The sequence below is a fragment of the Nelumbo nucifera genome, chromosome 2, assembly GCF_055504915.1.
Source record: "Nelumbo nucifera cultivar China Antique chromosome 2, China Antique-T2T, whole genome shotgun sequence".
NCBI classification, from domain to species: Eukaryota; Viridiplantae; Streptophyta; class Magnoliopsida; order Proteales; family Nelumbonaceae; genus Nelumbo; species Nelumbo nucifera.
The window spans coordinates 41,167,851-41,289,746 of record NC_142650.1 but is presented as its reverse complement, the minus strand read 5'-3'; the positions used below and the strand labels follow the sequence as shown (position 1 = coordinate 41,289,746).

Here is a 121,896-nt window from a genome sequence, read left to right as displayed (position 1 = left end):
GTCGTGGTTTGATATACAAAAGTGGTGGAAAACTTGAAATAAAAGGATATACTGATGCTGATTGGGTCGGTTCTATGTCTGATAGGAGATCTACCATAGGCTATTGCACTTTTTTGGGGGGTAATTTGGTGACATGGAAAAGTAAGAAGCTGACAATTGTGGTGAGAAGCAGTGCAGAGGCAGAATATAGAGCTATGACGCATACTACTTGTGAATTAGTGTGGCTAAGAAACCTTCTGCAGGAGATGGGATACACTGTTAACACTCCATGAAGCTTTACTGTGACAATTAGGCTGTAGTTCATATTTCTTTTAATCCGGTGTTTCATGAGAGGACCAAGCACATAGAGGTTGACTGTCACTTTGTGAGAGAGAATGTATTGGGTGGAGTGATAGACACTACATATGTTAACACAGGGAACCAGTGGGCAGACTTATTTACTAGAGGGTTGGGTCGGGGGAGAGTGGACTACATATGAAACAAGCTAGGATTATGCAATATATATTCACCAACTTGAGGGGGAGTGTTAGTGTCGAGTATGTAGGGGTATTTCTATCTTTATGCTTATGTTGAGGTTGTTGATGTGTAAGATTATGTTAAAACTAGTGTCCCTCACTTAAGTAGGGACACATATGTCTTTTCCACTATGTTAGTAATATAAAACTTATATGACCGAATGGGAGAGGTAATCTTTCTCTCTCTCCCTTTCTTTCTTCTTTCTTATCCTTTACTCTATTGTTATCAGTCTAATAGGAATCAAGGGCAAGCCGAATCATAATACATACCTACATTGTAGAAGAAATGAGAGCCACTCTTAAGGCTCATAAATCAATTGGGCTGTTGGAAGCAAGCAAGATAACAGTGGAATGTGATCACAAGATTGCAATAAAAGCTCTCAGCATATTTATAATAATTAAGAAATAAACCAAGTAGCAGACTGGTTGGCAAACGACACAACAAAGTTTTAAGCCATGCCTTTAGATGACTAGGAGTTTAATTATGTGGGTGTTTGGCAATTGGAATTGTAGTGTTGCACAAGCGTTTCACTTCACAATTATTTCCTTCCACCTGTTTTTTAATCATATTTAGTATAGATGAAAGTTGGTTGGGCATTTAAAGTGATTTGGCTTATTATTATAATATACTTATAATGACAACCACATGACATCTTAAAAATGAAGTCAATTTTTTTTTTCAATGTGCCACATCACATTTGTGATTCAAGATTACCAATGCAATTCAAGAAACGTCAATTTAACGATTCAAGAAATGCCGCTTTCTTAAATCCTGGAGTTGATCATTGTAATAATGTTTTTTTTTTGTGTTTTTTTTTTATAAAAGAGTTACCAAATGCAATTTTCTTATCGATTCATGCCACATCAGCTATAATGGAATGCTTTGGTGCCAAATGCCTATTATATTATAGCGGCGAGCACTCTATTGTGTTCCTTTTCACAATTGTTGTAATTTCTCTCTTGTAAAAAAATGTAAGTTGCATATTAATACCCTGTACATTGGTACCCGAATTTTAAAATATGCCAATCTAGTATTTGAACTTCCAAAACCTCTCGGTTTAGTCCAAAATTGTTAACGGTTGTTAAGTGGCATGTGAAATGATGCAAATACCTGTTGGGTGTCATCTAATTTTCTTTATCAACCATCCAAATGCCCAAACTTGATGGTATCGACCAATTTATTCAGCTCAGCTTTAACTATCTTTTGATTATCGAGGAAGAAGATGATGAACAATATCTTATTTCAAAGAGTAATTTTAATATTTTCAAAAGTTTTAAATGGCACGTATCATCACATCATACAATTAACTAACGAACTATGCAATTTTTGTGAGTTTACCCCCCCCCCCTCCCTTCCCCCCAAATAAAACGTTGATACCCTACCGGGCCTACTGTACAAGGTCAGCCCGGTTCATCCATCCGGCTTTGAATGTATGTCAAGCTTGTTTTTAGTAGAGGCGTCTCCTCTATGTTTTATTTTTAATGTCCGGCCACTATAAACTATCGCTGCCTCGCTGGTATTTGCTTCCCCTATCCTCCCTCCCCCCATGGCGTCTCAAATCCTCAGACGCGTTCTTCGTAGCCGTTCAGTTGAACAGATTTCAACTGCGTTGATCGAAAGCCCTAATTCCATTGGGTTTATCTCGTCTCCTGTTCGGACTATTTCAACCTCCGCTTCATCCACTCAGCCGATCCGAGCGACTCTGTTTCCTGGCGACGGTATCGGGCCTGAAATTGCCGATTCCGTAAAGCAGGTTGGTTCCCCTCGGCGCCTCCACTGGTCTTTTTGTTTATTTTCCCGCCTTTTGTTCTGACTTGCATCTGTTCATTTTGATTCTTCATAATTCTATCATTCTATACTTGCATTCTATTTGTGTCCGGTTGTGTTTAAGTTTTACAAAATTCAGCCATATCCTATCATGAATGCTATTTGCTTATTTACTACGATCATAATCAGGTGTTATTTCTTCGATTTCACCGTGTTCTTAAAACAGTTCTTGTGTTCAACTGTTATCGGTAGTCGGGACACAGAAAAGTTGATTAGAAATGATACTGGCGATAGGTTTAGGGTATTGATCTGGAAAAATCCAATAGGATTAAAGTTATAGGTCTAAAGGCATCTGATTCATTAAGACTTGAGAACAATTCATTGATGGAGCATCATTTATATGGTCAAACGCGTTAAGTAGGCCCCATGAAGTTACAGAATTTCTGATAGTGGTAAAAAGGGTTTCACGATGGCCTGGGACTAAATTGGTAGGTAAGTTGTTGCCAGGGCCATGACGATGGGCAAGGAGCTGCACTTCTAGATCCACTAGAGATTGACTGTGGTTGTATCACTTCTGCACCACAGCTTGCATGTGCTTCTCATTGATGGTTATCAACAAATAAGTAACAACACTCTTAGTTTGCATTCCTGAAATAAATCATTTATTGAAGTACTTGTGTATTCTTATCAGTGATTACAGCTAATAGCTATATTGATGAATCTCTGGTCCTCAAGTTGAGCCTTGCAACATTTTATGAATCTTAGGTTGAACTGCATTGCCCCAGTAATAATTAAGAATTTTATGCAAACGACGAAAAAAATTAGATTTCTATGCAGATGCTCGAGTTGATCAAGTTTGAAGATCTGAAACTCACCTTAATGTATGGATGAGATCTACTTTTTGTTGAATCAACTTTAGATATCTTTTCTTCAAGTATATATTGATCAGGCTTATCCACTAGTCAGAATGCTTTCCTGAAAGAGGACAAAGACTATTTAAGAACTTGCATGCAGCTTAGTAGCACAAACAGAATGACCTTGGTGGAAATAAAAATCCAAACAGCTTATAGTCCATATATCCCCAGGTTCTCAAACCCTATCAGACATGTAGAATCTAACCTAGAGTCCACCCTTTTATGTTCAGACATGTTTGAATATGGTCCATCTACTGGTTCATCCAAAATGAATCCACTGACAACCTCGTGGGTTCTTTTGAATTGCTTGACCTTAAATAAAACCAATCTCATATTGATTGCTCTCCTCTTAGATGCTTATGGTTTAAGATTCAATCTGATTGAGTGAATGCAGGTATTCAATGCAGCTGAAGTGCCTATAGAATGGGAAGAACACTTTGTGGGGGACAAAGTGGACCCCAGAACAGAGAGTTTTCTGACATGGGAGAGTTTGGAATCAGTTCGTAGAAATAGAGTTGGACTGAAAGGGCCAATGGCTACACCAATTGGGAAAGGACACAGGTCTTTGAACCTTACTCTAAGGAAAGAACTTGGTCTTTATGCCAATGTCAGACCTTGCTACAGTCTCCCTGGCTATAGAACTCGATATGATGATGTCAATCTTGTCACAATTCGGGAAAATACTGAAGGAGAATATAGTGGCCTGGAGCATCAAGTAAGTATATATCAGTTTGTTCCCTTTTTATATTCCTTTTTTGTTTCTAAATTGATTCCATGAACTTTTACTAAGCAATATGAATTTTTCTATGGTGATAGGTGGTAAGGGGTGTAGTTGAGAGTCTCAAGATCATTACCCGCCAAGCAAGTCTGCGGGTGGCTGAATATGCTTTTCACTATGCCAAGACCCATGGAAGACAGAAGGTGTCTGCTATACACAAAGCAAACATCATGAGGAAGACTGATGGTCTTTTTCTCAAGGTCTATTGATTCACAATCTCAAAATTCAAGTGATGAACCTTTCCTATTTGTTTTATTTCCTTTGTACTTATGCATTTGGTCATTCTTTATTTCCAGTGTTGCCGTGAGGTTGCAGAAAAGTACCCTGAGATAACCTATGAGGAGGTCATCATAGACAATTGTTGTATGATGGTATTGCCTGCACTTTGCTAATGCCACATATTTTACATGTATTGGGGGTCAGGCATGTTATATGTGTGGTATGGAGCCATATGCTGCACTACAGGCCATCCATTTGTCCCAATTTAGCACATATGAATAACACTTCAATAAGGAATACTAACTGTACAGCAAGGAAATTTCAGTCAAACAATTCCAATAATGTCTAGTTTTTTCAATTGATTTTCTTTTACACTAATGCTATCATATAATTCATATCACGAAATCAATGGTTTGCTTTCATGATATCATTATTCATTTATTAAGAAATCAATGGTTTGCTTTATTACTGTTGCTACTTATGTTGTGGCTCACTTCTTAACAGCTTGTTAAAAATCCGACACTCTTTGATGTACTAGTGATGCCTAATCTCTATGGAGATATCATCAGTGACCTCTGTGCTGGTTTGATTGGGGGGTTGGGTTTGACTCCAAGGTATCAATCTTTCCTCAATTATTTCTACAGGATGTATAATTCCACATAACTTCTCATCCACCACACCTTGTACAGCTGTAATATTGGTGAAGGGGGCATTGCTCTGGCAGAGGCTGTGCATGGTTCAGCACCTGATATAGCTGGGAAGGTCAGCCATGAACTCTCTCTCTCTCTCTCTCTTATATTGATACTTTCATAATTCATACATACACATTATATCTATAAATATATGATTCTCCATTAGATATATAGTTGCACAGAATTAGACACATTTGCATGGCTTCATATTGTGTGGTGCTGTGGGTCATACTTCTTGACTTGCTTATTTCTCAACTATGCCATGGGAAGGGCTCACTTCTACATACTAAATATCTCTCTTATTCAAGACTCAAACCATAAGGACTCAAAATGATCCTTGGTCAAGTTTAGCGATTTAGGAGAGTAAGGATATTTTGGATCTCTCTCTCTCTCTCTCTCTCTCTCTCTCACACACACACACACACACACACACACACACACACACACACACACACACACAAACACAAACACATAGATGGGCAAACAAAACATGAACAGGCTGTGAGTTTATTAGAAAATAGTATGGTGGAGAAACTAAACATAGGCTGATTGGATAAGCTTCAACCTGGAAAGGCTTGCTATGCATCTAAAATAAGCTCTTCTTTAGGGACATTTTTTAAATTAGAGAAGATTGGAAGTTTAGATTGTTATTATCACTTAGGCAAAGCTTTTATACAAGGAGACAGCTTTGTGGACCTGTTTTAGGCTTTTAGGACTTAGAAATAGCAATTACTAATGTTATGATGTAGGCTGCACAAGAAATAAATAAACTGGGGTTACCATTAGGAGACAATCCTAGGGAGGGAAGCTTTTGGAATCCCGTGGTGGAAAGGTGTGCTAAGAAACTGGTGGCCTGGAAAAGAAATTATGTGACCTTGGGGGGTCGAATTACTTTAATTCAATCCACCTTAGCAAATCTCCCAATTTACTTCCTTTCCGTATTTAGGATGCTGCAAAGGGAGGTAATAAAAGTAAAGAAACTAATGAGGGACTTTTTGTGGGAGCCTGGAGAGGGAAGGAAGGATCATTTGGTAAGATGGGAATTAGTATGCAAGAAAAAGGAGCAAGGGGGTTTGGGATTGGGTAACCAAGGGAAGAAAATCTCAGCCCTTTTGGGTAAATGGCTTCAGAGGAGGAAAGACTTTGGCACAAAGTTGTAGAGAATATTCATGGAGCAAAAGGCAATGGTTGGGATGCTGGAATTTTTCGGAAGGCTACATTAAACTATCCTTGGAGGGCAATCTATGGCGTTCTTCCACAATTTTTAAACTTAATCAGGTTTGATGTATGCACTGGGGATAGGGTTCTTTTTTGGGAGGACTTATGGATTGGAAATTCAACCCTCAAGGACCTTTTTTTGCCTTTGTATTCCCTCTCTCACTTTAAAAACGAACCAGTTCAAAGATTTGTCTCATTCTCTTTGTTATCTGGCTTCAGTTGGAATTTGGGTTTCAGGAGAGATTTAAGAGATTCTAAGCTTGACCAGACAACACAGTTACTTTGCTTGCTTGATCCTATCTGTCTGGACCCTTCTAAATCGGATGCTTGTATTTGGTCCCCTAATCCTTCGGGCACATTCTCTTGCACCTCCTTTTTCTCTTCCTTATGCTCTGTCCTTAGCTCCAGCCTTTCCCTTGTAAAGAGGTACGGTCTAAACCTGTTCCCCCTAAAGTGGGAGCCCCTTGTTGGGAGGCCTCACTTGAAAAACAAAACACCTTAGACAACCTACAAAGAAGAAGACCTTGTCTCAGTATTTCCCCCAATTGGTGTGTCCTCTGCAAAGAAAGTGGAGAAAGTTGTTATCATTTACTAATATCCTGTCCCTTTGTTGTAGGTCTCAGGGAAAAGCTTTTGTCTCTTTGGATGCAAGTGGACAATGCCAACGTAGGTTAGCAATCTATTTGAGCCTACAACCTTCAGGTGGCCTAAGAAAAGAGGTAGGGTCTTGTGGAGGTGTGCTAGATGCACTGGTTTGGACTGTTTGGGAAGAAAGAAATGCTAGGATCTTTGATGAGAAGGAGAGGAACAGGATCATTGTATGAGATTGCTTAATTAATAGAGCAATTTATTGGGTAAAGACCTTGGAACTATTTTCTCCATTCTCCTTTGGTGATTTATGGAGAAATTGGGAAGTGGTTGCCAAAAGTTCTAGTACGAGACCTAAACCGTCAGCAGAATGGAAACCTCCTCAAGAGGGTGTCATTAAGCTCAACTTTGATGGCAGCAGTTTAGGCAATCCGGGCCCTTCTGGTGTTGGGGGAGTGTTTAGAAATAAAGAGGGGCTAATTATTGCTTTATATTCTGGCCCTATAGGAGTAGGGGACTCAGTCAATGCAGAAATTCAAGCAGTGTTACAAGGAGCTGAATTTTCTAAGGAACTGAATTGTGAATAGTTTGTTAATTGAAGGTAATTCCAAGTTGGTGATCCAGTGGTTAAAAGAACCAGAAATAGCAGCCTGGTCCTATAAAGGGACTTTACGAAGATTCAAATGGCTAACTACAAACATGTCAGTCCAATTCCAATGGGAAAGAAGATCAGCAAATGGGTTAGCAGATTCACTAGCTAAAGAAGGGATGCATAGGAATCAGATGTTTTGGGCTAAACTATAATTCTTTGCTTTAATCTGAGGCTGCATCTCGTGCCTCAACTTGGGAACTTTCTCTCTTAATCTATTAATAAATTTACTCATTATTCATCAAAAAAAAAAGAAAGAAAGAAATAAACATATTCAAGAAACAAGAAGGCTTCATTTGAATCCTTGAGTACTATGTTTCTTCCCAACGTGAGTCCTTGGTTTTGGTTATAGAAGAGTTCTCAGGAGTATGAAAAATGATCTCAGAAGATACTTATCTAGAGATTCTTTAGTCTTCCTTCCCAAGGTGGTTCTCCCAAGTCCCAATAGGACTTCTCCCCTTGCAATCAGTGGGAAGGTCAAATTTGACTTGATGGTACTATAAAAAAATTACAATTTGATGGTAACTCTCTTAGGAACCTCAAGACATCTGGAATAGGAGAGCTGTTCCTCAAGGGGAATAATAATGTGTTTTGGCCCAATGGGAGACATGGATTGTGTTGAAGTTTGACCTGCCATAGAATTCTGTCTTGTTCGTTGACTGTAGAGTAAAGTAGACAGCAAGAAGTAGGAGAGGAAAGAAGAAAAGAGAGAAGAGAGAAAAGAGAGAAAGGCTGGTTCGAATTAGGGAAAAAAGTTAATCCCTTGATTCGGCCAGACCTATTATTATATTATTGACTTATTGAAAAAGACTTGAGTGCCCTTCTTTAAGTAAGAGGCACTCGAACTAACATAACAGTACACATCAGCATTCTCAACAAGTACAAAGACTGAAATACCCCTTCACTAACACCACTAACACTCCCCCTCAAGCTGGTGAGTATATATCATATAATCCCAGCTTGTTACATATGTAGTCCACTCTCCCCCGACTCAAGCCTTTTGTAAACAAGTCTGCCCACTGGTTTCCCGTACTAACATATGCAGTTTCTATCACCCCATTCAGCACCTTCTCTCTCACAAAATGACAGTCAACTTCGATGTGCTTGGTTCTTTCATGAAACACTGGATTGGAAGAGATATGAACCGCTGCCTGATTGTCACAGTAGAGCTTCATTGGAGTACTGATGTCATATCCTATCTCCTGTAGAAGGTTCCTCAGCCACACTAGTTCACAAGCAGTATGTGCCATGGCCCTATATTCCGCTTCTGCACTGCTTCTTGCCACAACTGTTTGCTTCTTACTTTTCCATGTTACCAGGTTACCCCCCAGAAAGGTGCAATAGCCTGTGGTAGATCGTCTATCAGACATAGAACCTGCCCAATCAGCATCGGTGTATCCTTCTACTACCAGTTTTCCACCACTTCTGTACAGCAAACCACGACCAGGAGCTCCTTTCAGATACCTCACAATCCTTAGCACTGCATTCCAATGTGGGACCAAAGGTTTCTGCATGAACTGACTCACCACACTAACCGCAAATGAAATATCTGGCCGAGTAATGGTTAGATAGTTTAGTTTGCCTACAAGTCGTCGGTATCTGCCAGGCTCTTCAAACACTTCACCTATATCACTGCTCAGCCTCGTATTTGTTTCCATAGGTGTCTCAGCCGGTTTAGTACCCAACAATCCTGTTTCTTCCAGTAAATCAAGCACATATTTCCTCTGGCACAAATTAATGCCATGCTTAGATCTTGCTACCTCTATGCCCAAAAAGTATTTCAACTTGCCAAGGTCCTTTGTCTGAAAGTGTTCCTGTAGGAATGCCTTCAATCTGTCAATGCCCATTTTATCATTCCCAGTCACAACGATATCATCCACATACACCACCAATATTATTTTACCTGCCGAAGAGTCAAGACTGAAGACAGAGTGATCAACTTGGCACTGTTTCAGACCAAACTTCTTGACCACCTCACTGAACCTACCAAACCATGCTCGAGGGGACTGTTTAAGTCCATAAATAGCCTTCTTAAGTCTACATACCTTACCATCCTCCCCCTGAGCAACAAACCCAGGTGGTTGCTCCATGTAGACCTCCTCGAGCAAATCCCCATGCAAAAAGGCATTTTTGATATCGAGCTGATGGAGAGGCCAACCAGACATAGCTGCAAGGGAGATGACGACACGAACTGATCCTATCTTAGCAACCGGGGAGAACGTCTCCGTGTAGTCAATGCCATAGGTTTGGGAGTACCCTTTGGCAACCAGCCGCGCCTTCAGGCGCTCAACACGACCATCTGGCAAGTACTTAACACTATACACCCACTTACAACCGACAGCCTGCTTCCCAGGAGGAAGAGCGGTGAGATCCCAAGTGTGATTATGATGCAAAGCAGAGAGCTCTTCTTCCATAGCACGGCACCACTCTGGAGAGGTAAGGGCTTCCTGGACATCCTTAGGAACAACCACGGAGGATAACAAAGATATGAACTGGCGATGGGAAGCGGAGAGGTGGGTAAGTGAAACAAAATTGGAAATAGGGTGAAGGGTGCAAGTACGCTTACCTTTCCGTAAGGCAATAGGAAGATCTAGGTCGGAGGCTGGTGTCGAAGCTGGAGCTGGATCTGTCGACGGTGATGAAGCTGGAGGAGCTGCAGCCGGTACACGTGGGCGATGTGTATACACGTGACGGATGGGTGGACGGTCAACCAATGGTGGCACCGGAGGCAAGGACGTAGGCATGACTGGAACCAAAGGAGGTGGATCAGCCACAGGAAGAGGAAGAGGAGGTGGTGATGTGGGGGAAGCAGCAGCACCGGACCCCACGAAGAACGGAGTAGACTCAAAGAATGTAACATCAGCACATACCAAGGAACGACGAGAACTAGGATGATAACACTTGTACCCTTTCTGAGTTCGGGAATAACCAAGGAAGATACACTTCAGGGAACGTGCATCTAACTTGTCAGTCCCGGGACTCAGATTATGAACGAAGCAGACACACCCAAATACCCGAGGAGAAAGCGGAAACGGAGACATGTTGGGGAATAAGACACTAAAAGGAGAACGACCATCAAGGATAGACGTGGGCATCCGATTAATTAAGAAACAAGAGGTGAGCATTGCATCGCTCCAAAAAGTTTTGGGAACATTCATGTGGTGCATGAGGGAGCGTGCCGTTTCTACAAGATGGCGGTTCTTTCTCTCAGCAACCCCATTTTGTTGCGGAGTATAGGTACATGAAGTTTGGTGTATAATCCCATGGTGGTCCAAGTATTCTCGAAAAGATGAGGACAAGTATTCACGACCATTATCAGAACGGAAAATTTTGATGTGAACACCAAATTGATTGCGGATCTCAGCATAAAATTTCTGGAAGATGGAAAATAATTCACTTCTTTCTTTCATTAAATAGAGCCACGTCATTCTTGAACAGTCATCAACAAAAATAACAAAATATCGGTATCCATTATATGACATCACTTTATAAGGACCCCAAACATCTGAATGAATTAAAGAAAAAAGACTCGACACACGGTTATCGACCCTAGAACGAAAGGGAACACGATGGTGTTTCCCAAATTGACAAGACTCACAATCTAAAACAGAAAGTTGACTCAATGAAGGGACTAAGGACTGCAACACTTTCAGCGAAGGATGACCAAATCTACAGTGCCACTGGAGAGGAGAAATGGATGACTGAAGAGCCGTTGACGTTCGTCCACCACCATCAAGATAATACAGTCCACCGGCTTCATGCCCTCCACCAATCTTCATCCCCGTCTTGAGATCCTGAAAAACACACATAGAAGGGTAAAAAGTGATGGAGCACTTAAGTGACTTGGTCAGCTTACTAACAGACATAAGATTAAATGGAAGCTTAGGTACATATAAAACAGAGGATAGGGATACAGGGTCTAGGTCAACATTACCAACACCACAGATAGATGACGTGGAGCCATTAGCAAGGGTAACAGATTGTGATGTTGAGCAATGAGTGAGAGATGAAAACACACCTGGAGTTCCCGTCATGTGATCGGAGGCTCCAGAGTCAATAATCCAGGGGTTGGGTGTGGATGCCAAACAAGCCATACCTGAGTGTGCAAAGGAAGCTGTGTTCTGCTGCGACTTGGATTGAACAAACCTCTCATACTCATCACGAGGAACACTCACCATCTCCTTGCCTGGACCATCTGAGGGAGTAGAAGGCATCGGGTCAGCTGACCGTTTCTCCTGTGTAGGGCTGAAACTGGTGTCACTAGTCATGGCATGGTTGGCCCACGTCGAGGGAGGACCATGTAAGTCATAGCAGTAGTTAATGGTATGTCCATCCAAACCACAGTGAGTACACTTCCGTGGACCCGAGCCACGTCCTCTACCACGAGCTCCCCCTGAATCTCTGCCTCCAGTACGACCACCACCACGGATGTGTGTAGATCCACCACTACCACTCCTGCCAGGCTGGGTTCCTCGAGTCCCACTTCTGCCACCTCGGCCTCTTGACACTGCAAATGCTGATTTATCGGAGACATTAGAGTCCATAGATCCAATGGAAGCCCTCCGAAGACGAGCAAACACCTCCTCTAAAGATGGAAGAGCAGATCCCCCTAGTATCTGGGCTCGTACTGGTTCATACTCAGACTTCAGCCCCACCAGAAACCGTGTTACATCAAGCTGCTCTCGCTGTTGCTGTTGAACTTTGACATCTGAAGTGAGAGGATGATAGACATTTAACTCATTACGGATATTCCTCACATTGGCATAGTACTCCTCAAGGCTCTGATTTCCCTGTTGCAGATTGAAGTATTCCTGATACAGTTGATATACCCTAGTGGTATTATCCTGACCTGAATACAGTTTCTTGGCATGATCCCACACCTCTTTGGCTGTGTCAAGAAACATGAAGTTCACACTGATTTTGGGTTCCATACTGTTCCACAACCATGTAATGATCTGTGCATCTTCCTGTTCCCAGTCTTCATACTCCTGAGAATTAGCGGGGGGTTTCTCCTCTCTTATATGCTTCACTTTCTTCTTCGCCTTCAGAAAAACCTCTACAGACTTGGCCCAAGGGACATAATTCTCTCCATTCAGTTTAATGGAGGTCATTTGGACATTCAGGTAGTCAGTAGATATCATGACACTAGGTTTACTATCACTGTTATCTGCCATTGCCGAACTCCCTTAATTCTGAGCACTGAATTAGGAGCACTACACACTGCACACTACACACAGACACTTCATCGAAATCTGCACACTGATTTCAACAGCTGAGAACTGCAACACCACAAACCCTACTCACCGAAGTCTGTACACTGATTTCAGCAGTATTAAATGTTGAAAACTACAACACCACAACCCCTACTCACCGAGGTCTACACACTGATTTCAGCGATATCAAAAGCTGAAAACCACACTTGTAACACCACCAACATTAATCCACAACTATAGGAAGCTTCACCATTAAGTAGACACTATTGCCATTCGAATCACACACAAACCAGAATAAACCCTAGCATAAACCCTAGCATACTGCAATCTGAGAACCCATCATGCGAACTGTACTACACCTCTCATGTATTCCATAACAAAAAAAAATATATAAAAAAAACTTTACCTCATCGCCTGAAGGCCAACCATACGAAGGGCTGAGACACCACTGCACCACACGTACCAGCCCTAACTAGGGCTTAGAAACCACAGCAACCAATCACCAACGACACAATCGGAGGCATAGAGACCTCCTAGGGAAGAGGGCGATCACTCCTTTTCAGCCCTTTTCCCAGTCTCCAACTCACAACTGAGAACCCCAAGTGAAACCCTAATTCGAATGCGCAGAAGGCAGAATTCTAGCAAGTCTGATTTGGTGAACCTAGCTCTGATACCATGTTGAAGTTTGACCTGCCATAGAATTCTGTCTTGTTCGTTGACTGTAGAGTAAAGTAGACAGCAAGAAGTAGGAGAGGAAAGAAGAAAAGAGAGAAGAGAGAAAAGAGAGAAAGGCTGGTTCGAATTAGGGAAAAAAGTTAATCCCTTGATTCGGCCAGACCTATTATTATATTATTGACTTATTGACAAAGACTTGAGTGCCCTTCTTTAAGTAAGAGGCACTCGAACTAACATAACAGTACACATCAGCATTCTCAACAAGTACAAAGACTGAAATACCCCTTCACTAACACCACTAACAGATTGAAACAATGGCTCCGTTAGGGAAGAGTGCAAATACAACGTTACAAGGTTTTGCATTGTACATATTTGTATTTGCACTCTTCTCAAACTGAGCCAAAGGATTGACTTGCTTTCTTATGTTAAGGCAACCTATATTTCCAAGCAGCAGATTTGCATGTCCTTAGCCATTGAAGGCAACCAGGCAAATGCAACAAGGTGGAGCCAAAGTGCTGAGTGGGGCCCTTGAAGACTGGTCACTTTCTCAATAAAATTTGAATGATTCCAGGGCACCTATTCTGTTTCAGATCCCTAGAGTTTGAATTGTGGCTGAGGGTTTAACTAGATTGGGAATGACCTTATATGGTGAGAGATACTTACCTAGTTTTTTTTTTTTTTAATGCAGAGGCTTTGTACTATTTCCTATATTTTTGAAAATACTTTCTTTTTCAGTAGTTAATAAAAATAATTTTCTTTTCGGTAAGTAACAAAGAAACTATATGTGGCTAGAGATGGGTTAGCGTCAGGGCTGTCCGGACGTCATTTTGTTTAGAAAAGGTTTAGGGATGACAATTAGGGCAAATGGTGGGTGCAGGGTTTGGATGAAATTTCAACAAATTACAAGTCCCAAATCTCAATGAATTGCGTTAAATTTATACATGAAAGATGAATTGCGTTAAATTCTGACATCCTCCTAAGTATTTGGACTAGCACATGTTCAGCTTTTTTTTTTTTTGAGAAATGGTGAATATTATTAAAACAAAGAAAGATAAGGCTACTGAGGGAGAGATTTCCTCAGCAGCCAAATACAGAAAAGCCAGCAGGCTACAGATTACAACGCAAAATCCTCATCCCATAAGATAGGTTTCCAATGATCAACAAAGTGCTTAAAGTGGAAACTCCTGAAAAGATTGTTACCATTTCACCAAAGTTTTTCCGACAGCTGCACACACTTTCTCAGGGGGACTAGCCTTGTCTTCAAATGAGTGGTTATTCCACTCTCCATAGGCACCAACAAACCACCAAAGGTGAGGCCAATGTTTTAAAACGCGGAGGCGTGAAGCGAGGCGTTCCACTACCTAGAGGCGTAGTTCAGAACGCAAGAGGCATAAACCTCCCGAACACAAGGATGAAGAGGAGGGGATCTTATTTTTTCTTTATTTTTAATAAAAATCTTTTATATTAAGAAGAATAAAGATGCATAACATTAGTTGAAGGGGGGGGGGATGAGGAAGGAGAAGAGGATGAAGGATCTCATTTTTCTTTATTTTGAATAAAATATTTTATATTAAGAAGAATAAATATGCATATCACTAGGTAAAGGGGGGGGGGTGGGCGAAGCCCCCCCAGCCAAAGGTGTCCGAGGGCTTAGTCCCCAGCCCCTTATCTTTCCCCTTATCTTTTATTTCCTTCCTTTTCCTTTTCTTTTCTTTCCCTTCCCTTTCTTTCCTTTCCTTTTTTCTTTTTTCTTTGTTTTTTCTATCTTTTTACATGGGGTGTGCAAGAGGCACATGAGGTGTACGCCTCTAGCACGCCTCATGAAAAAATCATATGAGGCGTATGTCTCAGAGGTGTCAACGTCTTTGGCATATGCCTCAGGGCATTTTGGGGGAGCTTCGCTTGGAGGCGCCCCTCCAGGCATATGCCTCCCATGCCTTTTACAATATTGGTGAGACTTTCCACAGCACCTTACCCCTCTTAGAGAAAGCCTGACCATGCCACTGAGCCAGAAGGGAGGCAGGTCTGGAGGGGTGATCCAGTCCATACCAAGCAGATTTAAAACATGAACACAAGCCCTGTGAGAGTAGCTGCAGAGGAGGAGGAGATGATTGACAGTTTCCTCATCCTCACTTAAGCAACATTGATTCACAAGGATCATACCCTTTTTCCTCAACACATCTATAGTGGGAATCTTACCCTTGATAGCTACGCAAACAAAGAAAACCTTCAAAGGAATGGCTGTCTTCCAAAACCAAATCTAAGGGGGGATAGGGTCATCAGTAGAAAGTAAGGACTTCAACATCAAATTCACTGTAAAAATACCAGAAACTTCTTTGATCCACCAGATTTTGTCCACACCTAGGGGTTGAAGTTGAACTTTGTCCAAAGCTTGCAACAAACCAACGAGGGACTCCACTTCCCAATCATTTGCTCTTCTTCTAAGTCTCGGCACCCAAATAGGCTGGTTGGAAGAAAAACCGAAATAGTCACAGACTTGTGCTTCCTTGTTGAAAGCCAAAGCCATAGTTGTCAAGGCGACAAAGCGCCCTTGGAGGCTCGCCTCGCCTAGTCGCCAAGTAGTTTTATGCACTATGTTATAAAATACTTTTATTTTTTTAATATTTTGACATTATAATTATAAAATAGGCATTATTAAACTAGAATACTCATTTTATGTGTTTATGTAATAATTTCTTTTTATTATTTTCTTATTTGTTAGGGTTTAATCAACACAAACATTGCTAACTGCTGTATTGAACCCATGGTTCAAAGTATCGATACACCTCTGTGTATCGGCGGAGGTGTATTAGTACTTATAACGATACTCTCCCTATTTTTTTTATTTCTTTGGTTTTCAATTTCATTTTTAAATATATATATATTATTTTAAAAAATGGGTTCCCGAAAACAAGTGTAAACATGTATATTGGGGCGCCAAAGATACAATACAATACAATACACCCGATACGGGGCATATTGTATCAAAGTTTTGATCCTTGATTGAATCCTCAAAGATTTCGGAACCTGAACCAATAATTAAGGAAAGAACTTAAAATTTTTGTCTAAGCAACACATTTTCTTTTTACAGATCTTCTTCCACCTTTCCTTTTCTTCTTTTTCTATAACAAAAGTAGAGGTCCGTATATATATTTTTTTGAACTTTCTTTCCTTTGTTCCTTTTCTTCTCATAAAATGTTGATTTTCTAAACTTAAAACATGAAATTTATACTTTTCTTGTGAAAATCATGGATAATTATTAAGGTAAGATGGTTATGGAACCTAGGGAGCTAGCCTAGGATATATGGTTTTGCTTAAAAAAAATCCATCGCCTAGGCGACAAGGGGCCCCCTGTTGCCTAGCCTAACCTTGGCACCTTAAAAACTATGGCCAAAGCAAAGAATGATGGAAAGCCCACACTGAGAGAATCTTACCATCGTTATTTGTTCTTACCTTGTGTGCAGTTCACAAAACTCGAGACTATTATTTAAGAGTGTTTACATCCTATCTGTTAATAGTTTCAGTATTTGAAATGTATATAGTTAAATGGTTATTTTATATGTAGTTATTTCTGCATGCTTCCTGCACTTCTGTTTGCTGTCATCTATTCCTACTTATCGTACAACCCATTAACTTACCTTCAAATGCATGTTTACATTGAATGCCTTAATTGGCCCATCATGTCTGTGCATGCCGACTCCACATGCATTAAGAAATGCTTTATAATAGATGAACCTGTTCAACGAGTAAACGTGTTTTATTAAGTAGGAATACACAGTTTTCTGGTTAGAAATATATATTCTAAACCTGCATTGCAATTATTTCAGAACCTTGCAAACCCGACGGCTCTTCTGTTGAGTTCCGTGGCAATGCTACGCCATTTGGAACTGCATGACAAAGCAGATCAAATCCATGACGCCATCCTCAAAACCATAGCTGATGGGAAATATCGAACAGTCGACCTTGGAGGCACTTCGTCAACAACAGATTTTACCAAGGCGGTTTGCAATAATCTTTGATGTCTTTAATTTCAACCGAGGTGGTGCCGACTAAATTGTACATCAATGCAGAATAAGCGTGATCATAACTGCTCAAGTACTTTCACCATTTACCTTTCTACTCTTTATTGATCTTATATAAGCTGGAAGCCTGGAATTGAACCCATGACTCCATTGGTTGGTCCAGAATGAATTCAATTATTGAACTACAGACTAGACCCCATCACATTGCCATTTTATTCTATTTGTTTGGTTCTACCGACGTGGTTAGAAAGCTTTGAGATGTTTGCTTTGGCTTAATTCCTTCCTTTTTTGGCTCCAAATTCCTTTGTCCATATATGCTTTTGTGGAATATCTGTAGGGATATCTTCTCTGAGCTCAAATAACTCAATCTATAAACAGGATGGAATGTTTCCACTTGGCTTGTTTGCCTTCACCCAGAATAAAATTGGTACTTGTAGTAGTAATAGTAGTTCTTTCCCTAACCGTAAGTATGAAGCGCATCATGATTTCGTGGTGGAAAGGAGAAGCATTGGAGAGGGAAAAAATGCCAAAAAGATCATAAACATATTTTGGTTCCAGGAGGAAAAAATCCATTAAAATATCTGTAATACTATTTTTCATCTGAATTTTGGAACGAAAAGCATATCTTATATGTGGATTTATTTAAATATATCAGATATCGTCATGCAGATTATATTTTGTTAAAGATAAAGGCTTTGCACAAGTTTTTCAGACTGAAATGTTTCAACAATTATTTCTGCCACTTAAATAGAAAAAAATGAGGCAGTGAGGCTTGATTTATTTTGAAATTAATTGCAAGAAAAACAAATATAAGAAAAAAAAAAAGTAATCTCTACTCAGCATGCAAGTCCGCCATTATGCTACTGCTGCTTAACTTGTTTTTTTGGGGTAATGAGGAATGACGGAAGGAAACAAAGCCTAGGCAGTAAGGTGAACCGCCTGACCCCTCGAGTCCATCACGCAAAAGCGTGTTCAACCAATCAGCTTCAGGTCTCTATTCTATACTTGAGTCATGTGATTGTGTGATTGCTAAGTGTTACTGGTATGCAAGACCTTGCATGAACACGTATAAAACAAGTTAGTATAGACCCGTATTCTAATTCCTAGTACGTGGAAAAACTTTGGCTGTTGGCGGCCAACAGCCTATGCTGTTGAGACATGAGAGTCTTTGGGAAGAGTAATTGCCCTCTATTTTATTTTGAGAAAAAAAAGGCATGGGCATGAATAAGTGAACGTGCCCAGCCTAAAAATTCTCTCGTTGGCCGCCAACAGCCGAAGTCAGAGGCTTAGGAATCTTATTACTGTGAAGAACATGGATCTAGAATTTAAAAAAAAAAAACAGATTATGTTAAAATATTTGAAGTTTAACATAAAGTATTCCATTCCATCAATAATTGAGCATTTTCTATAACCATGATAGATCCATTGCCCCTGATCTCAGACTTGGTCAACTGCAATTTGCTCAGGTAATACAGATGGGGCTGAATGCCATAGTTCTATTCTATCACGTTTCACGTCCAATATGATTGACCTATAGAGGGTTCACATTTAGTATTTAACCCACTCCAGGTCAACAGCGATATTTTAATTACCATCTTTGGTAATCAAACCGACTTACTAATGTTTACCCAAAAAATGGCATTATTATTTGGAAACCTAGTCTTAAAGTAATCTAATTACTAAAAAATAACTCTTCACAAAGGATTTGACATTTTTAAGTGGTAATTTTTTTTTCCTTTTATTTTATTTGTATCAAGGCTAGGGTATTCTTCTGGACTTGTATACACCACCAAGCCTAATAAATAAAATAGTCCCCCACCCGAAATAAATAATAAAAATAAAAAAAGAAAGCGACAAATATGAAACTAAGCTCCAAAAGAATGTAATCCTTTATTAGGTGCGTGTTGTACCTGTACTATGCCATAGATTCAATGAACTGTAGTTACACCATGGATTGGTAATGACAACTCTAAGAAAATTCCAAGGATGAATATGTGAGAAAGCTCCGCAGTAATCTGAAGATGCTGATTTTTCAAGCACTGTCAAATTGGCACCTGTCCAATGAGGAAACCTGATCCTTTGAACCATCATGTCACTGGACATAAAGCATATGGTACAATTGCAGGCTATGTAGTCCCGTGCTGCAGAGCTATTCTCCCGAGCTAATTACTAGGTCTAGAATGGAATAAGGATCATGAGCAATGCAGGGAATGCTTCCACCAGAGGAAAGGGATCAACCATCCAAGCTTTCAAATTACTTCATTCTTCTTGACAGTGAACCATTGAAGCTTCCAAGCTATCCTGTTTAATTGGGAAGTCTTAAAGAATCTGATGAAAAGAACCACTAACAGAATAAAAGAAGTAACAATTGTGAGGAAAGAAATTCTTAACAAGGGACGAGATGTTTGTGATCCAAGCTCCTTATGTTATGCCTAATGGTTTAAAGTGCATTGATGACAACAGAAGTATTCTAGACTAACCTGCCAGAATAAATGAATCTTCCATTCTTCATCCCATTCCCACTGATTGCATCTGTGGCTTTTCCAAGAGAGAGAGAGAGAGAGAGAGAGAGAGTTGCAATGATGTGAAGAAAAAGACGGTGGGTTCTCAACCATAAAAAAGGGAAAAATGCCTTTATTCCATAATAAGCCTTGACAACACGTACATCCAAAGCTTTTAAAGAGGATCAATAACTTACAGATTATGACATCAGAAACTAAGAAGCTCATATTAATTCTTGCAGGGAAAGATGAACATGAACAAATTCACTGACCATGAAAACAACTTTTGGGATAACCAAGTTCATCTAATAGCCCTGTTATGGAAGGAACCATTGGCAGTCTTTTATGTCAGTAAAGTCATCAGTCAATATTTGGCAAAGGCATTTTCCAATAATTCCATGAATTGAAATCTTCCTGCAAATATTTGAATATCTTGGACATCACGATCAGAATATCAATTAAATAAATTAATTATAAGCAGTAAAACTATAAGCTGATTGATTGTTCTCCTACTTCATAATAAGATATTACCTGCTCAACCAACGAAGTGGGTGGGAACATGTCATTGACCAATGTGTGTAATGAGGTGTAAGACTTCACGTCAATGCAGTGATTAATGGCCACTTCACCCTGCCATTTTCTAGAAACTTTAGTTGGAAAATGTTCCCTATCACACACACACACACACACACACACACACACATATATATATATATATATATAGGAAAGAAAAGATAATGAACCTTAGGGTTAATGATAAATATTTTCCCTTTTGGGATCCCAATCTTCCTATAACTTAGTTCATCAGTATCTCTATTGCCAAAGCCCGCATAGAATGGATTGTAATCAGCTGGAAAGAGGGCTCTTATGTCCTGTCAAAAGAAAAAAGAGACTTGAAACTGTAGAAGAAAAGGTCAAAATGATTCTTTTTTTGCCAACCAAACTTGGAGAGGGGGGGGGGGGGGGAGGGGGAATTTGATATTCAATCTGAGGTAAAAAATGTCCTGCTCAGCTCAATCAACCAGTAAGACATAACAAGATTAATTTTATTCCATCTATAGACAAGTTTATTGACCAGTTACGATAATTACCTCTAAACATGCAATCTTGAACTCATGAGGTGCTCTTCTTATCACTGTCATCAATAAGAAAAAGTAAATGCCAAATACAGAAGCAAATTAAGCTGGTATAGAAATACATACAGCCACACCAAAGGCACAAATTAATAGCTTCATCTGGAGGTAGGGATAGATTCCATTTAAATCTGATATCAGTTAAAGTCACTGACACTGATGCTTTGGGATATGGCCCTTCTCAGATGAAGCATTAGTTTCAGATTCATTTCATCAAGTTTCTGAACATGATATAGTGTAACCTGTATATTCAACACACACTGTTCATTGGTTAAAGTAAAAATAAAGACATTTGCAATTTCACCACAAGAAAACCAAACTTAGAAGCGGTGAAAAAGAAGGCAATGCTTGAAGTAGTATACTTTATATCTATGTCATAATCTTTTTTCATAATTTAGAATTATTATGAATAGATAAGAAGATATCATCATCAAAACCCCAAATGAAGGGGCTAGACCAAAAGAGAAGGTGGATCTCAAAGAGGGCCAAAAAATACCAGGAAAAAAAAAGCACCCAGGGAGAACATAGCCCCCAAATAGGCCTCACTCTCAACCCTACTTTTGGCCATAAGGGTCCTCCAAAGAAATAAACAATCTTGGATGCCATCAGAATGAAAATGTTCATTCTGGAGGGCAAGGATCTAATTCACATTTTTTCTTTTCCCTCTCTTTAGAGCAGTTTCTCAAGATGCATGGAACAATTGTAATCAAAATATCTTTCACCAAGCAGGCTTAGTTACTTCAGCAACCTACAGGATACTGTGTTCATATTCAATGTTCAATCAATCAGATTTGACCAATTTCATTGCAACTATCATGTTTCTCAGGAAACATTAAAAATATAACCATAAAAAACTTCATGTGTTTATCCCCTAACTGGCGTGTACTTTACAGGGCTAGTGGTGAGGATTGCTCCCATCTACTTGTATCTTGTTCCTTTTCTAGAGCTATTTGGAGTTGGATTTTTTCTTTGTTTGGGTGTAGGTGGAATCTGTCCACAGACTTAAGCCAACTGTTCGATCCTTCCTTTTTTGTGTGGCCTACAAAAAAAGGAAAAATGATGTGGAGATGTATTAAAGCAGCCGCATTGTGGACAATTTGGGAAGAAAGGAATGCAAGGATGTTCAAGGAAAAAGAAAGAAGCATTCAGGCTGTTGAGGATTGTATCTTGACTAGGGCCATCCACTGGTTGAGAACTTTGGACTTCTTTCATACCTTTTCCTTTGATGATATTTGGAGAAACTGGATAGCGGTGGCTAACAGCCATACAAGGACGGACAGGGAATCTGTAGTGTGGACCCCTCCACCTGAAGAATGGGTAAAGCTGAACTTTGACGGCAGCAGCCAAAGAAACCCAGGCCCATCGGGGATAGGAGGGGTGCTGAGAGACACGGAGAGCAACATATTAGCCTTGTTTTCAGGCCCCGTGGGAATAGGAGACTCTAATAGAGCTGAGATTTTAGCGGCGGTACAAGGTATTCAGATTGCAGAACAATTAGGAGTTCAGCACTTGGTAGTTGGAGACTCTCAAATTGTTGTGGGATGGTTGACAGACCCAGCTTCAGCCATGTGGCAACACAGAGATTTATCAAGGAAAATCAACTGGCTTACAAGAAATATGACTGTTAACTCTCTTTGGGTGGGAAGATCAGCAAACACCTTAGCGGATGGGCTAGCTAAGCAGGGGGCTACAAGGGAGCAGTTATTCTGGGCTGCTTTGTAATTTTATTTATGGTTAGTTCTGTTTTATTTTAATGTAATACTTTTCTGAAGAGGTAACAGCTCGTGCCTCTTCAGTGTTTCCTGTACTGTTTTTTTTTTTTTCTTTTCTGAATTAATAAATTTTCTTCATTCATATAAAAAAAAATGTGTTTTGCTAGGTTGGACACTAACCAAATGGAGTCCAACTTAAATCACAAAGAACAAATTATTCTCTTGGTCACTACACCTCACCTTCTCGATACAATGAAGGAAATAATCCATCAGGTGAAATGACAACAGGCCCATTTGGTAAAGCTTTTCCATCCTGGCAGCATGAAACATGTAATCAAATTGCAGAAGAAATAAATGCTACAACAGTTTAAGTACAATATGGGCCATTTCTTGGTTTAATGGTAAAATCTTGGACTGATAAGAAGCATGAGAACCCAGGTTTAAGTCTGAGAACAGCCACTTTGTGCATAAAAATTTCAAAGGTTGGATCCCTATCCAATCCATCTCTCCCAAGACCCTAGATAGCCAGGACCAACCATTGGGTAATGACCTTTTAACACTTTAACTAAAGTATTCCTCCTTGTGTGTCTAGCAAGCTAGGATTTAACAAAAAAAAAGGGTAAGGAAGCATGCAAACAGAGCATGGATACATTACTCAATGGGCTGGTAGACAGAGGACTCCATCCCTCATAAATAACAAATCCCAGCATCTGCCGCACACAACAGTTTAAGTAGAATAGGGGCCATTTCTTGGTTTAATGGTAAAATCTTGGACTGATAAGCCTGAGAACCCAGGTTCAAGTCTGAGAACAGCCACTTTGTGCATAAAAATTTCAAAGGTTGGGTCATTATAGCCAGGGTATTCAGATTGCCAGGAGGGGAACGGGAAGAGTTTGATGAGTACAAATAACCTCCAAGAACAAAAATGGAAATCATAAAAATACAAGTCAGGGCACCATATTACCTGTTTCAGATTGAGGAGAAAACTTCTAGTTAGATAGGCCTGAACAATTGCACGTGCACTAAGAAACAGTAACTGATAACCATTTTCCTGCACTTGAACACAGTCCAGAATCAGTCCCAATCTCAGACTGCAAAAGGTGCACAATGTATGAAAAGAAAATTAGCAAGAACATGGCATACAAGTTCACTTCTCATTATCCATACTGCCTCATGAAAAGAGCTCAAACTTAGAAGCAGCATAGTACTAATGCATTTATTCAGAGATAGAGATTCCCTTAAAATACAACGAACTGGTACCCCAAAGGAAGCATCTGTGGATGATAATGGAAGTGAGCTCCTCGTGGTTTCTAGATCTGTTGTTAAATACACAGTTGTTTCTCTCTTCCCAGATACTCCAAAGAGTAGCATGAGCAACAGATTGCCACAATGTCTTCCCTTTTTTACTGAAGCCCCTTCCTATCCATTGCCTTAAGAAGTCTGCCACATGTTCTGGGAAAACCCAACTATAATTAAATAAGGTAAAGAAGAAGTTCCAAAGTTTCCTGGTTTCCTCACAGTGAAGTAGGATATGGTTGGCTGAATCCCCAGCTTTTGAACAGGAGCAACAGACATGTGGAGAGAAATAAGATCTTCCAAGGTCCTTTTTCTGAAGGAGGTCGTAAGTATTGATTCTCTTCAAGCTGCCTTTTTTTGATAAGTTTATCTCAAGCTGGCTTTCCACACACACAAAAAATCTGGAAGGGATATGGGAACACCAAACTCTCTTGAAGGGGAATTGATCAGGTGTATGCTCTTCGGAAATTAAAGCCTTGAAGCAAGACTTGGTTGAGAACTTACCTGTCGGGTGAAGGGTCCAGACTCGAAGGTCAGAGATGTTAGGGGAGAGGTAGACCTCTCTAAGGGTGTGCAGAAAACTAGCAACTTCACTAAGTTCTATGCACCTTACTTGCAGAAAACTGTGCAGAAAACATGGGAGATGTGAACATCTTGGTTTTGAGTAAGGCTGAAGAGATGAGGGAAGGAATCGGCCATAGTAGAGTTACCCCACCATAAGCCTGCCCAGAACTTAATCCTATCCCCATTACCCACTTTATATCTAATGAAAGAGATGAAACAATTGTAGGTTGAGATTATACCTTTCCAAGGGTTGGTGTCTTTAACCCGGTTCAACTGAATATTGCTATCCCAACTGTTGGGTGTTGGCATTCTTCCCTTACTTGCTAGTGATGATAGCAATACAAAGAGCATGTGGTTCCCGAGGGAATCTCCAAAGCCATTTACTAAGAAGAGCTATATTTCTTTCTTTCAGGTGACCTACTCCCTAGAGGTGTAAATCGGGCCGTGTTGGGCCGGCATGGCACAACCCGCATGCAGCCCATGCAAAGAGCTGGTCGTGCCATGTCAACCCGCAAGCCGAGTCGGGCCGTGCTTCCCTCCCCTGGGATATTTTGGGGGGTCAGCCCAGCACGGCCCACGGCTTGAGCTCGCGTGGGCCCGTGCCGTGCCACGGGCCAAGCCACATTTTTTACAATTTTTGAAAAAATAATGAAAATTTTAACATAAATTAAAATATATATACAAAAAATTAAAAAAGATCTTAAAATTTTATTTTATATGAATTTTGATGTATACAATTGTTTATATATGCAATAATAAAATGAAATATATAATAAAATTGAAAATAAAATTATATATATTAATATATTATATAATTATTATATGTAATATAATATATAGAAATATGCTGAATTCAAAAATATGAACAGAAAAAGTAGTTCCTTTAAGAGAGAAGAAGAAGAGATCTTGAAAAGAAAAGAGAGCAATAATCTGGCCACCCCCTTCACTTATTATTTATACTAAAAATATAAGAGTAGTACAAAGACAACTATGCCCTTATAGGGTGGCATAACATAAAACAACATATGAGACTCAAAAACATAATAAAATTTGGACTCACATGATTATTGTGGTCCCCACCTCCTATCTAACAACTAACATAAAGCATCTACTCATAAAACAACACAAAACTGATTAATCTTCAACACTCCCCCTCAAGTTGGGAGTAAATGTCACACATTCCCAACTTGCGTAGATCATGTTCAAGCTTGTTCTTTGCTTCTAGCTTCAAATTTTTATGATTTGAGAAAAGAATGTCTCCACCAGGGTGCTTTTTTAGATATGCAAGTATTCTCTCAATAGCTTCCCAGTGCTGAACCCGAGGTGCATGCATGTACTGACTCGCAAAACTAACAACATAGGAAATATCTGGTCGTGTCTTACACAAATATGGCAGTCGGCCCACCATTCTTTGATATCTTCCCACATCTTTTACCAGCTCACCATCCGTAACATTAATTCTATGATTTGGATCAATAGGAATGTCTGCTGGTTTGGTCCCCAGCTTTCCAGTCTCCCGCAATAGGTCAAGTACATACTTTCTCTGAGAGATGAAGATCCCATGCTTGGATTTTGCAACTTCAATCCCTAGGAAGTATTTGAGCTCACCAAGATCTTTGATCTCAAATTCTTGCTGCAATGATTTTTTGAGATCATCAATCTCCTCCAAATGATTTCCTATAACCACTATATCATCCACATATACAATCAAAATTGACACTAGAGCATTTCTCCTCTTTACAAAGAGGGTGTGATCAGACTGGGTTTGGGTGTACCCAAAACGGATAAGTGCCCCTCTGAACCTGTCAAACCAAACCCTAGGTGACTATTTCAGGCCATACAATGATTTTCTGAGTTTGCACACCTTTCCTTTAACAACATTTTCATAAAAACCTGCTGGAATGTCCATATATACCTCCTCCTGTAAATCACCATTGAGGAAAGCATTTTTAACATCAAGCTAAAACAATGGCCATGAATAGGTGGCTGCTAGAGATAAAAGAATACGAACAGAACTCATCTTAGCTACCGGTGCAATGGTTTCCAGATAATCAACAACATAGATCTAAGTATACCCTTTTGCTACTAACCTTGCCTTGTACCTCTCTATCTTTCCATCGGCCCTGTACTTTATAGTGAATACCCATCTACATCTGACTGTCTTCTTATCCTGGAGGGAGATCAACTATTTCCCAAGTTTGGTTTTTAACCAAGGCTTCCATCTCTTCTTGCATGGTTGTTTTCCACTCAGGTTTGGAGAGAGCCTCAGTAACATTCCTAGGTATAGACACAAAATCCAGGGAAGAAAGGAAAGCTCGGTAGGAGGGTGGTAAGGCACTGTAGGAAAGATGGTGTGAAATGCAATGGGCTGTACACTTTCTCTTCCCTTTGTGAAGTGCAATGGGAAGATCAAGGTCAGCGGGATCAGTTGCAACAATGGTGTTAGGTACAGGAACATTATCACTAGAAAACATAATAGGCTCAGGCTCAAGGGGAATACCTGGAACTGTATCTATTGAATCTAGAGCTTCAGAATGACTGATAGAGAGTGGTATGGGTTAAGGATGTGTGGAGTCAACCATCGTCTATTGGCGCTGATATTTCTATGAGGCTGCCCGTAGTGGCTCAAACAATGAAACTGATGGAGGCACAAAAGAAAAAAGAAGAAGAACAGATTGCAAGTTCTCATCCCCAAAACTCTTCCCTTGAGGAGAACCACTCAAGAAGAAGGTGGATCCAAAGAACGTAACATCCATAATGACAAATCTGCTCCTCAACACAGGGTCATAATAGCAATACCCCTTTTGGTTCTGAGCATACCCAAGGAAAACACATTTCTTGGCCTTAAGATCCAATTTCTTGCGATGGGGGCCAAGAATGTGAACAAAGGAATCACAACTAAAAACCCTCAGAGGTATGTGAAATATCTCTCCATCTGGAAAAAGAAAGCTAAATGGTACCTTAAACCCCAAAGTCCGTGAAGGAACACGGTTAATCAAATGCATGGCTGTAAGAACGGTATCTCCCCAGAAATGCACAAGAACTCAAGTACACACCATAAGACTTCTTGCCACCTCTACAATGTGTCTATTTTTCCTCTCAGCTACTCCATTCTGTTGCAGTGTATATGTACAATTACTCTGATGAATTATACCATGCTCCAAGAAATATGTGATAAGGTCCTTCTCAAAATACTCTTTGGCATTATCTGATCTAAAGGCCTTAGTTCTCACTCCAAATTGTGTGAGAACCATCTAGTGGAATTGTTGTACCAAGTTAGGAACCTCATCTCGTGATCTCATTAAATATATCCAAGAATACCGTGTATAATCATCCACAAACAAGAGAAAATAACGGTATCCTCCCATAAAAGGAATATGATATGCCCCCTATACATCAACGTGAACAATATTAAAAGTAAAAGTACTTCTTTTATTACTTGGTTTAAAAAAATGTCTATAATGCTTTCCTAACTAATAACTCTCACACTCCAAGGTATATAACTGAACAGACTCAAATAACTTTGGGAAAATAAATTTCAATGAACTAAAAGAAAGATGTCCCAAGCGATTGTGCCAAAGCATAATCTAGCTCACTGACTCTGACCAACTACTACTGCTACTGCTAACATGATGGCTCTGATGTCTCGGAATCTCATCCAGAAGGTAGACCCCATTCACCTCACGACCACTCCCAATCATCTTCTTTGACTCCAGATCTTGCAAAACACAATTACTAGGAATAAAGGCCACTGAACAATTCAAATTTTTTGTCAAAGAACTAACAAAAAGTAGATTGGTATGAAGTCTAGGGAATATGTGAACCATCTGCTGTAGAGACTCAGTCTCTACCAGAGCACAATTGATAGGAACTGAAAAGGGTAGGGACATTAGTCATGTGCTCAGATGCACCTAAGTCTATAATCTAGGGAGGTCCCTCACCTGAAGTGGATGCAAGATTTGCAGTTGCATATAAACTACCTGTATGTGCAAAAGAAGTGGTGAAGTTAGCTCCTGCACTCTGCTATCCATCTGAAAGGCAAGAGCTAATTGTATCTTTCTTACTCATAAGCTATCCAAATCTCTCCAATTTTGTTCTCATTGCTGCTACTGCAATGGATTCCCAATCAGTTTGGGAAAGAGGGGCCGAAGAGTCTCCTGTAGTGGCCATATTTACATTTCCCTTCTTGTTCCTTATCCGGGCAGGCATAAGATTTGGATGAAGCTTCCAACAAGTATCCCTGGTATGCTTAGGCTCCTTACAATAATCACACACCAAGTCCTTCTTATCTTCCCTTCTAATCTCACTACTCCCCCTATCTCCATTCGGCTTAGGTTTGGTTGTACTAACCATAACTGATTGGTCAATCCCAAACTGTCTCAGCATGACATTTCTCTTGCTCTCCTCTCCAGAAACAAAGGCATAGGCTTGAGAGACTGTCACACTCTCCCTAGAAAGAATATGTTGCCTAGCAATGTCAAATTCAGGGTTCAGCCCTGCCAAGAACTCAAAAACCCTATTTTTCTCTACCAGTTTTTGATAGGATGCTGCATCATTTACACTTTCCCATACCATAGTTTCTAAGTGATCTATTTCCTGCCAAAGGGTTTTTAGCATGGAGAAATACACGGCAAGGGGTTCTTTTCCCTGTTTTATACTTATCATTTGATTCCTTAACTGATAGGCTCTGGCTATATTTTGTTTCTGAGAGTAGGTTTCAGTCACTCCATCCCAAATTTCCTTAGCAATATTAGCCCATAGGAATTTTTTTCCAATATGAGGTAACACAGAATTACACAGCCAGGATATTACCATGTAATTCTCCTACACCCATCAGGAAGAATTTGTATCAGGTTTCTTCTCCCCAGTGATGTATCCTAATTTTCCACGGGCACCAATAGCCACCTTGGCTGATTGTGCCCACTCTAAATAATTTGTACCATCAAGTTTTACTATAGTAATGATTCCAGACCCAAAAATATCACTACTACCTCCAACACCCAACCCCATGGTACCGGTGGATTTCACCTCGGTATTCTAACTATCCATCTTACTTCAAACAGTTCAACAGTAAGAAAAAAATAGATTAGAGATCTTCCAAAAGCAATTCAATATCACACACACAAAAACCAACCCTTTCGGAAGAAGAAAACCCTATCTGGAGAGAAATCTCTCTCCTCCCCACGCCTCCCAATAGAAGAGAAGATTGAATCGATCACTCCAGGAGGCTCAGAAAATTCCAGAAACTCAACCACCCTCTTCAGAAAAAACAAAAGAAAACTAACAATACCTAGGTGCCTAAGATCAGATAAAAAACAAAGAGTCCAATTTTTCTAGGACTATTCCCCGTACTCCAGTTCTTCCTGATTTTTATGTCGAACAATAGATCACCTTCCTGATGACTAGATCCCACCAAAAAATCCAAGAACCGGGCAATCTATAGAAGATCGATCAGCCCTTTGTTACTTCATGCATTCAGCCGATCTAGGGCTGCATGAGAATGCTTCAAGAACCCTAACCTGGCTCTAATACCAAGTAGAAATTTGCTGAATTCAAAAATATGAACAAAAAAAGTAGTTTCTTGAAGAGAGAAGAAGAGAAGAAGAGAAGAAGAGATCTTGAAAAGAAAAGAGAGCAATAATCTGGCCGCCTCCTTCACTTATTATTTATACTAAAAATATAAGAGAAGTACAAAGACAACTATGCCCTTATAGGGTGGCATAACATAAAACAGCAAATATAAGACTCAAAAACATAATAAAATTTGGATTCACATAACTACTGTGGTCCCTACCTCCTATCTAACAACTAACATAAAACATCTACTCATAAAACAACACAACTGATTAATCTTCAACAAATATATAAATATTATATATTATATATAAAATATATATAAATAGGGCAAATTTCTTAAACTACCCCTACTGTTCAGCTAATTGACAAACTCTACCCTTACTGTTCATATATTGTCTGAAAGTACCCCTACTATTCCTAACAATTATCATCATCATTAAATGCTAACAGAAAAAATGAAATATCATATTTGCCCTTTATTTTGGTTCAAATTTTTCAAAAAAAAAGCCTAAAGCCAAATCATTGTACAAGTTGTCGTCGGCCGGACAAAACGGCCACCGATACCGTCAAACATGGTGTCAAACCCGATGGACCTGCACTGCATGGTGAACACTGCATGGACAAAACGGCCATTCCCCTGTAACCTGTTCTTCGATACTTGACCGTAGATTGTTTTTGGATCCACTGTATTTGATAAGGAATTGAAAAATTGAGAGAAAAAGGAAGGATTTAATTGTTGCTCAAGTTGTCGAGCAAGCCAAGCAGGAGGCTCTGAAGGACGACCACGACGCTTTCATTGTCGTCACCGGTAGCCGTTGAAGCTTGAAGAATCTTAGACGCATGAGCCTCAGTCGCATCAGACCCCAACCTCTCCCCTACAACCCACTTCAGTTTCGTGTACCCAAACCTCTCAATCAACCACCCATCCTGACGTCAAGTCTTTGATTTCTTTGTTTTTGACGAAGTTGCGCCTTCCACAACAATGGCTGGTGGGTTGGAAGGATAACCCCCCCTCTCTCTCTCTCCTTCTTTCTTTCACTTCCCCCTGTTTCATCACCGCCTTAAACTTAGCAACAGCTCCTCCCCATTTTGTTTTTTTTTTCTTCTTCCTCTCCCTCTCTTTCCCTCGATCCAGGATATATGGTTGGGTTGTAATGTCGGAATTTGGTTGACAAACTCTAATGTGAAACACACTCTGAGAAGTTCCAATGGTGTTCTGGTACTATTGCACATCTAGGGGTAGGGGATCTGGCAGGAGTTGCAACTCAAGTTGGGTTAACATGATTGACACCAGCTCTATCATTAGATCTCTGATCTACGGGTCCATGGTTGACGACAATGATGTTGAGGGCACGACACAAGGGAAATCGTTGGGCGAAATTAACCATTTTGGTTGGGAACTCAGTAGTTGCAGATCCAAATTCGTAGATTGGAGAGAGAGATGATCGGAGATGGACACAACACGACGATCCCGTCCTTGTCAGCGGCCCTTCGATGACCTACTCTCATCTTCTCTCAGATGATGGTAGAACCACGTTTGAGGACATTGTGGAGATAGATACAACACGACAAAAGTGAAAGGGATCGTGTGGTCGTGCGATGATCATGCGGTTGTGCAATGACCGCATCTGAGGACATGGTGGCCCTCTGGTGACTTTCTCGTCTTCTCTCGATCATTACAATAGATCGTGCAATGACCGGGAACTTGGGGCTGACACTCCCAAACAAGCTCATGGAAGTAGCTCTTGACCCACTGAGCCTTGACCGCATCCGAGGACCGTACAAGAGAACAGTTAATCAGGTCTTGACGTTGGCAACATTCCCAGCCGTCACAATCTCTCACCCCATCGTTGAATGGATCAATAAGCCGCTTCGTTCAGACGAAAACCACCATTTGTCTCCCCAAATTGAAGATATTGAAAAGAAGAGCAGCTCTGCAAGTTTAGACAACAGGCACCGACACCCCCATGTTTCAGATGACAAACACGAGCGTCGGGGTGAAGAGAAGGGTATTACTATCATTTTTCAAATATATAACAGTCACATAGTGTGGCATGTGAGCAAATTATGACAGATTGTGACAAAACCTTCACAGTAGAGGGGGAATTAGTCAATTGTCAAAAACAGTATGGGTACTTTAAGACAATATATGAACAGTAAGGGACTAAGGGTAGAGTTTTTCCATTAGCTAAACAATAGGCGTAGAACGGCCCGCTCGGTCATATGGGCCATGCTGGCATGTGTGCCACGGGCAGCATGGCCCGCTTAGTTGTGTCGTGTAGTGCCGACCCATGGGCATGAAATCCCAGACCCAGCATGGCCCATATGATTGTGTCATGCTTGGCACGGCCCGCAATCCATCATGTCGGGCCGTGCCGGGCAGCGCAGCCCGATTTACACCTCTACTACTCCCAAGCCGCCACCCTCTTTAGACTTGCAAACTTGAGACCAACTCACAAGGTGATCCCTTTTCCCCACCTCCATCCCTAAGAAAGTTTTTCTGAAGTTTTTCCAACTGGTTAGAGATTTTGATAGGCATGCAAAAAGTACTAAGGTAATATATCTCCCCCCTTTGGAAAGGTAGTTCCTTAATTCCTTTTCCACGTGGCTAGTTTCTTCTCACATTTTTTCCAGCACTGGATCTCAAAAACTTCGACTCTTTGGATTCCCTCCAAGAGGCATCCCTAGGTAAAAGATGGGGAGATTCTCCACTTTGCACCCCAAAATCACCGTAAAACTGTTCAGGGAGTGATTATCTACTAAGTTCAGACCTACTATTCTGCTCTTAGAAAAATTAACTCGAAGTCCAGTACCCATTAAAAACAATTGATAACCCTTTTCACATATGAAATGTTGTTGTCCTCATTAGCCTCTAAAAAAAAAAACAATGTCATCAGCAAATTGAAGGTGCAAGATCTGAATAGCTTCCCTACCAACTTTGAAGCCTCTCACCAAATCTAAGGAGCTAGCCTTCTTCACAAGTTGACTAAAAATTTCCACCACAAGAGTAAAAAGAAATGGGGATAGGGGGCACCCTTGCCTTAGCCCCCTGCTATTGTTCAAGTAACCTTTTGGCTGCCCGTTAATCAGAACTGAAAACCACATAGAGCTTATACACCCCTCAATCCACTGAATCCATCTTCTACCAAATTCCATTAGCCTCATAATCTCCAAGAGACACTCAAATCAACTTTATCATAAGCTTCTTCCAAATCAAGCTTGGCAATCACTTCCAGTTTGCCATTCAGTTTCCTCTCTTCTACACACTCATTTTCTATTAGGAGGTTGTCAACAATTTACTGCCCTTTGACAAAAGCAAATCGATTTGGGGAGATGATCTCACCTAAGACCTTTTTCAATCTCCCAACCAAAACCTTCGCTATTATTTTATGCACACTCTCAATCAAGCTAATAGATCTGAAGTCTTTCACCTCTAGAGTGCCCTCTTTCTTGGGAATCAGAAAGATGAAATTAGAAATATTTCCCTTGTTTACAATGATTGAATGGTAAAAATCCTTGAAAACCTCCAAAAGATCTGAACTGATGATACCAAGGAGATCTCATATCTTGCTAGTGATGACGATTTACTCAAATGTAGTGACTAATCCACCAATGCAGATACTTGTATCAATGTTTTAAAACACGGAGGCGTGACGCGAGGCGTTCCACTACCTAGAGGCGTGAGGCGTAGTTCAAAACGCAAGAGGCGTAAGCCTCCTTAAGAGGAGGAGGATGAAGAGGAAGGGGGGATCTCATTTTTTCTTTATCTTTAATAAAAATCATTTATATTAAGAAGAATAAAGATGCATAACATTAGTTGAAAGGGGGGGGTCTTGATGAAGTGGAGAGAACGGGGGGTCTGGGGGGCGAAGCCCCCCAGCTAAAGGGACAGGGGGCAAACCACTTTCTTTCCCCTTATCTTTTCTTCCCTTCCCTTTCCTTTTCTTTCCTTTTCTCTTTTTTTCTTCTCTTTCTTTTTCTTTCCCTTCCCTTTCCTTTCCTTTTTTTCTTTTTTTCTGTCTTTTTATATAAGATGTGCATGAGGCGCATGAGGCATACGCCTCTAGCACTCCTCATGAAAAAATTGCATGAGGCGTAGGGCTCAAAGTCAGAGGTGTCAGCGCCTCTAGCATACGCCTCGGGGCGTTTTGGAAATGCCTCGCCTAGAGGCGTGCGTACACCTCCCACGCTTTTTAAAACACTAACTTGTATTGCTGTCCAACACCCACAACCCCAAAAACAAATAAATAAATAAAATAAATTGAAGTGAAGAACCAAATCAGGCCATATAAGAACCGTGAAACTTCAGTATATGAGATCTCCTTGGTAGTGTCCGATGAATGTAAGTTAAAACTTCCAAGGTTGTGATGGGGATTCCAAACCACCACTTTCAAGATTCATAAGAGAGGCTCTAGCTCTGGTCAATGATAACTATTTACTAAGTTAAATCTTGTGGATTTTCTTTAATGTTCTGATAGCAAGAGAATTTTTACCGTTTTCTATCTGTTCTTTGTGGGATTCAGCAGACTTTCTTCTTTATTTTCTTGATTGTTGAGTTCGTGTCCCAGGTTTAGTTTGGTCATTTTTATTGTCTAAGGTAAGCCAATACACGCATGCCCCACGGGTTCAGCACTGGGAGGCTATTGACAGGATACTTGACTATCTGAAGGGACACCTAGGTAGAGGGCCAGAGGCATATTGTTTGCTAACCATGGACATTTGAAGTTAGAAGCTTACAAAGATGTTGATTGGGCAAGGTGCCTAGATGACAGGAGATCTACATCAGGAGTTTGCACCCTTATTAGAGGTAATCTGGTTTCATGGAAGAGTAAGAAACAATCAGTTGTAGCAAGGTCAAGTGCAAAAGCTAAATACAGAGCTATGGCACATGGTGTTTCAAAACTTCTTTGGGTCTGGTCAATGTTAGGAGAGATTGGAATAGAGGCAGAAGAACCTATGATGCTATACTATGACAATCAAGCAGCAATTAACATTGCCTGTAACCCAGTTCAGCATGATAGGACGAAGCATATCGAAGTGGATAGATGTTTTATGAGGGAAAGGATGACACCTGGAGAAGTGTGCCTACCATATGTTGCATCTGACTTACAACTAGTTGATGTTCTCACAAAAGGTGTTGCAAGGAACAAGCTTGAGCATGATCTACACATGTTGGGAATGTGTGACATCTATTCCCAACTTGAGGGGGTGTGTTGAGATTGGGCTAACCTGATAACACTTTTTGTATTTGTTCATAATGTTTAGTTAGAGTTATTGAACCCAAGGCCCCATTAGCTCATGTTTTGTTGAGAGTGCTTTTATGTTCTTTTAGTAGTAGCCGACTTACTAAGGGTATACTTGTCATTGTATTCAGATTTTTTATGAGTATATAAGATAATGAAGGGGGCAGTCAGATCTGATTTTGGCTGTTTCCCATTCTTTTCTATTTCTCTCTTCTTTTCTTCTCTGTAAAATCTTTTTTCTTCTTACTTTTCTATCATAGGTTTCAGATCAGATTGGAGTTTTGCAGTTTCTACTCTTCTCACACCCTTAACTCTGATAATCATGTCCTTCGATAATCATTTAAATCGCTTGAATTCATTCCCCAAGTGCCATGTCACCCCCTCCCCCTTCTTCAACCATTTCACAACAGTTCTCGAGTCACCCTCAATGATTAGTCTATCAATGCCCAACTCTTTTGCCTTTTCAACCCCATATATTGCAGCTAATGGTTCTACTCTTGCCAGATCGCCTTGTTCAGCAGGTCCGGAGTATAAGGCTATGATGCTTCCTTCCTCATCCTTAATGAACATGCTTGAGGGGCTCGGATTGCCCAGACAACTCCCATCAAAATTCAATTTCTTCCAGCCACATAATGGGGGTGACCACTTCTCAACAGGTTTCTGTCTTCTAGATGATGAGGCAGCAATAGTAGCACAGGCTCTAAAGAAGTCTTCAACCTTAAAGTATGAAAAAAGTTTCAAACTTTTTGCCCATTGTGCCACTCTTAAGGTTATGATTTCTACCAAGGCTTCTTTGCCCCTTTCTCTTTCTTCAAAGATTCCTGAATTTCTTTCCTCACAAACTGTCCATAGTACCACTTCTCTCATACATCTCCCCAAGATCCTGCCCCTCCTTTTAGTGCAGCTAAAAACAGAGGGCTGAACAATCCTTCCAAGCTGCCAGGAGAACACTATCGACATCCAAAAAGGGAAGAAAACCAATTCCAAATAAAGCTAACAAGAGGGAAATAGATTAGGAGATGAAAGGCAATCTCACCACTTAACTTATACAGAATGCACCAGTTGGAGGACAAACACCAAGTTGGTCTTTTCTTTGAAGCAAGTCAAAGGTATCAATACATCTATGAAACACTTCCCAACAGAAAGCGCTGATTTTTGGGGGAATGGAACAGAACCAAACTTCATTTACTGGGAAAGGAGAGGAAGAGGTGACTACAAAAGAATTAAAGAAAGATCTACAAGAGAACAAACTATCAGGATTAAGGGCCCAAACCCTAGAATCCAAACCTTCTTCTCCCAAATATATTGAGTTCAGCAAGCCTAGCAGCTTAGACACACTAGGAATTTCAGCTTCTCTAAGGTTCCTGTTCAAGCCAATGTTCCTATTCAACCCAAAAGGATGAGGTTGTTGGGCCAAGAAGTCAGATATAGGTCTAGCCTTAAAACTAGAAAGATCAAGAAGTTGGTGTTTTGCCCAATGATTTATCTCCTAGCCGTGGTAAACTTGATTCCAAAGCTATTATTTGTGTCTTTCTTTGGTAATCCCCTTTCTCAGAAGGGCTATCAATGTTTTAATCCAATATCCAAGAAATACTTCATCTCTATGGATGTGTCTTTCTTTGAGAATGAGCCCTTCTTTCCTATTTCTCCTCAGGGGGAGAGTAAGGTTGAGGAGAAACAGGTTCTTTTACCTCCTCTTCCTAATCCTCCTCCATTCCGTGTCTTTCTTAGACAATGTTATAGAAGCCAAGGCCAATACAGTGCAAAGGTCATGGAGCAACCAAAAGCTATGCAACCAACGCCATCAGATTCTCAAGGGGTGGATCTGCCCCATCTAGGTACTATTATCCCTATTGATATCCCTAAACCTATTGACATTGACACTTCTTCCTATAATCTGGACCTTCCTATTGCAAAGAGGAAGGGTGTCAGATCATGTACCACACACAATCCTATGACCCACTTCCTGTCATATGAAAATACCTCACCCTCATTTTTTTTATGAGTAACATCTCACCCTCATTTCATGCTTCCCTTTCAGCCATTAACAATTTTCTTCTCCTAAAGAGTGTTGTAGAGGCTTTATCAGTTCCTGAATGGAAAGATTCAATGAAAGAAGAGATCAATGCCTTCCATAAAAATGGTACGTGAGAGTTAATGGATCTTCCTTAAGGAAAGGAACCCGTGGGGTATAAATAGGTGTTCTCCATGAAGCATAAGGTAGATGGCACAAAAAAAGATATAATGCCCATCTGGTTGCAAAAGGGTTCGCAAAGGTGAATGAAGTGGACTATGCAAAGACTTTTTCCTTAGTGGCAAAGATGAATTCTATTAGGGTTCTCCTCTCTTTGGTAGCAAAAGTGAATTAGGAACTCAACCAATTAGACATCAAGAATGCATTCTTGAATGGTGATTTGCATGAGGTGTACATGATCCAACCTCCTAGTTTTTGTGTTAAGGGCAGTGAACAAAAAAGTATGCAGATTGAAGAAGTCTTTGTATGGCCTAAAAATAGTCACCAAGGACTTGGCTTAGCATATTCCATTTGGCTATGCAGCATATGGGATTCAAACAATGCTAAACAGACTACACAATCTTTGTGAAGGAGTAAGGAAAACAGCTATCTTGATAGTCTATGTAGATGGCATAGTTATCACTAGTGATTAGGTATCAGAGATATAGAAGTTGAAAGAGTTCTTGGCTGCACAATTTGAAGTGAAGGATATGGGTCCCTTACTTTACTTCCTTAGGATTGAAGTTGCTTGTTGAGTGGGCCGGTTTGTTTTGTTGAGTGGCCCGGTTTGTCTTTAGTTTGTTTTTATTTAATTAGGAAGTTGTTGGGCCTTCGGCCCATTAGTTTTTTATTTGTTAAAGTTGTGACTATTCAGTTTTAGTAGCCGCCCTACTAAGGGCATCCTTGTAATATCTCATCTTTAAGTTAAATATAAATATAATGAGGGGCTGGCGGCTAGGGTTAACTTTTCTCATAACTCTAGTTGACCTCCTACTCTTTTCTTCTTCTCCTTCCTTCTCTACTGCTGAAATCTTCACCTTCCCCCTCTTTCTCTCACAAGAAGCTTGACTGAATCAGCAAATAGTGATTTTTACTTGGTATCAGAGCAGGTTGAAGGTTCTTGAAGTTGTTCTCTCATGTAGCCCTAGATCGGCCGACTGCATGGTGATCTAAGAGGTTGATCGAAGCTCTCAGGTAAGCCCAGTTTTTGGATTTTCTTGATGGATCTGTGTGCCCTGCAGCTGGTCTAGGGTTTCTCATCAGAGTCAGGAAAAACTGGAGAAAGGGGAAGAGTCCTGTTTTTGCTGGACTCTTCAATTTTGACCTAGGAAGTGGCGCCCTAGTTTTTTAGGGTTCCTTGGAGTTTTTGTAAGGGGCGATTCAAGTCCCATGTGGTCTGGAGGCTTCTAGAGAGGGCGGTTGTCTTTTCTCTCTCTTCTTCCATCCCACAGAAAAGGAATCTTTTGTGGGAAGAAAGCCCAGGACACCAAGAAAGTGTTGTTGGTTCCAAAATGTGTCTTGTTTGATCTTGCTGCAATTTTTAGTTATTTTCTTTATCTTTTTTGAGAAGCATGGAGGGCCATAGAGTTGAAAATAAGCCCGGGAGTGAAATGAGACCAGTGGGAGGGGGTGTTGGAGACCCCTTCGGGGCTGGAACCATTACTACAGTTAGGTTGGATGGTGCAAACTACTTGGAATGGTCACAATCTGCAAAGATGGTCATTGGGGCTCGTGGGAAATTAGGGTATATCACTGGTGAAGAGGTGAAACCCGAAACTAGCAATTCCCGGTGGGTGCAGGAAAATTATATGGTGATGACTTGGTTGTGTAATTCCATGTTGCCACATATAAGTAAAAATTTCTTATGGGCAAACACTGCTAAGGAAATATGGGATGGGGTTGCAGAAACCTATTCACAAAGGGAGAATGTTGCTAGGGCTTATCAACTGAGAAATCAGATTATTGCTACAAGGCAGGGAGATAGATCTGTTGCAGCCTATTTTTCAGCCCTTAAGACCCTGCGATAGGAGATTGACCATTTGGAGACCTTTGCTTGGGAAACCACCAAGGATGCAGCTACCTATCAGAGACATTTAGAGAAGTATAGGGTGTTTGAATTCCTTGCTGGCCTTAACCCTGAGTATGATATTGCACGACAGTATCTTCTTTCCAGGGATAGTGTCACTCTTCCCCAAGCATATGCTTTTGTGTCAAGGGAGGAGTGCAGGAGGGATGTGATGATGAAAACCCAAATTTCTGATCAGTCTTCCATGGTAAGTGTTGTGAAACCTAAACAAAGTGGCGGTGATATCAAGAAGGAAGACAAAAAGACTTGGTTTGTGACTACTATAAGAAGCCTAAACATACAAGAGATACTTGTTGGAAGCTTCACCCACATCTTGTGCCGTCTAGATTGAGAAATAAGAAGGGGAATGCGCACATGGCAGTTACCGGTGACACTCCAGCCCCTCCTACTACAGCTGCTTTGGAGTCTGTTGCAGCTGCTGCAGTAAGGGCCGAACTTGAGAGGTATGGGCTATTTCTGAACCAGCGGGATACACCTAGTTCCAGTTCAGCCGCAAGCGAACAACAAGGTACAGGTGGCACTAGTGGAGCTCACTCTACCTCCTTTGCTCACACAGGTAGTTCACACGTCACTGCAAATTATGTTTCCACTTCAGGTAAGGAGGGACCTCCTTGGATTATAGATTTTGGAGCCTCAGAGCACATGACCCATAGCTCCACTATTTTTTCCTCTTACCAGCTCTGTTCTGGCAGAGATAGGGTCTCCACTGCTGATGGATCCCATGTTCCTATTGCTGGGAAGGGATCTGTCAAGATTAATGATTCTATTTGTTTACCCTATGTCCTTCATGCTCCCAGATTGAGCACAAATTTGTTATTTGTTAGTAGTTTGACTAAGAATTTGAACTGCTCAGTATTTTTTTCTCCTGGACGTTGTATTTTGCAGGATCTGGATTCAAAGATGACGATTGGGAATGGTCGTGAAGTGAATGGAATCTACCTCCCGGATGTTCCCCCTCACTAGAGTCATCATGTTAGCAAGGACAGTGAGTCAGGATCTTGGGCCATTTGTCTTTTTCTTCTTAGAGTTCTTTGTTTCCAAAACTTTTTGAGTCTGTTAGTCTGTCAAGTCTGGAGTGTGAAGGTTGTCAACTTGGAAAGCATTGTAGACATTCTTTTAAACCTAGTAATAAAAGATGTTCTTCTTCTTTTGATGTTATTCATTCGAATGTGTGGGGTCCTTACCATGTTCCTTCTATGGGAGGCTATCACTATTTTCTCCTATTTGTGGATGATTTCTCTCGATACTCTTGGATTTACCTGATGAAATCCCGCGATGAAGTACCATCCTTGGTGCGGCAATTTCATCAGATGGTACTAACACAGTTTGGAACAAGAATAAAGGTGTTCAAATCTGACAATGCCAGGGAATATTTTGAAAGACATCTTGCCTCGTACTTGTTAGAATATGGTGTTGTCCATCAGAGCAGCTGCTCCTACAGTCCACAACGGAATGGTGTTGCAGAAAGGAAGAGCAGACACATTGTTGAGACCACAAGAAGCATGATGATCACATCTACAGTTCCGATTCGGTTTTGGGGTGATGCAGTTCTCACAGCAATATATCTGATTAACAGGGTGCCTTCTCGTATACTTGGATTCAGCACTCCATTCAACCTTCTTTTTCCTCAGGGGGAGATGTTTCATGTTCCTCTCAGGGTGTTTGGGTGTGTCTGCTTTGCACACATCCTTGGTCCTCACCGCTCGAAGCTTGATCCCAAGGCAAAGAAGTGTGTCTTCCTTGGATATGCAGAGAATCAGAAAGGGTACCGTTGCTATGATCCAGTCTCTAGGAACCAATATGTTACCATGGATGTCACCTTTTTTTAATCCACGTACTTCTTCTCACAGAATCCTTCTCAGGGGGAGTGTTTTGGGGAAGTAAGTCAGCAGCCTATCCCTCTCCCAATTCTAGTCCCTGTGTCACCTCCTGTGCTTGACCACCACCCGGTGCCACCTCCTTTGCGCTCTGTTTCTCAGCATTACTCACGATAGAGACTTCACAAGGCGGTTGATTCCACTACAGCAAAACTCACACCACTTCCTGTCGATCCCTTGGGAGACTCCAGATTCGGCTGATATGGATTCAGGTATTCCTCTTGATCCCGCTACTAATTCAGTTCCCATTGATCCTATTAACTCTGTTACCGATAACCTTGATCTCCCTATTGCTCTTAGAAAATGGAAGAGAAAGTGTACTGCTCATTGTATTCAGTGTCTATACCCAAGGGTGTTAGTGAGGCTCTCTCCAAACCTGAGTGGAAGACAGCTATGCAGGAAGATATGGAAGCTTTGATTAAGAATCAGACATGAGACATTGTGGACCTACCAGAAGGCAATGAGACAGTTGGATGCAGATGGGTTTACACTGTAAAATATAAGGCAGATGGAAGTATAGAGAGGTACAAGGCAAGACTTGTCGCAAAAGGATACACACAGACCTATGGCATTGATTATTTAGAGACCTTTGCGCCAGTTGCAAAGATGACCTCCGTTCGAATACTCCTTTCCCTTGCTACCTCATACTCTTGGCCCTTGTTTCAACTGGATGTGAAGAATGCTTTCCTAAATGGGGATCTGCAAGAAGTGTATATGGATCTTCCTGCTGGTTTCTACAATGATACTGAAAAGGGAAAAGTATGCAGGCTTAAGAAGTCACTATATGGCTTGAAACAATCTCCCAGAACATGGTTTGACAGATTCAGAAAGGCCTTGATTGATTTTGGCTACACTCAAACTCAATCCGATCACACTTTGTTTGTGAAGCGTAGGGGATCTTTGGTGTCAATCCTAATTGTTTATGTGGATGATATTGTTGTCACTGGGAATGATCTGAGTGAGATTGATAGTCTGAAGAGGAACTTACATAAGGAATTTGAAATTAAGGATCTTGGAGAACTGAGATACTTCTTAGGCATCGAAGTTGCAAGATCGAAACATGGAATTTTTATCTCTCAAATGAAGTATGTCTTGGACCTTCTTCAAGAGACAAGGAAGCTTGGAACAAAGGCAATTAGCACCCCTATTGATCAGAACCATAAAATCAGTGCAACAAAAGGTGAACCAGTAAAGGACATTGGGAGATATCAGAGACTTGTGGGTCGGCTGCTATACTTGTGTATGACAAGACCAGACATCTCCTATGCAGTGAGTGTAGCAAGTCAATACATGCATGCCCCATGAGTCCAGCATTGGGAGACAGTTGACAGGATCCTTGCTTATCTGAAGGGACATTCAGGCAGAGGCATATTGTTTACTAATCATGGACAGTTGAAACTAGAGGCTTATACAGATGCCGATTGGGCAGGATGCCTTGATGACAGGAGATCAACTTCAGGAGTGTGCACCCTAGTTGGGGGTAACCTAGTCTTATGGAAGAGTAAGAAACAAACAGTGGTGGCAAGATCAAGTGCTGAAGCCAAATACAGGGCCATGGCGCATGGAGTTTCAAAACTTCTCTGGATCCGTTCTCTGTTAGAAGAAATTGGTGTACAGGCAGAAGAACCCATGATGCTATACTGTGATAACCAGGCAGCAATTAACATTGCCCATAACCCAGTCCAGCATGACCGAACTAAGCACATTGAAGTGGATAGACATTTTATCAGAGAAAGGGCAACTTCTAGAGAAGTCAGTCTTCCATACATTGCTTCTGATCTGCAGCTCGCTGATGTTCTCACAAAGGGCGTTGCAAAGAACAAGCTGGAGCATGATCTACGCAAGTTGGGAATGTGTGACATTTACTCCCAACTTGAGGGGGAGTGTTGAGTGGGTCGGTTTGTTTTGTTGAGTGGCCCGGTTTGTCTTTAGTTTGTTTTTATTTAATTAGGAAGTTGTTGGGCCTTCAACCCATTAGTTTTTTATTTGTTAAAGTTGTGACTATTCAATTTTAGTAGCCGCCCTACTAAGGGCATCCTTGTAATATCTCATCTTTAAGTTAAATATAAATATAAATATAATGAGGGGCTGGCGGCTGGGGTTAACTTTTCTCATAACTCTAGTTGACCTACTCTTTTCTTCTTCTCCTTCCTTCTCTACTGCTGAAATCTTCACCTTCCCCTTCTTTCTCTCACAAGAAGCTTGACTGAATCAGCAAATAGTGATTTCTACTTTGCTCACTCTCAATAGTGTATCTTCATCTCCCAAAGTATACCCTAGATCCCCTGAAGAATACAGGAAAGTTGGGGAAAAAGCCAACAAACACTCCTATGGATATAAACCATAAGCTGGGAGATTGCTAGGACGAGCCTATAAAAGATGTAAAACAGTACCAAAGACTTGTTGGAAGACTTTAGTACTTATCTAAGACTCAGCCCAACATTGCTTATGCTATGGACGTCCTCAATCGGTTCATGCACACACCCAAGGCAGCTCACTTAGAGGCAGCAAAGATGGATGTTAGATATCTAAAGAAGTTCCCTAGGACGGGTCTCCTCTTTAAGAGGCATGGGCATATGAAAGTTGAAGTTTATATTGATATTGATTGGGTCGGTTTAGTGGACGACAAAAAATCCAACAAAGGCTATTGTACTTTTGTGGCAGGAAATCTTGTTACTTGTAGAAGTAAGAAACAAAGTGTTGATGGTCAGGTCTAGTGCAGAGGTAGAGTATAGGGCCATGTCCTATGGAATTGTAGAGCTTCTATGGATTAAGAACCTACTGGGTGAATCAGGGCTTACAATTGATGATCCTATGTCACTCCATCGTAACGATAAATCTTCCGTAAATATAGAAGCTAACCCTATCATTCATGATAAAACAAAGCACGTTGAGGTGGATAAACATTTTATTAGGGAGAAATTAGAGAAGGAATAAGTGTGCACTCCTTATGTCAGCTCTAAAGAGCAACTTGCAAATATTCTCACGAAAGGTCTTCATTACTTGTGGCATAATGAACTTTGTGACAAGTTGGGGATGATTGATATTTATGCTCCAACTTGAGGGGGGAGGGATGTAATGTTCAGTTATGTGCCACAAGGGCACTTCCATCATTTCATCATCATTTTTTATTATTTTTGTTGCTGTACTTGGCGCCACCAGCCTATTCTTTTTGTTTTCTCATTATTTTCTCTTCCTCCTCTCTTTTCTATTCTTTGTATCTCACAGCAAGTCTACATTTAAAAGGAATGTCCAAATTGATCACCCCATTGACCCTAGTAACCCTAAGCATATCACTACACTCACAATCCTAAACACTAGAAACAATCAACTTATTTTTTAAGTTTTTCCTCAAAATCCACATCAGCCTTTTACTCTATTACCACCAAATGCTCATAGAATTGTGAGACCACCATACCCCACATCAGGATTTGGGTTTTTATAAAAAAATCAGAACAAATTGTGAGATAAAAACTCATTAAATTTGTAAACTGATACTGATCATGGACCTTCAAAGATTAGAGACCTACACCAAACATACCTTAATGGCAGAGAAAAGTCGAGCTACCCCTGACTGTGTCCAATCTTTACCCACTAAAGGCATGAACTGGCCTAGGACATCTGATCTGAAAAACATGCATTGAAGTAAACAATTTAACTTCTATCTATATTAGAAAAGGAAGGACTCTCAAATTGTAAAATGTTTCAGCAATAGTTTATTCCCACAAAAAGAATATTACTATTTGCCAAAAATACCAATGTTTTCTTCAATATTAAAGAAGATAATAGATTAGTAACAGGATTCTTAATGATGACTCTTGGGGAGTCCTTTACAGTTCCAGTAATCTGTAACATTTCTAACTACAATGAGAACTTGGGTACTAAATAATCACCAGAGGATGATTAGCCATGAGCATTATTCTTAAAATGTATACAAGTACATCCGTCCCAACCAACACCTATGTACTTTCACATATAAATATGGCTACAGTTACAGAAACTAGGAGAAAAACTAGCATTCAAAATGTTTCTTGTTCAACTCATAGATATGGAAAACTAAGAAAAACTTAAGACATAAAATGATGTACAAATCACAATCGACATACGCTACGATGAATGACAACTAAAACCCATGCCATTTGTTCAGGGAATGGCAATGCTTTCAGGAATCCTATTTGCACAAAATTGCGGAAGCCACTTCAAAGTTCAAACATGCATCAAATGTGTCCTAAGAATGCTCAAGTTCCCATACCATACCAGTGACACATGACATACCTCACCTCAAATGTATCCTAAGAAAGCTCAAAGCCCCCAGAATATCTGGAAGTTAGGGGTGCAAGTTGGGTACCGGATTTGAAGAATTTACATAGCAATGGGCCTAGGCCCTTAGGCCAGGCCCATTCAAATTTTATAATATCCTCAATCTGAGCCCAGCCAAGTTGCACACCTACTGGAAATACAAAACCACATTCTAAGATTGTATGTGGTTTGAGTCGTTTGACCATAATGCGTGATATGAGCATCACATCATTACATGAACACCAAGTGACAATAGAGATCTTAAAATTTGAAATTTGATATAAGTGTAGGATTTCCCGATGTGGGGAAGTTACAAAGGCCAAGTATCTTCAACTCTTATATATGCTGATGTTATATACCAATTAGAAAACCTAAGACTGATGTATCAGGAATGGAAGATTTGCATGCTGCTCTAATTAGAGTTTGAACTACATTGTGGACGTTATAAGCTTTTAACTTAAGGCTGATAGACAACAATGGAGAACAAAAGGTTATTGCAGAAAATAATTAAGATAATTGCTGCATACAATTTCAAATTCTGAGTTAACTTCAAAAGTGCTCAAATAAAAGCAAAAAAATAGATGTGGTTAAAGAAGGAACATCAGAAAAAACAAGCATGGGCTTCAAGTCTATCAAACTCAATAGTAATCTATTAGATTCTCTATTGCCACAAAAAACCAGTGCTTCCAACCCGTCGTTGACCCGACCAGTTGAACCATTCAAACCATCACCCAGCCATGGGTCTAGGTCCGGTTCTACTATAACCCAGGAATTGGTCAAAACCATTGACCTGGTCAAAAAACGTCCAACCCGGGGCAGTTGGACCATTGACCCGTTTGACTTGGTGACCAGGTCACAGCCTCATGGGTTGCACGCTAAATGTGTATGCAAACTTCCAATTTCTGAAGGCCATAACTTTGCGCTCTGATGTCCAATTGGGGTATTTTTTATTTTTGGCTAACTTTTTGAGATCTATGTGTCCCAAGGTGTTGCATGTGCCTTGCCCCACTATTTTGGCCTCAAATTGCAAAGTTTAGAATTTTTTACAAATAAAAACTGAATTAAAATATAAATTAAATATAAAATATTCATATGTTACACGTAGACTATAATTATACATATTTATTGATAAAATATGTGTTTATACCTACACAATGAACGCTACCAGTACTATGTAGAGTCCAAGAGATAGAATTATAACATAAGTTGGTGACAATATTGTAGACATGTGAAGTAACAATGTTATTGTCCGCCTAATTAACATGATCGCCACTTTGAGCTAGCTTAATATTCATTTCATACATGAAGTTAAATATTAGTCTTTTGTTTTGTGTAATAGATTATCTGGTTGATCTATTACAACTATTTACATTTTCTATGAGTTAAAATTTTCCTTTTAACTCATTCTATCATGAAGCTCTAAATCTTAAGGTTTATGGGGCAACTTCAGAACGTATTCTTTTTCTATAACCTTAGTTTCTTAGCTTTGTTTAATGATTTGGAACAAGATAATAATTCAAAAAAAAAAGGTGTGCCTATGCTTTTTTGTCATTCATAAAATATCATACTATATTTTGCATATTTTACAATATTTCCACCATGTCTATAATTTTTATAATATTTCCATACGATATTTCCGACATGTTTTGTATATTTGGATGACCAATATTTCCACCGACATCAACATGTTAAACCTTACCTATGACCCAGAGGTAAAAATGGTTCATGCTATAGGTCGGTTTTTAAAATATTGCAAACAACACCCATAAGCCTAATCTGGGAAATCTGGGTTATGGATAACATAGAGTATAAATACTTCTAAAATACTCTTGATCTGTAGAGCTACTACAAACTGGTTTTTTATTATATTAACAAAATCAATCAAATATCAAGAAAGAGATGCATGCCTCATATTTTGGTAATATTAGTTTTGTCATCCATCAAAACACGCCAAAGATATAGTCCTGCTCTTAGATGTCTTATATACCTGTTAAATTTTCAATAAATTGCATCATCAACAAAAGTGCATAGATATAGATGTGAGTGTCTATTACAAATAACTCACATTTACTCTATTGTGAAATGTTAGTTTGGAATATTTTTCATTTAGCCATGAATTCGTACATCTAAAGTCCAAATCCATAAGTTAACTAGGTTCCTTCAACTGATGTGTTAATTTCATTGGCATCATTGTAGGGTGTTAAGACCTGTAAAAACAGCATTGTCTTCAAGCAGAAACATGTATCAGCACCTCAAAGCCTATAAAGACTTACTTGGTAATGGTCCCATCAACATCAGAAATAACTATTCGTGTGTTCCACTTCCACAGATAAATATGTGCATCAACCTATGGATGAAGTTAAAGAGTTAACAGATACCAAGCATAGTATATACCAACCCAACTAATTCATCATATTCAAATTACAAGAACCATGAAGTAGAGGTGAATGTAAGACCTGCTGGATGCCTAGAACCCTGGTACAGAAACTGAAGGTTACCACATTTTGACCTTCTTTCAGATTCAAAGAGGCAATCTGTTCAGTAGTAGGAACATTTGTCCTTAGTAGCTGCTTGTGAGGAGAATCGCTGCCACCACTGGATGTTTGACTAGGTTGTGCATGTGGGTTTCGCAACCCTGACTCTGAATCAACAAATACTTCCTCATTTGATGAGCTACTGCTAGCATGCTGAAGAGTTTTAACCCTTCTAAATGGAATTGGCCAGAGCCTCCACCTACGGCCAGAAGGGGAAGATGTTGTTTCAGGCGTCTCTTCTTTGGGTTTTGGTGTTTCCTGATCCACAGGAATTGTATCTTTGGGCTCAACCGGTAAATCTAAACCAAATGCAGCCATTCCAACAATCAGAGGAGCAGCTTTATCCCAAAGCAAATACTTCTGTTTAAATCTGATGACTAGGTTTTCATTCTTAATGATTGATGCTGAAGAAGATTTGAACTCCTCCTCAGATATGCAATGTGCATCAAAAGCTTCACCAGCAGGACCCAACCCCATACCAGCATGGAGTAAGTTACCACAAAGTGAAATCTCAAATCCTGCAAGCAATAAGCATGGATGAAACAGCATAAATATTGTGTCAGATCCAAGTGACAAAAGAGAAGTTTACCAATGTAGTGAAAAGTCATTTTTGGAGATCCTTACCCATGCCTGAGCCAGACCTTATCTGTACACCAGGTTCAGAGCTGTGTGTCTCTTTCTGAGGTTCTGCTACCTCGCTTTTACTGCATACTTCTCCACATTCAGGTCTTCCTGGACCACTTTGTATATTTTGAGCTTCTGCTGCCAAACCAAGTTGTTCATCCTCCCATCCTGGATTCTTATTTAAAGAATGAACAGACATGCCACCTGAATTCTCAATTTCCATGGAGTTGTCCTTGAAGTTCTTGATCTCAATGCTTAAATCATGAGAATTAATGTTGCAACGAGAATCTGAGCTAGGCGAAAGGAACTCTGCACCATTCTCAACTTTAAGATCACCTGTGCCTTCACTCAGCCCTTCTGCAGGTAGACTAAAAGGAGAATTCTCTTCTGAATCTTCACAGCCCTTCCTTCTCATCAATTTCATGCCTATAGAACCAGCATCCCGTGAATCTGCATCTTCGATGTGTAAGGTTAATTCTGAAAGCTCCAAGCAACTCCCAAAAATCTCTCTATTGATCCCACCAACTTCATCTCCTTCCACATTTTCAGTGTGGCAAGTCTCTTGAGTTCTGTTAACATATTCACCAGAAACTTCAAAAACTTCATTTAAATGCCCATGACCACTACTATTATCATAGACAGGGGGAAAGCCTGATGATGCAGTGATAGATTCAGATGCATCCGTATCACTTAAATAGTCAGCAGCCCATGCATCTTCACTGGTACCAATTTCCTCATTATCACCATTAAACTCTGATCCTTCCCCTGGACCAAGATGAAATTGAGGTGTACTCAATTGCACATCATCTGTGGCCTCTTCCGATGAGAAAGGTGCCGTCAGTACATGACCATCAACACTAACCAAGACCACTTCTGAATCAGAACCCTGAGATTCCACTACATCTTCCACGTGATCTAAGCTCTCATAGTGGTAACCTCTGTACCCTGATGATCCCACAGAACCCTCTCCAGGCAATCGCTGGTCTTGGGGTTCACAAGGCTGCTTCTCATCATCAGCTTCACCATTCTCAATTTGATTGATACTTAATGAAACAGATTCAACAGAAAATTGGACTTCCTCAGCATTGGATACAGTGCTCTTATTTCGAAAAATACAAAGATTGATTCTGTTATCGTCACTCACACTGCCACTGTCATTATTGTTGTTGTTGTTGTTATTGTTATTATTGGCATCATCTGGTGCAATTTCAGAAGCATCAGAATCCTTAAGAACCCCATCTATATTGCTATCTTTACCAGACACTACCTCTCTTATGAAATAAGCTTCACCTGAGTTGTCAAGGAACATATGGAAATCAGCCTCAACACCATTTACAGAGATGCGAACAACTTTCTCAGCACCTTTGAGGACACCCTGGAATTTGCCAAATCGTACATACCAGGGCGTGCTGCGATAGGTCCCATCCTGCTGCTCGACGACGATAACATCAACAGCACCACCGAAAGGATGGAATGGGGTAGCAACAGAGTAAACACCCTGTGATATGAGGCTCCCGACCTTACCGACCACATTCATCTTTCTCCGACTAACTACCAACCAAGAAAATAACTTGGGAACATATAATTATGAAAGCGTAAAAAATAATCCATGAATCTTAATCTTTCGTGTTAAAGCAGGCAAGTCCAGCAAATTAACATTAATTAATGTCTACTACAACCAGAGCGCTAGAAGCTCTTATCCGTTTTGTTTTCTCGAATACAATTCCAATTTCTTCCGAAGCATCTGCATTAGGTACGAACTTATTGTGAAAATCTACCAAAAAAAGAGAAAAGAAAAACATATTTCAGCAATCCTTGCAGGATGGTTAAATCCAAATACAAAAATTACGTATAGAGATTAACAGCGATAATTTGCGATTCAGAAAGGAACACTGATAAGTAAAAACCCTACATCATCGAGAACAAATTTATAGGAATTATAGAAAAGCGGAATCTAAAGTAAAACAATAAAGAACTGCAGAAAGGATGGAGATTAACATGGAGAAGCGAGCGGATTGAACTTATTAAAGATAAAAAAATAAATAAATAAATAAACAAAGAGACGAAAATCGAACCCTACAAGAAGACACGCTAAATCACTAACCTGACAACTGAAGACTGGGACGACTTTCGCTTTCTCTTCTTTTATTTGTTCTTTTATCTATATCTGGCACTACTCAACTCTCAGTCGTCAACAATGGGGGAATTTTTAGAGTTCAGAGCTGCATTGGATAATGATCAGAGTCAAAACAGCTGATGAAGGAGCTATAAATAGGTAAGCACAAAGCGAATATATTGAATGCCCCTGGTGTTTCAACATTATTACTGAAATACCTTTTTAAACTGGAATTTTTTGTGGAGAAAGTTGTTTGATCCATTGCTGGTTAATGAAACCACTTCTTTTGACAAATGATAATCTATGAAGAGCAAAGAAGTTTAAGAAGAGTAAAGAAGTCTGACAGTTGAAACAGGAGCAGAGAAGTCGTTTAGACGTTTATCAGATTTGTATAGGTATAACCCGCCAATAAGGGAGTGTTTGGTAAGGTAGTGTTACATTGCTGTTGCATTTTTTTTTTTTTTTGGTAGAAAAGAAGAATCATTTAAAGCCATAAACACAGGAAAAACAGACTTCTAACTAGCAAAGCAAAAACAAAGAAAAGAAACTACAAGCTACAGACTTCTAACTAGACCAAAAAAACTAAAATAAGCAAGACTGTTGCCATCTTATATACAAATGTCGCTTCAACTAGAAAAATGTATATTTTGTATTGTTCAACTTAAAATGTTTATAAAACATTTCAAAAAAACAAGATTTTCTTTCATAAGTTTGTATATTGATCAACCCAAAAGTCAATGGGTAAAGAACCACTACAGCACTAATGTAACAAACACCTCCTAGGTAATTAAGTTATTTTTCCTCAAAACTTTGATCCTTTTTATAAGTTATTATTACTATATTATGTTTTTTTTTATGATTTAAATCATAGAGAGATCCGAGGAATGAATAGAAAATTATTCTCTATTAAAGTGAACCATAAAAAACCTGCAGATGCTAGTGCATCTCTCCTAAATCGGATTTTTTGAGATCTAGGGGTTTAAGGCTTATTTCGTTTTGACCATGAATATGGAGTAAGGAGATAGACTTTAGGCTCATCAGAAAATTAATTTTAATGAATTTTGTAATTTTAAGAATCACTTCTAAATTTGGATTTATGAAAATAGTTGGAATTTATAATTTTTTCAAGCTCAAAACTTATTCTGAGAAGGGCATAAATTACAGATGGCCATTAGATTCCATAACTTTTGACTTTGACTTGTGAGAAGGAGTTGACAATGAAAGTAAAATTACTAAGGTGGTGTCGGGTAATATTGTGAATCCACAAATAGTGGGTTTCAAAACACACCACACCACTTTAATGCATTCTGATATGGTGTCGTGTGGTTTAAAACCTGTGGAATATACGACACCCCAATATATCGGTATACCATTATCTCATGGTCACAATCACACCATAGGCCCCTCTCCCTATAGTACTTTGTATGTATATTAATTCATACACCATTTTTTAATTACTTGTCTTATATGTAATTAATGATATTCATCTTCTCATTACAATTGTTATTAAGTATAAATTTTACTTTTCTACTAGCGGGGACGATGTATTGGAAAATCTGAAATATTTAATAATTTTATTTACTATTAATTAATATTAAATTAATAATTAAAATTTGTTGTCGATTAACTAAAAGTATTCAAAGTATATTTTTTAACAAATTTAGTTTTATTAATAATTTATAGTAATTTTAATAATTGTTATTATTTTATTATTTTTAAATGAAATTTTGATTAACTTTAAATAAATAAAAATAATTACAAAATTAACATTTTTATTAATTTCACTAATAACTAACAATTATATAGGAATGACAATTGGGGTGGGTTTAGGGCGGGGCACCCCATCCCTGTCCCTGCCCCATAGTCTAGACACTCTACCCCATCCCCGCCCTGTCCCCTGTGTTAGGCGGGTTCAAGGCAAGGCAACAATGCCTCAATGTCGGGCGAGTTCAGGGGCAAGGCACCCCACTCCTCATCAAGGATGGGGAATCCTCAAATTTCCCGCCCTATCCCCAGTATTGGGCAGGTTCAAGTAGAGATATAAATCAGGTCGTGCTGGGTCGAGCCTCGGGCCAGGTCAGGCCACGGAACAGGCTAAGTTGTGAGAGGTCCATTTAAAAAAAATGAAAAAAAATGTTTAAATTTTTATTTCATATTATTTTTTTATGTATACAATTGTTTATATATACAGTTAGACTTATTCATGGGCCAGGTAGCCTAACAGCTCGGCCTAGCCCAACCCATTATTTTTCAGGCTTTGACAAAATTCTAGGCTCATGGGCTTTCTCAAATAAGCCTAGCCCGATACTATTACATATATAAAAAAGTACTTATGTTATATATAATAAATATATATATGCTTCTTAAATTATTAATAAATATCAATTTACTATTAGGAAATATAAATCAGTTTATTAATTTATTAAATTATTACTAAATTAATATAATATTAGTTTATAAAAGTATACTGAAAATAAGACATTTTGTGTACAAATCAGGCTTCGGGCTCAAGCTCGAGCTTTGGGCTTTATATAAGGGCTGGGCTCGAGCTCAAGATCTAGGTCCAATGGTCAGGCCGGGATCAGGCTCGAGCATGCACATTTTTTGTTGATAAAGAGGCTCGTGATAATTATAAAACTATGATTTTTTACAACTTAAATTTTTTATTTAATTCTACTATAGTATAAAAAAATAAACACCAACTCTCTCTCTCTCTCTCTCTCTATATATATATATATATAAATTGTTATTTAAATATTATATAATAATATTTACCATATATGCATATAACTTCCAAGTTGAGATTATTAGGGGTTGTTTAGCTTGGGCCCTATCCACTAAAACCATCATTGGACTCCAAAAGTTTGATATCCAATAAGACTTCAGATTTGATTATCCCTGATAATGTGTGGGCATGGTGCATATCTCAACTAAATTTAACTCAAAAGAAAATAGTTTCTTGAGCCTGCAAATTTATAGATCTAATCGGGTTAGGTTAAGTTATAAACGATTTGTTACTTTTTATTATTAATTATTAAAATATTATAATTATTAAATTAATGTATTTATTTAAAATACAGTAATTTCTATAAATTATTATTTTTTCATAAATATTGCTAGTTTCTTGGCTAAAATTAATTAAGTGTAATTTTCTGGTAATTAAATGTAATTTTCTACTATTTATAGCTTAAATAATAAATATTGTTAATTACGGTTTAAAAATAATTATTGTTAATTATATTCCATTAATAATTAAAATACATTATTATTCAGTATTTTTTCAATAAAATACAATTAATTTAATTTTTAATTATTTTTAGTATTTTAATTAAGCTTTAGGTTTTTTAGAATTTTTGGATTTTTAATTAATTTTTGGTGTTTTTTCATTATTACTTAGTATTTTTTTGCATATGAGTATTTTTCAATTATTTTCAGTATTTTCGTCATTTATTTTTGTGTATTAGTCACTACAAAATTAATTTGCAATTGCTTTCAATAAAAAATAAATTAAATAAGTAAATAAATACCATAGTTAATAAAAAGGTAGCTATTTTTCAATAACATATGGCTTGGGTATTTTTAATAATTTTTTGTTATTTTTAATAATAAAATACTATTAATTGTACTTTTATTTTTTGTAAATACCCTTATTAATATAAAATATTGTTAATTTTCAATATTTTTAATTATTTTTAGTATTTTAATTATGTTTAGGTTTTTCATATTTTTTCAGATTTTTAATTAATTGTTGGTATTTAGAACTGATGAGGGTGGATTTGGCCCTCCAGTGAAATTGTGACACCTGGCACCTCATGCAAACCAAGTGCGGCCTCTTGACGACTGGGCAGCTCGGTACAACTCGGGCAGCTCGGCATAGGCAGTTCGGTACAGCTCGGGTAGCTCGGCACCTTACAGGCAGCTCGCCACAGGCAGTTGGCCACTCCGCAGGTAGCCTGGCGTCTTACGAAGAGCTCGCCACTTAGAGGCAGCTTGGCACTTACAGGCAGCTCGGTGTATCGCAGGAAGATCTCCTGCCTGACAACTGTACCTGACAGATCCAAAGACCTGCACCCACGTCTTTCACTAGGCGGCGCCGTGCCTGCCAATCCTGAGAGCTGTCCCTTGACTAGCAGAGCCGTACTCCGTAGCAGCCGCCTGCACCCGCCACCTCAACTCTGAGAGTAACGGCTGCGGCAGAGAGACAGAGGCGGTTACGCCTAACTTGACAGAGGCTGTTACGCCTGATTTGACAGGACACCACTATATAAGGACTCTGACCCCCAAAGATAAGGGGGAGAGAATGAAAAAATGGAGGTAATCCTTGCTCTCTAGCTCTCTCATTTCTCTCCAAGCTCCCTACAATCAGAATGCTAACTTAGGCATCGAAAAGTCCCTGCCGGGAAAATACCCCTGGATCCTCTGATTCAGTTCTCGCAGGTCCCTCAGCTCCTGCCGCTTACAAAGGAGAGGAGATCACCTCATGCAGAGGGCAGTCGGGTTGCGCTACACCAGGGAGCTCCACCATCCCCTGAGTTACAGGCCGCCTAGGAGCAGGTCAAATGACGAGTCCACCAAGGTAGTTCACCATCAGGGAGCTCGTCACCAAGTAGCTCTCCACCAGGGAGCTTGTCACCAGGTAGCTCTCCACCAGGGAGCTCGTCACCAGGTAGCTCACCACCAGGGAGTTCGCCACTAAGTAGCTCATCACCAGACAGTTTGCCACTAGGGAGCTCCACCATACTCTGAGTCACAGGCCACCTGGGAGCAGGTCAAGTGATAAGGTACTTAGCCAAAAAATTGGTACATCTGAAAAAATTGGTACGTGACCAAAAACGGTTACATCAAGAACTATCAATTAATATTTTTTGTTAGCATTTATTAAGGTCTCAACTCATAAGTTATCTAATAATATTATTAAAACTATCAATTAATATTTTAATATTTAAATTTATTTTTGTTAACATTTTTTAAGTTGGATTTTTAAATGGAATTAGGACTCATTTTTAATATTTACTAACTTTTGTTAATATTTATTTTTAGTGGAACTTTAGTGGATTTTTAAATTAATAATTTTTTGATTGTTTAACCTGAACCTATTTATATTATTTGATTTATATAATGGTTTCAAAACCAGACCGGATCGGAAAAACCAGGAATTGGTCAGGTGACAGATTCCGTTTCACCCTAGAACCATTATTTTTCCAAAAAATCGTTGATTGAGTCAGCAAATGGCTAATCCGGAAGGTTAAACTGTTTGAACTGTCCAACAATTTTGGCCGTTTTTATTCTTTTTAAAATTTTCTATCATAATGGGCCGTCCATTCAGTTTGAATAGTCAGACCATTCGACCCAGGAATCGGACCTCTAATTGGTTTGTTGTCCGATTCAATTTTAAAAACCTTGATTTATATTATAACTATTCTCTATCTTTCTCTCTTAAATGTAATAATAACATGCATTAAGATATGAGACCTTTGAAAACCTAATGGTCTTTCTCTCTCTTAAATGTCATTTCTAAATGTAACTGTAACATGTATTAAAATAAGAGGCTTTGGAAAACACAAAGGTATCTCTCTAATAGTGTTCAACTTTATGAATCTAATCAAGATAAACAATGATTATTGTTTTATATTTTTAAAACAAAATAAAATAAGAAAAAAATGGAGAAAATAGATAAATAGCTTATCTAAAATGAGAGACATGCTAACATGGACCGTCCAATTTTAATATATCTATATATATGTGTGTTTTTGCTAATTTTAGTAATTCTAAATTATTTTTTTTATTAATTACTTATTATGAACATTAGTTATCTTATGTGTGCATTTTGTATTTTTATATTACTTTTAATTTTTTAGTCATTATTAATTTTTTGAATTCATCAATTAATTTTTTATTAATTTGTATTAGCTATGATTAAATTAATCACATGTTAAATTAATTTGTATTTTACTTAAAAAACAAAAGAAAAAAATTATTACTCTTGATCGACGTTGTAGATTACCACACATTGTGTATTCAAGATACATAGAATCAAAACGTAGGGTGTGGCTTGAACCACACCACACCCTACAAAACACCTATATGGGTGTGGTGTGGTTCAGGCTACTTATTTTTATCCACAATGCAGAAAACTATTATATTGTGGCATGGTGTGTGGTGTAGTTGAGAATACACCACTCAATTTCTCATCCACACTACATAATACCTCATGAATTTCCCATTTGAGATTCTATAGGTTTACCACAACAAAAAACGAAATGATGAAAACAACAAATCTAAAAACATCATTCTCAATGTATTGATGAACCGATCATTCTCAAAACATTATGAAATGAACTGTGTTGAATTAAAAGTTGAGAGAAACATGCAATATTTAGAATTTTTGGAAGACCAAAGGGGCATTCTACAATATGAATTGTTTTATTGTTGTTTATTCCAAAAACAAATCAAAACCATTTTGTTTGAAAACAAATTATTTCTTAAAACAAAAACACATGAAACATGTTATTGGTTGTGTACGTGTTTTTTGTTTTCAAAGCTGAATCCAAAAACATGTTTTCATTTTATTATTCAATATTATGTTCCATATGTCATATAATTTCTATACTAGGAAATCTGTTTTTTGTTTTAAAAACCAATATTTTGTTGGTTCTAAAAGCATGCATTCTTTTTTGAAACAAAACCATGCAATTTATCTTTTTATTCCCTTTGAAAACAAAAAACAGAGTTCAAGACATGTTTCTGTGGCTAATGTGGCGATTCCAAAAACAGATGAAAACAACAGCATTCATGTTGTAGATTGCCCACAAAGTCTTGGGATCTAGAAGTTAAAGGGAAAGGAAGTTAGAGGGGGGGGGGGGGGTAGTATCACTGCCCCAAGTATAAGGGTGAATATTTGTAATTTACCCTTCTAAGAATTGATTATTTAAAGCTGTAAAAAAGTATTTTTTTTCAATAAAAAATCAATCTGGCTCAAAACTCAATATTCAAATAATAATGATTCTTTGGATCATATTTTTAACAAAGCACAAATCCTTATTTAGAAAAGCTTAATAAGTGATTTTTTCAGCAATCTGCACTCATTGAATGACAAAATAATATGAAAATTGGAAATATGCTCTTTCAAAAGGAAAAAATATGTTTGCTTATAAAGATTTTCCTTAAGTTTTTCATGTAATTCATGAGGCACCAATCTATGGTGCATGTACATTTTTTAGTGAGACTTGCAAGGTGCCAAGTGTTTAGTTGATAAGGTCTGGTCTTTTGTTCGTTGTAGTGGAGACTTCAAATTGAATCCTTCATACACCAGAGCCTAGACCACCTGCATTCCAACAAAATACATTCCATAATGGATCCTAGTCTCATAGTGAGATATCTCACGCGGTTTTTAGATCGAGTTGGTAGGGGGGTGGGGGGTTTAGAAAGTTGGCAGGAGATCCTAACTCCTTACATCAGATTGGGGAATGAGCTACCCCTCCCCTGGTAAAAAAAAAGGAAAAAAATATTTGAAAAGTATTAGTTGCTGGGTTACATCACCGATGGCCCATTAGTTGAGATGGCCACCTGGCATCTCTCCAAAAGAAAACGTGCAAAATCAATCTATGTACTCTCTGATATGTTTTGTGGGCCTAACATGCACCGTGATTTGTCCCCATAACCCTCCTCAAGTTTTCTTTATACCAAGAATTTATCAATTGAGCCACCATGGATTGGTAAAACAAAATATTTGTTATTGGTCACGTTTAGACATATTTGCAATGCAAATTAGGTTAACAATCAAATCATGGGTAATTATACTATGGTAGATTGACGGAAAAAGGTATGAATAGTCTGATCAATAGAATTTTAGAAGATTAGTATGCGTTTTCTTAATGGGTTATTCAATGGGAATTGGGATCTGCTCTCAAGTCTCAACAAAACCTGTCTCGGCATGCTTTTTATAGGATTTGTATTCGTAGATTGCGTGTATTTGGAATCATGGGAGTTTATTGAATAAAGGTTGTTACATAGGTGTCAATTTAACATTTTTCCCATTATGTGAATCTGTATGCTTAAGGATTTTGTAAAAGTAGATTTCGATTTATATGAACTATATCATTAGGAGAAGCTTCATTTTAGCGTTTCTCTCAATGAATAGACATTTATTCATTATTTTGTTGATGTAACGCCTATGTGTCAATAAACAAGTTTATCATTGTTTTTTTTTTAATTTTCTAAACAAATAAAATACAAAAATGTTTAGTTAATAAACGTCCAAATAACTCCATCTCACCATAAGACTGAGACCCACCATGTCTGCATCTGAAAATGTGTAGAAGATATAAATCAAGCTGAACGTATTGAAAGCATTTATTTGTTTGGAGGAGATTTGGTCTCATACAACAGAGGACGTGAGTTAGACTTCAGTCAGTGCAAACCCTTGCTCACACCATTTGAATAACCTCTTACAATCTTGCATTGGGAACGTTTTCCCATAAAATAAAATACAAAGCTGTAAAGACTATTGGAAGCCAAACTCAGAGGAAATTCATCCCCCATACATCAAAATCTGATCCCCACACCTGGAGGTGTTCTCCATGCCAACTCCACAATACATTCCTATGAATTACAAGAATCCAGATCTGCTTTTCACATCGACCTCCATCCACACATATGGAATATCTTGCATACTTCTATGTTATTATTTATAAGAGATAGTTTCTAATACATGGTGGAACGTGGATATGAGGTCGGTGTGAGGAGCCTTAAAAAAGATAATCAGATTTTGATCCTCACAATACAGCCTTTCAGTTTACACCACTGTTTTCAAAATCAGATTGGACCGGATGGTTGGACCAGAAAAATGGGAATGACCGGTTCTATTTTCCTTCAAAATTGTTTTTTTCTTCAAAATCGTTGATTTTGGTCAGTAAATCGCTGAACCGTTTGAACGATTTTGACCATTTTTCAATTTTTTGTTTTTTTTTTTTAATTTTTTTGTCAGAATGGACTGACCGTTCTGTTCAAACCGATAATCGGACCCCTGACCGGCTCGATCACCGGTTCGTTTTTAAAAACCATGATTTGCACCATCCTAATCTCCTAACATACAAGGACTAAAATATTCCTAACACGGTGTGAGGATAGTTATATGAGTACCAAATCCGAACTCAGCGAAAGGGTGTCAACCAGCTTGTTCACGATACTAGCAACTAGCAAGGGTAGGATCAAATCCCGTTTTCTTCCGGTGACCCCGAATACCCGAATGTGCTACAAACAAAAATATGTAATATGGATTACAACCCCATTGAAACCGTAAACTATTATCAAATGACGTGTTTAATTCTGATTGAATTTGATATCAATCGATGTGTTTAAATGTGATTGAATTGTTTTATCAACTGGCGCGTGTTTATAACAAATTTGTAGGGGTGGCTGGGACAGACCCCGTTTATCAATTTTCAAAACATGAAAATAAAAAGAAAAGGCCTCCACCCTGCACCATAAGCAAAAGCCGACCCGAATAAATATCTGACGAGTCCGAATCTCCTAGCCCAAAAAAAATTGTATACACACATTTACAGCCGCACGCTAGGAACATCTCGTATACATTAAATGAGGAGATGTTCTATGTGCGGCTGTGGCGGGATGTGGCCAGCGTTTAGTGGTCAGCAGATCAGATTCGCGCTCATCTGACCCAACCAAAATTAGTCATACCAAACGCGTCCAAATATGGGGCGCATTGACATCCCTGCAAGAAAAAGATGTGTTACTTCGGTAAACAGTAAACAATACATGAACCTTCCGTTTGTTCACTCCGCTGCCGTGTCACCCTTCCTTCTCGTTGGCGCAGCAAGCCAGCAACGAAGGAAACTGAACACTGCAACCGGCACCACCGCCATTGCCAGCACCGTCACCAGACCCGGTGCCACGGGATCGGCACTAACACGGGGTGGTAGGAAATTGAGGACTCAAACTCTGTCTTTCCTTCTGCAACTTTAGCATCATGGGAAGAAATATTCTCCCAGTCCTCTTCATTGCGTTCCTATCTCTCCTTCCTTTCTCCTCTGCAGAGATAACAAACTTACAGATCTACGCGGACTCACGCTCCATGATCCTCTTCGAGAAATTCGGCTTCACCCACACCGGTCACGTTACCGTGGAGGTCAACGATGTATCCTACACCTCTTCTCTGTCCCAACCCGACCCCTCTCGGTTCGGCTTCTTCCTCCTCTCGGAGGAGGCCCTCATTCAGGTCCTCATAGAAGCCGAGCAGAACCCTAATTTTTGCGTCCTTGACAGCCACTACATTATCTCCCTCTTCACATTCAAAGACCTCTTCACACCCCAGCGCACCTCCTTCAACAATTCGTACAACATCACCGACCCCAATGAATACAGTCTCTTCTTCGCTAACTGCGCACCACAGAGTCAGGTCACCATGACAGTTCGTACTGAGATCTACAACCTTGACAACGGCGTCAAAGACTATCTCCCCGCAGGTCAGACCCAGCTCCCCATGCTCTATTTCTTCTTCTTCCTGTCCTACTTAGCCTTCTTAGTGTTTTGGATTTACATTTGCTACACGAACAAGCTCTCAGTCCACCGGATCCATCTCTTGATGGCCGCCTTGCTCCTTATTAAGGCCTTGAATTTGATCTGCGCCGCTGTGGATAAGCACTATGTCAAGATCAGTGGTACCCCCCACGGTTGGGATGTTCTGTTTTATTTGTTCCAGTTTCTCAGGGTTGTGTTGCTTTTCACTGTCATCATCTTGATTGGTACGGGGTGGTCATTCTTGAAGCCGTTCTTACAAGAAAGGGAGAAGAAGGTTTTGATGATTGTGATCCCACTTCAGGTTCTTGCAAATTTGGCTTCTGTTGTGATTGGGGAGACGGGTCCGTTCATTAAGGATTGGGTAACTTGGAATCAGGTGTTCTTGTTGGTTGATATCATCTGTTGTTGCGCCATTATCTTCCCAATTGTGTGGTCGATCAGGTCATTGAGGGAGACATCCAAGACTGATGGCAAGGCTGCAAGGAATTTGGCCAAGTTGACTCTTTTCCGGAAATTTTACGTCCTTGTAATTGGATACTTGTATTTTACGAGAATTGTGGTGTTTGCTCTCAGAACGATATCTGCTTACAAGTATCAGTGGGTGAGTAATGCGGCTGAAGAGACTGCAAGCCTTGTTTTTTATTTGGTAATGTTTTATATGTTTCGACCGGTTGAGAGAAATGAGTACTTTGTTCTCGATGAGGAGGAAGAAGAGGCCGCACAGGCAGCTCTTATGGACCAAGAATTTGAGCTTTGAACAAGGTTTTGGAGACGAATTCATTTATCCGCCTTTTGCCTTTTACTCTGACTGTAACATTTTGAGAATTGGTTGCATATTGTGGGTGGATTTGTTGGTGTAGTGTGCCACTGCCCCAATCCCATTTACGTCTCCTTTTCCTGTAATAAGAACAATACCTTTTCAAGTTTTGTGTCCTGGATTGTGGCTATAGGAATTACGGATATGTCATATGTCATTGTACAATTCTCTCTCCTCCTGAAATACAAAGTAAGTCTCGCATTTCACTTTTGCTTAGATTCTCATTTTCCAAACATCTGGGTTGTGTTCTGATTGAAGAACTATTGTCTCTAAAACCATGGTTCAGGTTTTCCATTGCTTCCAATGGGGTATCAGCTGATCTCTTGTTAACATTTAATCATAACCATATATGATAAAGTGAAATAAAGTTTCAAAGGGGTTTTCTCTGGAAATATCACTACGACTATAACATTGTTTATTTTTTGTTTCAATTTTTCTGTCCTTCCCTTCAGCTTTTAGAAATATTTGTCAACTTTTGTGCAGTAACTGATTTCTAGTGATTTACTGAGACCATTTTGGAATTCTTTTACTTGTTCATTGCATGTAATATTATGATGCAGGAGCTGAAGAGTCAAAATTGGAATTTTATGATATTTTATGTATTTTTGCATTTTTGAACAATAGGGGTATTTTTGTCATTTTGAAATTTATGTGGGGTCCAGTGATAGGGTTTAATTTGTCTAGTTATATTTTGCTTTTGTTTAAAATTTCAGAATCATTGCACAAGTAGGATTAGAGTTATTGAGTCTTCTTTGAATTGAAATAGGATATGACAGCTTAGTTTGAGTCCTATTAGGATTATCACAGTTTGACTCCTAGGGTTATTATGAGTTTAGAGTCTATAAATATGTATGGGCGTTTTACACAAAGGCAATGAATTATATTGAGTTTTCTTCAGCTTATGCTAGCTATGGTGAGTGATCCCCATGCTCTAGAGTGATTCTAGGTACCCTTTATTCCAGGTATTTTCTCTCTTATTCTCTCTATATTTTCTCTCTTATTCCTTCAAGAAACCATTACAGCCATCAAAGGCCATAAAATTCTGATCCAAGAAGACCATTCACATTCTCCAAGGACTAGAACTGAGCTGGTCCTACATCATATTATGTGGATTATATTTAAAAAAGGGCAGCCCAGTGCATGAGGCTCCCGCCAAGGTGGGGTCTGGGGAGGGATAGATGTATGCAGCCTTACCCTTGCACATACAGAGAGGTTGTTTCCAAGATTTGAAAATATCCTGATTATGGTGATGAATTCTTCTGAAAGGTTAAATGAAACTATACTGTTCAAATAAGAAAGTTTGCGTCTATGACACATGGAATTTTATTAGTGCAAGTTTTAAGCAGTTTAATACATACTATTATATGTGGATCTTAGAATCGAATTATAGTTTTTATAGGAGAGGTTAGGTGTATTTAGGCACTTGATCTTGGTAATTCAATTATGACCATTTCAGTAGAGTTAGGAACTCCTATAGGAATTTCTGTACCAATGGTAAAATTGTTCTTTTTCTGTATATATTGTCTAACATGGTTAATTAATTATTTACTGGCACAAATCGCATACTGTGTAGACCTAGGTGATGCTGCAAAGGAATGATTTGGTTGATTTTATTCATGTGTTTGGTCTTAAATTTTCTTTAGAAGCATTTCTGGAAATATCATCAATTAATGAAGGTTTGGTTGATTTTTTTTCATATAATCGATCAGTAAGGTTCTTGATCTACATGGTGCTTGTTCTTATCATGGTTTGAATTTTCTTTCTTTTTTTGGGGGTGGGAGTTGGCTGGCTAGGTGTTATTTGGAAGAAAGAAACTGGCAGATTTCATTTATTTATTTTTATTTTCATTTTTTTTTGGAACTAACCTTGCCAAGTATGTCATTATAGATAAAGTTCTACTTCTAGAGCAGCTATTTCTTTCTTTTGTTTGTTCATCTCTGTTTTCATGCTTTTTCCTGCCCTTTGCTTCTAGATCCAGAGATTAAAGAGGTTTTTTTGCCTTTATTTTGTTTTAGTTCTGGAGGGATTCTATATCCATATGTAGGTTATACCCCTTTTCTTCTTTAATAATACAATACTATATATAAGGTACAGAAGAAAGTCTATGCATGAGCAGGAGTAGGAGAAATTAATTTGTAGAGGATCTTATAGATAGTTCTTGAGTAATCCTTGTAAAAAACTTGTAACATGTTGGATCTAATATAAATTGTGAAGTACTATTTTAAGTTTGACAATTTGTTATCTTCATTATAGAGTGAATCTTATATGTGGCATGGATATGATGCTTCTCTAAATGGACTTGACAAGCTTAAAAGGGAACATGGATTGTAGTCTGTAGAATATGGGTTAGGTGTGAACAACAGCTTCAATTTGATCAGTCAATAAAAAGATGGCTGGATAGTAGATACATGACTTAAAGATGGCAATTGAAGCTATGTGTGATTAATTGTAGTTATACACTTGTAAATCAAAACTTTTAACCTGCAGTCGAGCAATTGTTTTATGAGGGAACTGTTTGCTAATATTAAATCTCTATCAGGTCTGAAGACTCTGAACCCTGTAATAGGATGCAACTTGGGTAGGGTTGGGTTGGGAATTTGTTAACATTTCAATGGGCCTGAATCCTAACCCTGAGCCCTATGTAGTTGAGATTCTTCAAATCGGGCTACCTGACTCTGACTTGCAGCCCTATCTGCTAGTATTTATATCTGGGGAGGACATCCTGAACCAGAGAATCTATTGGAGCTTTTGAGGCTTTCCCCTCCTTACAGGGATAATGGTATGGAATTTTATTATGTAGCAAAAAGGTGGTTTACACATGAGAGGATGTACAAAAGGCGTATAAGTCAAATGGATAGCTTCCAACTCCTCCATTACAAAAAAGCAATCAAGCATAGGTCTGTCACTATACAAAAGAACCCTGTCAATCTTAGATTTAGCAAGATCATCAACCACACCACACCACACCAAGTTCTCTGGAATCTACCAGATTTGCACCCTCTTTGGTTTGATTTCAGTATTGTGCCAGACAGAAGGGCCACTACCCAGCATACCCTATCTGAAACATCTTCTGAAGACCTCATCTATAAACTAGGCTCATCCAGGCTTGCCTGGCAAGAAGAGCCAGCCCCAAATGTAACGTGAGAAGCCTCATATTTCTGCTGGAGCCTCTAGGGCTTGCTTCTCATTCTGAATTTTTACCAGAGAATTTGCATGTATTGCTTTTGCGTGCTGTTTTATATTGTTGATGCTGATATTTATGGATTATTCATGAGAAGGCTGTTATTTCAATGTGAATGTACGATTTTGCAGATAGAGAGTTTGTTTATTATCCACAATGATAAAAGTGGCATTAGACTACATTCACATAACTATTACAGTGGAATCTGGTTATGGGATCATGCGAACTGATAACAAACACGGTGGAAGATGATATTCCACTTTTGTCATTTATAGTTGGCAAGCCTCGCAAAAGCATGGCTCTATGGGTTAAATTGAGTGTCTAGCAGGAAAGAAATAAAAAAAAAAGGGTTAACTTGAGAAGCTCTATTAAGGCAAGAATCAGTAGAGATTGCCTAATAGGAAAGAAGAAGGGAGATAGAGCGTTAAGATCATCATTTATCACCTGCCATAACAAGCAATTTTTTGTTAGGAGATAGAACCATGGAATTTTTTAATGATACCTCATAATCAAGTCCTGTCAATATTGCTCCAGATTCCACAATAACTCTGAAGTTTTGCATGCCTGGGTGATGGTGAAAGTGTAGGTGACCCCTACTTGTGAAGGAAACTCTCTAGCTGGTTGTAGTGGAGACTTAGGAATTATAATATATTTCAACCTTCACTTGGGTTGGTGGAGGCTATGGGCATATGGGGGATACCTTTTGACAAAAACTGCTATGCAGAAAATTTATAAACTATATTTTGGGGTTACATTCTTCTGTGTAGAGTAACAAGAATTGAATGCCCAGAGTTCCTTTCCTGGAAAAGCCTGAAAAATTCTGATCCCCCGTGTGCCTCTTAGGGGACCTTCTGTCAAATATAAATGGTGGTGCTTCTGCTTCAAGTATAAATATGAAATGCATGCTTTCTCCGTTCAGAAAACGGAATCTACTCGTGCGAGTAGATTTTGCCTCTCATGTGCAGATGTTTTGGTTCACGTGTAAACAAATCTGTTTGTTCGACCAAGGGTTTGGTTCATGAGCATACAGACCTTCGATTCAGGAGAGTTTCGAGGGAAGAACAGGAGAACGACAAGCGTCGAGGAAGAAATCCAACGGCGAGCTTCGAGGAAGAAATTGAGGAAGAAATCCGATCCGGCGACCTCGGATGGTTCTGTTTCAGCTGTTCCTCCCGTAGAAAACCCTACTGCTCTTTGATTTGCTGTTACTGCAACCCCTGTAAGGTTTCTAAGAAATCCAATCCGGCGACCTCGGATGGCTCTGTTTCAGCTGTTCCTCCCGTAGAAAACCCTACTGCTCTTTGATTCGCTGTTACTGCAACCCCTGCAAGGTTTCTGGAGACGGATCCGTTCCCTTCCAAGGTATGTGGCTTTAACTTTTTCTTTCATTGCATTCGTTTTGATTTTTCCTCGTTCTTCAAAATCTAGGGTTTTTCAACCTCAGTGTTCTATTGTATTTGTTCTCATTGTTTTCTCTTTCCCGGTTCTCGTTGTAAACCCTACTTTCCGTACCTTTTATTTTGCTTTTTGTCTTCGTTTCACTTCCTTTAATTGGTTGTTCTTTATTTTTGTTCGTATTTTTTTCCTACTATAAATATGTTTATCTTAGCCTAATCAAATGCATGTTCTGTTGTATTTGTTCTCATTGTTTTCTCTTTCCCGGTTCTCGTTGTAACTAATTTTCTCATCTTCTGTTCTCAGAAACCCTACTTTCCGTACCTTTTATTTTGGGTTTTGTCTTCGTTTCACTTCCTTTAATCAGTTGTTCTTTATTTTTGTTCGTATTTTTTGCCTACTATAAATATATTTATCTTAGCCTAATCAAATGCATTGGTAAAACACACGACACTTATTCTCTTAGTGGTAATTGTGATGATTTTTGAGCCCAAAGGGGTAATACCTCAACCTGGTTTTACCATTATGCTTATCGAGCCTAGGTTTTCTTCATTGTTATTTTGAATCAGAGAGACGTATTATCCAGAAGCTATATGTTAATCCGTTGCTTGTTGCTTCTAATAAGTTTCCCTTTTATTGGTTGCAGGGACTGGTGCTACAGATTTACAATATATTTTACAAGCATGTCTTTGGAGTTGACGTCTTCCAAAAGACCATTGGATTGCAACCCTTTGGAGCCTAACGGAAAGGGTCTTCAACCGCAGCACCAATTACTGAAAATACCCCCTGGTACTACTGTTTTTCGTGTGCTATGTCCTGCTTCCAAGACTGCTGGTGTGATCGGCAAAGGTGGTACCGTCGTATTTGCAAATACGCCAGGAAACTGGAGCAAAGGTTAGAATTGAGGAAATTGTTCCTGGGTGTGATGAAAGAGTGATTGTTATTTCAGAACCCGATAAAGAAACAGAAGCTGGTAATGAGCAGAGCAAAGTAGATGGTGGTGAAGAGAACAATGAGGCTGACGAGAGTGATGATACAAGGAACAAGATGATAACAATGAAGATAAAGAATCTGCTCCAGGGGAAGACTTACAATCTGATAAAACAAATTCTGCTATGCAAAAGGCCCTCTTTCTCGTTTTTGAAGGAATGTTTGAAGGAGAACCTGGGACTGATGGAGGTGATGAGGAAAGTAAGAAGTTTTCGTCAGTTGTTGTGAGGTTACTTGTGCTCTCTAGCCAAGTTGGGTGTCTACTGGGAAAAGGTGGAAGTGTCGTCAAGCAAATGTCAGCAGAAAGTGGGGCGCAGATCCGGATTCTTCCTAGAGACAAACTTCCTTCATGTGCAACCCCCCCTTTGATGAATTTGTCCAGGTAACAGGCAACTCATTTAGTTATATCTGTCTTTATCTTCTTTCTTCTGCTCTTTGGTTTCGTAGAATGATACTGGTATCACAGGTTTTATCTTTGCTCATATAATCACAATTGTAAGAACATAAACTGTTTTTATTTTTTATTTTTTTGGTGCTAATATGGGGAGGGTTATACAGTGTCATGTCTTGTCCTTTTTGTGGTTTAAGGGTTCTGTGATGAACAAGCTCTTGAGTTAAGGATTCACCTTTATCCTATTTACTACAGCATATGTTGTTCCTATACCTTTGAAATTTGTGGAATTCATGTATTTTTCAATTCTTCTCCTACCTTTTCAATTGAGGATTGTTGAAGTTTGACCTGCCATAGAATTCTGTCTTGTTCGTTGACTGTAGAGTAAAGTAGACAGCAAGAAGTAGGAGAGGAAAGAAGAAAAGAGAGAAGAGAGAAAAGAGAGAAAGGCTGGTTCGAATTAGGGAAAAAAGTTAATCCCTTGATTCGGCCAGACCTATTATTATATTATTGACTTATTGAAAAAGACTTGAGTGCCCTTCTTTAAGTAAGAGGCACTCGAACTAACATAACAGTACACATCAGCATTCTCAACAAGTACAAAGACTGAAATACCCCTTCACTAACACCACTAACACTCCCCATCAAGCTGGTGAGTATATATCATATAATCCCAGCTTGTTACATATGTAGTCCACTCTCCCCCGACTCAAGCCTTTTGTAAACAAGTCTGCCCACTGGTTTCCCGTACTAACATATGCAGTTTCTATCACCCCATTCAGCACCTTCTCTCTCACAAAATGACAGTCAACTTCGATGTGCTTGGTTCTTTCATGAAACACTGGATTGGAAGAGATATGAACCGCTGCCTGATTGTCACAGTAGAGCTTCATTGGAGTACTGATGTCATATCCTATCTCCTGTAGAAGGTTCCTCAGCCACACTAGTTCACAAGCAGTATGTGCCATGGCCCTATATTCCGCTTCTGCACTGCTTCTTGCCACAACTGTTTGCTTCTTACTTTTCCATGTTACCAGGTTACCCCCCAGAAAGGTGCAATAGCCTGTGGTAGATCGTCTATCAGACATAGAACCTGCCCAATCAGCATCGGTGTATCCTTCTACTACCAGTTTTCCACCACTTCTGTACAGCAAACCACGACCAGGAGCTCCTTTCAGATACCTCACAATCCTTAGCACTGCATTCCAATGTGGGACCAAAGGTTTCTGCATGAACTGACTCACCACACTAACCGCAAATGAAATATCTGGCCGAGTAATGGTTAGATAGTTTAGTTTGCCTACAAGTCGTCGGTATCTGCCAGGCTCTTCAAACACTTCACCTATATCACTGCTCAGCCTCGTATTTGTTTCCATAGGTGTCTCAGCCGGTTTAGTACCCAACAATCCTGTTTCTTCCAGTAAATCAAGCACATATTTCCTCTGGCACAAATTAATGCCATGCTTAGATCTTGCTACCTCTATGCCCAAAAAGTATTTCAACTTGCCAAGGTCCTTTGTCTGAAAGTGTTCCTGTAGGAATGCCTTCAATCTGTCAATGCCCATTTTATCATTCCCAGTCACAACGATATCATCCACATACACCACCAATATTATTTTACCTGCCGAAGAGTCAAGACTGAAGACAGAGTGATCAACTTGGCACTGTTTCAGACCAAACTTCTTGACCACCTCACTGAACCTACCAAACCATGCTCGAGGGGACTGTTTAAGTCCATAAATAGCCTTCTTAAGTCTACATACCTTACCATCCTCCCCCTGAGCAACAAACCCAGGTGGTTGCTCCATGTAGACCTCCTCGAGCAAATCCCCATGCAAAAAGGCATTTTTGATATCGAGCTGATGGAGAGGCCAACCAGACATAGCTGCAAGGGAGATGACGACACGAACTGATCCTATCTTAGCAACCGGGGAGAACGTCTCCGTGTAGTCAATGCCATAGGTTTGGGAGTACCCTTTGGCAACCAGCCGCGCCTTCAGGCGCTCAACACGACCATCTGGCAAGTACTTAACACTATACACCCACTTACAACCGACAGCCTGCTTCCCAGGAGGAAGAGCGGTGAGATCCCAAGTGTGATTATGATGCAAAGCAGAGAGCTCTTCTTCCATAGCACGGCACCACTCTGGAGAGGTAAGGGCTTCCTGGACATCCTTAGGAACAACCACGGAGGATAACAAAGATATGAACTGGCGATGGGAAGCGGAGAGGTGGGTAAGTGAAACAAAATTGGAAATAGGGTGAAGGGTGCAAGTACGCTTACCTTTCCGTAAGGCAATAGGAAGATCTAGGTCGGAGGCTGGTGTCGAAGCTGGAGCTGGATCTGTCGACGGTGATGAAGCTGGAGGAGCTGCAGCCGGTACACGTGGGCGATGTGTATACACGTGACGGATGGGTGGACGGTCAACCAATGGTGGCACCGGAGGCAAGGACGTAGGCATGACTGGAACCAAAGGAGGTGGATCAGCCACAGGAAGAGGAAGAGGAGGTGGTGATGTGGGGGAAGCAGCAGCACCGGACCCCACGAAGAACGGAGTAGACTCAAAGAATGTAACATCAGCACATACCAAGGAACGACGAGAACTAGGATGATAACACTTGTACCCTTTCTGAGTTCGGGAATAACCAAGGAAGATACACTTCAGGGAACGTGCATCTAACTTGTCAGTCCCGGGACTCAGATTATGAACGAAGCAGACACACCCAAATACCCGAGGAGAAAGCGGAAACGGAGACATGTTGGGGAATAAGACACTAAAAGGAGAACGACCATCAAGGATAGACGTGGGCATCCGATTAATTAAGAAACAAGAGGTGAGCATTGCATCGCTCCAAAAAGTTTTGGGAACATTCATGTGGTGCATGAGGGAGCGTGCCGTTTCTACAAGATGGCGGTTCTTTCTCTCAGCAACCCCATTTTGTTGCGGAGTATAGGTACATGAAGTTTGGTGTATAATCCCATGGTGGTCCAAGTATTCTCGAAAAGATGAGGACAAGTATTCACGACCATTATCAGAACGGAAAATTTTGATGTGAACACCAAATTGATTGCGGATCTCAGCATAAAATTTCTGGAAGATGGAAAATAATTCACTTCTTTCTTTCATTAAATAGAGCCACGTCATTCTTGAACAGTCATCAACAAAAATAACAAAATATCGGTATCCATTATATGACATCACTTTATAAGGACCCCAAACATCTGAATGAATTAAAGAAAAAAGACTCGACACACGGTTATCGACCCTAGAACGAAAGGGAACACGATGGTGTTTCCCAAATTGACAAGACTCACAATCTAAAACAGAAAGTTGACTCAATGAAGGGACTAAGGACTGCAACACTTTCAGCGAAGGATGACCAAATCTACAGTGCCACTGGAGAGGAGAAATGGATGACTGAAGAGCCGTTGACGTTCGTCCACCACCATCAAGATAATACAGTCCACCGGCTTCATGCCCTCCACCAATCTTCATCCCCGTCTTGAGATCCTGAAAAACACACATAGAAGGGTAAAAAGTGATGGAGCACTTAAGTGACTTGGTCAGCTTACTAACAGACATAAGATTAAATGGAAGCTTAGGTACATATAAAACAGAGGATAGGGATACAGGGTCTAGGTCAACATTACCAACACCACAGATAGATGACGTGGAGCCATTAGCAAGGGTAACAGATTGTGATGTTGAGCAATGAGTGAGAGATGAAAACACACCTGGAGTTCCCGTCATGTGATCGGAGGCTCCAGAGTCAATAATCCAGGGGTTGGGTGTGGATGCCAAACAAGCCATACCTGAGTGTGCAAAGGAAGCTGTGTTCTGCTGCGACTTGGATTGAACAAACCTCTCATACTCATCACGAGGAACACTCACCATCTCCTTGCCTGGACCATCTGAGGGAGTAGAAGGCATCGGGTCAGCTGACCGTTTCTCCTGTGTAGGGCTGAAACTGGTGTCACTAGTCATGGCATGGTTGGCCCACGTCGAGGGAGGACCATGTAAGTCATAGCAGTAGTTAATGGTATGTCCATCCAAACCACAGTGAGTACACTTCCGTGGACCCGAGCCACGTCCTCTACCACGAGCTCCCCCTGAATCTCTGCCTCCAGTACGACCACCACCACGGATGTGTGTAGATCCACCACTACCACTCCTGCCAGGCTGGGTTCCTCGAGTCCCACTTCTGCCACCTCGGCCTCTTGACACTGCAAATGCTGATTTATCGGAGACATTAGAGTCCATAGATCCAATGGAAGCCCTCCGAAGACGAGCAAACACCTCCTCTAAAGATGGAAGAGCAGATCCCCCTAGTATCTGGGCTCGTACTGGTTCATACTCAGACTTCAGCCCCACCAGAAACCGTGTTACATCAAGCTGCTCTCGCTGTTGCTGTTGAACTTTGACATCTGAAGTGAGAGGATGATAGACATTTAACTCATTACGGATATTCCTCACATTGGCATAGTACTCCTCAAGGCTCTGATTTCCCTGTTGCAGATTGAAGTATTCCTGATACAGTTGATATACCCTAGTGGTATTATCCTGACCTGAATACAGTTTCTTGGCATGATCCCACACCTCTTTGGCTGTGTCAAGAAACATGAAGTTCACACTGATTTTGGGTTCCATACTGTTCCACAACCATGTAATGATCTGTGCATCTTCCTGTTCCCAGTCTTCATACTCCTGAGAATTAGCGGGGGGTTTCTCCTCTCTTATATGCTTCACTTTCTTCTTCGCCTTCAGAAAAACCTCTACAGACTTGGCCCAAGGGACATAATTCTCTCCATTCAGTTTAATGGAGGTCATTTGGACATTCAGGTAGTCAGTAGATATCATGACACTAGGTTTACTATCACTGTTATCTGCCATTGCCGAACTCCCTTAATTCTGAGCACTGAATTAGGAGCACTACACACTGCACACTACACACAGACACTTCATCGAAATCTGCACACTGATTTCAACAGCTGAGAACTGCAACACCACAAACCCTACTCACCGAAGTCTGTACACTGATTTCAGCAGTATTAAATGTTGAAAACTACAACACCACAACCCCTACTCACCGAGGTCTACACACTGATTTCAGCGATATCAAAAGCTGAAAACCACACTTGTAACACCACCAACATTAATCCACAACTATAGGAAGCTTCACCATTAAGTAGACACTATTGCCATTCGAATCACACACAAACCAGAATAAACCCTAGCATAAACCCTAGCATACTGCAATCTGAGAACCCATCATGCGAACTGTACTACACCTCTCATGTATTCCATAACAAAAAAAAATATATAAAAAAAACTTTACCTCATCGCCTGAAGGCCAACCATACGAAGGGCTGAGACACCACTGCACCACACGTACCAGCCCTAACTAGGGCTTAGAAACCACAGCAACCAATCACCAACGACACAATCGGAGGCATAGAGACCTCCTAGGGAAGAGGGCGATCACTCCTTTTCAGCCCTTTTCCCAGTCTCCAACTCACAACTGAGAACCCCAAGTGAAACCCTAATTCGAATGCGCAGAAGGCAGAATTCTAGCAAGTCTGATTTGGTGAACCTAGCTCTGATACCATGTTGAAGTTTGACCTGCCATAGAATTCTGTCTTGTTCGTTGACTGTAGAGTAAAGTAGACAGCAAGAAGTAGGAGAGGAAAGAAGAAAAGAGAGAAGAGAGAAAAGAGAGAAAGGCTGGTTCGAATTAGGGAAAAAAGTTAATCCCTTGATTCGGCCAGACCTATTATTATATTATTGACTTATTGAAAAAGACTTGAGTGCCCTTCTTTAAGTAAGAGGCACTCGAACTAACATAACAGTACACATCAGCATTCTCAACAAGTACAAAGACTGAAATACCCCTTCACTAACACCACTAACAAGGATTATATGGAGAAGCAGATATTGCTTTTGCTTGTATATATATTAAAGTGAAAGGGGTGCTCTCCCCTTTCGCTATTTAGAATCTTACTGTTCAACACCGTAGTTGAACAGCTCTCCGTCTCTGACAAACGTCTATCTCTTTCTTTTCACTATTTCTCTCTTTTGTCTCAAGCAGCTCGTACGTGTACCCATTGCATGACACACGTATCGAGATTTTTCTTTCTTTCCATCCCCTCTTTAGATTAATGTCTTTCCCCCTGTTTTTCTCTCTCCCTTCATATCTTCATCGCCCCCTCAGAGTGGTAGATAAGACCTGTTTTTCTAGAGACTGAGATTGAGATAGAACGTAGGACGACCGACGGTATGCGTTATAAGCTGCCTCTCTCATGAAGATGTATCACTCATGCAGGAACACTGGCATCGCCTCTCTGCAGGTGTAGAATGTCGTCGACATGGCGAAGGTGAAGAATCCCAGTCGCTCTTGGATGCCCTTGGGAGAGTTGTCTAAATGCCAGAATATGGTAGCCAAGATGATACCAGTTACCAAAACTGCTCCTTAACGGACCCCAACCATTTCATTTGATATCTGATTTGGGGGATTCCATTTCATTGCTTAGATATTTGAGATTGTGAACCTTGCAGATGAGCTTCTCCCCCCATTGCCTCAAGGAACCATTTCCCTCCCAACCAGCTCAAATTATCTAGTTAAAGGCTCTGCTGGAAAGAAATCTCCTGCCAGTAATTCTGGGAAGCAAGAAGATGCAAATGGAACTGTCAATGAGGTTTCAATCCGTGAGAGGTTATTGCATGATCAACCTGAGCTCCTGCAGCAATTTGGAATGGATCTTCTTCCTGTTCTGATACAGGTTAGTTGCTCCAAGAGTTTTATTTTATGCTAAGAGGCTTTAACCTGTCCCTTCAATTAAATAGATAATAGAGTTCATACTTTTTATTATTTTACTCACCTTTTGCTGAGCAGATCTATGAATCTAGCGTGAATGGTCCAGTCCGCCACAAATGTTTGTCGGTTATTAGAAAATTGATGCATTTTAGCACAGCAGATATGATTCAGTCTTTACTAAGTGTAACAAACATATCAAGGTACTTGCATTATTTTACTCTTTCTTGAATTGATTTATGCTTTGTGCAAATATTATTCAGTGTGTAATTTTTTTGTCATGCATATTTAAGAAGTTTATTTTTTGGTTATCTATTGTTTGATTTCCCAGTTTCTTAGCTGGTGTTTTAGCATGGAAAGATCCACAAGTATTGATTCCTGCACTTTAGATAGCAGAGATTCTTATGGAAAAGCTTCCTGAAACATTTTCCAAGATGTTTGTGAGAGAGGGGGTGGTTCATGCTGTAGATACACTTATATCAACTGGTTCTTTAAATACAGCTACTGTCCAATCATCTTCTGTTGAAAAAGATAATGATTATGTACCTGGAACATCATCACATTCCAGGCACTATCGGTGACGCAGTGGTTGTTCAAATGCAGATGTAAATCCCTTGGAAGAATCAAAAAGTGTTACACCTGGCAGTGTTGGTTCACCGCCAGCATCGGTAGAAATCCCAACTGTTAATTCTAGTCTTCGTGCAAAAGCTTTTAAAGAAAAATATTTTTTGGCAGATAGCAAGGCAGTTGAAGTCGGTCTAACTGATGACCTTCTATGCTTGAAAAACCTATGTTCGAAGTTGAATGCTTGTGTTGATGATCAAAAGACTAAATCAAAGGCTTCTGGCCCTTGCCTAGCTGACCTTTTAGCTAATACAGAGGAACACTTGATTGGAGTGATATCTTAGATGCTAGCAGAACTGAGTAAAGGAGATGGTGTTTCCACATTTGAGTTCATTGGTAGTGGAGTTGTTGCAGCTTTGCTGAACTACTTTTCTTGTGGAACCTTTTCCAAGGAGAGAATATCAGAAGCTAATCTGCCTAGGTTTTGACAACAAGCACTTAAAAGATTCAAGTCTTTTATTTCTGTTTCTCTTCCTGCTGGTATTAATGAAGGGAATGAAGCTCCTATGACTGTCTTGGTTCAGAAGCTTCAAAATTCCCTGTCTTCTTTGGAGCATTTTCCAGTTGTACTGAGCCATTCCTCTAGGTCATCCAGTGGAAGTGCACATCTCTCATCAGGGCTGAGTGCATTGGCTCAGCCATTCTTGCTGTGTCTTTGTAGAGCTCAAGGAGACAAATCTCTTCGTGATTATTTGTCAAACATTGTGTTGATTGATTACCCTTGCAAGTTTAGCTGCTGTAGAAGAATTTCCTTGGCATCTTCAGGAAATTCTGACCCTGGTACAACACTTGCAGGAGCTTGTGCTTCATCACCATCTACATCTACACCTTCTTCCACTCGTCGCCATTCCACCAGATCCAGATCATTGGTGACTACTGGAGGTGCATCTAGGAAGGACCAGGCTCAAGATAGTAATACAAGCTCTTCAAAAGGAAAGGGCAAGGCTGTTCTGAAATCTGCTCCAGATGAGACAAGATGACCTCAAACAAGAAATGCTGCATTCAGAAGAGCAGCTTCAGACAAAGATGCCCAAATGAAACCTGCCCATGAGGACTCTAGGTCTGAGGTATGATCATAGTAACTCAAATATCCAGATAATCGTTAAATATTCTGGGTGTTGTACTTTTACTTGATGTTTTGTTTCCCATAACTGTAATATCCACATCATTGTAATTGTAAGTTCTATGTGCCACTATCCTCTGGCGCATGCACACATATACATATGCAGGACGGAATGTACTGTGGCTATCTTGACTCTTGATTGTGTGCTCAAACCATGTTTAGCTCCTTTTTTTATTCTCCTTGTATATTTCATACAATTATTCAAATGTAGTAGTATCTTGTGCTGACAAAAAAAGGTTTGCTTATTGCTCAGTTATCGGAAAAATGCCTGGTTTTAGCTGAGCTGATGAATCTTGATAATGCTGTGCGTTATGTGGCTGTACACATTTGCTGAACTTGTCTGTAGAATTGTAGCTAGCTAACATGATGATAGCTTGGTTTGGATTTTTCATATCTTCTTGAGGAAAAAATTTCCACTTTTATTCCTTCTCAAATTTTAGCTAATTTGGTAACATGTAAATCACCAAAATATGAAGTTATTAATATGGGAGAAAAGTTATACCAGTCATTTTTATATGAGTTTGTGTACCACATGAGAATTGATTATTGATTGCATATTCTGGGCATTATGGAAGCATCTGCTATATTATGCACTCATTATGCATAAAGTTCTTACGAGACTTCAATTGCCTTGCTTTACTGTTATCAATGCTCTGAACAAATGTTGCTGGATCCTCGCAGTAGCATATTGAGAGTTGTTTTCTTTACTTGACATGGCTGAAATCAACATAGTAAAAATGAACTATAATAGGATGCACTATAGGCGAAGCTGAGGTGACTGATTTCCAGTTGAACATGTTTGGTTGTTGTGTGGGTTAATGCATGACTGGGATGTTGGTTGGTGTAGTAATACTCACTGGTTGCACAACTGAACTGAAAGACGCCATCGTTGCCAGCATTTCAAGAGGAAAGCTGGTTTCCTACGGTGCTCTCTCCGCCAACAGGATCCCATGCCCACCTCGTTCCGGGAGGTCACTACACTCATAACTGCTAGAAGGCTAGAGGCCCTGTCCATCCACACATCAGAGGGTGATCTTGCTGGTAATAGCTTTTTAACCGTTTCGGTTTCCACAATCCTCATGTCACCTTCCATCATCTGGGTTTGTTTTCTTTTACCTACGATTTTATTTATTTTTAGCTGCTGAATAATTTAGGGCTTGGTCCAGTTCCTAAACATTGAATAAAATAACAGCGATGGAGAGAGAGAGAGAGAGAGAGAGAGAGAGGGTTTTGTCTATATAAGGCAATTCGAATAGCTCACCTCAAGGGGAAGGCATTAACATGTTTATGTAAAGAATAAGATCTTTTTTTTTTTTTAAGAAGCATATTAACCTTTCTTTAAATTCATATGGGCAGTGCTTTATTACACCATTTCCAAATGTATAATTAATTTCTTTCAAAAACATATTACTGTGATCAACAATTGATTTCTCACTATTTCTGTGACAAGTACTCTTATATCAAACACCTCTTGTGTTGTTTATAAATTGTCAGAACACCCCTTACTATTGTCAGAGTTAACTACTATAAGGAGTATTTATCATGGTGAGGAGTATAAAAATTTCACACTTTAAGAACTTTTTTTCTTACACCCACCCCGCTAGTGGTGTATTAACCTGAAACACCAAAGCTATTTTTGGTTTGATTGAAAATAAGAGAGACAGAATGTTAAGGGAAATCTTTCAAGACTTTATTTATTTGCAGTGCAATTTTATTTGTATTGGTGCAGGAGTATGGTAGTGCAAATATATTGAATGCAAATTTCTGGTTTATTTTTGTCTAAGGCATTACTTTGTTTTGTCTGTTTGTGGTGCAGACAGAGACTTGAAACAGAGTAAAACCTAGAAGTATATGTGAGTCAAATTTGCGTTCTTTTTTATTCGAGCCCTATGCATTTGTGCTAGTGCAAGTGAAATTGCATTGCAAACAAAGCATAAGGAATTTTACAACATCTGTTAAAGAATTTTCCCTCCATTTTCTCATATTTCCTATTGGATTATGATGCTGGAAAGACGTTATACCAGAAAAACTTGTAACCAATCAAATCATAGATTTCTCCCAAATCAAAAACAATTTTTTTTTTCAACCAAATACCCATTGATACTTTGTACTCAAAAATGCATATCCAGAGTTTTTTCTTTTTTATTTTTTTTTCAATTAGATATATGCACAAATAGATACGTTAGGTAGGTCAGAACTGATGCCTTTTTTTGGGGGTTTCTAGCTGATAAGGGCAACTTTTTGCCTTGAATATCAATAAATGCATATCCAGAGTTTTTTCTTTTTTATTTTTTTTTCAATTAGATATATGCACAAATAGATACGTTAGGTAGGTCAGAACTGATGCCTTTTTTTGGGGGTTTCTAGCTGATAAGGGCAACTTTTTCCTTGAATATCAATAAAATATAATATTTTTATAAAATAATTAAAATAGGATAGCTTTTTCAGAAAAATATCAAGAAAGGGTAGTGACATTATTCCTCGTCTTCCTCCTTTGCCTTTGTATTCATGCGAATACATTGGATTCGAAGAGGTGAGGCTTGGAGGAAGACGAGGGTGGATAAGAGAAGGAAGAGGAAGACGAGGGTTTTGTGCACAGAGATGGGCGGATAAGGGAAGGAAGAGGAATGAAAGGAACAATGGATTTGCCCATGTCAGTGGACACTGTTCCTCTTCCTTCTCTTATCTGCCCATGTCAGTGTGCAAAACGGAGAACGCCTTATCCACCCATGTCAGTGCGCAAAATGGAGGAATACGAGGAGCAATGCATCCATGTCAGTGTGCAAAACAGAGGAAGACGTGGAACAATGCACCCATGTCAATGTCCACTGTTCCTCGTCTTATCCGCCCATGTTAGTGCGCAAAACCCTCGTCATCCTCTTCCTTTTCTCATCCACCCTTGTCTTCCTCCAAGCCTCGCCTTCGTCTTCAAATCCAATGTATCAGTATGAATACAGAGGCAGAGGAGGAAGGCGAGGAACATTGTCATTGCCCTTTCTTGATATTTTCCAAAATATCTATCCTATTTTGGTTATTGTATAAAATATTATTTTTATTGATATTCAGGGCAAAAAGTTGCCCTTTTCTACTAGAAACGTTTTGCAAAAAGTTGCCCTTTCTACTAGAAACTTTTTTTTTTGAAAAATGACACAACAAATATGTTTTTTGAAGAAACGCCCATTGTTTGGTTGGTGTTTTCCTGAAAATCGTTTTCTTAGACCATTTCCTTTTTGATGTTTTCTTGTTTTATACTGTTGCTAGCAATAGTATGCTGAATTATGGTTTTCAAAACCGGACCGGACCAGGCGGTCGGACCAGAAAAACCGGTAACCGGTTAGGCCCATGGGTCCGATTATACTAAAAACCAGAAGTCTCTAAAAAACGTTGAAGAAGTCAGAAAACTGCTGACCCGGGCGGTCGAACTGCTAAACCGTTCGACTCGGGCAGCGGTTCGCGGGTTCTCTTTTTTATTTTCACTGTTTTAAATAAAATAAAAAACAAAAAATAAAATTACTTTAATATCCCCATCCCAAATCGATTAAATAAAATAAAAAAACTGCTGAACCGGTTAGAACCCCATTTTCGTTCTTACCTCCTCTCAGCCCTCACACCCAACCGACCACTTGCAGCGGCCAGCACCTCTGGCGCTCGACAACGACACACACCGACTGACCATGATTAATGGCGATCGGCGATGGCGACTTTGCAGCGGCAACCAGTGTTTTTTGCAATTTGTAGCACTTCCAGGCTTTGCGGTAGGCGAGTTTGCAGCGACGGCGAGTTTGCAGTGGCAGCCAGCATTTTTTGCAATTTGTAGCACTTCCAGGCTTTGTGGCAGGCGAGTTTGCAGCGGCGGCCGACTTGCAACAACAGGCAGTTCTAAAGATTTGGAGATTGATTGCGAGTGTTTTTGACACCTAGGAGCAGTTCTAAAGAAATTCTCAGAAATTGAAGAAAAAACAAAGTTTTGAACTTTTTGCTTGGTTGAAGCTTAGGGAGCAGCATTTGGCATGGTGCTTAGGTACAAATTAATGTAATTTTTTTGATCAATTAGGTAAAATTAATATATATTGAAGTCTTTTACAGATCAATCTTACACTACAAGAAAATCGGCCAAAGGCGGCGGTCTTAAGGACTGCCGCTAGAGTGACATCTCAGGAGGCGGTCTTCCAAAGACCGCTACCTACATCGATTTTAGAAGCTAAGGCGGTGGTCCATAAGTATATGTCCGGCAGATTTTACAAGAGACCAAATTTAAACCGGTCTAATAGACTGTATGGGAAAAACGCGCGCGAGAGCCAAAAATCTTCATTCTCCGTTCAACAAGACAAAGGTTCTTTGCAAAGAGAACCTTGAAGAGAAATTTTGAAGAAGACCACACACTCTTTCTTCACAAGCAAGAAAAATAGGAGAGGAGAATCATTGTTCATAGAAAAGTTGGACAAGAAATCTAGGGTTACAAGTGTTCGTTGAGAAGGGGACAGCTACTTTGTGCGGCTGAAGGGGAAATTTCTGGGCGATATCCAAAACGTGAACCTTGTTCGTTTGAGCAGAGAAGGTAGCGTTCTTCTTCTTCTTCTTCTTTACTTATGCATTGATTGATTTGTGTTTTATCCTATTTTAGGGCATTCCAAAGCTCTATCCAAATATGTTGTGACTTCATATCTAAAATTAGCTTTGGAGCGCCATGTTATGTTTGGAATCACTGTGATTGTATTCTATATTACATTGTTAGTTTAATTGTTTTCTATCCTGCATTTAATTAATTAATTAATTTATTTTTCATTTGCTTCTGGATGCTTTAGCATGAATAAGACCTCTCTGTCAACTTATCTCTCTAAGAAAGGACACAGTAGATCAGTTTCAAGAAGCAGGAAGAGCACCACTGTGAGGGCATCAGCATCTTAGGACTCTACTGAGTCAGCTGCTCTGATTGCGCCTCTTCAGTTGGAGTCTCCTGTTGGGTAGTTCCTGGCTCAGATTCTAAGAAGCCACCCTCATCTGGTGCCTGCTGCTGTGGACCAACAGCTCGAACAACTTCAGACTGCTCGCGATGCTGAGAAACAAAAGGAGTCTGCTTCTTCAGGGACCGACCTTGTCTCGTACAGGGTAATGCTTAGTAGAAAATTTTATAGACCGATTAAGAACAAGTTGTGTAGGCTTCAAGTGAGAAACTAATTGACTTTTTAATATATTATTAGGAGAATAGCTAGGGTTAAGGCCAATGAGAGGAGAAAGGCTCTAGAAGAGATTTTATATGCATTAATAATTCAGAAATTTATGGATGCAAATGTTTCTTTGATACCTAGAATACTGTTGTCTGATCCTTCTGGCCGAGTAGACACATGGCCAGATCAGGAGAAGAAGCTTGAGCAGCTCCACTCCCCAGAAGCCTATGAGATGATCTAGAATCATCTGGCTCTTATATTGGGGAACAGAGTAGCAGATTCTAGTACCATTGCACAGATAAGCAAGCTCAGGGTTGGACAGGTCTATGCTGCGTCGGTGATGTATGGATATTTCCTCAAGTGGGTTGACCAAAGGTTCCAGCTTGAGAAGACAATGAAGATTCGTTCTAGCTTGAGAAGACAATGAAGATTCTTCCATATGCATTAGATGAGGAGAGTGACACTGATATGCAAAAGATGCTCAGTGCAACAAAACAATAGAACAGAATATACAGGTCAGGCCTTCTTTCCTTTTGGTTGTATTAACTTCTGTTGTGTCATTAAGAAGAAAAACCGATAGAATTATTCCTTTCTACATAAGTAGATGTACTACCTCTTACTGTCAATTTTAAGCTATTGGGGCATCAATTTTCTATAATAAATTGATCAAGGAACACCAGGAATTTTTATCTTCATAATGGTTCCAATAACTGTTTTGTGTGGTCTACTGATATATATGAACTTAAGCATGATAAATCATTACTCCTTTTGTCCTTATTCTGAATTATGGGAAGTCTATGAAGCATAATAAAAGAATGTTTTATTGTTCCTCCAAATAGGGTCTTGAGCTGTAAGGCCCAATCTTGGAGGAGTGTAATAGTGCAGCATAGACAACAGGATTTCCAAGATATTTCTTTGTTTTTTTAGAATTTCTTTATTTTGGCTGGTACTTGCTAATTGTGCAAGCAAAGGCTTTTCCGCAAAAGGCCCAGGCATCATGTGAAAAGAAGCTTGTACTTTCTCATTTCCAAATTTATTAAATATTAAAGCTTTTCTCCAACCGAGGATATAGTGACACATTACCTAATCCTTCCTTTCATCTTTTACATCTTATTTGTTTCTTTCTTCCATTTCTGTCAAAACGCCCATTAAAGATTTTTATATCATTGTCTAAGTGCGCATAATTTCCAGTTTTTTCTTATTAGAGTTTAGTTTATTTAAGTTGGTAATGGGAAGGTATTCTTATACAAGTTCATTTTGTAACTTGATATTTACAATTCTATTTGGAAGATTACATAATGTTGTTATTGTATTTGAATACCTACCACACCAGTAAAATATTGACCTTATGCTAGTTTTTATCATATCAACTGAGAAAAACTATATAAGTATGGTCCTCAGTACAATGGTATTTTATACAAAAAACACCTTTAAGGACCCCCATAAATTTACATTCAAGAAAGTGGACGAGAGGTCATCAGGACTGAAACATGTAAGAGTAGATACCCGTGCTCTTAACATGCCAACTGCCAAATTGATAACCACCTCCTCCAGAGTCGATTTCTGCTAAAAAATTTTACTATTCCTTTTCACTGGAGATGACGGCAATAAGGTTTTTTTTTTTTTTTTCCTTTTCACTGCTTCCTTTGTTGTGAATCTTTGGAAAAAATGAAGAAATCACGATTATGCTAAGAACATCTCCAGTGCCATGTTTTATTTTATGCCTTTTTTTTTCTATTCTGAATCATTTGCCTTGAATCTGTTCATGGAACCCTGTTTTGCTATTAAACCTTATTGCTGCCATCCTATTTATCCAGAAATTATGAGACTTTAAATGAAGAATTGCAAAATTTTCAAGAAATCCATCTCTTATGATGGTTATCATATAACTAGGTCGATTGAGACTAGTTATAAATGGAATTTCATCCAAGACCAACTTATCAATCAGCGGTAGGCTTCATACAGATAATGGCTACTAAAAAATGAAATGGTTATTGGATGGTTCTATTCTCATACCAGATCTGAAAGTTAATTAGTCGTAATGTGATCCACCCATGTCAGTAAAGACTCTATGAATCTAGCTAGTACTAAATTCAGTCTCCCCTCAAATGTTGATGTTTTGTTACCAAAGTGTAGTTTAACCATATAGAAAAGATACCCTTTTGAATCTGAAGTATGAATTTTTGTGATGTCTATTTGACATGCGTTTATTAACATGTAATTGTACACCAATTTCAGACAATACTTATCCACCTCAGCCCGAAAGTGTTGATCCTCTCTTAATTCAGCTCCCATTGCTATTGCGTATTTTAGCTTCATTTCTTTTACTCTTAACTCTTTGCAGGACTTTCACTCAAGTCTCAGGAACTAACAGCTATATCTTTAGCTGTTAGACTATACTGCAGTTTTGTCATGGAGTATGATATACACACAATCCTTGATTCAGCTACACTTGGGACAACCCTGTGGGTTATTTATATGATTTGTTTTAAACTAAAATCTAATTACATGGAGGACAAAGATAATTTTGCCATATATTATGTGGTGAGTTTTCTTCATTGGGTTCCACATTCTGTTTTCATAAAATTGAACCTTGAGATGGTAATGTATCCATGAGCTGGTTTGTTAGTCTTAGAGATATACCTTGTAAGGATGAACAGAAGTACTTTACTTGTTTGCTTGGACCTGCAGTAGCTATCCTGTTGGCTTTGTAGGTTGTACATGCTACTGGTTATCTTTTTGTACTAATTCTTGATTTTGTTGGTCTCTCCTCTTAGTCATATTGGAGGCTTAACCTGCAAAATAATCCTAATCAGTACTTAGGATTGAGGGTTATATGCATGTATGAGTATATTGACTTGAAGAAACCTGAGACATCAATGCATCTGCTCTTTATTTAGTATTAGTTTTATGCACAAGTGCTTGCTTATGCTAAAATAACTCAGCTGGTGTCACATGGTTGTGCCATCTATGAACATATATAATTTGATACACACTGACATAAAAAAAACCTGAAATATCAACCTGCCCATAAGTTAACTTTATTTATAATGGATGTGAAATTTTTGTTACTGCAGCTATGCCACAATATGAAAAGATGTACTTGTACTAATTTAATATTCATGAAATTTCTGTAACTGGTACATAATAATAGTTGATAACAAGATGGGTGTATATAACATATAGGGTATATATCTTCTACCTGGGTCATTTAGTAAATAGAAAATTACTTAAAATCTTCCATTTTGCAATACTGATCTCTTCTGTGTTCCTCTCCTTGCCCTCTTTTCAAGAGGCAACCTTGAGCTTACCACATGGCTAGAATAATTTCTTTTGGGGCCTTTTTCAAATTAAAGTGGAAAAATTTCATATGACTTGTGTAACTTGGGGAAATTTTCAATACAAGGAGGGTTATAAGGTTGATGTCGATTGGGTTGGTTAGAATGCAACTGACCTAGAGGGTCCATTACCCAATGAATGGTTCAAATTGGCCATAGGATTCTTCCATGTGACAGAAATGGGTGGGAATTTCTCCACTTGCCTGATTAGGGACCTTTCTTCATACACTCATAGTTGTGGATATGCATATGATCTGAAATGTGATTAACCAAGTTTTGCCTAAACATATTGGTTGACTTGGCCAAATTTTAGAAAAAGATGGAATATATCTGTTGTTATTGTGTTCAGCCATTTTAATTAGGGATGCTGGCACTTGTGAGGAAAAATGGTTGAGTCTTCAAAACACAAAATAATAGAATTCAATTGTATAAGCATTACTTCTGTAATAAATACATCTCATCACCATCATTGTTGTTGTTTTGATCTTAATGTCGTTTTTATGGATTTATTGTTTCTCATTATTAACATTTTTTTTTCCAACGTGGATGTAGGTGATACCTTGTGCTCTATTAGATCTACTTGTTCATCCATCAACAACACATCATCTTTTTAACAGGATTGCTTGGGCCTTTTGTGTATATATGGAAGTTGTTTCAGTATTACCACAGCTGCGTGTCATGCAGAACGCGAAGGTAATACATGAGGGCAGAAAGATAAATCATTGATTTCTTAAGTTGGATGAATTATTATTTTTCTTCATACTTAACTCTGAAACCTGATATTGCTTTGACTCTGCAGATTGTTGAACCATTCACAGTTCATTATGTATTTGCATTGGGAATTGCAAGGTTCTTGAGCTGCGCTCATTGGGTCCTCCATGTAAGATAGCACAAGAAAGAATATCAGACGTTTCTCTTGGGTGCTGAAAGGTCTAATGGTCCAATAAAATTTGATTCTTTTCTTTGTTTCTGTCTTTCTTTTTGTTTGAAGTGTCTCCTCAATCAGAAATATTCTCCCGAGTTTACAATCTTAATCATCCAATTCAGAGAGCAGATTAGCTGAAACTTGATATGTGTTTTGGGATGTGGGACCAATCATAATGCTCCACGCCAGCCAAAGTTCAGGGCCATGTGCACTTTGGGCTGTGGAACCAATCATAATAACTAAAAGTTTTACATTCCTAGGGAGGGTGCACTATTGTAAACAAGACCAAACCAAAAGGGAAAATAACTAAGGATTACTACCCAATCTTGGTCCCAACTATCTAGAGTCTTGGGAGGGGTGTGGCATTTTTTACACAAATGGCCACTCCCAGATCAGTCCTTAATGAATATCATATTGTTACATTTGTACCTATGCTAGATTCCTAGATGATCCACATATGTAATAGGCTTTTTCAGATTTAGCACAACTCCTGGTAGAGAGTCTGCATTTCCACTGGATCCAACCTTTTCTGCGGAAGCTAGATCAACATAAAGAATATTTGTATTGGCGGGAAACTCTTCCTGCAAACTTAACACAATGTCAATAAACACAATTGACATTGCAGTAATCTTTTAAAGTAGGCAAGAAAATAGTTCCTTTAAAAATGATAAAACTGAGATATGTACTACATACTGTTTTTTTATGGATGCTTATAAAAAATCAACTATTTTTTATGGATAACTGATGATTCTTTTTTAAAAGTTCGAGCACCCTAATGCTAGCTTACCCTATTTACAGAAGTGCCCAGCGCCCCTTCATAACTTTACATAACTGTACAGTAGAATTGGGCCCAAAACAGTTGATCCCTGGTTGCTTCTTGCATTGATAGTGAATCTACCAAGCAAATTGCTGATCTAGTTTAGTTCTTAATGGTAGGAAGCCTCCAACTTCTCTGTCAAAAATTTTGTTTCCCTCATTATGTGCCTGTCTTGCCATGGACCTTGACTGGTAGATCTAATCCGCCCAGTACTAACATTGAATCCCCTTACACAATTATATTTCAGATGCCTAGATTTCTTCCAACTCTTGATCCTTGCAAAACAGCTAGTAATTCTTCATTCAAGGAATCACAAATATCAATTGCCCCAGAAAATTTTGCAAAAATATTTCACCTTGCATCCCTATATGCTTCTCTTATGCCTGATGGTCCACAGTTTCCAATTCTTGCACCCATCGCAAGCATAAGCTGGCTTCTTGTCGGCGGCCTCCAATGCTTTTGAGCTCTAGGTTGTATTTCTATAAGCATCTCGTTCGTTCTTGATTTTCTTTTAAAATCCTATCATTTCTTTCCCCCATAAATCTCATAAAATAGCTGTCCTAGTAGATCTCCATAATGCCTTTACTCTCCTATCATTTCTTTCACGTAAATTTATGTTATCAATTGTTTTATTTCTGGATATAAACCATGTTAGCATTATGTACTACTGTATGTCTTTAATTATTTTATATAAACAAATATTCTGAGTTTTCAGTGCAACAGGTTTCATATAGTTCCTTTGTTTATTTATTGAAGCTATGTAGATCTGATGCAATCTATTGGACATTTTGGTTCAGGTTATAATTTATGCAGTGCTGTATTTAAAGCTGAGCAGAGCTTGGATGTCTGTTGGAGTCAATCAGGAGAATAAAGCACAAAGATTATTAGATATCTTAAAATGTGATAGAAGTGGAAAGAAAGGAGGATGTGTTATATTATTTGACAAATTGATTTTTTTTTGAAGTCCTTGTATTTTTTATGTCAGTTGGATATTGTATTTGAATAATTCTTTTGAAAATAATAATTAGTTTTTTAATTTAATACATTAATTTTGTTTCAAATTACATTTTTATTTAAGTTCTTTTTAATTATCATGAGATTTTCACTAAAGTGATGAATTAGTAAAAGTTCTAGTGCAAAAAAAATTGTCAGAATAAATCTGATATAAAATCATAAGATAACACCTGTCGGTGGTCATCTAACCGCTGGTTTTGATAAAAGCCGACGGTCATATGAAATCTAACTTGGCGGTTTGAACCGCCACCTAAAGATGGCGGGGATGTTTGAAAATAGCGAAGGTGGCAGGCGGCGGTCTTTTAGGACCTAAGCCGGCGGTCAAAACCGCCGCCTTATTAAGGCTAATCCAGCGGCTCCAATAGACCGCCGCTTTAGAGCAACTTGAACCGCATAAGTGGTGGTCATGTTAACCTAAGGCGGCGGTCCTGACCTAAGCCGGCGGTCTAAGGGGGCGTGACCGCCGCCTTAGACCTAAGCCGGCGGTCTTATTTGACATTTTTTTCTTATAGTGTTGGTTGCATAGCAATCTAACATTCTAGAGTGAATGCTCCTATTTCTCCCCTTTTACTTTGGTGCCAGGGGAATCTATCCCTATGAATCTTGATTTTAGGGCAAGGATTTTTGCATTTTAGGATTTAACATTCTAGAGTTTTTTTTCCTGTATTTTTTGCAATTTCCTGTTTTATTTTTCTGTATTTTTTGTATTTTTTAGAAATTTCTGTATTTTATTTTTATATTTTCTATGTATTTTGTACTGTATTATTATTTATTTAGATGGTTTTATTTTCTGTTTTTATTTAATTTTATGCTATTTTTTATTATTTTTAATTTATTTATGATGTCACGGGTCGAACCGTTCGACCCGAACAGTTGAACTGCTTAACCGGAAACTGATCCCCTAACCGGTTCTGTTTCAGGTTCGTTTTTAAAAACCATGTGCTGAATCGCTGATGTAGCATTGAAAAATGACTAAAAAAATGGCACTAGAGAAATGCCACCAGTTCCAAACACTGCTAAGATTCAGTTTGGAAGGAGTACAAATACATACAAAATACAAGGTTTTGCACTCTACATATTTGTATTTGTACTCCTTCAAAATGGAGCTTAAAGGACACCTCAGAAAAAAAAAAAAGGAAAAGAAAAACACTGCCTAAGGTGTTTATTAATACTTAAACCCAAGGTTTAAAGTATCCATATTTTCAATACAGCAAAAAACAGGTACAAGATTTGTTCAATGGATGATAATTTACCATAAGAGATATATATCTATTATCTATCATCTGTTGAAGTTAAATATAGTTGAAATCAACCAAATCTTGATACTTGGGTGGGTTTACAAACCAATACGAAACTTTGACGTTTGAACATTGCTTAAACTTATTAAAGGTTGTAATTCATGGCAGTTAACATTTTGATGACTGAAAACTGATCATACATAACATGATGCATCACCATGACAGTACCAATGAGATCCGATCTGTTCCTCACACCAATCTCAAAGTGTATCTCAGGCATGCATTGAGAATATCTCCTGTATATGATATTATCATTAATGGGAAGATGTTTCTATTGCATGACTGGGATGCACTCTAAGGATAATGTGAGACACGCTCTGTGAGGAACAGATCCTTAGTACCAATTAGTAATTTGGCACTTAGGATCTCCTACCCACAGATTCTTCCCACATCTCTACTCATAGGATACTACAAGTGTGTTAAAAATATCTCCTTCATTATGGGGAGGTGATCCCATTACGACGATGCTTGGGAGTCCCAATCAGCCCCCCATAATGTCCTACAGCACATCCCAGTCATGTATTGAAAACATTTCCCGATGATGACATCATCATTCAGGATATTATCATTGGGAGATATATTCCCAATACACGGCAGAGATTACTGTCGGACGTTGTGGGGGCTGATTTGAACTCGATGCTTGGGGGTAGGTGATCCAAGCTCGTGGTATTGATGTTTTGACTTGAAGTGTTTTGGATTGGAATGTCGCTTCATCTTGAAACACAAACACATCGGTCATACTCCAGTCCTGTTTAGTGGGGATCGATTTTGTGTTGTTGCATTCACAATAAGATTTAAGGCTACGTTGATGCCACTTTAGCCAAGTCTTTGAGATTTTGCTCCATCCCCATGGAGCAGGAAACTTCAATCAGATGTTTCATCAAATGGCTCTGCTTGGATTTCTGTGGTCAACATTTTATGGAAGTTTCAGCTCAAAGTAGCCTCCAACCAAAAATATTTTCTACCGTTCAACTCAAAACACCTACATGATGCTGCAGCGGCAATCATCAAAGTTGTTAATGGAAAGGAAACAAACATTCAAACAATAAATAACAAAGTATTGAAGAGTAAGAGCAACTTATTTTCAAAGTATGTAACTGTAGTAATATAATTGCAACTAACTTTCAGAGTTGAGGGGGCGATGGCATGATAGGATTAGCTGAACACAATAACTGTTGTTCATACACTGTGAAACCAAACTAATAATAACGCTGCACTAGTAATAAAATATACAGAGTCCATAACCATTCAACCTCTGACCGTGGGTCTCACTTAGTCACTTAAGTTGTGTTTGGTTAGAAGGAAAAAGTAGAGAAATGAAGAGAAAAAGTAAGGAAATCTTTATAAATCTTGTATAGGTTTATTTGTGTTTCCCTTTCTTTTCCTACTTTTTCCTTCAAACCAAATATAGCCTTAATGTATTTTATGGCTGGCGTGAGGAAGATCACTTTGGCTTCCAATTGCTCCACATCTACACCTTAGCGACTAAATGTGTATTGGAAATATTTCTTGTATTTATTATAGGGAGATGTTTCCAATACACGGCTGATAAGTGCTGTGGGTCATCAATTTGATCTCAAAATGATGTGTTAATGTGACTCTGGATCTCTTACCCATGACAACTTTGCCCACACCTACCCACAAAACACTACCCCCATGCATTGGGAACATCTCCTCATGCATAACACCATGTAAGGGCGTGAAATGTTTTCCATATGTGGTTGTGATCTCATGTGGATAGAGTTGTCATGGGTAGGAGATCTGAATTCCATTAATGCATTACCATTCATTCCATAGCGGGCTGTACAATCAAAGCGTTCAGTTAATACCAATTAGGAGTCTAGATCTTCTCCTTACAGAGCTCTCCTCACACTGACCTCACAACATGTTCCAGCGTACATCTGGAACATTTCCGGTGCATGTAGCAGATCCCAGGCCCTGTATGGTTCGCAGGAATAGGGGTCCAGAATCGAAATTCTGATTCCAACTGTTTGGTTGGGCAGAATTAGAATCCCATTCCCATTCTGTTGGTATGGCTATTCTTTGCCCCTTCTTTGAGAATGAAATCTCATTCCTACTTATTCAAATTCTCATTCCCATTCCAATCTGAACCAAACAATCTATAGGAATAGACCATTCTGATTCCCACCGAAAAGCAAACCAACCCCTAATTCGCCAATTAGATGGGCATTAGCTCATTCATCCACCACGTTTACCTCCCATTTATTGAGTTAGGTCGCAGTCTCACAGATGACTTACCAATCTTGCACGTGGAAGACCTCTCACCACTACGTCTCTACCTACCTATTTCGTTGTTGTGTTTGACTTTGCCATTCTATCACGGCCGAATTACAAAATTACCATCCCGACTGTAGTTTATACCACAGTAGTTGGTTAATTAACAAAGTTACAAAATTTCCTGAACGGAGGTCCGGTCTGTATCTAATGATCTGTATCTGTACCACTTATAAAAATAGGGATACGGGCAATGTTTCGTCAAAAAGTCTGTTTTTTCACTTTTCATTTTTATCCTTTATCATGTTTTTTGTTTTAAAGTTTGATTTTCACTCTTTATTATGTTTTTTTTTATTTTTTATTTTCCAATTATATTTAATTAACGGTTAACATTTATAATTAGATAATTTTTATATATCATTTATAAAAATGAGAATGGAGGCAATGATTTGTCAAAAAGCCTAACTTTCACTTTTCATTTTTATCTTTTATCATATTTTTTATTTTAAAGCTTGATTTTCCCTTTCCATTTTTACCCTTTGTTATATTTTTTATTTTTTTATTTTTATTTAATTAACGGTTAACACTTGTAATTGGATAAAACTAATAAAATAATAATAAGACTGTTGTGGAACCTACTCCTTGCCTAATCCAATCTTCTCTCGATGAACCTCTTCATTGATTAGAGCCAAAGCGTGTCAAGCATCGAATGGTTTGTCCAAACCACAGATTTGAATTGAAGGGAGGAATGGATTTTTTCAACCTCTCCCTTTTCATCATGGAACAATCATTTAGATGATTAAATGACAATTTTTTTATTGGTTTTCTCCCTGTTTTTTTTTTCTTTTTTTTTCAATTGTCTCTGTTAACGTAATAAGTTGTATTGGATAAGGAAATGCTCTTAGGTTCATTATATTGATTCGTTTAGGGTGTTTTTTTCTCGATGATCATCGGGCTAGTCTGGTAATCTGACACCCTACCAACATAATACCATAGGGGTTGTACTTGGTAGGGCAATAGGGGTTTGGAATGCATTTTATATAAATTGGATGGACGTTTGATTCAAATTTGAATATAAATGAATCGAGATCATCCTATATCCTGATGCTAGCCATTAGATATGCAAATCACGGCCCCACCATTGACAAGCAAAACCACAGGAGGCAAAAGGTCAAATGTCATCATTCACACATGGTGTCACTCTTATCCTATGCACCTTTTCTCCTCAAAATGAAGAAAACAATATAAATTACAAAAAAAAAAAGAAATACACAAAAAAATTATAAAAAATATAGAAAATCATAAAAATTTCTATACCATACTAAAAAATGAGAATGTTGCAATTGGTTTGGTCAAAGCACCCTAATTTTACTTTTTAACTTTATCCTCAACTTTCTATTTTTTCCCATTGTATATATGTCATTGCAAAATCATTATGAAAAAAACACATAAAATGAAGAAAATAATATAAATTACAAAAATAAAGAAATAGAGAGAAAATTTACAAAAAAAAAATATAGAAAATCATAAAAATTGAAGAAAAAACATAAATTACAAAATGATTCAGTTAGTGTGGTTAAAAGACCGTGATTTTTCATACTAATTCTACCAACATAGTTACTAACTTAGTTTTTTACTTCTTTGATTCTTTCTAGTTATTTATCTATTCTCTCTAGTTTTCTCTTTAGGATTGGCATTAATGGCAAGCATCGCAAGGCAAGGGATCCCTAGTCCCTACACCTTTACTCCTTTAGAAATATTAGCTTCTTTCATTTTTTGGAAATACTTAAAGAAAGGATCCCTACTCTTTAAGAACCTTTACACCAAATAGGCAATGACAAATAAGTGTCATCTCTTTCCTAGATTATAAGTCTTCTTCCAATTTCCAAATTTCATTCTTCTTTCTCTTTGACTCTTCTTTTCTTGGTTCGCCTCGCTATTCCCTAAGGCTCATAACTGCAGTTATGACCTTTACACCAAATAGGCAATGCCAACTGTGCTGCCATTTTCAATGAGCAGCTGCAAGATTTTCAATTTCATGAGTGTTAAAGCTTGGGGTCGGTTGAAATCGACTAAGTCGGTTTTGCTTAGTATAGGGTCGGTTTCAGTTTCATCTTTAGGTAACCTGACCAGGTCGGGTCGATTGGAAAAACACCAATAAACCGACCCAACCCGACTCGTGAACAACCCTAGTTGGCAAAAAAAAAACATTGTATTTTCTAAAAAGAAATTGGGTAGGTGAGGTACTTAGGTTTGTTTTGAGCTTTAACCCAACCCACCTGACCCATCAACCCACTAATGACCCATTTTGGGTTCAACCCAAACCTACCATAACCCAACCCAACCTGCCCAACCCATTAAATTTTTACACAATACATAAATTCTAGAAAAATATAACTATAAAAAATACATAATATATAAATAAAGATATAAAATGTAGAAAATAACATAAATTAAAGAAAAAATAAAAAAATACAAAATAATTATAAAAAATACGAAAAACAAAGAAATATGCAAAAAAATTACAAAAAATATAGAAAATCATAAAAAAATTATGAAAAATAACAAAAAACAAAGAAAACCATAAATTATGGAAAAAATGAAAATATAGAAATTTCATTCCATGGGCCCTGGACATGTTTGTCAATTAGGCCTAGGTCTTATAAGGGCGTTTGGCCACTAGGACTGTATGTTATCATGTGTGCAGTTATTAAATAGGGCATAAAACTCATGTCCTTAGTCGTATGCAACACTATGACACATTATAAATTGTTCAATTGTTTTATTCTTGGACAAATGTACGGAGGTATTCAACATTCCTAGAAGGTGTTTGCATACATATTACTTTAGTGGTTGGTTGGTAAATGTTGCTTCCAACTAATTTCATCTCTTCTTAGTTAAAAAGTAAGAAGAAAATGTTTTTAGGCTTAAATGTAAGTCATTTAATAGTCATCTTAGATAATGACTTCTGCTATTCAATGGTTACTTGTGTAAATTAACATAATATCTTTGTTTACTTCTAACCATTAATAGTAATTATTTCATAGGTTTTAGGTTATTATAAAACAGGAGATCAGTTAAGAGTGGCATCTCTTGTTCTCCATAAATTTTGTGTTTCATTGGGATGAACTGTTGTAGGTATATAGCGGTCACTAAGACCCTCAGAGTACAAAAGGTGTCAAACCAACACTACACAGATACCTGCAATGAATCCAGAACCCATCGTACGATTGCGATGAGTTCATCGCAAATCCGCTCATACCTGGGACATGTTGCGATGAACTTCGGCTAGCGCGATTCTACGATAAAGTTAAGACACGTGCGAGTTTGCAATGAACTCTAGACACACACAGATTTGCGATGAACCCAGACATGCATAAAGTTGCGATGAACCCGACGCCATTACAGAACCGCGGAATCACGGTAGAACAGGAATAGATACCGATTACATGTACGTCTTTAAGTACACCTGCCAAACGATGATGTCACCCGTGCCACATCAGTACAATAGGGTCACCTACGGAGAGAATCCGAAAGGGATTTGATTCTCTAAGAATGATCCCTTAATATTCAAACAAAAGGAAATATCTCATTTCCTAACATAAAAGATCATCTTTCCTAATAGGAAAGAACTTCTTCCTTGATAACCTTAACTTCCTCCCTATAAAAGGGAGATGGCAATTCTTCCCTAGAGAGACAACACAATATAACCTTGACCTAGGGTTTCCCAGGGAGGTCATCTTTCTCTTCTCCTTCTCCTTCTCTCTCTCTCTCTCTCTCTCTCTCTCATTCACATTCCTGTCGCCATCTCTGGACCTTCGGAGTTTGACCGACTGCTAGGAGTCTACGATGATTACAACTGTATTTCTATATAATATTGTTGAATGTAATTTTATCATTTACTTGGTGCATTAATGTTTCAATCTGAAGCATTTGCATCCAACATTATATGCATATTATAAAATTTAGATCTTGGCATTTTTGTGAAGATAGTCTTTTTTATGTTTGATATAGTTATCTTAGGACTTGAACAGTATGTGAACTTTTATTATGATTGAGATATAAAAGTATAGTCATACATCACATCAATATCAAATACCCAGTGCATTGCATGGGCCATTCCACTAATATAACTATAAGATACTTTTTTGTTTTTTCTTTTAAGGTAGAGAAAGCAGGGTTATAAGATATTTAGGCTGTGTTTGGTTTGAAGGAAAAAAGTAGGGAAAAGAAAGGAAATGTAGGTAAATCTTTACAAACCTTGTATAGGTTTTCCTATTTGGATTTTTAGATTGGATAATAGGATTCGATCAGATTTGGATCACCCTCATCCAATCCGATATATATTATATATTTATAAATATAAATATATATAATACATATATATATACTATTTATTTTTTTTACAAAAACATATATATATATATATATATATATATATATGATGAAAATAATTAAAAAATATTTGTATTTTAGTTTTTACTTTATTTAAGTTAGTATATTTTATTTTTCTTTTAATAATTTATTAATTTTTAAAAAGCAAGTCAGATTGGATCAGTTTCGAAGATCGGGCTTTGAGAACACTTAAAAGAAGTACTTATTTAAACAAATACTTCTTTTAAGACATGGAACCACACATTAAGTGGTTTTTAAGTACTTATGGGTGTTTGGTAAAAAAGAGGGTAAGAAGTACTTATTATTAAAAAAAGTACTTAAAAAAGTGACATGGATGTGGCTTTTTTTAGCACTTTTTGAAGAAGTACTTCTTCATTCGAATGGGACAAACCTGTCCCTTTTTTCTTTAATGACAAAACTACCCCTCTCGAGTTTATCATCTTCTTCTTCCATTCGAAACTCTACAACAATAGGCAGCGGCGACATTTGGTTACAGGTCCACCGGTGACGTTTTATGGTGAGCAAAAGCTAACCGGCGGAGTTGGGTGTATAATACAACCGTTCTTGCAGGTCCGTTCTCAGTATAATACAACCATTCTTGCCATTTTTGCCGGCGGAATTGGGTGTATAATACAACCGATGGAGATACGACAACACCCAACACCGTTCTCAATATAGGAATAAAAAAGCGGTGGAGGTTCTTACAATACAAGTAAAATGGCTGTAGGAAACAAACTCCCAAAAAGCGGTGGAGATTCTCAGATTCAGATATCTGGGAATCAAACTCCCAAATGGCTGTAGGAATCCAATGCCCCAAAACAAACTCCCAAATCAACGACCATCAATCCTATTGTGTACTTGCTCATCGGACCAGTGATTCCTTCCTATATACGTACTCAGATTCAGATCTCTGACTGCAATAAAGAAAACAAAGCAGACAGAAATTTCTGAAATGAAAACAGAAGAGGGTCATTTTAATAAATATCGAACGATTATCAGTAAAAAAAACTAATATAAGCAATAATTCTGATCAAGAGGAAAGGAGATGAAAGGAAAAAAATGATTTTTGTCTGTGAAATGGATTGATTAAGTATTGGCTGGAGTCGAGCTCCGAATGTAAGAGAAAGGGAATTTGACTGTTCAAGGAGGATGGAATGGTGGAAGGTGGAGATCGGAATGAGTTTACCGCCACTTGGTTATGTGTCATGAGGAAGGTGATGAACAATGGATTTTTGGGAGTTCTGAAAGAAAAAGAAAAAGAAGTATGAGATGGAAAGGGCTAAAACTGTCATTTATATAAATATAAGCATTTATTGAAAAAATAACTTACGCTTAAAATAAGTAATTCTAAACAAGTACTTAATCATTAAACAGGGCCCAAGTCCCATGGGATTCAAATTCAAATCGTGTCGGATTGGATTCGAATTTACGATCCAGTCAATTTGCATCCCTTGTAAATAATGGCAGTATGGTAATTATAGCAAAATGCAGGTTCTATTTTCATTCGCACTCAGCGCCCGTTTTCCTTTCTCTTCTTGCACCAATTCCTTTCATCCATATATAAAGTCGAGATTGCATCAGTAGTTGATTCCGGTCGAGAGTGAAGTATCGTCCTCCGGTGGGAGCTGTTCCTTCCATCCATATATAAAGTCGAGATTGTATCAGTAGTTCATTCCGGCCGAGAGTGAAATATCGTCCTCCGGTGGGAGCTGTGACTTAGAGAGAGAGAGAGAGATGTCTCCAGCACCATTTGTCTCAGGGTTGCAGGTCGAAAGCTTCAGTTTCCCTCCAACCGTAAAGCCACCCGGTTCAACCAAGACCCTATTCCTCGGTGGTGCAGGTATTTTAACTTTGTTTCTTTTCTAATAAGTTGTGATATACATTTTATTCTTCCAAAGCTACTTGTTCGTTCTTTCCTTCTGTCAATGCGCAGGAACAGAGGACTCCTCTCTGTTTTCCGGCAGGCAACAACCGCAGCAGACTTCACTGCTTTTTTAATTAATAAAAATGATTTTATTTCTGGGGGCAGGTGCGAGGGGTTTAGAGATACAAGGGCAGTTCATCAAGTTTACGGCCATCGGAATCTACCTGGAAGACATAGCTATTCCGTCTCTCGCCGTTAAGTGGAAGGGCAAGACTGCCTCGGAATTGACAGATTCTATTGACTTCTTCAGGGATGTTGTCTCCGGTAAATAAACCAAGTACTTTTTCTGCTTGCCTATTTGTGGGGAGTTTTTCTTTACTCCTTGATCGATCGAGAAATCGGATTTACACCCCACAGAGCGGAGTTAGGATCTTCCCATCAGTGATAAAATCAAATCGCTGTAAAATTAGTGTGAGGCGCGCTCTCTCAGCCTGAGGGGGAAATCCGAAATCGAAAGGAGTTCGAATCGCCTGCTAAAAAAACACGTTCTAATCCCTCTACCAACTTGATCATACACCGCACATCTCATACATGGCGGGTCCCAATCTTATGGTGAGATGTGTGGTGTGAGATCATATTGGTATCCAAATATCATCATTAAGCTAACGTGACATCAGGAATGACGTGGGCCAATTATATTTAGTTTTAATAACCTTTCGTCTTGCCAGGTGGCCAATTATATTTTCCTACCCACACCACCTGCATAATATCGCAGCCACATACGTGGGAATATCTCATCCTCTTGCATATTATTATTCACTCCGGAGATGTTTTCAAGGCTATGTTAGGAAGCCTTGAGTAGTGTTTTATATCGGAATTGATATAAACCCTAATCAAACGTAAAGGTTTTTTGTCATCACATTTTTCAAAGTATAATGGTCACTTTTTCAGTTTTTTATGATTCATCAATGTATTTTTACACGATTCCAAACACAGCGTAAAATATGGAAATAGTGTTTTGTGGGTAGGCGTTTTTATGGGACCCCTAAAATTATTGTGGGTAGGAGATCCGGAATATTTCCAAACGCGGTTATCTCAACGGTTGTTACTTGTTAGCCATAAGCCATTGAAAGATAAAAGACTATTTATGTTGACTTTTGATCTGCTCTGCTCGCACAGCTGTGTATTACGGTGCTACGTTAATACGATATTATTCACTCGTTATTGGTTATATAACCCGTTTTATATAGCCGTACGAGTAGCAGATCACTGTTTGCAAGTTGAAGGTGCCATCCGACTCGGTGCCTGGGTTGGAATTCGGTAAGGTTTTTGACCAGGATCGAAACCTGCAAGCCCTAACTCAATCTGTTAAATTTCAACCCTATCATAATCCAACCCAATTTTTGAATTGGCCTGGTTTCTCCGTTTTTCTTTAGGTTTTTATTGTTCAGTCTACTTGATAAATTTTTATCGGTTTGTAGAGTTGAAATAGAGGAATCCAGCACGTGGGGGTTTGAAAATAAAAATTTCTGAGGAGGATTAGACCATAAATTTCCTAAGTTTTTTTATTACATAAATTTTAGTATTATTATGCTTAAAATAACATTGCTATCATGTTTTAGGAAAATTCTGCCTTCAAACATATAATTTTTAACATACAATATATACACACATAGATTATGTGATACATACACAATACAAAGTACTTGCAACAACAAATAATACATAAATACGTACATATATAATTTTGTGGACACAGTTGCATATGCATAAATGCATAACATAAATATATGCAAGAGTACATGCATATAAAAACATGTTTATATAATATTTATATGTATAAATATGTAGTTAAGTCAGGTTCAAGTTGGGTTAGGTTGGTCAAGGTCTCAACCCTAACCTTAATATGAACTTCAACCCACCCCAACAAAAAAAAACCCAATTAAATCCAACTTTTTGGGGTTGGTTTGGGCTAACTTGGCCCAAGTTGCAGTCCTAGTTTTTTTTTTTTTTTTTTTTCGGGGGGGGGGGGGGGGTTACAGGATTAGGGACAGGCTACCATATAAAGTGAATATTTGCCTTGGTTTTAAATTCAAATACCATATATCATATATAGTTAACATTTACTTGCAAATGTGCATACAGTACCTACGCTAATTAATAATTATCTAAAATAATTAACTAGTTGAATTCAATTCTTGCTTGATTTGATTTGAATTCACACTACTTACTCCCCTAATTAAACTTTTGCCAAAGTTTAATCATAAATGTTGATGTGAATAGAAGTATAGAACAATATGATGAAATAGGATTCTTCTTGTAGCCAAGTTGGGACAAGGCTTAGATAACGATGATGATGAATTGTTATGTGAAAAGTTTGCCAAATTCTGTCATTTCATGTACAACCCCATCAATAGGGGTGACAACGAGCTGAGCTTTTCATGAGCTGCTCGAGCTTGGCTCGTAAAAAGCTCGGCTCGGCTCGGTTTCGAGCCCAATTCACTAGCTCGATTATGAAATAAGTCAAACTTGAGCCTAATAGAGCTCGGCTCGTGAAGCTCGCGATTCGGTTCAAATATATATATATATATTATACTTATTAATTTTTTAAATATCAAATAAAAAAATTTTCATATATAATTTTTTATTTTTGTAAAACATTTTTTCTCAATATCAAATTCGAACTTATGAATTTTTTACTCGAATCGAGCTCGAGTTCAAGGTTTTGGCTCGAACCAAGCTCGAGCTTGAGCTCGAGCATTGTAGAACAGTCTCGAGCCGAGCCGAGACTCGTACTATTCGACTCGGCTCGGCTCAAATCCACCCCTGCCCATCAACAACATCCATGCAGCTTCCAACATGATCTATAGCTATAAATTTCAAAGATGTCTCATATGAGATTGGATTTGCTTCTCACGAGTGTGCCTCACACCGAGCTCACAGCACATTTCAGTCATGCATTTAGAACATCTCCATAATTATAAATTTTTATTTGGGAGATGTTCCCAATGTAGTGATAAAATGTGCTGTGAGGTGCGCACTGTGAAGAACATATCTGAATTCGTCTCATATATGCTCTAAGCATTTTTATGATCGATATGTCGCATATTATCATTAGTTCCACAACCCGACACAGCGTTAAAATTAAGATCTGATTTTACTTTTAAAAATACAATTCTTTCTTACCAAGTTTCAGCTCATTCTCATAATCATATGGCTTTATTGATAGCGAATCCAGTTCTTTTAAAAGGCAGGTAGCCATGAGGCCCATGACAGTCCAAACTCACTAAATTTCCTTACGGAGAAAGGTCGGAACTAGGGGTGGTCATGGGACAGGCCGGGCATTACACCAATGGTAAGGTTGTTGTTGGGCCCGGCCCAAATTCTTGGCTTGAAACATAAGCCTGAGCTATATGAGCTTGTGATTTTAGTATAAAATACTACATATGCACAATATTTTATATTATATAAGATTATTAAATGCATACAAAATTTATTTTATACATTTATATGGTATAAAATATATATTGTAAGTGACAGATTATGGAATTTATATATAAAATACACAAATTAACATAAATAATATATATAAATTATATGAAATAATATATAATAATTAAGTTTATGCAGATAAAACCAACTTTAGATCGGGCTTAAAAATATCTAAGCCCAAACCGGAAATTTCCGGGCTGAAAATGATCACTCCTAGTCGGAACTTGGGTGATCCGCTTCATGGGTCTATCACATAAAGTAGTGACTAATAAGTATCCAGGGAATTTTCCATGATCGTGCAAGGCTTCACTTTGCAAGTGGTATCCAGTAATCCAGGGCATTTTCAAATCACCCTTTTAAAGGGATCGAATTTTGTCAGAAGATGAATATTTTAGACAGATGTGTAAAACGAATGAAGGTCGTAGAGTAGACTTACTTTAAATATGGTTGAGATTTGAGAAAGTTGTTTCATTAATTAATTGTTGAAAAATACGGTGGGGTTGTAGGTCCCTTTGATAAATTCATACGGGTGACGATGATAAAGCCATTGACGGGTCATCAGTACTCCGAGAAGGTGACTGAGAATTGCGTAGCATATTGGAAATCTGTGGGAATGTACACTGACGCAGAGTCCAATGCAGTGGAGAAGTTCATCGAGGTCTTCAAAGACGAAACCTTTCCACCTGGAGCTTCCATTCTATTCACACAATCACCCTTCGGAAGCTTGACGGTCAGTATCATCTTGTTTCTGGCTTCATCAACTTTTTCTTTTTAGGCCTACTTAGTGCTGATATCGTTTCTTCATTTTTTTTTCTCTCTTCTTATCCTGAAGATCGGTTTCTCCAAAGATGAGTCCATACCTGAAGAAGGGAATGCAGTAATAGAGAACAAACCGTTGTCCGAAGCAGTGTTGGAATCGATCATTGGCAAACATGGTGTTTCACCTGAGGCGAAGCAGAGTTTGGCTGAGCGGGTTTCTGATTTATTGAAGGATGTCGGCGCCGAGAAGGTCGATGGGGACACAAACCTGGTGAATAAATTCATCGTAGAGAAAGTTGAGGTAATGTGGAGTGGATAGAGTATAGAGAGCTTCCTTCTACTTTTTGTTAGTCTTTGATTACAGCATTGTGATTATTATTAGTACGAGAACCAAGTTGATTCCTCAGAATTTTGTTGTTCTTTTTTCTTTTAAAGATTGTGAGAAGAAGTCATCAAGTAGGCCTATTATTTAAGTAGAAAACGGTATCTAATTTACAGGTTGAGAGCTTCAGCTTCCCTCCCTCCGTGAAACCACCCGGTTCAACCAAGACCCTATTCCTCGGTGGTGCAGGTGCTTTTCACTTCTAGGAACCTCCAATTTATTCCATCTATTGATATTTTGGTAATATATTATTTCTTATATGCCATCTGGTTTTGCTTGTTTTTATTTAATTTGAATTGTCTGGCTCAGGTTCGAGGGGTTTGGAAATACAGGGTCAGTTCATCAAGTTCACGGCCATTGGGGTGTACTTGGAAGACAGCACTGTTCCATCACTGGCTGTTAAGTGGAAGGGAAAGACTGCTGATGAATTGACGGATTCTGTTGAATTCTTCAGGGACATAATTACAGGTAAGTTGTAACTTCATTAAGTCCTTTCTGGAACTAACTAGTAGCTACTATCCATTTCTAAAAGGTTTTGTGGATAATCTTGATTGTCGTTAAAATGTTGGGTGGCATGTGGAGGACCTGAACCAAAGTAGGCTGAAATCAAGATAGGCTAGTATCATAGTAACCATAAGATTTGTAATGCGTTCCCTCTGAACTGCCGTTTGTCTAGCGTATAGAGGATCAGGACCAACCAATAAATGGTTTTCATCAATTAACTCGTCTGTATAAAAAAAAAAAAACAGCATAAAAAGATAATACTTGACCATCAAACTTTTTAATTGCTTTTGATTTTCAATAGAATGTTCTGCACCTTTATATAAAGTTTGGTTTTTGAAATGTAAAGTATGTATAATTAAGATCACTTACATGAACTTTTTCACCTATGACCTTGTATTTTAAGCTAAACCGAACCTAACATGGCGAAACACGAACAACCTAACCAAACCCAACTCAACCTATTTTATGCTTGGAACCTTGAACGAAAATGAGCACCTCAGGTTGGGTCAGCTTGGGCCTGATGTCTGGTTGGTTGAGTTTGTTGTGACCGCTATACATAAGCTTAGGTTTGGGCTCCATTTTGCTCTAAACCTGATCATATCTGCTCTATACACCTCTGATGGAGATCTTGTGCATCTATGGATGCAAAAACTTGTCAAATGTCAATTGATATTTGCCTTCTTCATTGGCATTTTGGAAGTACACTCATGGTCGTACTGTGCCTAATCTTAATCTAAAAGTGGGGTGAGGGGAAGGATCTAAAACTATGAATAGAAATGCTAGCTGTGCAATTTTTCTTTTTTTGATATCCATCTGCAGGCTACGAAATTGTGAAAAGGACCTTAATTTGGATGATCATATGATGTAATGATCGAGGTTAGAATGTTGCATAGTCTTTGTTTATAGTAATTATAGGATATTGTTAAAGCTTTGTGATGATGCACAATCTGGCCGGTCTTAGCTGTCGATGATCTTGCCTCTGAACTGAGTAACAGGGACCTGAAACGGAAGGAGAAGAGAAGCTCCGGGGAGAACCCGGCGTAAGGGCTCTGAAGCTCAAGTTAGAATTCTTCAAAGGCAAGATAAACCAGATAGCGCAAAAGTTAGCATACCTCGTTCCTGGGGGGGTAGAAGCCTTTTATAACCGCCTCGCGCACTCACTTCCAGGCCTCCGTCAGGTCGGGCATGATTACTTCTGAACTCCTGCCAGTTCGGGTGTCATTTCCTCTGGTCGGACAGAACCGCCACTGTTCCTTTTGTTGGAGCCGTCTCTGCGGCTAGTGACGACGATTGCAGGTGGCGGTGGCAGGAAGCCGTTTGAAATGCGGCTGTCAGGCGTCAGATCCCAAATCAGTCAAGCGCGTTGCCCTTGGATACGGACGTCCTTGGTGTCGGGTACGTTTGGCTGGCTTGGTGCTTTGGAAGTGAAGTGTTGGAGTGGTGAGCGAGGTGTCTTGAGTTCGGTTTGGAGTGTTCCGAGCTGCCGTGGGCCAGCTCGGGTCAGCTTTGTGAGGCTTGGGGCCCAGTATAGTTCGGGCTCCTTGCAGGGAGCTCGGGTTCTCAGTAGGGAGCTCGCTCTTAACAGGGAGCTCGGGCTCATAGTAGGGAGCTCTTTCTTAATAGGGAGCTCGGACTCCCAGTAGGGAGCTTGTTCTTAATAGGGAGCTTGGACCCTTAACAGGGAGCTTGCTCTAAACAGGGAGCTAGGGCTCCTAGTAGGGGGCTCGGACTTGGGGAGCTCGGGTTCTTAGGGAGCTCGGACCTTTAACAGGGAGCTCGCTCTTAACAAGGAGCTCGGGCTCCTAGTAGGGAGCTCGGGTTCTTAGGGAGCTCGGACCTAATAGGGAGCTCGCTCTTAACAAGGAGCTCGGGCTCCTAGTAGGGAGCTCGCTCTAAATAGGGAGCTCGCTCTCGATCAAGGAGCTCGGACTAAGTACAGCGGTCTGGAGTTCGGGTTCGGTAGTGAGCTTGGACTTGCTTCCGATATTTGCTTTGGGCGCTCTACTGTCCCGAGCTGCTTGTCTTTGCCACGTGTCGGGTGATCGCGAGGTCGGGCCAAATTTCCCTTCATCACTTTGGATTGGGCTTTGTCTGGAATAATTCTGAACCCAAGGTTTAAGTCATTTCCCTCTGAATTGAGAATATGCAATTCTGCACTGGCATTGAATCAGTAATGGCTGTAATAATATTTTTATTAGTAGCTTGTAGATAGAACCAAGCTTTATATAATTTAACGATCAACTTGCAGTTAATATTTAATATCAATGGGTTGTAGGGCCCTTTGAGAAATTCATACAGGTAACGATGATCAAGCCACTGACGGGTCAACAATACTCCGAGAAGGTGACTGAGAATTGCGTGGCATATTGGAAATCTGTGGGAATTTACACAGAATCAGAGGCCAAGGCAGTGGAGAAGTTCATTGAGGTCTTTGAGGATGAAACCTTTCCTCCTGGTGCTTCCATCCTATTCACGCAAACACCCCATGGATCCTTGACGGTTAGTTAAACTTAATCCTCCACGGTCTCCCTCTTTATAGGGTCTTCTTATATCTGTCTTAGTTTACACTTCATTTTCTGTATTTTATTGGTCCTGATTTTGTTTATTTGTTTGTTGCTTCTTATTATCCCAAAGATTGGATTTTCCAAAGATGGGTCCATACCTGAAGTAGGGAATGCGGTGATAGAGAATAGACCGCTTTCTGAAGCAGTGTTAGAGTCTATCATTGGCAAACATGGTGTCTCTCCTGAGGCCAAGCGGAATTTGGCTGAGCGGGTATCTAAATTATTGGAGAAATTTTGATGCAGAGGAACTTGAGCTAAAATGGAATAGACAAATGCAGAGAGAGAGAGAGAGAGAACTATGATTGTATGCCAATAATTTCTTATTTAAAACTAAAATAACCCGGTTTGGTTGTCAGGTGGGAGGCCAACTATGTGGCTCATGCAATTACTGTCAAGAATGTCAAGTATCACTATATTGTGTGGTTTTCACTGGATCTGGATTGAGCTCTTTCTCCAGGGGTGCAATTCGGATTGGCCCGAGTCCAAGGTTTAAAGTATCGGTACATCCCAATATGCTTGAAGGGGTGTATCGGTATTATAAACCTTGCGTATCCTTTTTTTTTGTTTTTTTCAAAAATAAGTTAGGGGGTAGGCATTAGGCCTGCCCACCCACCTAATGCCTTACCCACCCCCTAAAATGAGTCAAAACCCAAAGGTCATATTATTTGGCATATAGGTGATCTACCGATACAACATGTAGGCCAATACGTTGCAAAATTTTAAATCCTACCCGAGTCTTGAGTGAGCATCTTACACTGCTTCAGACTTGGGCCTTCTGATAGGATCCATTCAAAATGACAAAGGCCCATCCCTAACCCACTCAAATTGCAGCCCTAAGTGTGACTGTCATGCTTTGTTCCCACCTCAATGAGTTTTATCTTGCTGGACTTCTTTATATAAAGAATTCGACTATGATGCCAGAAAAAACATGATAGTGAAAAAACTTAATTAATCAGTTGGATTTAAATTAAAATTTACGAGGGTTATGATTGGTATCATATCTTTCCGGTATCGTGGATTTTCTGTATCACTTATTATCCAATACACCAACAAAAAAAAAAAAAAATCACAGTAGGCTCAAATTTAGATCCTGTTTGGGGAAAAGGATCGCAAGTTCCATCGGGTGCTTGGAAGTTGGAACGCACTATTTAATGGATCCGACCATGGGAAAACTGGACTTACAAATGGGCAAAGAACTAAAATGCGGTTGGGAAAGATAGGATCAATTCAGATTGACAAAAGCCCATCCCAAACCCATTCAAATTGCACCCCTAAGTGTGACTGTCATGAACTAAAATGCGATTGGGAAGATGTCGATGACCCAGTAGGTGAGATGGGAGACCGGATCTGCTCCTCATACAAGGGCCTCACAAGTCACACTGATTTCACAGGTACATCCCACCATGCATTGGAACATGGAGATGTTCCCAATGTATGGTGAGATGTGCATATGAGGAGCAGATCCCAATTATGTATGTTCTTGCTACTTTTGTTGCTACTTCAATGCAAGCTACCTTGAACATGTTGGTTATTGTGATATTATTAATCTTATGTAGTGAGAAATGTTAACCCAGTTTTTTATGTCCATTTGGTTCAATATGAATGTAAATAGGGGGTGGTCCAATCATGGTCAATATGGTTTAAACCAACCTGGTCTACTTTTTAAGATATTAGATGTTCATCCATTCCTAGCCAATAAAGAAATACATTGAAAAATACAATGTTCATCAATATATACAATAAGAATGCTCATAAATGGGACAATAACAAAAACTAAATTGTGAGCCACTGAATCAACAATGAGATATAAAACTGTAGAAAGAGCCCTCACACAATAATTACTTTACATCAGATCATAACCTTGGTGTCAAGAACAGATAAGTACCCTTAAATCCAAGTGAAGTTGGAAAATCTTCATTTTGGATGCTGAATTCTTGGCTTTATTGAACAATAGGACTAACACCATTATTCTGTTTTGGCAATGAACCTGAAAATCCAAGGGTCAAATAATATCTAAGTTGCAAGAATAAGTGCTTAGAATAGATAGCTCAATAGTACTAGGCTAACACTTTATTTACCCAATTGTCCTTGTGGCCCTCCAGCAGAACTAGGCCACCCAGTCAACTTAAGGAAATCATTTATACCAAAAGGAGAACTTTTACTGGAGTTAACATCATTCAACACCCCCATTGAACTTAAATTACTCCCTGCTTGGACTTGGCTTTGTGATTGTAGAGAGACTGGGTCCTAGCCCCTTGCTATCTTATTAATTAGTTTTTTCTTGTTATTTGTTTTTAATGGGCCTTCAATTCTTTTTATGTTTTCCAAGTATGCTGGTGGACGCCCACTTAAGGGTAGACTTGTAATTTATGTAATCTTAGTAAGATTAATAAAAGATTAGATTGGAGAAAGAGGAGATGATCAAACTCCTTCTTCTCCATTATTCTTTTTCTTATTGTCTTCTTCTTATTCTTCTTCTCTTCCTCTTCTACTATAATCTGAAATATTTTTACAATTTTTTATTGATCTGAATCACATCTGTGATAATGGGCCTCTAGCAATAGGATAAGAATTTCCTAACATAGAAACGACATGCAGTAATGCTGAATACAATATGGTTGTACAACCCTACCACCCCATCCTCTCCCCCTTAAACTCCTAGAGGGCCTCTTCTCTGGCTTGGTCAAAAGGCAAAAAGACCTTAGAAAAATTGTTCTCTTCTTCCTTCTTGCCTCTACCTCTTATCACTCCTGGTTCCTTCCACCCAGATCTCTCCCCACTGCTGCTCTCACTACATACCTCCACATTCCTATCAACTGCATCCCCTTTGACCAACTATCCTCCTCTCTCATTTTCTTCAAAGCAGCCTCATCACATGGGTTTACAGGCATACAATCTATGAAATAGAATCCTTAGCAAGAGAGATGAATGTTGCTTTTAGATGTGTGAGGAGAACAACAGATGGGATGGTAGACACATTGGCTAAACAAGGGACTACAAGACAACAAATTTTTTGGGCAAAAATCTAAAGTCTTTCCTAGTGGAGAATTTTCCACCTTGATGTAATTCCTTCAATTTGAAGTTTAATAAAATTTATCCTTACTGATAAAAATAAATCAAAAATAAATAAAGCCTCATCATACTCTTTGCCACTTAGAAAAACCAACCTAAAATCCCTTGGCAACTTGAGCCTCACAGGCCACCTCTTGGCTCAAAAGAAAGATTTTACTTAGGCTATGGGCCTCATCCAAAAACAAATTAGATTCCCTAACCTCCCCTTCAAAGCTATTAGGGCAATCCACTGAATCTATCTCGTCTTCTGGTTCTTCCACTAACAAAGGACATGCCCTATATGACTGATAGGGAGGGGAGGCTAGAATGACCCATCCCACTCTGTAGAGTAGCCATCCACCTTTGCTATGTTTGTCTGATAATCTGTTTGCCCCTATTTTCTGCTTGCTTTTTATTTCACTTATCTCTTTTCCTAACAAAATCTTTTTCTCAATGTTGTTAAAACAATATATTCCACTTTCTTTAAGAAAAACATAAAGTGCAACAAACAAATGATCTAATAACCAAGACAAGAAAAAATAAGGAAAGAAAAAAATGAAAGTGTTATTCTAGCATGAGGCAATAGGATATAAGCTAAAACTATCTGAACTTGTGGATTCCTAGAAATGCTAAATAAGCAGGAAAATGAAGCTCAATATGGATGAAATAAAATATTAGCATCAAGTCTAATTAAATTTTAGGGAAATTTATGGTTTTCCCCACCGCATAAATTTTGTTGGATTTTCGGTTTTATTTACCAAAACCCCACCTATGGTACAATACCCCCTCCTGTATTTTGATAGATTCTCCCACCTGTCAATGTTCCCAACTCTCCAAACCAATAAAAATTCATGATATGTGGGGGAATCAATAAAAACTCCTAAATTTTATAATTTTACAAGTAATAGTAACAAATCAATTCCAATCTTGCCTAGGTTTACACCAATGTTTTAAAAAGGCATAGGGAAATGTATGTATGGAGCGCACCACCAAGCAAGGCGCCCCCAAAACGCCCTAAGATGCATGTGGGAGGTGTTGATGCCTCTAAGGTATGCATCTCATACAAAAAAGAAAGAAAAGAAAAAAGTAAAATGAAAGGAAAGTGAAGGGATGGGAAAGGAAATAAGGTTTGGGCCAGGGTGGCTTGTCTTCAATTCAATAGGATCCCCACTTTCAGCTAGTGTTATGCATCTTCATACTTCTTAATACAAAACATCTTTCATAAAAAGAAAATTGAAGAAAACAAAAGATGAGATCCTCTTGAGGAGGCATAAAGCCTCCACATAAGGATGCATAACTCCTTATGAGACTGCCACACTTTATATGCATATTTACCAGTCTATCACTCACCAAGATGTTCTTATCCATCAAACTTCTGATCACATTACCATGAATCTCCCTTCCAAGACCTAGCATTGCTAAATCTGCACAAACTGATAAATGTTGGCAATTGTGATTGAATTTGGCATGACACCAAAATGCAGCATTGACGAAAGAGTTCCAGGGACTCATCTCGCCACCCCTGGGAAGATAAACCATCAATGAGTGTACTCCAACTTATCAAATTGGGTCTGGGCAGTTGGTTGTCCTCTGTGTTCTCCAAGTATGAGAAAATCTCCAATGCCTTGTCACAAAAGCCAGTTTCTACATAAGAGGATATCATTGCATTCCGACTCATTAAGCTCTTCACTTTGATTTCGGAGAATATTTTCTTAGTATCCTCAATGTCTCCATGTTTCCCATACATGGATATAAGCGAGTTTTGCACAAATGCATAATCTTGGAATCGACTCATAATAACATAACCATGGATCTCCTTACCCTTGTCCAATGAATATGAATTTGCACAAACGGATAAAACCAAAGTCACTGCTTCAATAGTAGAACCATTGCTTCTCATTCTCATACTGTCAAATAACCTCATAAGACCCAAGGATATGATGGTCGGCCACCTCTTCAGCATGCCTGGATATGATGGCCGGCCGCCTCCTTAACCGGCAAACATTGTCATCCAAAAATGATAAAAGTCCAGATTCCAGATATCATAGATCACCACTTACATGATTAATTAGGACAAAAGGAAGATTCAAGCAATCTTTGATTCTCCTACATCTGATTACATACTTACCTTGATCTTCCCAGAATGGGTGTGCCAGATAAGCTGATTTGGATGCCTGATCCAAGAGGTAATTTTTCAGTCAAATCAGCCTACCAAACACCCTACAAGCTGCTAGCAGGTCCTAACAGTGAGAATATGAATTCTGTTTCATCTGTGCAATAGGGGAAGAAAACTTGGGCCTTATGTACTCCCCAAAAAATAAAGAACTTCATATGGAAGTGCTGTCACAATAGTGTGTAGCAGTTAAAACCGAGCTGGTAGCCTATGTACATTATGTGAAAGAGCCCTTGAAAGTATAATTCATGCCCTAGCCTTTTTGATTGTGATTATGCTCTAGCTGCTTGGTTTGGGTGTAGTATTAGCCTTTTCTACTTGGAACCAAACAAGTTCTCTTCATTTGCAGATTGGTGGAAGTGGTGGATGAACCAAGCAGTGAATCCTAACCACAAAGGTGTTACCAAAGATGATTTCATTATTGAATTTTCTGCTATACTATTGTGGTCCATTGGGAAATCCCAAAATGAATGTTGATGAAGGAAGTGAGGGCAGTTTCATTTCAAGAATCAATAGGATGTTCTCCCCCCATTAGTGGGGCTGGGCCAAGAGTAGTCAACAAATAAATTCCTGCGGATGCCATTTTTGTCAACACAAATGGAAGCTTTTCTCATGCAACCTCGAGTGGGTTTGGTTTTTTGATTAGGAACAGATCTAGTTCATTTTGTTTTGTCCAAGTGTGGAGCTTGTAAAGTTCAGTCAGCAGAGTTTGCTGAGTATTTTTCCATCCTTGAATGCTGCCTTAATTAGTGCAAAAGACCTGGGTTTGAAGAATCTTTTAATATTTTGTGACTCCCTCGTCTCAGTTGTTAAAAATCTGTGTAGTCAGGGCTTCAGTTGCTCTCCTGATGTCTGGCCATTGCTTCGTGATATCTATAGCTAAGCTCCAGAGTGGCTCCACTTCTTTTCAGTTTATGAGGTGTGAGCTCAATGTCTCTGCTCATTTGCTAGCTTCAAAAGTTAAGGCAGGTGTTGCTGGTTGGTGGTTAGGCCCGCCACCCTGGCTGTTTTCCTCCTTGGATGGTGGTGTCCGGGCGGGCTTTTGCGTGGTTTCTAGTTTCGTTTTGGTTTAGTTTTTAATTTCTCTGTTGTTTCTGTTTTTTTCTGTGTTTTTTTTCCTATCAGAAAAAAGTGAAATGGTGTTAGAGAGTTAGAGAGTAGTCCTTAACATTTTAACAAAAACTTTGGAAGAATACCATAAGCCTCCCTTTACGCTTGTTAAAAATATTAAAACATCCCAACACCTTTTCAAAAAGACATCAAAGATCAGTCATCCCTTTACATCTTCATCACAAATAAATCCTGCTAACCACGCACATATCATTCTATATTAATATATATAGAATGAATGGTTTTGATTTAGAGCTAGCGATAGGGTGATCTTCCAAATGAATGGTTTTGATCATCTATATTAATATATATATATATATATATTAAAATTGGTCTGTTCATGTCACTATACTTCTCCCTGCTTCAAACCCCCTTCTTAATTTTCTGTTTTTTTTTGAATTTTTTATTTTTTTAATTCTACATAATTACCCATTAAATCAATAAGGAAATCACATATGTTTAACTATTTCTAACAACCATAAAGAAAGAGGTATTTGTTTTTCTAATGTTTAGCTAAGTGGCACCACTTCCCCCCACTTCCTCCTAAATTGTCTCTAATTCCTATTTATCTCATAAATTATCTCTAACTCCTATTTATCTCTTAAATTTTCCCTTATTTAGCTCTCGTAAACTATCCCTAATTCCTATTTATCCTCTCTCCCACTTTTTATCTATATATATCTAAAGAAAGTTTCAATTAAAAAAATGTCAGAACTATTTAAATGTTATAACAAAATTATATACTAAATTTAAAATATTTATTCAAAATACAAAAAATTAATAGATTTAATAATATTCATATTATTAATAATTCAATATTTTTACAAAATTCATCATGAAATTATGTAGTAACAATATAAATAATAATTTTACAAATTATCCAATTTAAATGTTATTCAAATAATAAAAATTTAACATTAAAAAATAACATTATTTCAATATTTCAATAACTAAAAATCTTAAATAAAAACATTAAAAATAGCTAAATAATATAAAAAATATTTAATATTACGTAATAACATTAAAATAATGAAAAATTTTAAATTAATATCGAATTATGTAATAATAGTACAATTATAATTTTATGGATTATTAAATTCAATAAATAATTAATATTTTAATAATTTAAATAACAATATCATTTCAATAACTAAACAATATTGTAAATAACTAATTCACTTATATCAATTAAGAATTATAGAAAATAACTATCAAAAAAATTATATTTATTAGTAATAATTTTACAATAATAGTGTATATTCATTATATATTTATATATAGTATAATTAATATTTATTTTATTTTCAGTAATTATTTATTGTTTTTTATAAATATGCTTTCAATAATTATTTATAAATATGTTTTATTTTGTTATTTAATAGAAAATTATCAATAATTATTAGAGATTAAACAACTATTATTTAACTTTTGAAATTTAATTTATCATATTTATTGTATTTTTGTTATACATTTATTATTAGTAATTATATATTTTTTATAATTTATAGATTAATACTTATTAGGGATTAAACTATTATTTGAGATTACACGTACTATTTCTTGACTAACTTAGTATATTTTCAGTACTTATTATATTTTTATAATTATTGTATTTTTATTATATATCTTTTATATTTTTATTATAAACTTATTTTCAATGATTGTGTACGTTTGCTATAAATTTTCAATAATTATTGGAGATTAAACTATTATTATTTATTAGAGATTATACTATAAATTTAGTTGAAATTAAGAGTGTCCAATGATTGGTTCAGTTCAGTTGTAGGTTATTTTGCCAAACAGATCGATCTGGTCAAGTCCGTAGTTTGTCACTCAAAACCGATTGACCATTAGTGAAAACCCACCAACTCAATTTGTATCGATTTGGCTCTATTTTTTGTTTAGTTTGTTTGTTCAAAAGATTTAAACTTAAAAATTAACTTTAAATTTCATAAATTACAATGATATTATTAAAAAATAAATTACAAAAATTAAATCTATGATATTAAATATTTTAGACTAAGAAATATGAGAAATTTCCTACTTTCCCATATTAAATTTTAAATTTAAAATATAAATATTAATATATATTTATTAAACTAAAGCCAATCTGAAATACTAGAAAACTGACCAACTCAGGTTGAGTTTGATCGGATTGTTTATTAAAAAGTTAAAATATAAAACAATTATATACTCTTATGTATTTCTATTGTTTAACTTTCACTTTGTTAAGCCCAAGGATCGCACGGTCCCCGTCACCATGCCTCTCTCCTTGCTCCATTATCCCCACCCTTCATTCTCTTTGACTTTCTCTCCTCTCCCCTTCCCACCACTCCCATTAAGCCATGTCACCCAACTACCTAAAAGTATTTCTATAATCTCTCTCCTAGGGTATCTCATTTAAAGTTTTAAACCAATAGGAAAGTATCATATTGCCCCACTCCCTAATCAATTCTTAAAATGCATCCCCCAATCTATATCCACTCTCCCTCATTTAAAATACTCATATTAATTAATAAATAGTTAAATACAGTTAATATTTAATCCCGCCCATATTCAATGAGTATTAAATAGTGTTATTACTAAAAGTTAATAAATACGGTTAGTAAATTACCAAAAATTAAATATTCTTATTGGTACAGTTAGTAAATTACCAAAAATTAATACATATTGTTATTAATTAATTCATTGACAACATTGTATAGAAATTGAAAACTCTAACTAATTTGTATAAAATTGCAAATTATATTTAACAGTTATAAAAAATATAAAATTTTAGTTATTGTTATTATTATAATTAATAACCAAATACAAATGGGGGAACAAGATGCTATAATGTTAGAAAATGAAATTATTAATTAATTTATATTGAAAAATAAAAGATAAATTAGTGTAATTTTGTTAGTAAACTACCAAATAAAAATATATATTTAATAAAAATTTAAAAAAATTAAATAAATCCCCATAGTACACAAATGTAATAAATTTTTCAAAAATTTTCATAAAACTGCATTTCCGTAAAATAACATTTTTGAAATTAAAAGATATAAAGTATTTGAAAGTTTATTTAAAATGCATTAAATGATTATTGAAAATATATTAGAATATTTTGGAAATTTTAGGAAAATTTATTACATTTGATAGATTTTGGAAAACCATTGAAAAATTATTAAAGATAAATGACTATGGGAAATGGAAAGCTATAATTTGAACAAATAATTAAGATAAATTAGTATAATATTGGAAAAAGGAAATTAGTGGTTAGTTTATATTAGAAATTATAGGATAAATTAGTATAATTCTGTAAGTAAACCATTTAAAATGAAAATAAATTATTTAATAAAAATTTAAATAAATTTGAATAAATTTTCAAAATTACACAAGTACAATAAATTTTTCAAAATTTTCATAAAATTACAATTTTGAGTATTAAAGACAATTTAGTGTACTTTTAGAAATTTACCATGTGGTTGATACTCAATATATCATTTTGATCATTTCTATCATCAAATTGAATATTGGGTTGACAGGGACACTGTTTTCAAAACTAGATCAAAACAGATGGTACTGCCTTTTGTCCAAAAACCGTTTATTTGGTTAGCGAGCCGCTGACCTGGGTGGTCGAACCGTCAACCTGGACAACAGTTTTTGGCCTTTTTTGTTTTTCTAATTGTAGGCGGGGGTTTGTTCAACCTGGGCCAAATGATTGAGCTGGATATGGAGAGCGCTTCTCGTTTCTTTCTACATCTGTTCCAACCTCCTGAACCGGTCTTCAAAGAGCGCCTCGAACCCATAGAATTTGTTTCCCAGTATCTTGATATCGGCTTGGATGGGTGTTTCCATCTCAGGCTGATTTTCCACCTCGAGATTAGTGTTCTCTTGAGTGTTGGTCTGCTCTTCGGGGATGGTGGTGAGGTTGATCTTTCTCAAGGCCATTCTCTGTGATCAAAGGTCAAACCAAAGATTCTACTGTAGGCGGGGTAAGGCTTTGTTGGGGAGCAGTCTCTTTGAAAGACGGAGAAAGGTCCGGTGAGTAGGGAAAATTGGGGAGTCTCTAAGGATGCGGGAATAGCAGAGCCGAGGTGTACTCGGGGGTACTAGGGTGACAAGTGCTTAGGATTAGATGAATTCTAATACGAGGAGGATCTCTATTTATTGAGGAGATCCCGAGATCCTAAAAGGTAGGAGATGAGGATATTCGTTCCGTATCGGGAAAGGGGATACTTGATTCGTTTTCAATTATTGGGTGCACTACTGGGGTTTCGCCACGTGTTTCATGAGGATTCTCTCGAGGATCGGCTTTCCTTTTCCCCAAGATCCCTCATTGCTCATGTGTGCTACTTCCTTTCGTGCACTTTGTTTAACTGACGTGGCCTTTGATGATGTCACCACTTGGCGGGTGGCGTCACGTTAACTCTACGTGGCGTCTTGTAGCATCTTTTGATGATATGCCTTCCATGTGGCTATGGTTCCATGTGTGCTTCGCCACGGGCTCGACCTAGGTTTCCATGAGTCTGGTTCGCAAGTAGGTTTATGTCGTTGGTTTATCGTAAACCTTGGTGGATGTGGGTTTATCAAGGTTTTCCTTGGTTCGGGTATCATGTAGGCTTGGTGGGTTGCGGGTTTATCGCGATTTTCTGCGATATATGTTGTGAGTTCATCGTAGGGTTGATGGTGTGTTGCGGGTTCATCACAGAATGGGATTTGATTGTGAGTCGTTTGTACGCAACTTTGCGGTGCTAATCTTGATGTTTGATGTTTTCTGAGGGTTTAGTGAGCACTGTGTACCTACACTAATTTTTGAATTTTTTTGTTAGAGTGGGTCATCCGTTCAGGTCGAACAATCGAACTGTTCGACCCCAGAACGGTTCCCTATCTGGTCCAATTTTAAAAACCTTGGAGTGGAATGGGTGCCTTGCCTTGAGCTTGGCTTGGTGTGCGGCATGGCCTGGCCCAAGGCCCGATCCATGGACCAGCCCGACCGACGGCACAGAATGAGCACGTACGGGTTCGGGTCGTGGGCTGTGCCGAACCGACCCCTCAAATTATCCTAGAGGAGGGAGGCATGGCCCGGGATGCCCAACCTAACCCAGCACGACCCTATTTACACCTCTACTTGAACCCGCCCAATACTAGGGATGGGGCAGAAAAATTTGAGGATTCTCCATCCTTGATGAGGAGTAGACCTGTTCATGGGCCGGGTGGCCCGACGGGCCGGCCCGGCCCGGCCTGACCCCCGGACGGGCTTGAACAGAATTTTTGGCTCGCAGGCTTAACCTCGGGCCAAAAAGCCCAGCCCGCATAAAATTTGAGCCGGGCTCGGGCTTTGCCAAAATAGCCCGGCCCGGCCCGGCCTGACTTATAGTTAAACTTAAGTAAATCCGGCCCGACCTATAGTTAAACCTAAGTAAAAACCCTATGTGATGTCTATTTGAATAAATGTTTTGATTTGAGGTCATTGATTCACTTGTAGGCCCATTGTTCATTTAAATAGGGGAAAAAAACATTTAAATTAAAATAGAAAATGTCAGAAAATTTTGAATTTCTTTTATTAGGTCGGGCTTCGGGCTCGGGCTCGGGCTTCGGGCTTTTCATCAGGGCCGGGATCGGGCCCAAGTTGTAGGCCCGTTGGTCGGGCCGGGCTCGGGCTCGGGCCTAACAGTTTTCTGTTAATAAAGAGTCAAAGCACGGCCCGAGCCGGCCCGGCCCGGCCCATGAACAGGTCTAATGAGGAGTGGGGGGTGCCTTGCCCCTGAACTCACTTGACATTGAGGAGTGGTTATCTTGCCTTGAACCCGTGTGACACTAGAGATGGGGCGGGGATGGGGTAGAGTGTCTTGACTATGGGGCTGGGAAAGGGATGGGGTGCCTTGCCTTGAACTCACCCCGTTGTCATTCCTATATAGTTGTTAATTATTAGTGCAATTAATAAAGGCGTTATCTTTTATAATTATTTTTATTTATTTAATATTAATCAAAATTTTATTTAAAAATAATAAAAAGAATAAAAATTAATAAAATTACTACAAAATATTAATAAAACTAAATTTATTAAAAAATATTTGTTCATATTCAATTAACAATAATTATTTTTTATAAATCAACATTAAATGAAAAATAAAATTATTAAATCTTTCAGATTTTATCGTGCATCGCACGGGTCACTGCTAGTAAGGGTATTATTCTTGATATTTCTCATATGTTATCCAAATTATGGACAAAATTATTCAAATAAAAGATGTTTTAGAATCACTATAAGATAGAAGAGAGATTTTAGTATTTATAAATGGTCCATTTGGTTTGCCGGATTAAGGGTCCAGAATTGGAATTGAATTGACCAATTCCAATTCTAGATGTTTTATTGGGCGGAAATAATTTTCATTCATCGTGGAATGATATTCTCCCTATTTGAACGAATGGCCCTTATGTTTTACGACCTCCCCCATTAACAATAAGAATCTCATTTTCTAATCGGCCAAAAAAAGCGGTATGGATTTAGTCTTCACATGACTGTGTTCACACCATTTACACGGCCTTTTACAGGCATGTATTGGGAATAACTCCATATTTATATGTTTTTTTATAGAAAGATATTCCCAATGCATGGCTGCAAGGGATTGTAAGAATGATCTTGTGAGGACCAAATCTAATTTCCCAAAATGCATACTTACCTCTCAAACCGTATTTCCCTTTACACAACTCCGACCCTCCCTCTATCTCTGCTGTCAGCACCCCTCTTGGCAAAATAAGTATACGTTTGGCACTGCCCGTTCCATTTTTGCTGATGTGTCATATGTGCCACATTAGCAAATAAACAGAATCGGCAAGAAAATCACATTTAGCAAGGGTATTTCTCAAAAAAAAAATCTGTAATGATTACCATTGGGATTCGGGAAAGAGTGATTTCTTGCTGAAACGTCAAATTGATGTTTCTTGAATAGCCTGAGTGATTCTAAATCGCCTAGAAACATAATATATTAAAATTTGAAAAAACTAACTACTTTTTGAGATGTTACACAATTATCATTATAAATATATTACAATATTAAGTTAAATTATTTTAAACACCCAATCTGTTTGCATTGTATTTTTCAAAAAAACAAGTGAATCACTTGTAAATCAGGGCCCACTGCTAAAATTGCTGTCACTTGTAAAGCGTCTAAATTGCTGTCACTCTTTTTTATGAAAACAAGAGGGATTACATCAATGTTTTTGAACCGTTGTTGACCCAGACGGTTGGACCATTTAGCCTGGAAACTGTCCAACCAACCGGTTCTGTTTCACCCCTAACCTGTTCTTGGGTTAAAAAACGTTGATTTTGTTAGAAAACTGCTGACCCTAGCGATCGAACCGTTGACTCGTTTGACCCGGACAGCAGTTCACAGTATAAAGATGGGAGAGAAACACACGAACTCAGATCTGAGTTTGTGTTTCGTGTCTGAGATCTGTGGAAGAAGAAGAAGAGTAAGTGATACCCATCTCCTAGCTAGGTGGGTAAATAACTTTCCCACCTAGGAGAAAGTTGCCAACACTTGAATGGGAAAAAAATATCCATTGAATGGGTAAGTGCATTTACCCAGGTAAATAAGTTGTCAAAAAGCGAACGGGGCCTAAGGCTCAGTTTGGAAAGAGTACAAATGCAAATTTGTAGAGTGCAACACCTTATATTTTGCAATATTTTATATGCATTTGCACAGTACATATTTGTATTTGTATTCTTTCCTAACTGGGCCTAAAGATATATCTTTTTAAACCTCTATTTTGACGTGTACAAAAACCTTCTTTTCACATTCATCCCTTTGTTGATTTTTTTTTTGCACTGGAAATTTGAAATCATTATTATGCGCTTGTTATGAATGTGCACAAAGAACACTATTATTGTCTCTCCGGATTGCTTGAGTATAAGAGTGTCAATATATTGGTTTTGGATTGGACCTCGTCCAAAACCAAAATCAATTTGAACAGATTGGAAAAACTAATAATGTATATTGAATTGGACCAGTCCAGACTTATTGATTTAAAGTGTTTATTGGATTGGATTAGACCTGCTCCATCCATAATGAACCAGGTTTAAGTTAGAACTAATATTTAGTCCATTTATAAAAGATAAGAATATTGGTATCAATGGACCAGGTTTAAGTTAGAACCAATCTAAATTAAAATAAATTTAAACAGATTGAACGGTCTAGATATTGAATTGGACCCATCCAAAATGGTCCAAAATATCAACCCTAACTTGGCCTATTCTTGGTTGGATAAAATGAGCAGTGAAATCCACTTAAATAAAATGAACCACCTTTTTTATTTTTGGAAGTATTTAATAAATCTTCATTCTAGTAAAATTTTTCATGTATACAAACAAAATTTAAAAACTTTAAAGCATTACATCATAATTTTCGGTCTTTGTTGAGGGAGGAAGAGTTGGTTGATAGTTGATAAACGTGCAATCTGTAGTGAACTTGGCCGTTGTTGGATCTCACACACATAATCCATGGATGCAGTGCCATCAGCCCATCATCCCCTCCTTCCAGATATTTGTTAATCAGATAAGGTCTTGTCGTTCATCCATTTGGGGGTATTCGATACAGCAACTGCCACATCAACAAAAACAATACTTTTTACATTTGGGAAAATCTATGATACGGAAAGAGTTTTACCCAATAAAAATCCACCCATGAATTTTGCTAAATAACACCTGATTCGCTACTAAATTTATGATTCCAATTGATTGGTCCGGTGTGGATATCATATCTTTTCCATATTATAGTTGAATCCCACACATTTTTGCTGATGTGGCAATTATTTTTGTTTTCAAAAAATAAAAAATAAAGCATATTGTTGAACACCCACTTGATGAGTCCTAATTAACTGAATTTGATGAGTGTGTTACTGTTTAACTAAGAACAACGCCTCATCTCAGCCATTAAGGCTGTGTTTGGTTGCTGTGCAATTTTATTTCCATTAGTACAAAATACATAGGAATGCAAATGTAAAAAGTGCAAATTTTTGTTTAATTTTATTTTGAATTTTACTTTATTCTGCTTCATGTCTTAAATTACTTTATTTGTACTGTAATCAAACAAAATAAGCTAAAATTTGAAACAAAAATAGGTCAGAATTTACACTTAAATCATTTGTACTGTCATAGTTTTGCTTCGATGCAAATTTATTTGCATTGCAACCAAAAAAAGCCTAAGTGTCTATACTAGGGGGGCAAATGAATTGGATCCAATCCACTCTGATTTGGTCGAATTTGGATCACCTATGTTCGGATCAGATCAGATCGGACTTACCAATAGGATTTGAATGCAAATCGAGTACTAATCAGATCCGACATAATGAATATACCCTAATTTGAATCTACCCGATCTGTTTGCATCTCTAGTCTATACCTCACAATCATTATCACCTCTCTCAATTGTGGGGGCATGCCTGAGCTGGGGGCCAAAAACAGACACAGTCATCAAGTGCAATCTGGATTTGCTATTGACAAAGCGTTTCCCACACCAACTTTACACACACATTGCAGCCAGAATTGAAAACATCTTCTGTACTGGTTTGTTGTTTGTTTTCATAGAGGTGATGAGAGACGAAAAGAGAATAAGAGATAAAAGAGTGGCACTAGAAGTCGTTTGACAATAGCTACGTATACGGTACGTGGGGTGGGGACAAATTGACACAAGGACTAAGGCAGGAATTGGAGATTGAAACTTCATAAAATCGATATTAATCTTGTTGGTTTCCTAACATGGCCTCCTCACTCAACGCCGCAAAATGAGATTTGACTTCAGTTAAGCCCTTCCCATTAACAAACAATGCCAATGATTGCGGGGGGATCTAGGATAATTTAACGGTTTGATTGACAACAGTTGTATCAATATCATATTATTTTTTGAGCTTTGCAGGGGGTTAGAGAGGGACAAAGATATTAAAAATGAGAGAGAAGATAAAGAATAAGGAAACACCGCCAGAACAAGGTGGATCCATGTGATAAAGAAGAGTGGCAGTGATTTTTGGGGATGTGCTACTCCGTCTTGTGTACGTAATCCAATGTTTTAGAAATTAACTTTTAGGTATTGGTTTCTGAGTCAGCGGTTCAATTGTCCGGGT

General features: G+C 38.5%; 5 protein-coding genes and 1 pseudogene across 25 annotated transcripts; 4 read left to right on the top strand and 2 right to left on the bottom strand.

Moving 5' to 3' along the window:
- The first annotated feature begins 1,917 nt into the window (after nucleotides 1-1,917).
- On the top strand, nucleotides 1,918-17,527 carry LOC104599244 (isocitrate dehydrogenase [NAD] catalytic subunit 5, mitochondrial-like). The gene is made up of 7 exons (XM_010261703.3): nucleotides 1,918-2,269; nucleotides 3,592-3,912; nucleotides 4,014-4,175; nucleotides 4,272-4,346; nucleotides 4,699-4,808; nucleotides 4,884-4,956; nucleotides 17,057-17,527. Exons 1-7 carry the CDS (start codon nucleotides 2,063-2,065, stop codon nucleotides 17,246-17,248), a joined length of 1,140 nt encoding a protein of 379 aa, XP_010260005.1. The 5' UTR covers nucleotides 1,918-2,062; the 3' UTR covers nucleotides 17,249-17,527.
- A 1,584-nt stretch (nucleotides 17,528-19,111) lies between these two features.
- LOC104599243 (phosphatidate phosphatase PAH1-like) lies at nucleotides 19,112-51,193 on the bottom strand. Of its 18 annotated transcripts, none has more exons than XM_088898725.1 (14): nucleotides 51,046-51,193; nucleotides 50,816-50,933; nucleotides 48,712-50,485; nucleotides 48,010-48,605; nucleotides 47,827-47,900; nucleotides 44,796-44,880; nucleotides 23,562-23,648; nucleotides 22,838-22,910; nucleotides 21,777-21,924; nucleotides 20,844-20,887; nucleotides 20,496-20,624; nucleotides 20,284-20,382; nucleotides 19,732-20,166; nucleotides 19,112-19,552 (listed from the first exon to the last, which is right to left on the bottom strand). In XM_088898725.1, the coding sequence occupies exons 3-10, from the start codon at nucleotides 50,246-50,248 to the stop codon at nucleotides 20,866-20,868; spliced, it is 2,622 nt and encodes an 873-aa protein (XP_088754851.1). In that variant the 5' UTR covers nucleotides 50,249-50,485; nucleotides 50,816-50,933; nucleotides 51,046-51,193; the 3' UTR covers nucleotides 19,112-19,552; nucleotides 19,732-20,166; nucleotides 20,284-20,382; nucleotides 20,496-20,624; nucleotides 20,844-20,865. The 18 variants fall into 18 exon arrangements, with proteins under 18 accessions (XP_088754851.1, XP_010260001.1, XP_088754848.1 ...); XM_010261699.2 differs by lacking the exon at nucleotides 21,777-21,924 and having other exon boundaries at nucleotides 48,712-49,908; nucleotides 50,002-50,485; nucleotides 51,046-51,192; XM_088898722.1 differs by lacking the exon at nucleotides 21,777-21,924 and having other exon boundaries at nucleotides 48,712-50,001; nucleotides 50,112-50,485; nucleotides 51,046-51,192.
- A 9,376-nt stretch (nucleotides 51,194-60,569) lies between these two features.
- On the top strand, nucleotides 60,570-62,399 carry LOC148802134 (protein CANDIDATE G PROTEIN-COUPLED RECEPTOR 7 pseudogene; annotated as a pseudogene). Its single transcript, XR_016082526.1, has one exon. The product of XR_016082526.1 is annotated as a protein CANDIDATE G PROTEIN-COUPLED RECEPTOR 7 pseudogene (transcript).
- Nucleotides 62,233-87,988, top strand: LOC104599239 (uncharacterized). Of its 3 annotated transcripts, XM_088898110.1 has the most exons (16): nucleotides 62,233-62,372; nucleotides 66,208-66,726; nucleotides 67,406-68,131; nucleotides 74,462-74,918; nucleotides 75,032-75,153; nucleotides 75,282-76,641; nucleotides 77,545-77,738; nucleotides 78,514-78,550; nucleotides 80,327-80,718; nucleotides 80,784-81,255; nucleotides 81,503-81,806; nucleotides 82,007-82,380; nucleotides 84,210-84,409; nucleotides 85,756-85,896; nucleotides 86,003-86,083; nucleotides 87,743-87,988. In XM_088898110.1, the coding sequence occupies exons 12-16, from the start codon at nucleotides 82,314-82,316 to the stop codon at nucleotides 87,905-87,907; spliced, it is 654 nt and encodes a 217-aa protein (XP_088754236.1). In that variant the 5' UTR covers nucleotides 62,233-62,372; nucleotides 66,208-66,726; nucleotides 67,406-68,131; nucleotides 74,462-74,918; nucleotides 75,032-75,153; nucleotides 75,282-76,641; nucleotides 77,545-77,738; nucleotides 78,514-78,550; nucleotides 80,327-80,718; nucleotides 80,784-81,255; nucleotides 81,503-81,806; nucleotides 82,007-82,313; the 3' UTR covers nucleotides 87,908-87,988. The 3 variants fall into 3 exon arrangements, with proteins under 3 accessions (XP_088754236.1, XP_088754235.1, XP_019053617.2); XM_088898109.1 differs by lacking the exon at nucleotides 78,514-78,550 and having other exon boundaries at nucleotides 81,503-82,380; XM_019198072.2 differs by having other exon boundaries at nucleotides 77,545-81,255; nucleotides 81,322-81,806; nucleotides 82,188-82,380.
- Nucleotides 87,989-97,443: 9,455 nt separating this feature from the next.
- On the top strand, nucleotides 97,444-105,807 carry LOC104599237 (chalcone--flavanone isomerase 2-like). The gene is made up of 8 exons (XM_010261690.3): nucleotides 97,444-97,727; nucleotides 97,917-98,075; nucleotides 101,750-101,973; nucleotides 102,076-102,303; nucleotides 102,501-102,573; nucleotides 102,694-102,852; nucleotides 105,164-105,387; nucleotides 105,523-105,807. The coding sequence occupies exons 1-8, from the start codon at nucleotides 97,622-97,624 to the stop codon at nucleotides 105,688-105,690; spliced, it is 1,341 nt and encodes a 446-aa protein (XP_010259992.1). The 5' UTR covers nucleotides 97,444-97,621; the 3' UTR covers nucleotides 105,691-105,807.
- A 4,080-nt stretch (nucleotides 105,808-109,887) lies between these two features.
- Nucleotides 109,888-110,466, bottom strand: LOC148802133 (putative pentatricopeptide repeat-containing protein At1g17630). The gene has a single exon (XM_088897830.1). It carries the CDS (start codon nucleotides 110,464-110,466, stop codon nucleotides 109,888-109,890), a length of 579 nt encoding a protein of 192 aa, XP_088753956.1.
- Between the last annotated feature and the right edge of the window lie 11,430 nt (nucleotides 110,467-121,896).

Bases quoted from the DNA above. Each gene is read 5' to 3' on its own strand.
- LOC104599244 (XM_010261703.3), top strand. From the start codon at position 2,063: ATGGCGTCTCAAATCCTCAGACGCGTTCTTCGTAGCCGTTCAGTTGAA. The intron at 2,270-3,591 runs GTTGGTTCCCCT...GAGTGAATGCAG, and splicing joins TTGCCGATTCCGTAAAGCAG to GTATTCAATGCAGCTGAAGT. The intron at 4,176-4,271 runs GTCTATTGATTC...CTTTATTTCCAG, and splicing joins CTGATGGTCTTTTTCTCAAG to TGTTGCCGTGAGGTTGCAGA.
- LOC104599243 (XM_010261696.2), bottom strand. From the start codon at position 50,248: ATGAATGTGGTCGGTAAGGTCGGGAGCCTCATATCACAGGGTGTTTAC. The intron at 20,888-22,837 runs GTGAGGTGTAGT...TATTGATGACAG, and splicing joins TCCTTCATTGTATCGAGAAG to TGATAAGAAGAGCACCTCAT. The intron at 20,383-20,495 runs GTTCATTATCTT...AGAAAATGGCAG, and splicing joins TATTTATCATTAACCCTAAG to GGTGAAGTGGCCATTAATCA.
- LOC104599239 (XM_088898109.1), top strand. From the start codon at position 82,314: ATGAGGAGAGTGACACTGATATGCAAAAGATGCTCAGTGCAACAAAAC. The intron at 84,410-85,755 runs GTGAGTTTTCTT...ACGTGGATGTAG, and splicing joins ATTTTGCCATATATTATGTG to GTGATACCTTGTGCTCTATT. The intron at 86,084-87,742 runs GTAAGATAGCAC...ATTTTGGTTCAG, and splicing joins GCGCTCATTGGGTCCTCCAT to GTTATAATTTATGCAGTGCT.
- LOC104599237 (XM_010261690.3), top strand. From the start codon at position 97,622: ATGTCTCCAGCACCATTTGTCTCAGGGTTGCAGGTCGAAAGCTTCAGT. The intron at 101,974-102,075 runs GTCAGTATCATC...CTTATCCTGAAG, and splicing joins CACCCTTCGGAAGCTTGACG to ATCGGTTTCTCCAAAGATGA. The intron at 102,304-102,500 runs GTAATGTGGAGT...TCTAATTTACAG, and splicing joins TCATCGTAGAGAAAGTTGAG to GTTGAGAGCTTCAGCTTCCC.
- LOC148802133 (XM_088897830.1), bottom strand. From the start codon at position 110,466: ATGCTGAAGAGGTGGCCGACCATCATATCCTTGGGTCTTATGAGGTTA.